The sequence below is a fragment of the Erpetoichthys calabaricus genome, chromosome 4 (assembly GCF_900747795.2).
Source record: "Erpetoichthys calabaricus chromosome 4, fErpCal1.3, whole genome shotgun sequence".
Classification (NCBI taxonomy): domain Eukaryota; kingdom Metazoa; phylum Chordata; class Cladistia; order Polypteriformes; family Polypteridae; genus Erpetoichthys; species Erpetoichthys calabaricus.
Window position 1 is genome coordinate 289,272,917 of NC_041397.2, and position 144,179 is coordinate 289,417,095.

The following is a 144,179-nucleotide window of genomic DNA, read 5'->3' on the forward strand; positions in this document are numbered from 1 at the left end:
CTGTGAAATCATTTCAATGCGCCAGGCTTTTGCTGAATCCCATTTTGTATGTTAGAGCTGCTGAACTTTGGTAATTTTGGGAAAACACAGCTACAATTTGATTTTGATGAAAGATCAGCCGGATTTCTATTAACAACTTATTTTGTTTTTTGACTTGTTTACCAACGTTTCTCCTCCTGGTCCCTTCCTTTCCTTTCCTGTGCCTAACCTCATGTTCAGCATAACAGAGATTACCTGAAGCAGTATCATTAATAGAAATAACAAAACACTTGACAGCATTCGTTTAATTAAAAAGTGAATTAAGACAAAGTTCAAGTTCAGAATGGAGCCACGGTTAAAACATCCAATGCTGACAGGATTAGCTCCAGCTCCCCACCTCCATGAGCTGCATTATGATTTTATTATCCATTCTATCAATAAACTGCCTTGGCATAGTGTTAATTATGGACAGGCACTATCAAGATTTTTTTTTTATTGTTTTCTTTTCATCTCACAAAACTGGAACTGTAGTAGTTGTGGTAACATGCATATGGCAGTCATTGGTAAAAGAAAGCAGACCATCTAACCAGTGGGCACTGAGAAATGTGACCTCTTAAACAGCATATTGAGAGCAGGATAAGGGAAAATGGCTACAGACGGGCGAGTCAGAGGGCACCTTGCAATCCAAATGATAGTAAAGCAGGTATGATATATTAATGATGTGCTTTACCCACTGAAATCAATTAAATGAAAAAAAATGACGGTGGATTTAAAGAAATGTATAAATTCCTGTTGACTTTTTCCGATCCCACAATGCTGGCAGCTGCTTGGTTTTATTGTCACATCTGCTACCATAATTATTTTTGTAGTTTTGTCTACCTGCTCTGACTCCTAAAAGCTGTTGTTTTCCCTTTTTACCTGTTAATCTTCATTTTTATGACCATTATAAACGTTTACAGAACAAACACGCACCCAATAAGTCTGTGGGAGCAGCTTTCATGTACAGTAGTTGGGCAGCTGCAGATAATTAAAACGAGTTCATTTAATGGAGGATGATGGGTAATGAGCAGTGCCAGGCGGCATTATTACGAGCTGCCTGCAGACCCGCGGGGTGAGGATGCTGCTGAAATGAGAATTCCGTCTCTCTGTCCCTTTTTTTTTTCTTCTTGGAATCAGTTATTTCCTCGTTCTTCATTTTTGCTTATTTGCTGCTCCCCAGAATTGTGTTTCATTTCTTTTGGGAATATTACATAAGAGTCATGTCATAGCTTGTTCTGCCTGCTTAGCAGGAAACATATTTCTCACGCTATCATTTTTATTACATTAGCTTGTATGTACTGCATCACATCCAACACTTGGGCCTGGCTGTTGTCGGTGTGGAATTTGCATGTTCTCTCCATGTGGTCCTGGGATTTTCTCTAACATCCTCAATGATCCGCATATTCATGAAATGGCAGCTCTAAACTGGATTTGTGCAGGTGTGTGAGTGACAGGACCCTGTGATATACTGTTGCCTTTTATTCATTGCTGCCAGGATGGTCTCCAGACCCACACAACACATCCATCCATCCATTCATTTTCCAAACTGCATTATCTTGAGCAAGGTTGTGGGGAAAATGGAGTCTTAGACAGTGTGATGGACAGCCGGCAGTTCAGTCTGGTCGGGACGTCCCTGAAATAAAAAAGTGGAAGAAGGCAGACTTTTCAGGACACTGCCTCCCCCGGAACGCTAGGTGGCAGCTCCCCTGGAAGGCAACAGTTCCCCGGATTCCCGCAAAGTATCCTGGGACGTGGAGTCTGTTTCCTCAGCCCTGTTGGGTGCCATGGGTGCCACCAGGGGGAGCTCACAAAGAACCTGGGGACTACTACTGTTATGACAACCCGGAAATACTTCGGAGTCACGAGGACGGAAGCCCGCAGTACTTTCGGGCTACTTGAGAAGGATGATATGACGTTTAACCCGGGAGGAACACTTCAAGGTCTTGGACTATTTAAAGGACTGGTGAAGACCCAGCAGGAGAGCTGGAGTTGGGAGGTTGGGTGACTAAGCTGCTGGGAGTGGAGGATTGATTTATTGTATTGATGTATTGTGATTATTATTGGAGAATTGTGGAGTGTGTGGTGCTTTGTGCACTTTATTGGAAGAAAAATATTAAAGATTCTTCGTGCTTTTCACAAGTGTGTCTTGGATGTCTGTCTGGTGGGTTTAGCAGGGCAACAGCGCCTCAAGCATCCACAACAGAAATAATCCCCGGACAGCACAGGGTGAACACACACAAACACACAAATCCTGAATGTGGATTCTACATTATATAGTTTGTAAAAATTGTTATTTGCTTTGTAAAGCAATTTGTGTTGATGCCCTCTAAAGAAGATATTTGTAAAGGCTGGACTGATGGCAACCCAGAAATGTGTCCTTTTCCCCACTCGTCTTCTCACTTTATACAAATGATTGGACCTCTATGGAATGTCAAACTTCTTAAATTTGCAAATGACATCACACTAATAGGCCTGATTTCAAACAACGATGAGTTCATATACAGACAGGAGGTGGAAAATCTGACATTGTGGTGCAGCCATAATAATGTGGTCCTTAACATTCAAAGAATCATAAGTTTCAGGAAAACTTCACCTACTCACTTGCTATAAATGCAGTGGTAGTGCTGCTGCTTTGCAGTAAGGAGACTGTGGAAGATTGTGGGTTCACTTCCCGGTTCCTCCCTGTGTGGATAGCGCTTTGAGTACTGAGAAAAGCGCTATATAAATGTAATGATTTATTTATTTATTTATTTATTTTATAAATGGCTCAGCTCTTGGGATGACAGAATCATTTAAGTTTCTGGGCACTGTGCTGTCACAAAACCTTAAGTGGGACAATAACATCCCATGTATTATTAAGAAAGCTCATCAGAGAATGTGCTTTTTGCATCAGCTAATGCAATTCAATCTCCCTCAAACAATACTGGTTCGGTTCTACACAGCCATCATCGAGTCCATTCTGACCTCATCTGTAACTGTCTGGTCTGGTGCCACCTCTGTTCAAGTTAAGGCCAATCTGCAGTGCATCATCAGAGCCAGTGATCAGATCATAGGCTGTAACTTACCACACAATGAAGTCCTATAGGAGTCCAGTGTGAGGAAAAGAGACGCTAAGATCATTGTGGATCCGACTCACCCAGCGCATCACCTGTTCCAAAGACTTCCCTCTGTCAAACGTCTTCATGCAGTGAAAGCTAAAACAACATGTCAACATGTCTGATTAATCAGGTCTGACCTTCTACTCAGTATCTGTGTATACCTGCACACTATTGTAGACTGCCTGGACATTTTAATCCTTATCTCTCTTTATTTTATGTATTGGCCTTGTATGCTACATCTTATTTGATCATTTTATAGTTTTATCTTCTTAGATTTATCTTTTGTATTTTGTGTTGTCCTTGTATGTTGCACCAATACTACCATGACAAGTTACTGTTACACATAAGTGTACCTGGCCAATAAAGTGAATTTTGATTCTGATTCTGATGTGGGATAGTTGTTACATTTCACCTGGGTGTGCTCTACGGCTTATGCTTATCTTCATATCTTTTGTTATTTTCATTAATTTTGGTGATTTTTTTTTGTCAATATTTTTCTATTTATTTATCATTTACTATCCCTCTATTACACTTTGCATTTTGTGGCTGGAACTCGAAGAGGCGGGCCATTCTGAAATCATGAAGGACCGTCCTCAGCCTTTATATACTGGGCAACTGGGGAGTGCATTGTTCAGTGCTTCATTGATGTTTGAAGAGTTTTACTAAGAGAGGGCACTGCCACCTTGACAAATGACTTTATTTATAAATCTGAAATGGCTGACTAGTTTAAAGATTAATCTTTGGTTAGTGTGAGTATTGATATGGAAAGGGGAGTGCCAAAGGCATTAATAGTATGGCAGACCACCTCGCCAAAAATCAAGGGATCAGTGCATTGTGGGTATGCCCTCAGTAGGTACAAAATCGCAGTTTGACATAGTTTTGTGTGCACTTTGTGAATGTGGTCCTCTCTATTTAATGTCTTGTCTTTTTTTGTCTTATTCTAAAGTAAGGATGCTTGATGCATGCCTCAGCTGACACATAGGCATTGTTTTTATTTGTATAACATAGCCTTCCTAAACTTAAAAAATCCAGCTGAGGGTCAAAAATGTCTTGAACCTGTTCCACCAGGTAAGGCCTAAAACAAACCTTTGCGCACATAAGTGTAATACAGGGTCATGACCATTCAGATCAAATTAAATCAAATTTTATGTTACATGCAGTGCAATATGTTTTGAAATGCTCAGCTTCTGAACTCCAAGATTGTGCATTAGAAAAACATACAAAGATACTTAATAGTAAATATCAATCTTTACAATGACAGTATTATACAGATGGAATCTCTTTGTAATGAAATTCATGAGACCATAAAAATATTCTTTAAAACGGAAATTTCATTATAACGAATATGAGGAAAATAAGTATACAGTTGTGACCAGGGTCACCCGCGAATCGTCATTTCAAAAAGCAGTGACACAAGGACAGCGCAATAGCTGCTCTGCTGTGTCTGGTATTCAGTAAATCAAGGGTAAAGTACTTGGTTGTCCTCTGCAGGATCAGGCTTACAGTGTAATGTGCTTATCGCAAAATGTTTAAAATCTAGCTATACTTCTTTAGAAGACTGGCGTCCTTCAACATCTTGAATAAGATGCTGCAGATGTTCTATTAGACGGTTGTGGTGAGCGCCCACTTCTACGCGGTGGTGTACTGGGGTTCCTGAGCTTAATGATGAGCTTAGACGAGTTTATTGTGTTAAATGCTGATCTATAATATATGAATAGCATTGTAATATATAGTAATTCCCTCTCCTGTTCTCTAGGTGGGCACATACTGTATGTAGGATCAAGATGATGGCCTCAGCTATAAATCTACTGTAATGATATGCAAGCTGTAATAAATCAGAGAAGAGCATTTGTGATTTTTGACTGGTCTCTTGAAAGACGTCATTGCTGTAAGTGGTGAGTGCAGCAGGATGGAAATCATTAAGGCAGGTCGGATGTGATTTTAAGGTATGGAGACAATGGTGGACCTTTTACAGCATGTTCATATGACAGACTAGGTTAAGGAAAGATTAAATATTACCATGAACACTAGTGTAAAATGATCATCACAGGTTTAGAAAACATGTCCTGGGATGCCGTCCTGAGTGGCTGCCTCCCTGGTGTTCACTTTTCCGATAGCTCTCCTTACTTTGTGTTCCGACAGTTTCTTTAAACATTAGCATAACATCCTCAGACCTGCTTAATCCAGTTAACGACTGTCAGAGGTCAAAGTCTCTCCCAAGAACACTGGACACAATTCAGGAACCAGGCTTGGAGGCTGCACCAGTCCATCACAGTAGTTTGCCCGTATTTTAAACTTAAATCCTCTTTAAGTCACGGGGTTTCCCATTGCACGACTAGCCCACCTCCACTGTAACACATTGGGTTTTACATTGCAGTGAATGATTAGAAAGATTTCTTTTCCCCTAAGACTTGTACCCGACATAATTGTTTCATACACTTTGTCCCTTAGTAACAAGTCCTTCAATAGCATTGAATAAATTATTCTTTTATTCTCAGCTGGAATTAATTGTCCTGCTGTTTCCATGGATGTTGCTTTCCGTAAGGCACCCCAATAACTGTGTGGTTTCTGGCATACGGCCACCAGCTTGACCCAGTATCTGATTCACTCTTAATCCAAGGGGGTCTGCAGTTTTGTCATCACGAGTGTCACCCACTTCATCTAGGCTGTGTGGGTGTTGGGTAGCCATCAGCAGCTTTTCTTTCCAGTTGTATTTTTTTCCTCCCAGTCTCTGTGAATTCTGACCTCTTTTTGTGCAAGCATGTCTGTCACTCACAAGGAATCGGCGAGTCACCACCACTTCCCTGCATCTGGCTTTAATAGAAAGCAGATGAAATATTTCAGCCCCGTGGAGGCAGAAACTGCTAGCGAAAATAAGTGACCGGCATCCAAAGGTTAACAATTTCACTTTATTTGAAGCAGACCCCCTCACAAAAAAGGGGGGAAGTGGCTAAAAAAAAAATTAAGGTGGGGGAGGGGGAGGGGCGTGGGAATAAATAAAAAAAAAAGCACACAGAGCTAGAATTTCACAAGTGTGACCCCCACCACAATATGTCCCCATATTTATGGTTGATACAAATAGTGTATGTGTGTTATCTATAGAGAAAAATCTAATGGGAGCAGAATCTGTTTTGTAATGCTAATAACGGTGCTGACTGACGGATCCGTTTTTGAGTTTTCATGTGTATGGAGTCGTATCTTGACAAAAAGACAGCCATCCCTCTGAAAGTGGTCCTGTTCAGGGATGCCTAAAATATGAAAATTCAATGAAAGCTCACAAGTCCTTCACCTACTGTATGTGTATGAGTCTGGGGACTCATTAGAGGTAAGCAGTACCCACCTGGAACAGGGTGGGGCGCTGTCACTAAAGGGATGGTGTCTCTTTTTTTTCTCTTTTATTTGATTTTATTGATTTTATTACAATTAAATAACATTCCATACAAGCAAGTCAAGTTTTACAAAACTAGGTTTGAAACAAATCAACCCCCACCCATGAGAAAGAGAGCTAGGCCAGCAGAATAAAACATTAAACTAGTAAAAATAAGTAAATAAATAAATTAATAAATGAATAAAAATAAATAGAGTAAAAAAAAAAAGGGAGAGAATCTGCTTCCTCAATTAAAATTCTAAAATGTTATTGAACAGATCCTACCAGGTTTTGAAAGTTTTGTACAGCTCCTTTAAGTGAGAATTAGATTTTTTCCAGTTTCAGATAATATATAACATCAGTTACCCACTGACTTAGAATAGAAGAGTTAGGATTCTTCCAGTTGAGCAAAATAAGTCTACGTGCCAATAGTGAAATAAAGGCAATTGCAGTTTGTTTGTCCTTCTCCAGTTTAAGCCCCTCTGTGAGCCCACCAGACACAGCTGTTAATGGGTTAGGAGGGATTGTGACAGTAAGGCTGTCTGAGAGGCATTTAAAGATTATGGGCCAGAATTTTGTTAATTTGGTGCAGGCCCAAAACAAGAATGGAGATAACAAAGTTTCTGATAAAATGATGGTGACCAACATTGGACAACAGCAGACAATATGTCATGTCTCATAATCCACACATCAAGCCATCCAGTCGTATGTTCACAATGTTCCTGTTGTAATTGACATTTTTATTTTGTTTCCCCAGGGATTCCCTTTAGCCCAGATATTCTATTATACATTCTTTCTGAGGGTTTCTAACCCAGAGATTCTATTTCTGATGGTAGTTTCACCTTCACGTGATCATTTTTCACATTTATTTTGACACCATGGTGTCATGATGGTGTTGGCTGCCTTGTAGTAAGGAGACCAGGGTTCACATACTAGGTCTTACCTGCGTGGAGTCTGCAAGTTTTCCCACATGTCTGTGTTGGTTTCTTTTGGGTGGCCCGGTTTCTTCTCACAGCCCAAAGACACACAGATGAGGTGGATTGGTGGTGCTAACAGACAGACAGACAGACACCAGGAGCAAGTTCCAGCACAACAAATGCTTATTTCAATGGGAAAATGCTTCTCTTTCACTCCCCACAGCCGCACAGCACCAATACGTTTGGCACACAGTACTTTCTTTGCCTTCTCTTCTTCTTCCTTTCTTTTTCTATCTCTCTCATTTGCCTCCACTCCTCCTCCAGCAAGCTTTGTCTCCCTCTCTCCAGACTCTGGTGACCCAGTGAGGCTAGCGTTTGCAGGTTGGATCTTGTCCTGGAAACATTTTGGACAATTTTAAACGAGAAAGATGCACTCAATATATAATTTAAAATTGAATAATTGTATGTTTTGCACATATGGAGCTCGAGTGAATTCTGTACATGGCTACCTTCCACTCCTTTTCTGAGATGTTGAGTGAGAGATCCTTTTACCACTGTACCGTGTCTCTTTCTATTCCCACAGCTCCTAGAAGATGCCCAATGAGGGCAACTAACTCCACCCCTTTTGGTTGGAAGAAGGTGGCGTCTCATTTGCACAGGATGGTGCTTCACTCCAGACTTGTCTGCTCAAGGGAGGCACTGCAGTCAAGTGGTTTTTGTTTGCTTTTATTGCGTAACACATGGTATTTCTGTTGTTGTTGGCACCATTATTAAATGTGGCGATCTGGTTGGCACCCCAACTTTTATTTTGGATCTCATATCATACCTCATTCAACCACAGTGGCATTAAAAAATAGTCACCCTTTAGAGGTTTTCACATTTTGTTGTGATTCAACATTGAATCACAGTGGATTGGCTTTTTTTGGCATTGATCAACCAATAAGACCCTTTAGTGCCAAAGTGAAAGTGGTCTATATTAATTACAAATGTAAAACACATCCTGCTCAAGTCAGTATTTACAAGCTGCACCTTTGTCAACCATGACAACTGTGAGTCTGCATGCTTAGGTCTCTTTATCAGCTTTGCACATCTGCCCATTGCCGTTTTTCCACATTCTTCATTGTCAAACTGCTCAAGTTCTGCCAGGTAGCATAGGGGTCACATTTACCTTGTCGTTTTGAAGCCATTCCTGTGTAGCTTTAGCTTCATGCTTTGAGTTGTTGTCTTGCTGGGCTTCTCCCAGGGTGCAGGTTTCTTGCAGGCTACACCAAATGTTTCTGCAGAATTTCCCCGTACTTTGGTGTATTCAATTTACCCCAGAAGCCTTCAAAGGCCTGCTGCAGAGAAGCTTCACCACAGCATGGTGCTGCCACCTTTATGATTCATGGTGGGGGTGGTTTGTTTTTGTAATGTGTATGGTTCAAATGTGGAGTTTAGTTTAATGACCAAAAAGCTCAATTTAGGTCTCATCAGGCCACAGAAACGTTCTTCTGACTGACCTCAGTTTCTTTCATGCACCTTGTGGCAAACTCTTGCCAAGATGTTGGGTGAATTTATTTTCTTTGCCACTATTCTATAAAGCTGTGACTTCTGATGCATCTGGGCACAGTTGGTGTCTACACAGTGTTGCCTGCAGGGGGCCCGCCAGCCACCAAATCCCGACACAGACAGACACCAGGAGCAAGTTCCAGCACAACAAATGCTTAATTCAATGGGAAAAAACTTCTCTTTCACTTCCCACAGCCGCACAGCACCAATACGTTTGGCACACAGTACTTTCTTTGCCTTCTCTTCTTCTTCCTTTCTTTTTCTATCTCTCTCATTTACCTCCACTCCTCCTCCGGCAAGCTTTGTCTCCCTCTCTCCAGACTCTGGCTCTCTTTTTAAACCAGTCCAGGTGACCTATTAGCATGTTCTGGAAGTACTTCCAGGTGTGGCGTACACCCGACATAACAGGGCTCTGCGGCCTCCACAGCTCACCCTGGCAGCACCCATGGAACCCAACAGGGCTGTATAGCAAGCGCCCAGTGTGCCCTGCAGGAATCTGTGGTGCCACAGCAACCCAGATTCCTGGGTTAATGCCCTGAACAGGCTCTCTCTCCTGGTCCTTTCATCCAGCTGGCCTCCCAGCCAGGAAGGACCCCTGGTAGTACATGACAACAGTCTCTCCGGTCTTACCCAATGTAGCTTTTAACTCCTTAAGAGTTCTCCCAGGTCTCTTGGTGGAGTCTCTTACTATTCTTCTTCTTGCATGACAGGTGATCTCCATTCTGTGACTTCTAAATACAGTTGGCTGCACCAGTGATGACTTAGGGGTGTCATTTTAAAGATGGTGAACACTTAATGTGATCAGTTATCCATCCATTTTCTAAACCCAATTTATCTTGAGCAAAGCTGTGGTAGAGCCAAAGCCAATCCTAGCAAGAATTGGATGCATGGCAGGAAAATTCCCTGGACAGCGCACCAGTCCATCTCAGGGTGAACACACACACACACACACACACACGCATGCACACAAGGCCAATTTAGCACCACCAATCCACCTCATCTGTGTGTCTTTGGGCTGTGAGAAGAAACTGGGCCACCCAAAAGAAACCAACACAGACATGTGGGAAAACTTGCAGACTCCACGCAGGTAAGACCTAGGATGGGAACCCTGGTCTCCTTACTACAAGGCAGCCAACACCATCATGACACCATGGTGTCAAAATAAATGTGAAAAATGATCACGTGAATGTGAAACTACCATCAGAAATAGAATCTCTGGGTTAGAAACCCTCAGAAAGAATGTATAATAGAATATCTGGGCTAAAGGGAATCCCTGGGGAAACAAAATAAAAATGTCAATTACAACAGGAACATTGTGAACATACGACTGGATGGCTTGATGTGTGGATTATGAGACATGAGATAAATTGTCTGCTGTTGTCCAATGTTGGTCACCATCATTTTATCAGAAAATTTGTTATCTCCATTCTCCAAAAAAGTTTTCTCGGCCAAACAACTTACGGTAAGTAACATAAAAATAACATTTTGGGTCGGACTATTCCTAAGTGACTTGTCTTTCTGAGCTATCAGAATACAAACACAGACAGACAGTTGGGCGTCACTACTAAAGTAGTCATGGATCCCTGAAACATTAAAAAAGCTGGAAGTCAACATTTTGACCATACTTGTTTCTGTCTAAAGTGTACTTACATTAAATATTGGGAAAGTGAAAAACTGATCATATTAAAAAATGCTTCTGATTTTTTTAAGATTCAGGATTTGCCTTTTGAACAAACGCATCTAGAAAATGAGTCCAGTCAGGTGCATGAAACAGTACAGGCCACCCATATACAGTACGACAATACAAGTGCTTTCACTTAGGCCAACCAAATTTTGCATACAAGTGTTAGGTACAAACCTAATCAACTTTTGAGCTATTTCTGCTAACCAGAAGTGGTACTTTTTTATTTATGCTTTACATTCAACTTTATTTTTATAATAATTGTTCAATCTCTATATAAAATCTTCATTTGGATCTTGATCTTTGTTTGTCCACGAATGAATTAGAAGAAGAAGCACTAGATGGCAGTAGAGAGACAGCTAAAACATAGGCATTGCATTAAGAATCTCCTCCAGGCTTATACTACTGAAGACTGTAGTACTCCAGTCACACCTCAAAACACAGACATTCAAACTAAACAAATTGTTGTGCTTTAAATTAACTAATCTTTATATATAATCTTCATTTGGATCTTGATCTTTGTTTGTCCGCGAATTCATGTTCCCCTGACACTGCCTTGGTTGTTACTTTTCTTTACAAACACTGTCGATACCACTCTTTGTGTTTAGATCTGGCATTGACACCGTGCTTTGTGTTTAGATCTGGCATCGACATCTGCTTCGTTGTCGAGACTGTGGTTTTTTCTGTTTCTATTGACTGTCGTTGGCAGCACTTCATCCAAATCGAATGTTCACCCGCTTCTTGGAGTCAGCAGTCAGAGTATATAAGTCGGACACACTTCTGTGATTTTCCATCAGTCGGCGTTTGGAGTTCAAGAAAGAAGCATTGGTTCTTCCTTACTCTTTGGATTGCCACTAAGCAACCTGCGAGATTGGAGAAAGGTTAAGACGAGATCATGAGAGGAAACGACAGCGTCGTGAAAACAAGACCGACTGAACGGAGAGAAGCAGAAATGCTCCTCCACCACCACATAATTACTATTTGGACAGTGATTCCGAGTAGGCCGTTCCTATCGAATCAATGTCCAAGGGTTTTGTTTTGTAATTTTGTTTCCCTTATAAAAAAATCATAATGCTGTGCGACGAAGGGCCCAGTTCACGACTGGCAGCCGCGTTTAAACAGGGAGCCCTTCACAGACAACTTTAACATGCGCAACGTAGTTGTGCGCACATGGCTAGTATATTATTAATTTGATTTCATTTGTTGTTGATGGTTCTTTAATGTACATAACATAACAATATAATCATTGTATTGCGGTTTACTCCTCAAATATCCATCCCCATATCTGAATATACGAGAAAGTCTAGGGGAGACTACGCCTGATTTTTTTCATGGCAGCGGTGGTGTTTTGTGACCAGTTTAGTTTCTCTGAGAAATTTGAAACTGTTCACTCCCACCTCCACTTCCACCTCTGCCCCATCAATGCAGACCGGTGGGTGGTTCACCTGTTTCCTTCTGTCCAGAATCATTTCTTTAGTTTTGCTTATGTTCAAGGGGACATTTTTGCTGTAACACCAGTTGACCAGGCTGTTGATCGCTTGAGGGTATGCAGTCTTGTCATTGTTTGTAATGAGACTGATGACTGTGGCATTGTCAGCAAATTTAATTATGTGATTACAGTCAAATGCGTCCCTACGTTCATAAATAAATAGTTAGCACAGCAGCCTGTGGAGCTCCAGTGTTCACCTTCAGATGTTTTTTTGCCAATCCAAAACTACATCAATTCCACCTGAGTTTCCAGTTACAAATAGAAGCTCTGAGTTTTACAACCGGTTTTACAGGAATAATGGTGTTTAAAGGTGAGCTGTAGTCAGTAAATAGCATCCTAAAATACATGTTTGGACAATCTAGGTGATGAAGTGCAGTGTGGAGGTCTGTAATACAGCATCATCCACAGATCTGTTTGGCTGGTAAGCAAACTGCAGAGGGTCCAGAGAGGCACTGATAATGCTGTTGATGTGTAACAGCACAAGCTTTTCTAAACATGTCATAGCCACTGAGATGAGGGTAACTGGGTGGTGAACATTATTGATTTTTACAAATTAATGAGTAAGGCAGTTCTAAAGAGAAAAGCTGACAGAGTGGTACATTCTACTGCCTGGATTTAAATTACATGCTTGGCATCTGTCTGTGTGATGCTTGCATATTCTCTCCATGTTGGTTTCTCTCCCTAGTTATTGGCACTTTCTTTCTGCATCCCAAAGACTCATGTGTTACATTAACTGCAAGCATCTAATTGACACATTGTTGGTGTGGTGTGTACCATCCCGGGTTAGAGTTTTCTCTGAGTGCTCTGCTTTTTCATTATGCTCTATTAGGTGAATTGGACGCCCAGCCACAGGGGATGCACAAACCAGTGTGTTTCTGCCAGTCCCAAGCCCAGATAAATGGGGATGGTTATGTTAGGAAGGGCATCGGGTGTAAAATTTTGCCAAATCACTTTGTGGACAAACAACAAATTTCCATACCGGATTGGTCGAGCCCCGGGTTAACAACGACCGCCACCAGTACTGTTAGTCAACAGGGTGCTGGCGGAAATTGGGCTACTGTTGGCCGAAGAAGGAGAAGAAGAAGACGGGGGAGATGCGTCCAGAGGCAGGAGGAGAGGAGGAAGGAGTGGAACTGAGGGTAGGAACTTTGAATGTTGGCAGTATGATTGGTAAGGGGAGAGAGTTAGCAGATATGATGGAGAGAAGGAAGGTTGATATATTGTGCGTGCAAGAGACTAAATGGAAGGGGAGTAAGGCCAGGTGGATCAGAGGTGCATTCAAATTGTTCTATCATGGTGTGGATAGGAGGAGAAATGGAGTAAGGGTTATTCTGAAGGAACAGTATGTCAAGAGTGTTTTGGAGGTGAAAAGAGTGTCAGACAGAGTAATGATTATGAAGCTGGAAATTGGAGGTGTGATAATGAATGTTGTTAGTGCATATGCACCACAAGTTGGGTGTGTGATGGATGAGAAAGAAGATTTTTGGAGTGAGTTGGATGAAGTGATGAACAGTGTACCCAAGGGACAGAAAGTGGTGATTGGAGCGGATTTCAATGGACATGTTGGTGAAGGGAACAGTGGAGACGAGGAGGTGATGGGTAGGTATGGTGTCAAGGAGAGGAATGAAGAAGGTCAGAAGATAGTGGATTTTGCCAAAAGAAAGGACATGGCTATGGTGAATACATATTTTAAGAAGAGGGAAGAACATAGGGTTACGTACAAGAGTGGAGGAAGATGTACACAGGTAGATTACATCCTATGCAGAAGAGTCGATCTGAAGGAGATTGAAGACTGCAAAGTGGTGGCAGGGGAAAGTGTAGTTAAGCAGCAAAGGATGGTGGGCTGTAGGATGACGTTGGAGATCAAGAAGAGGAAGAGAGTGAGGGCAGAGCCAAGGATCAAATGGTGGAAGTTGAAAATGGAAGACTGCAAGGTTGAGTTTAGGGAGGAGGTGAGACAGGCACTGGGTGGTAATGAAGAGTTACCAGACAGCTGGGAAACTACAGTAGATGTAGTAAGGGTGACAGCAAGAAGGGTGCTTGGTGTGACATCTGGAAAGAGGAAGGAGGAAAAGAAAACCTGGTATTGAATGGTGAAGTACAGGAGAGTATACAGAGGAAGAGGATAGCATGGAAGAAGTGGGACAGTCAGAGAGATGCAGAAAGTAGACAAGAGTACAAGGTGATAAAGCGCAAGGTGAAGAGAGAGGTGGCAAAGGCTAAAGAAAAGGTGTATGATGAGTTGTATAAGAGGTTGGACACTAAGGAGGGAGAAAAGGACCTGTACCGATTGGCTAGACAGAGGAACTGAGCTGAGAAAGATGTGCAGCAGGTTAAGGTGATAAAGGATAAAGATGGAAATATACTCACAAGCGAGGAGAGTGTTTTGAGCAGATGAAAAGAGTACTTTGAGAGGCTGATGAATGAATAGAACGAGAGAGAGAAGAGGTTGGATGATGTGGAGATAGCGAATCAGGAAGTGCAATGGATTAGCAAGGAGGAAGTAAGGATAGCTATGAAGAGGATGAAGAATGGAAAAGCCGTTGGTCCAGATGACATACCTATGGAAGCATGAAGGTGTTTAGGAGAGATGGCAGTGGGGTTTTTAACCATATGATGAATCCAGGGCACTGCTACGCTGCAGGGAACTTGCCATCTGGCGTCTTGGGGGAGGCAGTGTCCCTGAATAGGTGCCTTACCCCATCTTTCTTCTCTTCAGGCGTCTCAGCGTTTCAGCCGGGTTGCGCAGCTGGCCGTCCGCCACAAAGATCAAACCACAACTTCTAGACCAGTTTTTGGTCTTGTCATGTCAGGATTACTGCAATTCTTTGCCAGCAGGAGTATAAGCGTATGTCCCCAAACCACTGCAGATGATTGCAGAGGTATGTCTGGTGTTCAATCAGCCGAGGTGAGCACATGTCAGCCCCCTCTTCAGATCACTACACTGCCTCCCTATAGAGGCACATATTGAATTCAAATCCTTGATGCCTGCCTACAGAGTAGTCAACGGGTCAGCACCTATTTACAGTATATAGGGCCATTTATGAAGTCCTATGCTTGTTCAACAGGTCTGTTGTTCAATGACTTCCAGTGATGCCACCTCTGCATTGTATCAAGCCTTCATCCAGACTCTGTACATGTGTAGCTCCTACCCGGTGGAATGAGCTATCTGTCCTCAGGAAAACCCTTTCCTTTGGTTAATCTCTTTCTAACTGATATTAGCTGTTATGTTTTTGTAATCTCTGAATTGCAACTTGCTTGTATTTCTGTTCTGAGCTCTTCACTTGTGGTGCTCAATTTATAACCTTGTCCTGTGTCACATGCGTGCACTTGGGGAACAACTTACGGGCTTAGATGATGACAATATTACCCCGGGTCACATGAGGGCGCTAAGCAATGACCGTATCTCTTCTTCTTTCCCCTCTGCAGAAGACTGACATGTGTTGTGGCAGAAATGTGCTGCTCAAAGAAGGCACTCGGAGACCTCAGGATGTGCAGGCAGAATGATACTCTTTTATTACAAAAAAGGTAGTTCAGTGAAATGAGCACCGAGCATTCGGTGAGCCTCAAAGTTTTTACAATTCTTATCACAAAGTATCTCCCCTCCACATCATTTCCCATCATCTGCTTTACAGGGCGTCTCATGATAATGACCTCGCTCAGCACCTTTTCTCATAACAATCACCAGGTGTTGCAGACCTTCTCATAACAATATGTCCATCACTATCTGTTTTCTCATAAAAATCTTCCTGACTCGAAAGACAAATTTGCCACCTGGAGGTGAGCATCACCTAATCATTCCTCCCTAATCTTGAGCTGTTAAACATTGAGGGTCTTTGGTTAATTCGTTCTCACCATTACTTTGGACTCAGTAGAACCCACCCGTGAAAACTGGACTGCATAATTAATAATTCAATTAATGTTTAACTCTTTGAGGGCTGAATAGTTTTTCCAAAAACAGTTTCTGAAAAGCAATGGTTCCACACAGAAATCAACATAAAACGTCTGTTGCTGCATTATGTGGCTGCCAATTTGTCAAGAATGTGCGGCAGGCTTGCTGCCAGGCTGTCTTCGCGTGGCTGGGGTGGCGGCAGCAGCAGCAGTGGTCACAGTCGCAGTGCATTGTAATCTGGTTTCTACCTCTTATCATTGGAATTGTCAGTCCTCGTGATGAACATTGACGTAGGCGTGTCAGCTACATGAACCTGTTCAGCACCACGATTAGCCGGGGAGCAGCCAGCTGAAGCTGGAACCTCACATTCATTTTCGATCTCTTGTATCAAAATTGGAGTCCGACAAGTCATAGTCCAGTTCAGCGATAATAGGCAACACTTCGTCCACGGAGTATTTTGCTTTGATCTCTCGCCATTATGTCAGTGCCATTCTTGCTCTTGTTTGCGCCTTACTACTCACACGAGTGCAGGAAATCTCGGTCAAACCAATGAAGCTAACTTTCCTTCTAGCAACGAGAGTCCAACTAAAACATATCGGTTGGTTTTGTCACAGTTTACAGTTGATTCCCATCGTCAACTCCTCCTTTTGACAAAAGTTGACATCAGCCCTGAAAGAGTTAATTGTTGCACTAGAATCCTGTAAGGCTGTGTGGTAAACAATCACGCCTTGACACACAAAGAGGTTTGGGGCTGCCTCCCGTATACTTGAGAACAGGCTGCAAATGCGAAAAAACATTGAGAAAAAATGGTCTTTATAGACAAGAGTCCAACACAGAACTGAACAGGTTAGGAAAAATGGCGGACATACAGTTGAACAGCAGGAAGAGGAGGGATCTTGGGATCTGGAACCGGAAATTAGGTCATTGGGCTGCGACTTCTTGGGGTCTGGAAATTACGTCATTAGGAAATGAAGTCTTCTGGGGCAGAACTGGAATTGACGTCTTCATGGGAGCCAGGCGGAATTTCCCGCATTTGGTCTGCGGGGAGATAAGAGAAAGGATTAGTGCACTCTGACACCCCCTGGTCTGACTGGGAATTACCTTCTTTTGAGCCCTTTAGCTGCCTCCCATGCACACGTGTGTGACAGCTGACATTATAAGCAGCCATGCCAGTTAGGCGGCAATGTGTGCGCAGCTTCACTGATAAGTACTAAGCTGTGGCCAGCCTTGGCATGGTACCTCTTGGCTACTTAAAAGTACAAGTCATTAACACTAGTTTAATACATTCTGCTGTAACTTTATTATTATTGTGATTCATAAAAAGGTATTGACGTAAAAACGTAAATGCTCCTTTAACCTATATGTATGTGTGCTAATGTGAAAGCTTGCCTAGTGTTCCCATAATTAAAAGCCTCGAATGCTTATAGAAACTTGTTTAATCTATTATATCAGGCAGAGGGCCCAACAACTGTGTTCCCAAAACAAAATCTATCTTCACAGGGCACAACATCCTTGATTCACAGAAATTGAAAACAAAGCAAGTAAAAAGGCAAGCAGGCTGCCCTTTATGCTAAAATCAGTTGTGGCCTTTATTAATGAACTCCTTCATGGTTGCGATAAAAATATCAGACAGCAGACTGAAAGAGGTTTGGGGACGGCCACCCTGTATACTGAAAAAACAGCAGAGCAAAGAAAACACGTTTTACAAAGCGGAGTTCACGATTGAACTGACTAACAGATTGAGACAGGAAGAGGTGGAATCAGGACTGCCGGAACAGGAACTGATGTGACAGGAAGGGGAATTCTGGGTAGCGGAAATTATGTCATGAGGGTTGGCCGGAAGTGATGTCAGCAGTGGGTGGATCAATGATGATGTCATTAAGAGTGAGGGTGTTCGGCTGGGCTACAGAGGGATAAGAGGAGAGACAATCAGGTGAGAGCGCCAACCCCTGGTCTGGCTGACAAATAACACTAAACTGTTAAATGTCTGTGACATGGTCTAAGACTAACTGTTACAATAAGTGCTTTCCTAGCGTAATGCAGAGCTGCTGCTAGGGGAAGGCAACACCTGTCAGGGGCCCCGAGCAGTAGGAGGCTCTCTTGTACAATCGGGACTACAGCTGCAGCAAATGAAATGGAAATCCCTGAAGTGTTCAAATCAGGTTGGCAAAAGACCAAGACGTCTTATTGAGTCTGACGGATCTGACGCAGAAGCAGATGTTCAGGAATCCCAAGATCCAGAACTAAAATTCAGAAGAGGCACATTTTACGTTATGATGGATTCCTTCATTTCAGAATTATCTGGGTGTTTTGAAAGCCTAAACAACATATGTCGACTTTTTTGTCCAACTTTAAACTTTAGGAGTGTGAGCACGGAGGAGATCTCAGCATCTTGTGCAAAGTTAGATGCAAAATATTCAAAGGATCTGTCACATCATTTGAAAGATGAGGTAATTCATATCAAGAATGTGTATGACGCAAATGTTAAGGTCTGAAGGTGGGCACTGTGATGGTTGATATCATATCATGAGATACACATACAGAAATAAAAACGTTACAAAAAGATATGTTGACTCTGTTAGTAATTTTAATTCAAAGCTCCTAGACCCTCCATGCATCATGAGCCACAAAATGCGATATGATGTTATATAAATTTAATTACAGTTAATTATTGACGTCAAGCTTGAGTGTAGCAAAGGCACGTTACTCGATCAGCTTGGGGAGGCAAAATTATCACAGTACGGAGCCAGGGGGCCCGGGTGCTCAGCCATAATTGTCAGAGGCCCAAGATTTTCTGGTGGCAGAGCTGCCTAATGAAAATTACATCATTGCATACGTGCTGCCATCTATGATGTCACTTCCGGGATTAACCCATCTGTATCCGCCTCTTCCTTCCTTAAATGGAACCAGCCTCGACCTATTCACCGGGGCCAGTCTCATGATAACATCCATCCATCCATTTTCCAACCCGCTGAATCCGAACACAGGGTCACGGGGGTCTGCTGGAGCCAATCCCAGCCAACACAGGGCACAAGGCAGGAACCAATCCCGGGCAGGGTGCCAACCCACCCATGATAACATTAACCACACATTTCTTTTGTGCCTTTTGCGCTATTTTTAATATACGGGGTTTGCCTTCAAGTGCCCCAGACCCTTTATGAGTGTCTCTGTACTTTTTCTTACACCTATAGCACTTGTTCCCAAACAGTCCCCCAAACTGATGTTTACTCGATTACGTTGACCTCTTTTGCAAGCCGCTTTGATAAACAAGTAACTGTAAATGCCATGAAGGGGATTTCCTTCAACATCTGATAAACCTTCAGAGGTCATTCATCCTGAACAACAGAATCCGAAACAGACTTCTGAAATACAACACCACTTGCCTTCAAAGTTAAGCTAATGGCAGGAGAATCCACACAATCACACCACAGTCAAAGTCGCTTAGGTCACATCTTTGGATAATCCTAATGTTTGGTCAGACAACAACTAAACCCTTGGCCACGGCTACATTTTGTAAATATTGATTGGCTGTTCAGAGGAGCTGGCTGTTTGTGTTAATGAGCACGTTGGGAGCAAGCGCTGATTACAGCATGTTGTCGCACCCACCACAAGACGAACCAACCCAGATTGGGACCCGAGAGCAGCTGTACAATGGGTGACACCTCAGCACCACGCTGGATCAGTGTGAAGTTATTTTTATGGTGGCTGGAGTGCCAATCCTGCATGTGGACTTAATAAGTGAGTGTAAACATTTGGTATATAACACAGCTTTTCTTCCATATTTAAACAGACATTTTCAAGCTCTCCTATCTTATCTAAGTATGATCCCACTTCAGGATCTTATTATTTGGCAGTGTTACGACTGAGCAGAATTTTTATTTTATTTCATAATTAATTTTGACACAACATGATTGTGACATAATGAGTTTGGTACCACGCAGAATTTTATTCTGTTATTCATTTGATAATTTGCATTTGTGATACGAAGAGACAAGAGACACGGCAAGGTTTGGGGCAGCCACCAGTAGGAGTCCAAAACAGAACTGAATTCCAGGGAAAAGGAGTGAGGCTTTGTAGGAAGTCTGGGGGAAGTGATGTCATCCTCGGGGCCGGGACCGGAAGTGATGTCGTCCTCAGGGCTGGGACCAGAAGTGATGTCGTCCTCGGGGACGGGACCGGAAGTGATGTCGTCCTCGGGCCCGGGACCGGAAGTGATGTCGTCCTCAGGCCCAGGGCCGGAAGTGATGTCGTTTTCGGGGCCGGAAGTGATGTCGTCCTCGGGGCCGGGACCGGAAGTGATGTCGTCCTCGGGCCCGGGACCGGAAGTGATGTTGTCCTCGGGGCCGGGGCCGGAAGTGGGGTGTCCCAAGTCGCAGCAGTGGCTCCTGGTGGGATTTCCCGATGAAAGCTCGGCAGGGAACTTAGAAAGAGAGTTAGTGCACCCTGCCACCCCCTGGGCAGATGTATTATCATTCATTTCCAAGCCCTTCAGCTGCCTCCTATTCACATGTGTGTGACACATTAAACTGGAACGAGCACTGAGATGAAAAGACTGTGAAACACACCAAATTTGAATTAACCCCCAATAACGGGTGCATTTGTTTCCTAACAAATGATTCACAGTAGTACTCCTAGCAGAATCACACTTTGCTGTTAAATGCCCCGTAAAAATGACATTGACTTAACTAGAAAGGCTATTCCACACTCACAGGGTTCCTAAACGTTGTCCAGTGTTGTGTTTCCTGTCCTTTGCTGTCCCTCCATCGTTTTTCTCTGGAAGGCTGGGAGTGCCACCTACCTTCTCGAGCCTTCTTGGACTTGTAAGGTGTAACAATGAACTTCCAGGGAATGCAGAGCCCAGGACACCTTTGAACATCCTACCATCAATCATCTGTGCAGACTCCAGCCATCTCCAGGGTGACAATCCTGGCCACTACCTGTTGATTGTGGTTGATTTCTTTCTTTAATTTTTATAGTGTCTCCTTGTAATGTTTGGGTCAGTTTATATATCATTCATGGGGTTTTAACAGCCGAGCAAATAATTTTAATTAATTCAGCTTGCCCTCTCTGTTTGTCTGGGTCAAATTTTGCAATCAATTTTTTTTTTTACCCACTTTTACCAGAACAATTTCCTTCAAACTTTGCATGCATGCTTATCTCCAGTGACAATTCAACATTTCATCAGTTTTAACCCGGAATCTGTACGTTAATTATGTCAAATTTAAATTTCTCATTTCCTTATATTATACTTTTAGTGATTACACATTGTAAAAGAATGAGTCTCAACACACTGGAAAGGTTTGGGGCAGCCACCTAAATACAGTGAAATACGTTTAACGCGAAAACGCTTAAGATGAAATATCGGTTAACACGAAATAATACAACGGTCCCGACAAACTACTATGTATTTTCATGCATTTTTTTCTCTTAACACGAAACGAAAATCGCTTAACACGAAAAGATTTCCCTTCTGGGAATGAACAAAATACGGAAAACACCAGCTGCGCAGGCGAGATTTAAGAGGGGTGTGAAATGAAAGAGAGGTGGTTTCACATGTTTCGTAGAAAGGAGGCTAACTTGGCTTTGAAATACCCTCGGAATAGCCTGTGACAAGAGCCAATTTTGTTTATCTAAGCTACTTTCACCCTCCACCCCTACAAACGCCACACAAAAACATCTCATCTCTCATCAATTAGCTTTGGAATTCGGTGACGAGTACATCGCAGTGTGAGTAAAAATCAGTGAGTTTGGTTCGCATTTTTTTTTTCTATTTTAGAAGAATTTTTTTTACGAGCACAATGGCAAAGAGCTCAGGGGGAAAGCAAACTGCTATTTCGCTTAAAATGAAGATGGAGCTTCTTAAGGCTGTTGATCAAAAACAGAAGACGAAAACGGAAATCTGTAAAGATTTTGATATTGCTATCTCTACATTATCAACAATACAGTAATTAAAAAAAAAAGAGAGAGCAAATTACGGAAATGTTTGAACGGAGTAAGTTTGAGTCAGAGCGAAAATGGATGAGAACAGCCAAGCACGAGGATTTAGAGACGGCTTTACTTGTTTGGTTCAAACAAGCGAGATCTCAGAATGCTCCCATTTTTATTAAATACATGCATATATACATATCTATGTAAATAAAATGTACTCTAATAAACTTAATTTTGTTGAATATACTGCATGTTTTTTTTTTTGTAATATCCTTTAACACGAAATTCTTTTAACATGAAAAAATATTTCAGTCCCCTCAGTTTCGTGTTAAACGATTTTCACTGTATTGTCCCAGGCTGCAAAAGGTTTAAAGAAAACAAGTTGTTGCTGTCAGGTTGAGTTCCAGGACTGAACTCATGAGGTTTAGGAAGATGGTGGTTTTATATGTTGTGAACCGGAAGTGATGTGTTCTGCCCAGAACCGGAAGTGACATCAGTCTGGGCATCCGCACCGGAAATGGTGTCAGTCTGGGAGCCAAAGCCGGAAGTGACAACAGTCCCGGCACCAGAAGCGGAATGTGATGTTAAATCAGGCAGGTTTTCCCGTATTTGGCCTGCAGAGATAACAGAAGTAGCGCGTCACACACGTGCACATGGTAGGCAGCTAAAGGGCTTGAATGAGTGCAATTCCGAATCTGACCGGGATGTGGCAGAGTGCACTGATTCTTTTTCTCGCTTCCCTGTAGACCATTCACGGGAAATTCCACCTGGCCCTGGTGACATCACTTCCAGGTGCGAACCTATAGATGAAGACCTTTCCGGTTCCGGCCCCCTTGATGTCATGTCCAGGCCCGAGCCTATGGTTGAAGACCATTCCGATCCCGGCCCCTTTGACGTCACTTCCTATCCTGACCTTTAAAAGCCTCCACCTTTCCACTATTCCCTCAGTCCCGTTTTGGACTCTGATTTGTGCCCACCATTGCTATCTTTTTTGTTTGCAATTTTGCAGCCAGGAAAATAATATATGGGTGACTGCCCCAAACCTTGCTATGGCTTGTGATCAAGTTTGTGACAAGGTTTAGAGCACCCCGCCACCCCATGGCCTGGTGGGTAATTACCTGCACTTGGTCCACTCAGCCCACTCCTAGTCACACGTGTGTGGCAACATATATATGAGGTCTGTCCGGAAAAAGTCCAGCCAATGTTAATAAAATGACAACGGTTTGAGCGTCATCAATGTAACCTGGCAGCTAAGGAGAGTGGACTGGAATGTGTATGTGTGAATAAGGACAACTTCACTGGACAAGTCAGTTCCCCACTAGATGGCATTGAGTAAGCATGTGTACTGTGTGGCCGTCGCATTCAAAATGACTGAGCGAGTACAGCAACAAATCTCCATCAAACTTTGCGTTAAGCTTGAACAACGGTCCGCAGAAACTATTCGGATGATTCCTGATTTGGATAAAGAGGACCCGGGATGTGAATCCTGGTCACCTAAGTGCGAGGCAGCAGTGCTACCACCACACCGCCCTCATAGTTTTGTACAGTTTTTACCTTTTGTTTCTGAATTAAATACATTTTCCTGCGTATCTTATGTGGTAGAAACGTACGATTTTAACATCTGAGAAACTTTTGGTGGTTATTTTCCTGATTAAAAATGTCTTTCATTACATAAAAAAAAAAATTTATTTGTATTTTTTTTTAACTGGAGCCCCATTTTGTGGGATTATTAACGTCATCATTTTTGCAATGCTGGGGGCTTGTCCCCGGAGGTCACACTAGATCGCATCATTGACATGACGGATTAAAGGCTGGTCTCAAGATTTTGGACACTTAAAAGCTTTTGGTGCTTCTTCTTTCAAGTTCATTTTCTGCCAAATGACTTTTCTTTGTGATTATGACAGGGACCTTCACTCATCATCCTGGAGGTCCGCAATGGCTGTGGGGTTTTGTTCCAACCAGTCTCATAACTAGACGACAGTCCTTGTCGGTGTTTAACTATATGGCTTGTAAGTATTTTTATTAATTTAAGACAAATTTTAATTACATTGGGATCCTCACTCAGGGTCCTGGAGGGCTGCAGTTGCTGATGGTTTCCATCCATCCATCATCCAACCCGCTATATCCTAACTACAGCGTCATGGGGGTCTGCTGAAGCCAATGCCAGCCAACACAGGGCGCAAGGCAGGAAACAAACCCTGGGTAGGGCGCCAGCCCACCGCAAGACACACACACACAGCACACACTAGGTACAATTTAGGATTGCCAATGACCTAACCTGCATATCTTTGAAACCCACGCAGACACGGGGAGAACAAGCAAACTCCACGCAGGGAGGGCCCGGGAAGTGAACCCAGACCTTCCTAACTGCGAGGCAGCAGCGCTACCCACTGCGCCACCGTGCCGCCCTGAAGGTTTTCACTTCAACCAAATTCTTAATTAGAACATTCTGAAGCGATATGTTACTTCTTACGATTCAGAACCCTAAGATAGATAGATAGATAGATAGATAGATAGATAGATAGATAGATAGATAGATAGATAGATAGATAGATAGATACTTTATTAATCCCAGGGGGAAATTCACATAAAAAAAAAAAAAAAAGAAAAGAGCTGCAGCCAGTGATGATCTTCATCCCATCCCACACTTCCTTCATGCTGTTATTCTGCAACTTCTGCTCCAACTTTCTCCTGTACTGCTCCTTCGCCGCCCTGAGTTGGACTCGGAGTTCCTTCTGCACGCGCTTGAGCTCATGCTGATCACCGTCTTTAAAGGCCCTTTTCTTCTGGTTCAAAAGGCCCTTGATGTCACTTGTAATCCATGGCTTGTTGTTAGCATAGCAGCGTACAGTTCTTACTGGAACTACAATGTCCATACAGAAGTTGATGTAGTCAGTAGTGCAGTCAACAACCTCCTCAATGTTCTCACTATGTGATCCCTGCAGGATATCCCAGTCTGTAGTTCCAAAACATTGTCTCAGAGCATTCTCAGCCTCCGGGGTCCACTTCCTGAATGATCGTGTGGTTACAGGTAGGACTCTCACTTTTGGTTTGTAGTGAGGCTGAAGCAGAACCAGGTTATGATCTCCTTTCCCAAGCGCAGGCAGCGGGGTGGCAGTTGCTTATTTTAGTTTTAAGCAGCTATATTCAGGTTTTAATTGCTTCCTGTTTTCTTTACCAGCTCTCCAGCTAACTTACAGTGGTGAATGGGCATCATGAGGTACCTGCTTTAATAAAACTTTTAGAAATTAATTAGGGAGACAAGAGGAGGATGGTGAAGTGCACATCTGTTCTGGTCCACAAAACATATGGATAATGTTCAGAAAAATAATTAAAATTTGTCTTGAAAGAATGAAAGTAGTACTAAGCCATAAAGCTGAATACCACATTTCGTTATCAGCAAGGACTGCCTTCTATTTAGGAAACTGGTTGGAATGAAAACCTGCACCTACTGCGGCCCTCCAAGACTGTGAGTGACTACGAGTTTTGACATTCCATTTGGCCAGGTGAAAAATGTGGTTTTGCTCCTGGTTTGATCCGTCTTGTTTTCATTTTCATTTCCTGGTCCTTCTGTTACTTGCAGTCAGTTCAGCTTGTCTGTGGCGAAACAGTCCAAGGTTGTGGATGATTCTCAAACACGTGAAGCTGCTGTTTATATTTACTCTTTGCCTTTAAATTTTCTCAGGTTTTCCTGAAATTATAAAAATAATCTGTGCATGTTTTCTGAGGTTCTCCGACTCAGTGAATCACTTTCTGGTGTCATTGGTTTTTACACAGTGTTTATTTTGAAGTTTATAATTTTTTCTTGTCATTTTGGTTTTCTTCAAGGTGAAACTTAACATAGTGGTGCCTGAAAACAAAAAAGACTTTCCACAATACACTGGGTTTGCGCAATGGTGACATAATATATGTGAGCTCATAAAGTTCACCACACACAGCATCACGTGATCTGAGATTAGATTTATTATTTAAAAATTTTTGTACTCATAAGAATTACAGTACTTATGAACACTTTTTTGTTTGTGTAGCGCCTCTTGACTCACTAGTATGAGAAAACTTCCACATATGCTATGCCATTTTTGATTCATCTTTGTGTCTAGGTATTAAAGATGTCATGCTTTTTGAACCCATATTTGGCCCTCTAGACCTGACAACCCACTTATTTTTAAGCCACTTTTAAACCAAATTTTGTGTTGAAAATTGCACCCTTATCATAAAGAGTAGATTAATACGTATCTTCAGCAAAAAATGATTAGAAAGATTTGAAGTTGCGCGTGACACATCAACTGAATTAGGGCACAAAGAGCGAGAGAGAGAGAGAGAGAGAGAGAGATAGAGAGAGAGAGAGAGAGAGAGAGAGAGAGAGGGTGGGAGCATGCCACACCCTCCACACAACGAACGATCTGGATTGGGTGACACCTCAGCACCACACTGGAGCAATGTGAGGTTTTTTAACAGTGGCTGGAATGCCAATCCTGTCACCAAACCCCAGGTTTTCCCTATAAATTGGAGGACCCGCTTGCAGGGCTCGATGCAAGTTAACGTCATACCCAGGATGAAGCAATTGCAGGATAAGGGTCTTGCTCAAGGGCCCAACAGAGTGGAATCACTTCTAGCGTTTACATGATTTGAACCAGCAACCTTCTGATTGCCAGTGCAGATCCCTAGCCTCAGAGCCACCACTCTGCCCTTTCACAGTTAGGAGGGTCGCTTCCTGGGCTCTCCCTTTGTGAAAATTGGTAATAAAAGGCATGTGGAGTGTTGTTTTATGTCATTTTGAGATTGCGAATCATGAGTAGGAGGATATTTTTGAGATATGATTCTTTAACTAAGATTCTAGTCCTGTAAGAGTCACTTCCGGAAGGTCAAAAATGATAAATGTGAAACATAAGAATGTGGGGTATCACTGTAGACTATTTCAAGGTCTGTGATTATTAATGCAATGCTATTTTAGATTTTTGAAATATGTATGGACCTCAATCAGAAGGTGAAAGAGGACACATTTCTATTACAATCGAGAATATTTAGACTATAAACACTTAAACTGAAGCACAGTTTTGAATATTTCAAATATCTGATGCAACAATCCGTGTTTATTATGTACTTCTACCTCATGAAGTAAACCATTACATTTCTTGGGAACATCCCAAATTAATGCAGCTTACGCTAATTTGGACGTTTTTGGAACATATTTTTGCTCTGAAGTTAGGCTTTGACTTTTGCGCTAGCATTTCTGGTTTTGTCATTTCTCTGTTTGATCTCCAGTTTTGATCATTTGCGGTCTTTTCTCACCCGGTCGTTGCAGTCAGTACTGCTGGATCAATTTTGAATTCAGGGTTTTTGAACTTTGGCCAACTTTATCTTTTGACTGTACCTTCTGTATAGTCTTTAAGTTTGGTGCTCAGTATTCTTCAGAAACTTAAAGAACAGTTTAGGAAAGTCTCTTCACAAAGAGTAAAGATTTAGCTGCACAGTGTAGTCTTCCTGTTTCTGATTCTTTATGGATTTAACGACAATGTTTTCATCTTCTGGACCTCATCCCTCTTAAATCTTTACTTCTGCTTTGTGTCAGTACATGTAAATTATATTTCATTATATGTAAATTACTATTCTATACTTACTAGTTCAGTATACTGTACACTCATTGAGCAAATTCTTAGGACCACAATACTACTACTGGGAAGAGTCTTTTTTTGCTCTCAAACCAGCCTCAGTTCATGGCGTGGATTGCACAAGATGTTGGAAGTATTCCTTTGAAATTCTGGTCCATATCGACATGACTGAAGATTTGTCAGCTGCACATACATACTACAAAAAGTCTATTCTACCACATCCCAAAGGTGTTCTATTGGATTCAGAATAGGGGCCTCATGTATAAGGCCTTGCATAGAATTCACAATAAAACATGGCATATGGACAAAATTGGAATTGTGCGCACGCACAGAAAAATTCAGATGCATAAACTGTGCATAAGCAAAGTTCAATTTACTTCTCCTTTATAAATTCCAATCTACTTGAATTTTAACCCATATGAACACACCTACAGCACCACCACAACTCATTCCAGAGTTTCACATACAGTAATCCCTCCTCCATCGCGGGGGTTGCGTTCCAGAGCCACCCGCGAAATAAGAAAATCCGCGAAGTAGAAACCATATGTTTATATGGTTATTTTTATATTGTCATGCTTGGGTCACAGATTTGCGTAGAAACACAGGAGACTGTAGAGAGACAGGAACTTTATTCAAACACTGCAAACAAACATTTGTCTCTTTTTCAAAAGTTTAAACTGTGCTCCATGACAAGACAGAGATGACAGTTCCGTCTCACAATTAAAAGAATGCAAACATATCTTCCTCTTCAAAGGAGTGCGCGTCAGGAGCAGACAATGTCAGAGAGATAGAGAAAAGCAAACAAATCAATAGGGCTGTTTGGCTTTTAAGTATGCGAAGCACCACAGCACAAAGCTGTTGAAGGCGGCAGCTCACACCCCCTCCGTCAGGAGCAGAGAGAGAGAGAGAGAGACAGAGACAGAGGAAAACAAACAGTCAAAAATCAATACGTGCCCTTTGAGCTTTTAAGTATGCGAAGCACCGTGCAGCATGTCGCTTCAGGAAGCAGCTGCACAGAAGGTAGCAACATGAAGATAATCTTTCAGCATTTTTAGACGAGCATCCATATCGTCTAGGTGTGCGAACAGCCCCCCTGCTCAATCCCCCTACGTCAGGATCAGAGAAAGTCAGCGCAAGAGAGAGAGAGAGAAAAGTAAGTTGGGTAGCTTCTCAGCCATCTGCCAATAGCGTCCCTTGTATGAAATCAACTGGGCAAACCAACTGAGGAAGCATGTACCAGAAATTAAAAGACCCATTGTCCACAGAAATCCGCGAACCAGCAAAAAATCTATATTTAAATATGCTTACATATAAAATCCGCGATGGAGTGAAGCCGCAAAAGGCGAAGCGCGATATAGCGAGGGATTACTGTATTTGGATTTGCAAATTAATACAAATATCCCCTCTCGTTCAGTGTTTTGTTAAAAGACAATGGTAAAAGCATGTGTAAAAAAGAAGAATTTCAGAGAATGTGAAATGGTGGTCCTGCTCAGTAAAGTGGAGGCAAGGAAAAAATGTACTATTTGGTGGCTTAATCAGCGGTATAAGCAACAGAAGGAAACTGATGGAGTCCACAGCGTGGCAAAGGCACTCAAAAGTTCAAGTTCAGAAAGTCGCATGGTGCCCGAAATAAAAAAGTAGTGGCCAGATATCAAAGTCGATGTGAAAAGGCGAGTCACAGGCCACCATCTGAGTGTCAACACCACTGAAGGAGGTGGCGGAATTCTGAAGGCTCACACTGTTTGAGCAGTGAGCTGCTGCAGTTATTGGTGAGACACTTATACTGTATATTTTACACACAGCATTAATGAGATGCATTTTTGCATCAAAATAAAGTGGAAATGTTTTATATTTACATAAGCAAATTCATTCTCTGAAGGCACCTTTATAGCAATGGGCATGCAGGTGATGGCTCGGATTACATTTGGAAAATGTAATATTTCTGTGAATTACACTTTGATGTTTGCCTGTTCTTCCACAGTGTAAGGAAATCTTATCTGTCTGGATGACAAGCGGATAATACCATCCTATACAGCTGGCATGGCATGACTCATTGATGACTGAGAAATACCGGATTGGTCAGCAAGTTCAATTTGAAACGCTCCTGTAGCTAAAGACACAAGAGTGGATAGAACTTGCAAAGGAGCAAGGTGAACACAATTCCTCAAAGTCTGCCTTTGTAAAGCTGGCGCCAGTTCAGCACACAGCGCCAAGAGGATAGCTCTTGAAAATCAAAATCGACTTAGAAGCCAGTCATCATCATGGGACAAGAAATCACAATGATCTCTAAATACACACTCTCTTCTAATGTTTACATTTGCAATGTCTTCTAACAATGCTAAAGCAGCCATGGTAATTGGAATAGTTTGGCCATTCCGTGCACCATTATATTGTTACAGATTGATTACATTCAAGTGCTTTAAATTTGTTAACGATATGCAGTTAAATTTAGTGTATTTAATAAATCCAGTGTCATGGATGCAAATATAAAAAAAGAAAGGGACACCACACAGAAACAGTAGCACTGCTTTGATGCTAGGTGCCACCTGTTTACAAAGCTAAGCAGAAACGTGCATATGCATGGTCTGAGGCTGCCGTGAAAATGTGTGTAGTGTTACACCAAAGTTTAGTTTTTACACATCTTGATGCTAAGCATGGTAATGGGCGTACGTAACATTTTTTGTGCGTATGCACCATTTATACATGAGGCCCCTGGTGACTGGGAAGGCCACTGAGGAACATTGAAGCCATTGTCATGTTCATGAAACCATTTTGAGACACTTTTGATTTGTGCCATGGTGCATTATCATGCTGGAAGTAGCCAATCGAAGATTGTAAATTGTGGTCTTGAAGGGATGCACGTGGTCTGCAGAAAGACTCAAAAAGGCAGTGGCATTAATGGGGCCAAAGTGGGCCAAGAAAACATTCACCACAAAAGTACAGCACCACCACCAGTCTGGAATGTTTGAATAAGGCAGGTTGGGTTCATGGATTCATGCGGTTGGCACCAAACTCTGACCCTACCATCTATGTGCCTCAGCAAAAATCAAGATTCATCAGACCAGGCTACATTTTTCCAGTTTTGGTGAGCTTGTGCCCACTGTAGTCTCAGCTTTCTGTTCTTGGCTGATAGGAGTGGAACCTGACATGCTCTTCTGTTTTTGTAGCCCAAGGTTCAATGTTTTGTAAATTCTGAGATGCTTTTCTGCTCACTTCAGTTATACAGAGTGGCTATCCAAGTTACTGCAGCCTTTCCATCAGCTGGAACTAGTCCAGCCTTTCTCCTCTGACTTCTCACATCAACAAGGCATTTCTGTCCACAAAACTGACACTCACTGGAAGATTTTCATTTTTTCACACCATTCTGAGTAAAGTCTTGGGGCTGTTGCAGGTACAAATCCCAGTTAACGAAATACTCAAACCAGCCTGTCTGCCACCAACAATTATGAGGTGGTTGAAATCACTGAGATCACATTTTTTTCCCATTCTGCCATTTGATATGAACATTAATGGACGTTCCTGACCTGCATCTGCATGGTAATATGCGTTGCGTTGCTGCCACACAATTGGCTGATTTGATAATAGCATGGATAGGCAGGTGTTCCTAATCATTTGCTCAGTGAGCGTATATCACTGGAAAATACTGAGACAATGACAGAAGCATGAGATAATGGAGGAACCTGCATGAGGGTGGGTTAAAAAAAAATTCTTCACATTGTATGTAAGAGTAAAAACTGAAAGACAGCAGTACAGTAAAAATTTTTTACAAAGGAGTCCATTTTAAAATAATTAGATGAAGTATAAAGAGTGAACTGCCTGATAATGAAAGCAGATGAAAAAAATATAAAAAAGAACCGACTATAAATACTGATAACCTAAACAAAAAGGGAAAAGAGATAAAAGTGGTCTTAATACAACAAAAAAGAGAAGATACCTAGGGAAGGCTGTGGGCGAGAGCCGAGTTCCTACTAATTTAGTGGCTTCCTCTTAACTTACTGAAAGGGAACCTGAGGCAAACATGTTTTTCCAGTTTTCTGTTTCCTTTAACTCAAAAACAAGAAGAAAAAGAAAAGCTCTCTGGAAGCTGCAGAAGATCTACAAGCAACACTGGGGCAGTTCACCTACTCCTGGGCCCACTGTATAACTTTCATTTAAAGCTGTTACTTATGACATGACCCCAAATTCTGTTCATGTTCCTGCCTGCACAAGATGTTCAGACACCTGGAATGGAATGGCATCAAAAACTGGGTCTGGGATTTTATCCACACTGGCCCATCGCAATCAGCCAAACACCCACCACCCTTGCACTCTGCCACCCTTATGTCACACATGACACACCCTATTAATTTGTACGTAAAGTAGGGCAGTATAGTGACCGAAGGTGCGGACCCTGCCCTGTCCCCTCGACCCTCTCTGAATCTCCTGCAGCTGCTTTGTCCTTCTGCCTCTCACCTGCTCTGCTTCTCTGCAAATGCTGTACTGCACTGAACCTTGACAATAAAATTAAATGTTGTGACAGATAGGGGGCGCTGTCATCCCCTTGAACCCTCAGATCAGACGCCAGACACCAGATAAAAGTCCAATAATTAATTTCATTTGGACCATAATGTGCACCAAGCACCCTCCACTATACTCATAAATATACACAAATACAATAACCAATTAACAATCCTCCACTCCCAGATGCGTTGTCACCCTTCCTCCTGACTCGGCTCACTGCTGGGATCTCGGACCCTCAGTCAATGTGACTTCCTAGCACTTCCAGGTCAGATCAAAACTCTTCTTTTTTCTTTATCCCGGAAGTACATAATTTCTTCCGCTCCCATGACTGGGAAGTACTTCCGAGTTATAGGGAAAGTAGCAGTCCCTGCTCCTCCCTGCAGCGTCCCCTGGAGGCCCCCATGGTATCCAGCAGGGCTGTGATATAAAACTCCGCTGTCCATGATGCCCTGCTGGAACTTGGGGCACCTCCATGTTGCAAGAAGGGCTCCACCTGGCGGCATAGGGGTATTGGCTGGGATGAACGGCTGGCCATATCCCACAACGTAATGCTTTGAGTGTTACTCATTTACTGTGTCACACATGTGCGCATGGGAAATAGCTAAAGGGCCGACAAAATAGTAATTATACGCCAGACCAGGGGGCGGTGGAGTGTGCCGTTTCTCTCAGTCTCTTACAGACCAGTATCAGGAAATTCTACTTGGTTTCGGCGCCGACAATGACGTCACTTCTGGTCAAGAAAAGTCACTTCCTGTCCCAGCACCGACGACGATGACACTTCCGGGCAGGAGGATGTCCCTTCTGGTCATGAAGACATCACTTGCGGTTCCGATGACATCATTTCCAGTTTGATCAGTTAAAACCGCCATCTTGTTTCCATGCAGTCAGTTCTGTTCTGGACTCTGTTCTATGCACATCGTGCTACTTCTAATCAAACTTTTGCAGCCAGGAAAAACAATATACGGGTGGGTGTCCCAAATCTTGATGATGTTTTTGACCCTTTCTTATGACAACTGCTATGTAACAAGAACTTAACAAAGGCTTCTTTTGGTGATCATGACACTTGCAAAGCATCAGTAAAGTGGCTATTCACCTCAGTGCAGTGTGGCAGTTGATATGCTGCTAAAATTACTATGAAGGATTCACCCGTCTTATATTGAAGTATGCAATATCAAGAGACGTATGTCTCACTTAAGCCAACTATAAGGGTGTACTCACACCGGCAATTAGTTCTGTGCCCGAGCACGTTTGTCCTCACCTCACAAAGTCTAGTTTGTTTGACTGGTGTGATCTCCCCGTGCTGGGCCAACTGTACTCCACTTGGAAGAGGTTGTCCCGAACACGGTGCAGTTGCATTCGGGAACAGTGTGATCGCTAAATGTACCCAAACATGGAAAACAGACAATGATGCCCCAAGTCAGATTTCATTCAATATCTTTTGAGTTAAAAACAGGTTTTTCTTCTCACCTTACACATGAATGTGAATTGTTGTTGACATAACAGGCTGCAAATTCCTCTCTTAACCTCATTTGTCACCGTAAAAATCCTCTCGTACGTGCAGCATGATTAACAGCAAAATGCTGGGCTGCACACTCAATAACTCCGTAAGAGGGTAGAGTGTTTTCCTGCCCTACACAACTCCAAAACAACCACAAAATAAGTAAAATTGTTTTGACATGTATGCTGTCACTCTGTGTTCAGATCTTGTTTCTGTTTTACACAAAGTCACACGGTCATGACTAAAGTGTGCCAGGCCCAGAACGTTAAGTGCAGGCCATCGGGGGAGTGGGGGGGGGGGGGGGGGCAATCGCGCTTGGGCATGGTATGGGACAAACGCACCTAGCGTGAGTACACCCTAACTGTCCCAAAGTGAAGTTACTTTAGTGAGCCACACTGCAGAGATGAGTCACTACTCTACTGATGCTTTAGAAGTGTTATGATGACCAAAAGAAGTCTTTCTTAAGGTCTTGTTACATAACAGTAAATGAGTAACAGATGCATTTTTGCAGTACCTAAACTAAACTGTTACCAAATTAACAATCTTTGATGGTCTACCACACTCACAAAGTTAAGGTTTAATCCCAAATGAACTTCTGTTCACTGTGTCCTTGTAAAATAAAGCATGAAACACTTTAGATCCTGGCAAACAATAAACAAGAGGAAATAAAATCAAAGCAAAGCCTTCTCTCTGTCATGCTGTCTTGTTGAACACCAGACATTACCACTTTCTTCCTAAACATTTCCTCCACCATTCACCACTGCCGTGGCTGCTTAATACATCATTTGAAATTTCTGCTAATCTGAGTGTTCTGTTGAACTGTCTTGTTTTGTGGCAGATGCTGTGATCACTGAAGCCAATTTCAATAGTTAATAAAGCAGTTGCACCATTCAGGATGACAGAAATTGATTTTAGGAAATGCACATCACGATTGGCTGCTGTTGAGCGTTACTTTGTGATATGATGAAGGTCCACCAAGGTCTCTGTCGCTGCGACAAAAGGGCCCTGAAATATTATCAGATAAAGGAATCTGCAAGATGGGCAAAAAAAAAGAATAACAATCAGACTATCTTTATCACTACCACAGATCAATCCATCATCTAAACCCACTTCATTCTGGTAAGGGTCGTGGGGAAGTTTGAGCCTCTCCCATAAACCATCAGGTACAATGAGGGAACAAACCTTAGACTGAGCACCCACTCATCCCAGAGGCACCACACACACACACATACACACGCACTACCAAAAAAGGAAGAAACTGGAGTACCCAGTGGGAACCCATGAGAACACGGGGAGAACATGCAAACTTCATGTGGTGGAGGACCTGGCTAAATAAACCATATGCTTATAGGAAGAAACAAAATTAATTGAAACGTTTCTGGTAAAGTAAGATGCAATTTGGTAACCCGCTTAATCCAGACCAGGGTGGCTGGCTGGAGCCTATCCCAGCTAGTATTGGGTACAAGGCAGGAACAAACCTTGAACAGGGCACCAGTCCATCACGGGGCAAACACACACACATACACACACACACACACAAAGGGCCAATTTAGCACTGCCAGTTCATCTAACCTGCATAGCTTTGGACAGTTGGAGGAAATGGGAGCACCTCGGAGGAAAACCCACACAGACACGAAGAAAACATGCAAACTGCATGCAACCCTGGTCTCCTTACTGCAAAGCAGCAGTGCTACCACTGTGCCACTGATGGAAAGATAAGATCTCCAATAAAATTCTAAAATTTGGTTTTAAAAACTTTGAATTGAATTAGACAGGGTTATATGGTTCACATTAAAATATGATATTAATGACACTTGGTAACAAGGAACCTGTAAGAGTAATCTGTACAGTTTCTAACTTTGATATTTTAAAATAAAAATCATGTTTAAAGGCGCTTTGAGTATGGGAAAGGTGCTATTTAAATAAAATGTATTACTATTGTTTTAGGAGCCATTCAAGCAGGAAATCCAGAAATTTTTCAAGTGTTGTCACACACGTGCGCATGGGAGGCAGCTAAAGGGTCTAAAATGAGAGTAATTCCTCGTCAGATCAGGGGTTGGCGGAGTGCACTGACCTTTTTTCTCACTTTCCTGCAGACCGTTCACGGGAAATTCCGCCTGGCCCTGATGGCGTCACTTCCGGTGAAGAACCCATGACTGAAGAGACATCCGGTTCCGGCCCTTTTGATGACGTCACGTCCAGGTCCAAGTCTATGGAAGAGGACCCTTTCGATTCCGTCCTCCATGACTTCCCTTCCTTTTCTGGCCTTTAAAGCCGCCATATTTGACTAACCTAGTCAGTTCTATTTTGGACTCCATTCTGAGCACATCAGTGCTAGCAATTTACCCATTTGCAGCCAGGGAATATTACACGGGTGGCTGCCCCAAACCTTTTCATGACTCTCTAAACACTCTCACAATAAACAGACACCAAAGTTTTTGCATGATACCTTGATGAATGACTTATCACCACCTAATCTATACTTCTGCTCTTCCATGTCACATTGCATGCATTCGGAGCAAACCCCCAAAAAAATTCAAAGCCCAGACCAGCTCCATCTCAGCCATTGCCCTCCCAAAATACCACTGCCTAAAATTTATGTTAAATGACAGGGATCTGGTAATTCCCTGTTAACCATCCAAAATGGATGTGGTTTGAGCGGCCCATCTCTGATACTCAAATTCTGGGGGTTGTAATAGCATCTCACACTTCTTTGTTGAAGTTGGTGAAGTTTTGTACATTCCACCTGCTCAACCGATCAGTCACCACTATAGCCTATTCACGGAAACTGGAATATCTCTCCATAACATTTACAGTATATATCCATCTCCATGCGCACAAGAGACTGTTTACTTCTGAACTGCATTCAGACAAGTGGCGCATATCATTTTGATGCCTCACCATTCAAACTCATGTCATTTTATAGGTTCATTTCTAACCATGAACACAATTGCACAGTCCTACAGATCGACTCACAGAAGTGGAACATGTTCTTTCTCAACACCGAACTGTCAAAATTGATGCTTTTTTGTAGTTTCATTCCCCAAAACTCAACTTTTTTTTGTGTGTTGGGGCGCAAATATTACTTCTTACCTTCAGAATCGATAGTTCTATAGATTCATTCCCAACTGTAAAATCGATCACTATTGCATCCCATTCAGGGTGGTAGGAAAACGGAGTGTTTGCATCTCCTCTCTCAAAACCTCATCATTATAATAGTCAGGTTCTCCACATACAATACTCACCACTTACCAACATTTCTCATTCCTCTCATAGCATTTTAATCTCAAAGTGGATGCGAATTTATAGGTCAATACCTACCAGTACAATCAAATACATCCAATTCAGGGGTGAGGTATATTTTTACCCCTGAATGTTTGAATGTCACAATGGCAGTAGTGTTACAGATCAATGTCCATTTGCAAAATGGATAGGCTACTGCTGCATCCCGCTTTAGAAGATGATGGATGTTCCCTCTCAACTTTCAAATCGATGTAAATTTACAGTCCATTGCGCATGGCTTCATCGCATATAGGAGAGGGAGAAGTTTACCTTCTGAGCATTTCACCATTCTAAATGATTTAACTTTTGTTAGATCTGCACAATTTATGGCTTACTACTGCATTCCTTTTGGAGAAGGGGGAGTAGGAGATGGACCTTCTTTATATTTCACAGTCAAAATGAATGTCATTATCATTTTACTCCAATTTTCCTACTTAGGCTAGTGGTGAATGTAGAGCTTGACTGACCAGGCCACACTAGTAATTTTCTTAAGTTCAGTCAAGACAGAGATAGGCCCTTCCTGTTGTCACTGACTTCTTTAACTTTTCTGGTGCCTCCTTGTAATGTTTGGGTCAGTGTTCATATTATTTACATGGTTTTTAAATGACCTGGCAAAGCCAGACTTTAAAATAAACCAAGGAATCAATTGCAACATCTCTATGATATGTATTACCTCTTCTCCAAGCAGAACGTGAATGCTACATTCCCCCGGCATGGGAAGGACCCAGACAGATGTATTAATTTCTTCATTGCCTCTACAACAGATCACTTGCTGGCTATGTCCCGATTGAGAAAGAAGCTTATGTTCCTTCTCAACATTTTATCATCAAAATAGTTTTGTAGTATGGAACATTACTTGTGCCAAAATGAAATGCAATCCACTGTGTTAACTATGTTGAAATGCAATACATACAGTATGCAGGCGGAACATTTCATTTTGGCACAGCTTTATTGTATCATAATTAAAAACATATCAACCAAACGATTGACTTCTTTTCACAAAGGCATGCAATCTTATTGTCAGTTTCAAATGCAAAACAAAAGGGGCAAGAGGCGTTCCACTTCTAAACAATTTTGTATTCTAGTCGTGAGTATAACTTTAGTCGATATTAAATGAGGACTGGCTAACTGAATCGACAAAAAGTACTGTCTTGCCGAAAAAAGTTTACTCTCGTTATGTTGACTAAAGTTGTTTTCTTTTTATACATGTTAAATTAAGCAGTGCATTAGAATTTTTGTAATGTGATTTGTTAGTGATTTTAACTAAATACTGAATACAGTGAGAAATGTATTAGTGTCACTGGACTTGGTTTCTTGGTATCTTTTATTTCATACCCTCTGTGATAACCAGATATTACAGTACATAGTTCCACGCATGCGCATCAGGCAATCATCCTCTTCTATTCCCTCCACAGTGACAAGAAGACACCCCTACCAGTCTTCCAGCAATATACGCCATGGTTTCTGGAAAGAGGCTTCATTTGATACGTGAGCACACTGCAGGATGGAGCTCCTTCACACGATGACTAAAACAGGCTTTGTTAGTCGAGCAAAATTTCTGAAGGAAACCCCAATTACCGTTCATTTTGGCACCATCAAGCGCACCTTTTGTTTACAACTTTCATTTGATTAAAAGGGAAAAGATCGGGTTGGCTTCCCAATATTTCCACTTGTGGACCTGCAATCCTTCCATTGACCACAAGTGGCGTAGTCAGCAGAATGGCTGATCAAGCTTACCTAGATGAAGTGGTCTACCACCCCGTGGAACAAGTAAACCAGCTCCCAGTACAGCAGGCGGAACACCTTGATGCTGATGCGTGACGCGAGGTGGCAGAAGCCATACACATCAACTAGGGGACAAAGGCCAGCAAAATTGCTTGGGACAACGTGGAGACCTACTTGCTCAGGTTGGAGCAGACTGGCACCCATTAGCAGTTGCCTCAATATGAGTGGCTGCTCTGAATAATAGACCTCCTGGTTTTGGGGAACTTCCGTATGAGCCGGCAGCGCTTCTAGCATGCAATGCTGTGACACTGGAAGTGCTCCCATGTTCAGCATAAAAGGAGCCACTCTGCCTCCTCCAGCGGAGTCATAATCGGGAGGTAAAGAGCTGAAATTCATATGGAGGAGTGGAGGAGCTTTATTAATGATAAATACATTGTGGGATTGTTAAAAAGCCTGTGAACATGTCCCTGGGAAATAAATATCTTTTATTTTATCCATAAGCTGTATTTGGTTGAGTTGTGTCTGATGTTTGGGGCTCACCCCTTGTGGTTACAATAGTTTTTCACTTCTTTCAACACGCAAGAGAATAACAAACATTAAAAGTCATTTAGAGCAGATCCCATAACTATCCACTCCCTGCTCAGCTTCTTTTCAAGTACAGCACACTCGTGATTGGAACTCAACTGTTTACGCAACATTTTGATGCTGATTGGTCATTTGATTACATTCAGTTTTGGCACAATTAAACAGTATTAAAATGCAATAAATTCTCAGCCGCTGCTAAGTGAAACACAATATGTCTGCTTTGCTTTTAGTTAAAACACACGACCCCTGGACATTAATTGAAATGTAATCCACTTTTTTTTGCATTTTAAACTGACAATAAAATAGCATGATGTAGTGAAAAGCAATCCATCGTTTGGTCAGTATGTTTTTAATTATGAAACGATAAAAATGTGCCAAAATGAAATGCACCACATGAATAAGCATTGCATTTCAACATTGTTAACCCGTTGATTACATTTCATTTTGGCGTAAATAATTTTCCATACTGTACATTCATCTCTGTCAACCTAATCATTCATTTGCCACTACATCTCATTTGGGGAAGGAAGGAGAACAATCTCTCTCAACATTTCACCGGCAAAATGGACACGAGTTTATAGATTCAAAAAAGTGCAGCACTATGTCAACAGTTCCCTTAAGGCAGCTGCTCTGATCACTTTTGCTACTGGTCAGTCAAGTAAGGGTAACTCTGACACTTAATTATTTTGCTTGAAGCAATTTAAAGCTGTTAATCAATGTTCGTTATTAGATTACAGAATGAAATAAATGACAAGACATGGAAAACATGCAAACGCCACATGGAAAGAACAGCTAGAGACTGAAACCAGATAGTTGGAATAGTGTACAACACTAACAAGTCCTTTTATTTTGTACAAAACCTTTAACAAAGCTAGTTTTCTCATGAAAGTTTAATACAAATTGAATAATGTTAGGGCATAATTACTCTGTGAGATGACTAAGACACAAACATAAATGTTAAAAAAAAGACACTGGGCATCCAGGCCCTCCGTACATACAGATTAAACAATTCATGTAAACGTTAATTTCACTCCACAAAGAGTAACATATAAAAAACACACTGTACACCATAATCAATGTAAGAAAGGTTTACAAAAGTATATGGTAAACATTAAAAACACCAAATGCACATTTGTTATCTGCCAAAAAAACATCAACGTACGGCAAGCTTTCTCTAAATATTACAAAAAGGTCATTTTCCATTTGAAACTAGGAATCCCCATGTACAATACACACCATTACCAAATCCGTATTCATCCTTAAAAGATTAGAATTATAAATGTACAACATTGGTTATGTTACACAGTAAACTAAAATTCACGAAACTAAAAATGAGAAAAGTGCTCACTTCACGTTCCTGTGGTTACCAGCCCACTTTGGAAGTGTGTTTGATTCATCCAGTTCCATGAAATTCCATACATTTTCCACAATTAAAAAGATGGGAGATGTAACCGTCACACCTATTGTAGCAATACTGGTTAAGTCAGCCTCACTCTGCAAAAGTTGGCACATTTCATTTTGAACCCTGGGGGAAAGTCGGCAATTGTCCCTGACATTGAATTAAAGAAAGAAAGAAAGAAAGAAAGAAAGAAAGAAAGAAAGAAAGAAAACCTACACGAGAAGAGGAAAGAAAATTTCCCAATAAAGGTTATCAAATGCTAAATTTGCATGGCCCCTTAGTTTAGTAGTTGTATAACTTTAGGCACAGGTTGGGTGAGGCTTTCCCCTAAAATGAGTCGAAGGTTAATTACAAGGGTACCCACTGACGCATATCACAGAGGTAGTGACCCACCAGTATTTCAAATTGGTTTTATAAGTGCAGTATGTCTGTAAAAATAAAAATGTCTTCTGTATCTGCAATGCGGCTGAGACAACATTTACCCCGGAAGGTCTTGTATATGAATAAAACCATTCACAAAGTATTATAAAGCTTCTGTCACAAATAAGATAAAGCAAAGAAAGATAAAAATGTGTTGAGAGAAGGCTTAACTATTTCTTAATATTTAAAATGCTCTCTTTGTGGAATATATCATCCAAATTGTGAAACCTGTCCTTAAAAATCACAGGATTAGCTTAAGGATCCCCCTTTAACAATTCACCTTCTTGTAACCAATGAAATGAGCAGCTGAAGGAAAACAAAAAGGTGAAAGATAAAGGATATGATTGGTTTTATAATCTGGATGCAAAACTCTTGTAACATGCTAAAAGAAAAGATAATTCTGCTTTGGCAAAAAACACGTCAACTGATTGGCAGATCACGAGGAAAAATGGGTGAGACTGCTATCGAAATAACTGGAAAACATTTTCTCCTATTACCTATCGTAACTTTAGTTGTGTCAAACTTTAATGCCATGTCATTTTCTAACTTGTTTAATCAAGTTCAGGGTTGCGGCGGCTGTTTTTTGTGCCTAACGCAAGCTAGCACAGGCTGCCAGGCAAGAACAAACCCTGAACAGGGTGCCAGTCCATCGTAAGACAAACACAAATAAAAGCCAATTTGGCATAGATGATTCACCTAACCTGCACGTATGGATCACCTGGAGGAAACTCATGCAGACTCAGAGAGAACTTCACGCAGGTAGGACCCTGAGATATAAAGCCTGGTTTCCTTACTGCGAAGCACCTACGCTTACCACTGCACCACACTTCATAATTTTTTTATGTTTTTCTAATCAGAATTCCTGGCTTAAACTATAGCTTTTCGTAACCATAGAAAACAAAACTCAGTAACATATATCCTTTTTAAGCCATCATTTTTGTTACAAGGATTCAAGATGGTGGGGTCAAATTCTGTTTCAGCACTATCAGTTGTAATGCAGGAGCAAAACCTCAATGAGGGTGCACATCCACCCTAGCTCACAATGGCCACATATAGAGTTGCCGGTTTAGTTTAACAGGCACATCTTTATGATGCGGCAGAAAACCAAAATACTCTGAGAAAACCAGCATAAAAACGGCAACGTTTGTGTACAGACTGGAACTTGGCTGGGAGTTAATTTGAGGATAGTGAAAAATGGTTGGAATGTATTGTATAGCCTAGTCCTTTTTCTTTCTTCCACTCATCCATACATGTTCTAAGCCTGTTCCAGTCACAAGGCATAAATTAGCCCAGGATGGGATGCCCACTCAGGCATATAGGGTTGGCATAGAGTTGCCAATGAGCCTAACCTAATTAATCTGCTTTTATGATAGGGGTGGAAAACCGAAGCATCTGTTAGAAACCACAATAGAAAATGGAGAACATACCAACTACTACCCAGCCAGCTGCTTGGACCTATGAGGTACCATCCCTCATCACTGGTGCCAGCCTTCTTTTTATTTTTAAAATGAACACAAAGTACGCCTCGTAGAAGATACTTAAGGAATGGCCTCCTGCATATTTTCCAGTGATTAACTCCAGAAGGTAATGCCAGATTACTGTTTCAAAAACCACTGGATTTGTAAATCATGCATACCCTGCTGCACCCTGCTACTTTAATCCTTCTTTTATGATTTCTTCAGATGTGACACATCTATACTACAGGAGGCAATCATACTTAATAAGCAATAACAAACAACACGACGATATTTTGTAATCCTTTGCCGGTAATCCGCATGTGACCCTTGTTGAGGTAACCACATGAGCAATTCCTGACATTCCTACACAGCCTTTCTAAATGGAGCTTATCGAGACCTGTGACCAGGCAGCTGCTCTCCGCCTTGGATTTGGCTTCACAGCAGCTCCCCTCTGAAATCCTTTAAAGTTGCTGCATGCTGGATTTGCACCAGATTGTAGCCGTTCACCTCTGTGACACAAACAGACGTTTACTGCTTACTCATTCATCATGTTTTCTATGGCCTTCAAGTGATGTTCCCAGATTGCAAAACCAGTCATCCAGTTAAGATGATAGACAGACACCCGACATCTTAACAAGCAGCTTACACGAACGAGAACAGAATGTACTAACATATATGTGCATATGTGGGTGTGTGACTAGATGTGCACACACAAACCTGTCATATATATATATATATATATATATATATATATATATATATATATATATATATATATATATATATATATATAAACCATCCATTTTATGAACTTTTCTTGTCCATTAAAAGGCTGTAGATGGCCACATTTTAATACTATGTGCACACCAATACGTGCAGGTTAATACTTTAAAGAAAATTCAGTGACCGGCATGTCCAAAGGTTAAAGTGACAATCTCCAGGAGAATCCTGGGCAATGTGAGTAGTTTTAAACAAAGCCACGTTTTTACACATCTTGTAACTCAATCAATGAGCTTTGTTCAGATGAATGGCCGGCTCTTATCTAATAGATCTCGTGTTATAATGTTACACAAAGAGGTTTCAAATGTGTGCCACAAAGGAATAGTGGTAACGCTGCAGACACATGGCTCTTCTTCTAAAATAAATCAACTGACCCATACATTCGTGTCTCTCTCTTTCTGAATGATCAGTATTCTCTCATTAAAGCTGAATGATGCATTACTACATGCACAAATGACCACTTTCCGGTAATGTGAGAAAACCTTTTCAACTGTCACCAGACCTCTAAATAATCAGAGACTAAAGTCTGAGAAAAATAAGGATGTTACTTAAAATCCTACGCTAGATTTGAGTCTGACAACATTAGTGCAATTAATTTATTTTAATGAGGTAACCAAAACCTATACTATATATATGTATGTACATCGAATGCTACCGTCATTTATTAGGAAATTATCTGTAATCAGATGCCAATAAAGTAACATGCAGGTTAACAAAAGAGACACATACTCTAAATTCTCCCCGTGTGAATGTGTGTGATTGTGGGGGTATGCGTGACAGGGCCGCCGAGACCGACTAGCACCTTGTCCAGAGAGGTCTCCTGCTTTGTGTTCAATGCTGTATAATGGATGATACATATGGAGTGGCATCCCGGGCAGAGCTGAACAAAAAGCCTTACCCAGCCAGGAGACCGGTGTAATGGAAGGGCCAGGGGAGATGTTGTCTGGTGAATATTTTCTCCCCCGATACTCTAGATGGCAGCATCCCTGGGTACCCATTAGGACACCCATGGACCAGACTGGGAACTAGAGGCCTGGAGTACAGTACTGTTGGGTTCCATGGCATGGCATTTCCGACTTTGCAGGACTTGCACCTGACCTGGAAGTGCTTCCAACGGACTCTGTCCTAGCACCGGAAGTACTCCCTGGTCTGAGATAAAAGGAGCTGCTCACCTCACCTCTGGGGGTCAGAGTGAGAAGGCAGCGGGCGACACACATCAGCGGGAAGAGAATCTTTGGTTATACTTGTCTGTTCTGGCTGGTGCTTATTTGATAAAGTGTTGGTTACAAGTAAAAATATTTTATTTTTACTTGGTATTGTGTTGTGTGACACTGTGTTTACGCTTTGGGACTCAATGGCGTCCCCTTGTGGTTACAGCTGCCTAGATAGATTCCAGCCCTTGCAATCCTGAATTGGCTTAAGAAGGCATAAGAATATGAAAGAGATATACAGAACAAAGCCTCCTTTTCAATATAGTGAGTATTTGTATGCCATTCTTAAGAGATAAAGGTAAGATTTAATAAAGTAACATAAAGATAAAAGATAAATCCATCCCCCTTCTATATGTGCTTGATTTCTTTGTCCATGGTCACTAACCCGGTACCACGGCTTTCCTACCATTGCTAGTGAATGACGCGCCATTAGACCTGCAGCCTACATGGCCTGGAGTAAGCACAAATAAAACTGGAATATGTAAGTACCTTTAAAAAAACAAAACATTAAAAAACACCAGCTTTATAGACAGTAATTACAGTTAACTATACTGCCAGAATCTTTATTTTAAAAAGTCCGTACCTATACTAAAAAGTAAAATTACAGCCACATTCGGTAATAAAAGTTTTAAAACTCTCACAGCCGACATAATATGAAAAAATAAAAAAGGTTCTCATAAAGACTATGCATAATACTGAACCAACTTATCAGTACCAATTAACTTTCATTTGCCAGTGTGCTTTTTTCCTAAATAAACAATTGATAAATTTCTGCACAAACATTCCAAGCATTGCAACATAAAATAAGAGATTCAAATTTGTACCATTAGTGTATTGACAGAGGGCTGGCTCGTGCAATCATTGAAACGGCCCAAAAACAAAGTGCTACAAGTTAGTGTTTTAACATCTAAACCCTCAAACCAGATCTCAGGGACTAGGTTTGCATTTTTCCAGAAAATGACAATGACACTAAGTCAGTCCATGGATAAGTAAAATGTAAACACATATTCAGTTTGCCACTCTCAACAGCAGCAGTAGTTGGATCGCTAAGCTTTAGGATATTTTGCTTTGACGCACATTAGACTGAAATGACACAGTCGCTAACTTTTCATCCTAGTGCAGTTCCTAGCATGCCTGTAACCTTAATCTTGAAACTTGGCAAACAAAAAACTTTTGTCAGGAAAGGGCTGGTGATGTAAACAACTTCGAACAGGATGACTGTAAAAAATAAAAGACAAAAAATGTTTTGAATTGTCTTAATAAAAACTACAAAGTATAATTCCATATATATGTGTATATATAATACACATATATGTACAGTATACTGGTGTGAAGACACACACACACACAAACAAACAAAAATGTCTACTGTATCAAGTACAGGCATGCAACATGGAGACCATTGTTTCCAAACATGTTTACGAAACAAGAAATGTATTAAAAATTTTGTTGTAAGCTCAAATTTGTTAAAATTAATTATGTTTATGAAAAAAAATGCCAAGTGGAGACCTGAATGATGACTTCCTCACCAAGTGTGGACTTGTATAGCCTATAGCAACATTCTCTGTTTACACTTTGTTTTATGTCAAATATAAATGTGAAAAATAAAACTGAAGTATTTTATCTTACTTATGTGAAATTTGTATTATTAGTGCAACTACTATGTCATCTTTTTATTACTCTGTATCAGTATAAACACAAATTAAAGCCTTTGCAAAAGAATGTACAAATTTTCACTTGCCATTCATACACAACACTGACTTTTAAAGAGCCATTAGTTTTTTTTTGACAATTATTTTTTTGAGGTCCACACTTGGTAAAATTTTAAAGTCTTATTGAAATTACTTCTGAATAGACCTGTAGGATTAATCTGTTTATTAAAATAACTTATTTTGACACAAAACTTTTAAAATCCCTTTCCTTGATGTTTTAATAATGGTCTTACTTTGATTTAAAGATTTTTGCGGGTTGGGGGAACAAGAATTTGTCTTGCAATAAGGTCCACACTTGGTGAATGTGTAACCATGGCAGAGTCCACATGTGGATAGGTACGTGAGGCCACACACACACATATATATTGAATTAAATTTACTAGTTATTATCAACAGAATTCCCAAAAAAAGATTTACTCACATACACACACATATATATACTGTATATGGAATTAAACTTTACTAGCAATTACTATGACAATTCCAAAATTGTCTCTTTTGCCTTATTGTCTTCATAATAACCACTACAGGTAATTCTAAACTATGTATTATATATATATATATTTGTGTGTGAAAAATGGGCATCCTGTTCAATATTTGTTCCCACTCTGTGCCAAATGCTGTTGGGACTGGCACTGCATTCAATTGAGTCTAAATTGGATTAGGAACAGATGAATGGAAGAATGGATGGATATACTGTATATATAAAGCAACAACAAAAATGGAATAAAAAAAATCAAAAATACACACAATACATCCATTTTTTGAGTTTAGTACCGATCACAAGTTATTTACTAACTATGCATTACTATTCTGTGTATGATGCATCCCTTTTAAGAACATCCAGCCTCATCAACATGATAAAAATAACAAAATCCTCATAACTTCTGAACCATCCTTTTCTGTCAAGTGTTTGTGTGGTTTCAGGAATTATCAGATACAAGGCAAGAACAAACCCTGGATGGGGTGCCAGCCTATCACATGATCCAAACTCACACTCATATTGGGACAATCTAACCGAAGTTGACACAGACATTAAGAGCAGTTATAAACTGCAGACTGACATGTGCCCGGCTGGGAATTGATCTCGGGTCCTTGGAATTGGGAAGCAGTAACAAATAATTTCTGTGTCACCTTGCTAAACACACACACACCCACACAAAAGATGATAGATAAATAGATAGATACACTGTCTATCCATCTATACCTATATATCTATATCCATCTATATCTAAATAGATATACATACATATGCACACACCCACATACCCCATATACACACACCTGAATGGTGTTTGCATACTAGCTATTATTTTACATAGCAAGTTATTAACATGGTACTGTTATTTACTGACAAAGGTAAACCATTTTGTACTCTCCATTCACATAATCAGTATTCCAGCATCACCCCCGATTCTATATCAGATTGCTCCGTTTTTCTTTGATAACAATCTGATCAAAAATAAATATCTTTAAGAAAAGGGAAAAATAAAAGTACATTGTGTTCACACATTTCAATTTTATGAAGGGCGTTTTCTGGATGCGAGTAAGTGGTATTATTCGCTTCCACTTTACATTCCTGACACCCATTGGCACGGAAATACAATGACGTACTCCTGTTTCCAAGCCTTACTTGTAAACATGTTAAGATGACAACGGCGTGAGACTCCCTCTGTTGTCTAGTGCTAAATTGAAGGTTTCATCATTGGATAAGATACCTTTCTAAAGCGAAGCGTCCTCCACTGGCCACTTGGAGCATCGTGCTATAAGCTCACCTTACCCATTTGTGAAATTTAGCTGCTGCTTTAGTAAAAAAATAACTTCGGTAACTACCGGTTTTCAGCCAAAAAGGGTAGACTTTGGTCTGGATTTCGTGGGGCTCCGCACAGACCTGTCCTCATCCTCCGACTCTCGAAATGAAATGCTATGAACGATTTGCGTCTTGAATCGGATTCTGTTCAGTCGGGGTCTGATCCTGGTGCTGCCCACTGACGTCGATTTACGATAGCTCATCCTGGATTTGACCGACATTTCGCCGTCATACGTGTCCTCTTCGGGGACGTGCATTAGCTTGTAAGGCATTAAGTTGGACGAAAGGACTCTGGAGAACCTCCAGCGGCCCGCCCCGTTGCCGGGAGCATGAGGATCTGCGTTGCGGGCGGCACCGGCTATATCGCGGATATCTTCGGGCACGTTATCTCTTAGATACTGCCAGGCTTTCTTGCCACTGTAGTCCCGGATGTCCACGTCGGCGTCGTAGGCACCCACCAGCAGTTTGATCACCTCCGTGTGATTATGCATGACAGCCAGATGCAAAGGCGTGTATCCAGCGCTGGAGCGGGCATTAATGTTTAATAGTACATCGTGCTGCTTGGCGAAGTTCACCAACAGGGCGATTAGCTCTTGCTTACCTTGCTTGGCTGCCCAGTGTAAGCAAGTAAAACCGGTCACAAAATCTCGTTTAAGAACTAAGGTGGGCTCGCAGCAGAGCAGCCGATTGAGGTCCTCCCACTGTCCGTTTGAGGCGCACATCATCCACTCGTGCTCCAAAGGGTCAAGGGACACAAAGCCGCTCTCTTCGTCCGTGGATGACAGCAATGACGCCGAGTCACTTTCGTTTTTCCCAGAGTCTTTGTATCTTCCAGAATGCTGGATGCTGCGTCTGTTCATCAGCTGTGGGGAGTTGGAAATCATTTTCAGACTTTTCCGGTTGTGCTTTGGGGTGATGCTCATTGCATCTGGGGATGTCTCGCCTACTATTATGTCCCGCGACTCTCCATCAGGCAACTGTTCGCGTTTGACACTTTTCCTCGAGGGCTGTCTCCTTTTGGGAATAACAGATCTCCTTACAGAACAGTCCTGGCTTTGAGTGTTGTCGCCCTGTCCGCCCTCCTTGCAGGTGCCAGTGTCATCTGTCACAGCTGTGTTATCCAGGGGAGGGCTGTGAAATTCAGTGAGCTCTTCAGTCAACGGACTAGAGGTACTCCATGTTTCGGGAACAGGCGATTCCAACTTAGAGATCTCTGTAGTCAAATTGGTCGAAGTAGGTCTCATTTCGTAGAGATCGGTGGACACAGTCTGCTGCGTGTTCTCTTCAGGCTCAACAGAGAGTGTGCGTCGGGTACTGTTCCCCGAGCGTGTGCATGTATCCCTGTCCAGGCCGCTGCTAATCGGTTCTTTTTCTCCTGACTTCTCCAGTGGTTGGAATTCTGCCTTAGTTGTGCCCCCTGATCCAGCTGGAGAAGTATTGCCCATTTGGATCGCCGTCCTCTTGTCCAACACACTTTCTTCGCTCCCTTCTGCTCGCACCTCAGAAAGTAAGGATTCTCGCAATTCCAGAGGTGTACGTAGTGTTGTCAAAACTTCCTTTCTCATAGTTCCGTAATCTGACACAGGTAACACAGCCTCTGGTTTTGCATCACCAATTGCGGCATTTTTAAATCGCCTTGAAGCAGCCGAAGTGGTTTCACCGCAGTTGTTCTCTCCGGCCGGACTTGCAGTTCTTGATCGCGGCCCCTTAGCCGCCTCTCCGGTCGTAACTGCTGCCTGAATGTCTGTTTTTTCTTCTTCTAGTGTACCGTTAGCTAAACAAGACTTGGAGCGGGCAAGGAGAGTAGCCATGTATTTTTTCTTGAGGCAAACGTAACGAACCTCATTGTCCATCTTCACGAAACCCACTTCGTCCACGAGATCCTTGAACCGCTCTCTAGCCTCCGCTCGCCGCGCAGGATCGCCAGCCAAGAAGGGTTTGAATCTCTCTATTAGATCCACGTTTTTCACTCGCCCACCTCTTTCTATCAAAAACTCCAAAACAGCCTCCTGGCTGCATTCCGCCGCCATCGTTCCCAGACATATAATAAATTGGACCAGTACTGATAGACTGGTGCTTCAGGCTACAAGACACACGTACCTCCTTCATCGGTTTCAACAGCCGTACACGAAGTGGTACCTTGCATCACTGGGGCAGTCAATTCAACTACTGAGAAGCCGCGCACGCCAGAAACTGGCCAGCCCCGCCTATCTGAAACGTGTGAGACGGCGGTGAAACAAAATTCTCCATTGTGGCTCTTACACCAAGACTTTGACCCAGTCTGCTAGCGCCAGACTTACCTGTAAACTGTGTCACCACTTTGAGCCAAAATGGCGCACTTTGCGCTTCATTCGTATATGCAAGTCATTCGACCGCCTCAAATCGTAGAATGTACCACTTGTTAAGAGGTGGGTAAGCGTATTTTAATTTAAAACCACACGTCACATTACTTTAAATATTAGCACCAGAGATAATATATATATTTTTACACCTTTTACAAAGAAGTATTATTCCTAATAATCACAAAAGCCACTGGTCTGTCACACTTTTAAAAATTCCTAATACTCTATTACCCCTTACATTCTCGCCATAGAGAACTCGCATTCCTACCGTCCGTGACCCAGCCGGATTTTTTTTTTCTTCAACTAAGGAAAAATAACTGAAAGAGAAGTTGGACTCATTGGTTTAAATTAGTTTGTTGGCTTCTATAATATAAATTGTACTACTTTTCTCTGTTCGTTATAATGGACGCATCGGACATAGCCCGGCAAATGGTATGTAACTACGTTCGATTGCTTTAAAGCAACGGGAGTTTGGGAATGTGTTTATTTCGTTACAAGTCTATAACTCGTCGGACAAGTTACTTTTTTTTTGTTACATAGTATTTTTTGGGAGTGTCACTTTTCTGGTCGCTAGACTGCTGGAAAAACTAACCAATTTATACTGTACGAAACCATTACGCGCTGTTTATTCATCATTAAGTAAACAAGTATTTTTTTCAGTGCACGTTTAGTAGTTCATTCATCCGATGTTAATGTTTTACACATTAACTCTGAAATCGAGCGTGTCCAGTCACAGCGAATAATTCTTACGGCACAGAGACTATGGCTGTTCTTTTCTTTATCAGTTTACTGATAAGTGAAAGATGGTGCTTACATTCGATTTGCCTTAAACTTTTGTTTTGTATGTTCGTAAAAAAACAGGTCACAGGGCGTCTCTTACGAAGACGGCGAATTCATTAAAGTACTGAACAAAGGGAAACGATCTTTTCCCATATTTATCTAGTGAGGCAATCGGTCTGACCTAACTTGCCCTAATAAATCGGTACTTTGTGTAAACGCCAGCACGTCGCCCGGCCACGCGAAGTTCTGTAGCCTTTTTTTATACGTGTCCCACGGGTGACTTTTCGCGGTCCGGTCTTAACGTGTTCACCTTGTCTCGCGTGCGCGCATTAGTCGTTTTTTTTTCTTTCATTTTTGTCACATTCCAGATAGGGCGTAGTGGCATGTCCGTCCCCACGCCACTATGGTCGTTTATTTTTGTTGCGAGCCGCGCGGTCGAGCCAATGAGAGAGCGCTCCAAATCCGGGGTGGGGTGGGGCCCCCGTCTCGTCTACTGCTTAGGATGAGCCGCAAGGATGTGGCAGTGGCGGACTTTTATTTTCTAAGAAAATATGCGAAGGGCAGACAGATTACTGAAGACTGACTGCGAGCAACTCAGGATGTGGCTGTCGCAGTCGTATATTTTCACTGGAAATGTGTGAAAGGAGGACTGGCTAGGAGCATTAAACGGGAAATGGGTTATGCATATTCTGTTTTATGTAGTGCCAATAACAGCTGGTCCCATTACAAGGAATTTGGGATATTATATTAATATGTATTAATGTGAGAAATAAAAGACGATTTACAAACTTAGCATTTTGCATGCTTGTCCCAATCAGTGGCACCTTGAAGCTTGAACTTTTATGGGGACCCCTTCACAACCCAGAAACAAGGTCCCGGTTAGCACTGTTATCTTCTTGAATAGGGTTGTTCCATGACAGATCATCACACTTTGAAATTTAACCACAACATCTCAGTTTTTTATTAAAATATCTGTACTCTACTCGATTATCTCACATGTCAAAGTCACAGGTGTGAATACAAATTTCCCATGCCTTATAGTTTTCAAATTATGGGGTGATAAAAAATTAATGTTGCATCTGGGGCCCCTTCAGGATTAGGGCCCCTGAAGCTTAAGCTTCATTAGTTTCATAGTAGATCCACCTCTGGTTCCAATAAAAGTGCTTTACAATCGGACAAGATTGAACACCACAGAACAAGTAGATGAGAAATTCTGTGAGGAGTACAGTCAAGATGGTTGATTGCATCTGATCCCAACAATATAATCCATCTGTTCATGATCTGAACAGATCTGATCCTGCTTATATCTATTACAGGGTCAGGGAGTCCGAGCATACAGCAGCAGGGTACAACGGGGAAGTTGTATTATGCGTTTCTGTTAGTTCTGCTTTCTGATAGCAAGGCTTAACACAGGATGGGAGACCAGTCGTTTTGCTAGCTTCAATCACCAGCTCCATAATAAAGAAAAATGTATCAAAGTCCACACTGTACCAATCAGTTCACTTGATGTACTGCTTACACGTACACATGTTCAGTTATGCTCTCATTACCTGAATTTTCATGGACAAATTTACAGAAAATTTCCAGTATATTTTTCATAAGCATGAAGTTATCATTTCCCTATCACCAATTTTACTGAAAAATCAGTATGAAGTGGGGAGGCACAGTAGTGCAATGGTAGTTTTGTTGCCTCACAGGAAGGAGATCAGGCCCAGGTTCATGTCCTCCCTGTGTGGAGTTTGCATGTCCTCCCTCTGTCTGCATGGATTTCCTCCAGGTGCTCTGGTTTCTTCCTACAGTCCAAAGACATGCAGCTTAGGTGGACTGGTAATGTTAAAATGGCATGTGTATGTATATGTGTGTTCACCCTGCGATGGACTGGGCCTTACTGAGAGACGGTTTGTGGCTTGTGCCCTGTGCTGGATGGGATTGGCTATACCTTCCCTGTAACCCTGTTCAGGATAAAGCTGTTTTAGTAAATGGATGGATAGTACAAAATGGTTCACACTGTGCTTCCATGTAAATTTTAGTTTAGAGATACCACAGAAATTTATTCAACCGAAGATTTTTCAATATAATCAATTATACGTCTAAATTACATTTATTTGCTTACCAGGTGCTTTTATTTAAAAAAAAAAAGTACAAAAGAGATCAACATAATGGAGTAAACATCCGTCTGGGGGAATGTTACAGGGCAAGTTTACAAATTGCTAATCTGAAGTGAAGAACTCGGAACAAAATGCAAGCGAGTTACAATTCCTAGGTTACAAAATCTAATAGATTGAAATTCATCAAATCAGAGAGCCTTCAAATGCTCCTTAAACACATTTACGGAGTCAGAATTTCAAATAGAGGTGGGCAGTTTGTTCCATCAGGTAGGAGCTGCACATGAAAAGAGTCTGGATGGAGTTTTGATACCACACTGATGTTGTTCAACAGGAGACCAGAGTGGTCATTAAGGAGATTCGGACATCACACACACACTCTATATAGGTGCTGACCCATTGACTACTTTGTAGGCAAGCATTAAGGATTTGATCTTTATACGTTCTGCTACAGGGAGCCAGTGTAGAGCTCTGAAAAAAGGAGTGACATATCCCCACCTCGGCTAATTGAGCAAAATACAATAATGTACAATCAAATACATTCACTTATATAATATTTATTATATATACAAATAAATGTAGTGTATAATTAAACAGGAACTTGAATCAAGTGAACAGCTTCAGCAATATAGAATTTAAAATTAAACACATTAGGTCAAAAATAGTAAACAAGCTGCATAGACAGAAAGCTTTGTACAGGGCATGCTTAATGATTCTGTGCATATCGATCTTTACAGATCTATTGTGGTGTGTGGATGTTTGTGTGTTCATTTTTTTTCTCCATCTTTCAGCAAGTACTCTGGTAGGGGAAACAAGCTATCAGCAATCTTCAGTTGAAAATGCCTTTGCATGTGTGAGTGTACATTGATTGTGCCTCTGTGTGTGTGTGTGTGTGTGTGTATATGTACATGTATATTTTAATAAATTGTGCATCTCAAAAATTTCTCTTGCAAAAAATTATGCATAGGCCCAGTCACATGGCTTAATAGTCTGTAAAAGTTCTTACCTGCCCCATCACTAAATGGAGCCAAAATTCAAGCTAAATTGAACAATTTCTACAGCTTTTATTGTTGGATGTAGGTCATAGCATTTTTGACTGATATGGAAATTAGTACTAGAACAAACAGGGCCAAAATACAGTAGGTCTGGAGTCTGTAACAAAGCAAACATGGTGAAACTTGCTTGTACAAGACAGGTTAGTTTTTTGTAAGTAATCATTGTACATGTGTTTCCACAGACGCACTTACAGATATCTTGCTTAAAATAACTTTTCTTGACATTTTGAACATCATAGAATCAAAATCTAAGCTTACTTAACTCAATAGTAAATTTTTGACCCCATCGCTAAAATTCCATATACATGGAAGTAAAATCAGGTGATTTAATTTTTACCCCCCCCAGCAGTCTGTACATGACAGTACTGCCACCACTTCTACAACATGCACACTCGCCCAAATGCACTGATTAACTTTTTAACATTTGGCACGATATTAGTGAGTGTTAAGTATGCCCAGTAATGGCCTCACAACTGCATGAGTTTTTTTTTCTTAATTGTTTAACGTTTCTTTTAACGTATTGTTTTGTATTCATTGTCAGCTGTTGCATTGTACTTCTGTCAAAGCCTGTAGGAGAAGAAAGTCATTGCTGCAGGATGCAGCAGGTTCAGATGGGGGCAGGATCAGATGTCAGACCCTCATCATATTAGAGAATGTTATCGCTGTGGTACTTTGTATAGGGTGGAGTCAGATGTCAGACCCTTACAATATAATGATAACTGCCCATACATTATAGGTGGTGATTTCTACCTTGTACAGTGATGAATAAACAATAGAATTACTATGAATGGATGAATTTACATAGGAATATGAAATAATCTATGTAAATAAAAGTATGACTGTATGTTTGGGCATTATTCGAGAACATCTCAACCCATTTACTTGAAATTTTGGTTAGTGTATTTCTCTTAGTCCTGGCCGCTGCCCAACGCTGGACTTGAAAACCTGTGTTATATAGCAACTTTCACAAAATACATTATCATTAAATTCTTTACAAAGAGTGTTTAATTGCTCATCCCATTTCCCTCAGCTGGCACTCGGTTTGATGTTTCTTATGAGAAGACCAAATTCATCAGACTTCCTATTACTCTCATTTGGCAGTTACATCAATATTTTTATTGATAACATTTATTTATTCATTCTATACATTTTTTTCCAAAATCAGTTGTTTAACTCAGAGTGAGGGGCTTTGGGCACGAAGGGCTATCTAGCAGCAGCAGCAATAGAATTAAGTTAATAAAACCAACTTTAAAAGAGATAATCAACCTGTCCAATGCAAGATTAACTGTCAGACAACAAGGATCGATATCGAGTAGCCAGTCCACCTGACCATGTACATACCGGTAAGAACAAGAGCAATAAACCAGAACCCCAGCATGAAATCCGTATGATCACAGAGAGAATATGAAAACTCCCCTGCCTGTTGCTGTGCCATGGTTTAAATCATAGCATTTTGTGCCACTCCTCATAATATTAGATTTTAACTGAAGAAGGATTCAAATTGTAGCCCACTGTACCACAATTCCAAATCTTATGTTTTAATTAAAGTAAGCTTCAACAACAACAACATTCATTTTGATGGCATGTTTTCATACACAGTATGGAGCTCAAATTGCTTTGCTAGAAGTTAAGCAAAAAAAAAAAATGACAAAGGATGAAAATTAAACGAAACACAAAGATAATGAATAAATAAATACAAACTTACATAATACAGACAAACAGTAATAGAAATGGCAAAATCCTTAAATATGGATTAAATTAGTAAACTCATTTTGAAGTCTCATATGATTATAATAAAAAGTCCAATGTTATGGTCAGATTGCCAGGGAAGACAGGAACATGTGAGAGATTATTATACAGTTAACATGGTCTTAGTACATGAAGTGTTTTGTGTACAGTGTTCATTAAAAAGAAGTATATAGCAGTTGTTTTGAAATAGCATGAAGATACTGCTAAAATGGCTAAGTAAACAAACAGAATGTTCCAGGGGATAATGGTTCAACAAGTTGGCCGATGTCATATAGTCAGAAAGATTTGATAGTTGTCAAATAATAATAATACATTTTATTTAATAGGCGCCTTTCTTAGCACTCAAGGTCACCTTACAATGAAATTAATCAACATTAGTAAAATAAAAACAAAGACAATGGTAAAATCAAAAAGCAATAATTAGCAAACAAATAAAGAACAAGCAGTAACAGTGTAAAATTCACAATTGGTATGCCAGTTTGAAAAGATAAGTTTTGAGGACAGTTTTAAAATGTGTCATTGAATCGAGCTGACGAATATGAGAGGGAAGAGAATTCCAGAGTATGAGAGACGCTTGAGCTCCCATAGAACAGAGTTTGAGGTGTGCTACAGAAAGTAGAGCTGCAGATGAGGATCTAAGTGAGCGAGAGGTAGTGTAAGTCTGTAGGAGATCAGTGAGGTTGGGAGGAGCGAGGCTGTGGAGAGCTTTAAATGTTAAGAGCAGTATTTTGTATTGTATTCTGTAGTTAACAGGGAGCCAGTGAATTTGAGAGAGAATAGGTATAATATGTTCAGTGGATTTAGAACAGGTTATTATCCTGGCAGTCGAATTTTGAATATGTTGTAAGCGATGGATACGTGTTTGTGGGATGCCAGATAGAATGGCATTACAGTAATCAATATGTGAGGTGACTAGAGCATTAATCAATACTTCAGTACTGTGTTGCGTAAGAACAGGACAAAGTCTAGAAATGTTTCAGAGATGGAAGAAGGAGTCTGAGAAACATTACTTATATGGGAAGAAAAAGAGATGGTACTGTCAAGAATGACACCCAGGCTCTTCACCTGGGTAGAGATGTTTGTGTTAATATTGTTGATTAAAATAGAAGAATGGTGGATTTAGAACCAATGAGGAGCACCTCAGTTGTATTGCTGTTTTAGTTGGAGAAAATTGAGAGTCATCCATGTCTTTATGTTTTGGAGACAGGCCATAAGAGTATCTGGAGGGAAAACATAAGTGGATTTAGTGGATAGATATAGCTGTGTGTCATCAGCGTATCAATGAAATTTAATACCATGGTGCCGGAAGATATTACCTATTGGGAAGATATAAATGAGAAAAAGAAGCGGCCCCAAAACAGAAAGAAAGAAGATAAGAAACTGAGTTTAAGAAATAACGGAAATCAACAAGAGCATAATAGAATGACAGTTTTATTTTGAGGTATGTAAGCTGGTTATGGTCTGTTCTGAAAACATCCCATATCTTTTGAACCAATTAGAGCAATGTCAGATGAATGTGTAAGCATTTATTTCAGCTGTGATATCCAAATTCAATTGTCTATAAACATGACTGTCCATCTTTACTCTGTGACCATATTCTCTGACACTTTTGCTGTAGCAGGTTGCTGCTCCCTCTTCATGAAGAGATATTAAATATGTAGATAGAAGCTTCCTTACTGCCTGGGTAAAGAAGTGATTTATGACTCAAAGGTCTCCTAGTTAATAGACAGTTTCTTTCTTTAATTTTATTTCTTCTAGAAAAGCTAAAACTCTAGGCCAGTTTGGAATTGTCAATTCAGCCTATCAAGTGTATCTTTGAGACACTGCAGGAATACCAGCACTATTGCAGTGTGGCATAGTTGATAATTATTTCTTCATAAAACTAACCATTTTTAATTATTACCTATATTTCCTTATCTGTCTGCCTGGTCTTGGCTCATATTATTTTTGATCCATCCATCCATCCATTGTCTCCCGTTTATCCGAGGTCGGGTCGCGGGGGCAGCAGCTTGAGCAGAGATGCCCAGACTTCCCTCTCCCCGGCCACTTCTTCTAGCTCTTCCGGGAGAATCCCAAGGCGTTCCCAGGCCAGTCGAGAGACATAGTCCCTCCAGCGTGTCCTGGGTCTTCCCCGGGGCCTCCTCCCGGTTGGACGTGCCCGGAACACCTCACCAGGGAGGCGTCCAGGAGGCATCCTGATCAGATGCCCGAGCCACCTCATCTGACTCCTCTCGATGCGGAGGAGCAGCGGCTCTACTCTGAGCCCCTCCCGGATGACTGAGCTTCTCACCCTATCTTTAAGGGAAAGCCCAGACACCCTGCGGAGGAAACTCATTGCAGCCGCTTGTATTCGCGATCTCGTTCTTTTGGTCACTACCCATAGCTCATGACCATAGGTGAGGGTAGGAACATAGATCGACTGGTAAATTGAGAGCTTCGCCTTGCGGCTCAGCTCCTTTTTCACCACGACAGACCGATGCAACGCCCGCATTACTGCGGATGCCGCACCGATCCGCCTGTCGATCTCACGCTCCATTCTTCCCTCACTCGTGAACAAGACCCCGAGATACTTGAACTCCTCCACTTGGGGCAGGATCTCGCTACCAACCCTGAGAGGGCACTCCACCCTTTTCCGGCTGAGGACCATGGTCTCGGATTTGGAGGTGCTGATTCTCATCCCAGCCGCTTCACACTCAGCTGCGAACCGATCCAGAGAGAGCTGAAGATCACGGCCTGATGAAGCAAAAAGGACAACATCATCTGCAAAAAGCAGTGACCCAATCCTGAGCCCAGCAAACCGGACCCCCTCAACACCCTGGCTGCGCCTAGAAATTCTGTCCATAAAAGTTATGAACAGAATCGGTGACAAAGGGCAGCCCTGGCGGAGTCCAACTCTCACTGGAAACAGGTTCGACTTACTGCCGGCAATGCGGACCAAGCTCTGGCACCGATCGTACAGGGACTGAACAGCCCTTATCAGGGGGGCCGGTACCCCATACTCTCGGAGTACCCCCCACAGGATTCCCCGAGGGACACGGTCGAATGCCTTTTCTAAGTCCACAAAACACATGTAGACTGGTTGGGCAAACTCCCATGCACCCTCCAGGACCCTGCTAAGGGTATAGAGCTGGTCCACTGTTCCGCGACCAGGACGAAAACCACACTGTTCCTCCTGAATCCGAGGCTCGACTATCCGACGGACCCTCCTCTCCAGGACCCCTGAATAGACTTTTCCAGGGAGTCTGAGGAGTGTGATCCCTCTGTAGTTGGAACACACCCTCCGATCCCCCTTCTTAAAGAGGGGGACCACCACCCCAGTCTGCCAATCCAGAGGCACTGTCCCTGATGTCCATGCGATGTTGCAGAGGCGTGTCAGCCAAGACAGTCCTACAACATCCAGAGTCTTGAGGAACTCCGGGCGTATCTCATCCACCCCCGGGGCCCTGCCACCAAGGAGTTTTTTGACCACCTCGGTGACCTCAGTCCCAGAGATGGGGGAGCATTATTTTTGATGCTGATTAATATTCATTGTGATTTTGTTTGTTTGCAAACACAGACTCAGAACTTTGTCGCATTTCAAACTGTCCTACCAAATACCAGTAAAGAAACTAACCTTAAAAATTGCTAAATGATTCACAAGAGTGTTGATCCACATTGCCAATGTAAATAATTTGTCTCTTATTTGACTCAACGGCATACTTCACAGTGGTATTGAGATTCAAGTCGAGTCAAGTTTTGTACCAGTAAAGAAACTGACCTTAAAAAAAGTTAAAGAACTCACAAGAGTGTTAATCCACTGCACTGCACTATAGGACTGACATTCAGTCCATACATGTGACATGGACTGCGATTTTCAGACCTGTAATTTGACATGGTACATGAACGAGATCAGTGAGTGTGGTTTGCAAATCTGGCATTCTCCATGACAAAAAGTCAAGTAACGTGAATTTGGCTTTACTTTACTTGCATGTCTCTTCATAGCAGGTGACAATTAAACAATACCAACAAAAGACACACACACACATAACAGTCTACATAGCACACAACATATACTGTAACAGTAACGGCGGACTGCACGATAACGTGCAGTGAATACACTTGACTTATAGTTTTCATCCTCTTTTCTCTGTATGCTTAGCATTCGTTTGCTCAGAGGTTGATGCGCTTGCTGCTTCATGAGCAGCTCTTCTTTTCTTCACTTTAGTGGCCCGCTTCCTTTCTTCTTCCGTCGACATCTTTTCACATTAAAACTGATTAAGTCTGTTTTAGTTTTGCAATTACTTAGTACGTTTTTCTTAATTTTTCACTTAAGCAGGCACTTAAGTGTTCAATCTGCCTCAAGAATGATTTAAGATATGAAGAGGTAGAGGAAGTGATGGCGAAGGTGGTAGGGATGAGAACTGCGCTCATACGCATGCGTCGCACGGCCGCCCTGCTGCCAAGAGTTGATTCTACAATAAAATAAAAATGAAAAGAGTAATAAAAATCATCACCCTGAAAGCAGACAGTAGAGAGCACGTAGTATATGTGTACCAAATTTCAGTAGGTCAAACGGTTTGCAAGCTACAGGTGATTTAAAATCCTGGACAAACGGACAGCCACGGTAGCGTATTATATATAAAGATATATACAAACATATATATATATATATTGTCATACTTGTCCGGACACCATCAGACCGACACTGCATCTTTATCAAAATTCCTTTTATTTTCTCTTCCCACAACACACTACTCAGTCCCGCACAACAACAAAGTCTTCAGCCCCAGTCACCTTTTTCCTGGGCTTTCTCTCACCTTGTCCCTGGGCCACCTCTACTCTCTCTCCAGGAGCTTCGTCCTGCTTCTGCTCCCGACTCCAGCTCATTGATAGGAGGGAGGCAGCCCCTTTTTATAAGTGCCCGGATGGGCTCCAGGTGATCCCCAACACTCCCTAGCCACTCCCCTGTGTGGTGGAAGTGCCGGCTGTGTTCCCGGAAGCCCTCCAGGTGTTCCCATTCTTCTTCCCCCCAGCACTTCCTGGTGTGACGGAAGTGTTGGGGTTCCGGGTTCCTCAGGCATGGGGGCGCCCCCTGGCGGAGACCACGGGCCTCTACAGGGTTGGGCTTCCAAGCCCTGCACCCGTGGCCCCTAATGAAACCCAGGGCGGTCTCCATCTCGTGATTTGGAGGAGGCATGAACCCTCCTCCTGTCTTCCTGGGCATCCCGGATGAGGGTGGCACCCAGCCGTCTGCCACAATAAATATATATATATATATATGCAATCTTTATTCACAAGTGTTGTATACAGCATAGACTGTACATTGTCATCTTACATTATTTGCTTTTACGATTGATTGACTGTTTAGGAACCTTACAACTCGGGGGTAAAAACTGTCCCTGAATCTACTGGTATGAGTGCCAATGTCCCTGTACTCTTTATCTGAAGGGAAGAGTGAAACAGCATCTGTTAAGGACGTCTGAATTCATTAATAAGACCGACTGTCCTTCCAAAGCAGCGACTGTTGCATATGCTATGAACAGAAAGCTACTGGGCACCTTCTCTGTGCTGTCTTTACAACCTTCCTCTTTTGAAAAATGTAATCTGTTAGTGAATTACTGGATCAATATTGAATGTTAAATCTAAACTGGAGCAGTGATAAGACTAGATGCATTCTCAGAGTTGGTTAGCACAGTGGTGGACAAGTTTGCAGCGTCCATTTTCCAGCAGCCTGTGTTTGATGGGCTGCTGTCTGTGTGTAGTTTGTTTATTCTCCCAGCATCCACATGGGGATGAGTGTACTGTGTAATCGATTGATGTTCTGATGTTTTTGGTGTGGGTTCTTGTTCCTCAACACCCTGTACTGGACAAAACAGATACAGTAGATGGAGTCAAGGTTTCATATATTGTTTAAGCATGAAATTAAAGTAAGGGTGTTGATAATAAGCATTTTTACTTCCACATAAATGGATGTTTAGCATTGGGGTCAAACATTTGCTATTGTTATGTGCTATGGGAAACTTATTTTAAGTATGGTGTCTGTATGTGTATCTGTGAAAACCTATGTACAACTTGCAAAAAACTGATTTTTTTCAGACAAATTTGCTTTGTTTACAGGCTCAAGGCCTATTGTTTTAGGTCCAGTTTAATCCAGTACTTCTCTCAATATCCTTCAGAAACAGCTTGACCTATGCCCAATGATAACTGCTTTAGAAATTGCACAATTTAACCAGGAATTTTGCAGTCTGCTCTGCTTACACATAGGACCAGGCCTATTGATTTGCAAAATGTTTGCATGAGTAGCTTGTGAGATAATTGCATATTTAAATATACATGCATGCACACATGGAGGTGCACACACACTCAAAGAAATTTATAAATGAGTATAGCTGACAGCTTGATAGCCCTCCCAGAGCACATAATGGATGCTGAAGACAAAGAAAAGAACACACACACACACACACACACACAGTTTATCTGTAAAGGTCGATGTGCACAGAAGTATTAAGACACCGCTGCACCAACCTGTCTGTCTGTGCAGCTTGTTTACTTCATTTGGTCAAAGATAGATAGATTAGTTTCAAATTATATATTACTGATCTTATTCTTTTTATTGTGTTTTCCTGTTAATTTTACTCTGCATTAATTTATGTACATAATAAATTATAAGTTCATATCCTGATTCTGTATCATTGTACAGTACACTGTTGTGATATACTGTAAAATCATATATTGAGTGATTTTTCTTCGGTTATCACTAAAGTGAAATTTACTTAGAAGTACACTGTATGTGCCATTCCATACAAATTTTTTAACTTGTACTGTGAAGTCTTTAATCATAATATATGTTCTACTATAATAAGTGTAAATGTAAGTGTAAAGGTGGGAGCCACTGCTGGATCAGCCCCCAGTCCATCACCAGGCGTTCACTTACTCATACTGGGTCAGCTGAGAGTCATTAATGTACTTGAGCTGCACATGACTGGGATGTGGCAGGGAAGGGAATTAAAATGCATAAGGGAAACTTCAAAAATGTAGATATTTTAGTTCCCATGTAAACTGGATTCAAGGAATAAACTTGGAGCTAGGGTGGGATGCTACTCCATAACAGGACCTAATCAGAAACCCATCCACACTCCCTCATACTAGGCCAATTTGTGGTCACCAGGAAATCCAACTGGAGGAAAGGCAAGAAAAATTAATCAGAAAAGCATGCAATATGTGGTGATAGTATAGAATGCCAGTATATTTTCTGAAAACATGTAAAAGAAGCAGCCTTGGCTCAAAGGATGTCACCCTAGTTTGATTAAGAATCTATGTGCTTTCATTCCACTTTTAAACATTTTATTGCCTCCTGGTTGATTTGGAAGGTCCACCCACCCATGTACTCCACCTACATTTTAAATCCAAGGGTTGTAAGGAGCAGGGAGCATTGAGAGCAAGATGAGTTCTCTTAATGGATTAGATGCTTTTCTGAGGTAGAATTTAGACTGAAACAATCAGTCAATAGTTAGCCAGTATCCTGATCTCTTAATAATACAATTTCCACACAACATTATTAAATAATCACATTCACAGTAAGCTGTAGTAATAATTTTGTTTTTAATTCAATGTTATATTGCCAAAACATACATGTTTAAGCAGGTGACCTGGCCCATATCTGAACCCAGCCTCCTAGTGCTGTGAGGCAACATTAGAAACATCTGCCACCAACCATTCCTTAATTTCAAAGTGCCTTTTTCTAATGCTGAATGGACAATTGTTACAGTATTTTGAAATTATGCAACCAACTTGAAACATTTGTCATTTTCATATACTGTACAATTTCAGATTTGCAGAGGTACTGCTTAATTAAATGTTTTGTGTTCCATTTTACAGGACCATTAATTAAAACTGAAGTGCATACAAACAGCAGTTTCATCCTCACGGTTAAGCACTCATCATGCTGAAAGACCTCCTGATGATTTTTAGTCATAGCCTTCATTTATATATATTTACTGAGTCAAGGACATTTGTTGCATGTTGCTATGATCTTAAGTCGTGTATTGTGACATTCCCACTGACACAGGATGAATCTAGAATGCTGCATCTGTTACATCAGAGCAGTAAAAACTGTACGACCAGGCCATCATATATGCAGAAAAAACAATGTTTTATTATGTGTATAACTGTTTTCCATTGGTATATTTTACAGAAAGATAAAAACGCTCGCCCGCTGTCTCTGTCGGGTCACGTTGGATTTGACAGCTTACCCGATCAGTTGGTCAACAAATCCACAAATCAAGGATTCTGCTTCAATATTCTTTGTGTTGGTAAGAGTTGTTGTTACCTTCTTTATTAAATAGTGCTGTGTTCATCTATCTATCCATCCATACATGTTTTTCTTATTCAGTACCTCTATGTTATAAAGCACATTTTGTATATATTTAGCTTTCTGTATAGCTTCTTTCACCTATATATCAATCTATCTTGTATATAGCTTATGTCTACATCATATAGACATATTTGTCTGTATCTTTTTATTCACATTATACAATACAGTACCTTTCATATTCATGTAACCACCTTTCTTGTCTGGAAAGAAAGCATGCTGTAGCAGGTCTTGACTAAATGTGTTAAATGTGCTTTGTAAAACATTAGTACTGCATGCTGGCACTGAAGTAGCTTAGCACCTTACAGCTCAAAGGGAAAAAAAGTGTATTATCAATAATTCATTTTTTATACCGTACACTATTTTTTGTTAAAGTGGCATAAACCATCTAGTAAGTCATCTCTTCTTAGTGCTTCTAAATTAATCGTGAAAATATTTAACACCTGAAACTTTGTGGAGTGGACCAAATAATTAACATTGTAGTGATCACGGATCTATACAGTGCTTATAAAAAGTATTCATCCCCTTGGAAATTTTCACATTTTATTTTGTATGTGAAACTGAACCACAGTAGACTGAATTTGACTTTTTTGATGTTGATCTGCACTGATGAAACAAGTCTTTAATGTCAAAGTAAAAACAGATCTCTACAAAGTGGTCCAAATTAACTACAAATATAAAAGGCAACATAATTGAACTGATAAGTATTCACCCCCATCAGGTGAGTATTTAGTAGATGCACCTTTCACAGCCATGACAGCTTTTAGTATATGTGCACAGATACAATATTTCTTTATCAGTTTTGCACATCTGGATGCTGATATTTTCCTCCATAATTCTTTACAAAACAGCTCAAGCATCTGTCCTACTGCATGTAGATTGTATGTGAACAGTCTTTTTCAAGTGTAGCTACCAATTCTCACTTGAATTGAGATAAAGACTTGGCTACTCCTTGACATATTTGTTTTTTAGCCATTCTTGCATAGCTTTGGATTTCTGTTTGGGGTCATTGTCTTGCTGGAAAACAAATGTTCTCCCAAGGAACGGGTTTCTAGCAGATTGCATCAGGTTTTACTTTTAGGATTTCTAATCTGCTGCATTCATTCTACACTTGCAAGCCTTCCAGTGTCTATCCTCAAAGCATAATGTTGCCTTCACCATGCTTTATGGTGCTGATGGTGTGTTTCTGGTAATGTGTAGTGTGTGGCTAAATATGGCATTTAGTCTCATGGTTATAAAGGTCGATTCTGGTGTCATCAAGACCGTAGAACTGCTTTCCAACTGACTTTAAAGTCCCCTATATGCATTCTGACAAAAGTGCATTTTTATAATCCTTGACATTCTCATTGCTACTTTACCATAAAGCTGTAACTGGAGAAGCATCCAGGCAACTGTTTTGTCTGCTCTGACAAATGTAGCTTGTAACTCCTTCAAAGTTCTCATAGGTATACTTGCACAATCACTCAGGTTTTGTGGATGGTGTGCTCTAGGTTGAATTATAGCCTTAATGATTGACTTAACTGGACTCCAAGGCATATTCTGTGACTTGCATATTTTCTCTCCATCCCTGACTTGTGGTCAGGGCCGGATTTTCCTATAGGCTAACTAGGCTTCAGCCTAGGGCCTCAAGATCAAGAGGGGCCTACATTCAGATTGTTAGCAAAATTTTATTATCTCTCATGTAATTTACAAACGTAAAAATGGAAGGTGAAAGGGCCTCATAAGTGGAATAGCCTAGGGCCTCTTTTCATATAAATCCGGCCCTGCTTGTGGTTTTCAATCCCCTTTTCATGGAGTTGCTTGGTGTGAACACTTCAGTCATGTCTCTACTTAATGTTCTTTTGCTTAAACTGTAAAGTCTCAGCTCTTTTAATCTTTCCTCATAATTCATCCCCTGTAGCCCTGGAATCGGCCTAGTTGCTCTTCTTTGGACCTTTTCTAGCGCTGCTATGTCCTTTTTGTAGTCTGAAGACCAAAACTGCACCAAGTACTCCAGCTGATGCCTCACCAGTGTGTTTATAAAGCTTGAGCAGAACCTCTTGTGACTTGTACTCCACACATCATGGCGCTATATAACCTGACATTTTGTTAGCCTTCTTAATGGCTTCTGAACACTGTCTGGAAGTTATCATCATTGTGTAGGTTAGGCCACCATACATACTTACCACAAGTTTGACCTTCCAGATCAGGTGTATTTAGACTATAATCAATTAAAATCCCAGACAGGAGATCTCCATTGAACTAATTATGGGACTTCTAAACCCAATTGCCTGCACCACTCATGATATAGGGGTGACATATTACAGAGGGTGAATACTAAAATGATCAATTATTTTGTAGTTTATATATGTAATTCATTTAGAACACTTAGCAGAGATGTACAGTATTTTCACTTTGACACTAAATGGTCCTTTACTATTGATGAGGTGGTGGAGAGACACTTCACAGAAAATCTCTGGCTGCAACATTTTATAATGACACGGCCGACGTTTGAGATGTTGTGTGGATTCATCAGTCCTGATGTTGCGCCCATCACAGGTTGCCACCGACCACCGGTTCCAACCCAAAAGCGGATTGCCATCGCCCTTTACAAGCTGGCAACCTGCGCCGAGTATAGAGTAGTTGGAGAAACTTTCGGGGTTAGTAAAACTACCGTCCATTGATGTGTATATGCTGTGTGCACCGCTATTAAAGAAAAATTAATGCGGCGTTATATCAGACTTCCGACTGTAGCGGAGGCCAATGAAATTACATACCACAATTCCTTGGTGCATCTTGTGCCACAGATTTACGGTGCGCTGGATGGCACGCATGTGCCTATTCTTCCCCCGACGGAAGGCTACCGCGATTACATTAATCGCAAAGGGTGGCCATCTATTGTTCTCCAGGCCCTTGTTGATGACAGGTGCATTATACGAGACATTTGCGTTGGCACTCCTGGAAGTGCCCATGATGCAGCTGTGTTTGCAGCATCGGATCTGTACAGGTGAGCCTACCTTTCCACATCCCTTCTCAGTGCGATAACAACTGAATTAGTACTGTAACCTGCTTCCCTTAAGGTTTTCAATTAAAACTGAAATTTGAATTAATACAAAATAACGACGTTTAATCAAAAAAAAAACTCTCTTCATCAGACCATGCGAACCGCTCCGCCATTCTCGTTTTGATTGCACGTGATGAAAATGTGACACATTTATTTGCGTTAAAGCCCTTTTTTCCGACAAAAAGTGTTTCCAATGTAGTTTTTGCGACATCTGAAGTATCGATATGGAATTTATGTGCTAAAGTTAAACGGAAAAATATTATGTCGACATGTACAACATTTTATCGATAATTAGCATTTCCATCAGCTATATCGGTAAAAAAATTTGAAGCGCTAAATATTTTTTTACAAAAACTCTTTGGATGGAAACCTGGCTTATGTTAACTAATGTTGTCTTATTTTAATTTCTTATTTTGTCTTTTATTTTTCTTCTCTTCATTATGTAAAGCACTTTGAGCTACTTTTTGTATGAAAATGTGCTATATAAATAAATGTTGTTGTTGTTGTATCAGTATTAAAAAGGCTAAATTAAATCCACTGAAATTCAATGTTGTTTAGCAGTAAAATGTGAAAACTTCTTTGGGGATGAATACATTTTATAGGCACTGTATATCTGTGGACTAAGGACATGTAACCATTTGCATAGTGGCTAAAAGCTACGGAACCAGAGTTGTAAAGCACGTTATCTTTGGTTATACATGTTTTAATCTTATCTGTGATCATCATTATTTATAGTTTTCTTTTGTAGAAAAACATTATTTTCTTATTACTTTAAACTATTGCATAATATTACTTTCTTAAACCCATTTAATCCAGTTCTGGGGTGCAGGGTGTGCCTTTTTCAGTTGCATTAGGCACAAGGCAGAAACCATCCTTGGAGAAGGCAACAGTCCAGTACAGGGCTCATTCGTTCTCACACACAGACACAGATATTTAAGAGTCATCAGTTAACCTAACACTCATGTCTTTATGGTGTTTGAGGAAAATTATTGACTTCAGAAGGAATATTCAAACCTAGCATGCTGGAGCTATTAGCAAACAGCACCATGCAGCCCCTTTATATTTTGTTTTCAGTTTTCTTGATTTTTTTTTAATTCTTTGTTTCTTATCATAATATTTGCGTTCGTGCTCTTCCCCCAAGTTTCAAGTAGTATACTCCACTGGTAGCAAAGGCACCCAAATCTATTTTTGTAGCCATTTCACTCTTCCCCTTGGAAGTGACCACTTACTGAATGAGGGTATGGACATCAGTAACAGGCTGTAAGTCATAATGTCAGTGCAACACTAGGGAAGACCTACATAATCCAAAAAACTTGGAAGCTGCAAAATGTCCAAAGTGCCACGTGGTGAGTGTGTTTAGGTCATTGAAAAATGTCATATTTTTCAAGTTCTTACCACAACTGTGCTTATCATGATTGTAATACTCACTGGGGTATAAAAGGAAATGTCTCTTCTGCAGTACTGCACAGTGAAATGCCCATTTACAGGCCTCAAGAGATGCAGATATTTTAAGTTGACTGCCACCAATGTCCTTTCTTCAACCAGCCCATTAAAGGGATTCTTTTTAGAACATTTAGATATAATCTCCTTTTTTGATTACGGATGTGACACTCTGCTGTGACAAAAGGGCAAATATATTTTTGTACAAAAAGTAGAACTGATACTGATCAAAGAAGTAAGATGAATTGGTCTTCATCTACATAGAAGTCTGCTTTTGTTGTTTTGGAGTTGAAATTTTTTGTTACAATGAAAGTTTTGCGAAAAACATCTGGAATTTACTATGTTTTCCTTTTTCATGTTACTCTTTAGGTGAAACAGGTATTGGGAAGTCAACACTAATGGATACCTTGTTTAATACCAGCTTTGAGAACTTTGAGTCTTCGCATTTTGAACCTAAAGTTAAGCTGAGAGCTCAAACGTACGAACTTAACGAGAGCAACGTCAGACTGAAACTGACAATTGTCAACACAGTGGGATTTGGAGACCAAATGAATAAGCAGCAAAGGCAAGTGTCTTAATATAAATGTAATGAATTATTATTATTATTATTATTATTATTTGTCACAAGCATTGGAAGATACACTTGTGTTTGTGTTTTGATAAAATTAAATGGCATCCATTGTTCCAAAGACATGGAGCTTTCAGGGATGTATTTTCTAGAAAATTAAATGTCTGGTAAATGGTGGCACAGTGGATAACACTGCTGCGTCCCAGGTCCAGTGTCCTTGGTATGACTTGCACACCAGGTCATTGTCTGTGTTTAGTTTGCATGATCTTCACATGTTTGTATGGATTTTCCTCCTGCATCCACAAACATGTACAGATTAGTTTAAGCTGTGGTTTTAAATTGACCCTGTGTGTGTGCGTGTGTGTGTGTGCATGTGTGTGTGTGTTTGAGAGAGAGAGGGTGAGTGAGTGAGTGAGACCTACGATTAACTGGCACACTATTCACAGTGGCTGGGATGATTTGTGGTCCACTGTGACATTGGATTGAATTACACACGTTTGAGAATGTTGTGCTTGATAAAGACAGCTTTGATTTCCCATTACAAAGATAGCTTTCTGAAATATTTTATTGTCTTAACTTAAAACCTTTTTTTTTTTTCAGTAAGTTATGTTTGTTTTGTTTTGCATTCTTAAGGCGAATATAATTTCACAGTGACAGACAAGCATTTTACTGCAGCCTCTAAAAAATGTGCCTAACCACACATGTTGTCAGGATTGAAGTGGATTTATAGCTGTGATCTCTGGCTTTACTGGAATGCAGACTTCATTTCCCCCAGGATACAGGAGCAAATTTCCTTGGATATCAGCAATGCTTGGTCACAACTGTGCGGCAGTAGAGCTGTTTCACTTGGGAAAATGTAACAACCCTGAAAGGATAGTTTTCTTATTGCAAGAGTCTCAAAATGACAAGATTAGATCACACAAGATTACAAACAGGAAACTGGCATAAAATAATTTATTTATTTCTTGTTTCCTAGCTACCAGCCTGTGGTCGACTACATTGATGCCCAGTTCGAGTCGTATCTACAAGAGGAGTTGAAGATTAAACGCTCTCTATACAATTACCATGATTCACGCATCCACGTGTGCTTGTATTTCATTTCACCCACTGGTCATTCTCTTAAGTCTTTGGATTTAGTGACTATGAAGAAGCTTGATAGCAAGGTAAGACTAACTGACAGAAAGGGATCTATTGGGTAAAAGGTTACTTTAAAAAATTAACTTGTTACTTAATTTAAAATAATTAATTGATTCCTTATAAGAATGCTTTACCCAAACATGATATTTTTTGTATCTGTTAGTCAACCTGCATTGTTTGTAATGATTTCTAATCTCATATTTTCATGGAGAATCGAGATAACAAATTTTTGATACAGCATATTTTAATGGGCACCAAAACTGAATTACAGCAATCAATACCAAAACATCAATGAAAAAGTGTCAAAGTACTCTTAGATAAGGTAAACTTTAAAAATCCCATAGGAAAATTAAGATGCATACAGCAGCAGAAACTTAAAAACAAGGATAATGACTCATAGGACAGACAATACAGCCAATCAATTAGTAAGTAAATAAATAAAATTAATAAGAACATTGGGTGGAAGCATTGAATTGCCTGATAGCAGTGGCAGAAAAGACCCCCAAAGGCGCTTCTTAGCCCACCGTGGAATTAACCTGCATCTAAAAGTGCTCTAAGAGAGTGCCTCCTGGAAGGGATGGTGGGGATTTTTCATGATGGCGTCCAATTTTGCCATACTCCTCTTTTCCACAAAGGCTTCTAGTGTGTCCAGGGTTCACCCTGTAATGAAGCAGGCTTTCCTGATAAGTTTGGTTAGTCATTGTGCTGCTATTGCCTCATTATCCAAATGTTCAATATCCAATTGTGCTCATAAGGTCTCAAATGTGTGAATTTTTGCTGAAATATTGCTAAGTAAAGCAGGTCCAGAAAATACCCTCGTTCACAAAAGTGAAGTCCTCTCAAACCAGGCTGACCTTTTGAACTGAAGGCCCCACTCCGCCCTCATTCATTGGTCATTGCATTTTTGTACATAATGGTAAAGCACATCTGCAGTTCTTCAGGATTATTCATAAGCGGTTTGCGAAGCTGCAGTGATATGTTGACCTGCTTAAAGAAGTATCTTGAATATGCACAAATTCGAGGCATACTTTCCATATGATATTTCTTTCTTTATTTCTCTTTTGTTTAAATCAAAATTATAAATGTTGATATTATGTGAAGCACCATGTTAACCAATGAATGAGGTATTAAATGTACAGTATTTTCTGAAGATCATCTCCAGCTCTGAGCTTAACTTCTTTTTTTCTTGTTGAGGAGACACCTAAACATTATACTAGTGACCAGAAGATAGATCAAAAGCAGTCAAAACCAGGCACAGTTCGAAATCAAAAAAACAGTCAATATCTTTCTTCTAACCCCTAAATGCAAATCAGAAATCTTAGCTGAAAAAAGTCAAAGCAAATATGTAAAATCAGAGTTTTCTTTTAGTAAAGCAGACAGTAATAAACGGGATTTGTTTTGGTTTTATCCACAAACTTGGGTAATTTAGGAAATGCACAGTACTGACCTTTTAAACTGTTGCATACAATAGGTGACACCAGGCTGTGCACACTCTTGCTACTCAGGGATAACTGAAACCATAAACTGTAACCATATACTGTACAAAAATGTCAGTGCCAGAAATAAACAATAATGCTGTAGTACTAAAATGGTAACTATTTTTTAATGTTCTTTAATACATTTCAGATCATTTTTTAAATAAAAGAAGTGAATTTCTCGTAATTCATAACCCTCAATATCAGGAACTTAGACTCAAGAGACACTGGAAAGAGGACAAAAAAATGAGTATTATTTACAGGTTACAAAGAACAGCTTCAAATAAATATGCGTAACAAAGCCAGAGTTTATCTGAACGTGTGCTTAGTCCATTTCTAAACACTCAACATTGTTGTTGTGTTAATTAGCATGAACTATAGAGGACTGTGAATCGAAACTTTTTCAAATAATCTGACTAGTAAGATAAAACAAAGGCCACATAAATATTTATTTATGTAACTTTCTTTGTTCCTTGTTTATATTTAATCATGTAGTCCAGACAGGCTAGTGTTACTTTTTAACTTATGGAATACATTTAGACTAAAGTACGGTTACAAGAAAAATTATGTAAACCCTTTGGAATTATCTGATTTTCTGTGTTAACTGGTCATTAAATGTTATCTGCCCTTCATAATGTCACAAGTATAGACAAACAACAATATGCTTAAGAAGATTAAACAGAAACACTCTTAACATTTAATGTTTTTATTGAATATATCCAAAATTTCACAGTGTGGTATGAAAAAATAAGTGACCTGTTAGATTTAATAACTGGTCAGAACGCCTTTGGTAACAATAAACTTTACAAGCACTTCCAGTAGTTGTGGATCAGCCCTACACAACATTCAGGAGGAATTCTGGACCATTCTTCCTTGGGGAACTGTTTCAGTTCAGGTATATATAGCTGTGAGGCTTGGGATCTGTACTGGCAATCGGAAGGTTGCCGGTTCGAAATCCCGTAAATGCCAAAAGGGACTCTGCCCTGTTGGGCCCTTAAGCAAGGCCCTTAACCTGCAATTGCTGAGCGATTTGAGTAGTGAGAAAAGCGCTATATAAATGCAAAGAATTATTATTATTATATTCTTAGTGTGTCTGGTGTGAACAGCTCTCTTGATGTAATTTCACAGCATATCTATTGGATTAAGGTTTTGGCTCTGACTGGGATACTTCAAAAAAGCCAAATTTCCTTTTTTTGAAGCCATTCTGTAGTAGATTTACTTTGATGTTTAGGGTCATTGTCCTATAGGATCCCTTGATAAACTTGGGGATTCATATCCCCCTTGATGGCTCTAAGACAGCAAAACCACCCCAACAACTCAATAAATATATTGAGTTGACACCTAAATGTTAGATAAAACATTAAAAGCTCAGATTACAGTAGTTTGTGAGACTCGAGGACTGTGTTTCAGATACGGATGTGAGCAACACTTGGAGCACCACAAGGAACAGTTCTGTCTACTTTACTCTTTACACCCCAACTATAACTGTAACTGCAGGTCATGTCACTTGCAGAAATTCTCAGGTGATTCGGCACTCTATCTATCTATCTATCTATCTATCTATCTAATGGGGTTTATTGACTAGGGCAGTGGTCCCCAACTTTTTTGACAGCAAGGACCACTTTATTAGATGCAAATTTTTCCACAGACCGGTCGGTGGGGGGGGATGGGGGGGGCAGTTTTATACACAATTTACATAACATTTCTATTATTATTAAGCAGTTCGCATATGTTTGCAACCCGAGATTTTTCTTCTTTTTTTGCATATAACAAAGACATATGCTTTGCATTTGCCATTCCAACAGACTGCATATCACAAACATTAACACTGTTTTCTGCCGTTTCTATAGGAGGGTGACAATGGGTTAAATTCCAATGGATGTTTTTCAGATGTTGACAAGCAATAAGCAAAAGGTATCACTGAAAACCACAGAAAACAAAAACATCAAAAAAAACAGTACGAGGAAAGTTCAAAGAAAGAATTTTTTTTTACAATGTTTCTGTTTGGGGGCGGCACGGTGGCGCAGTGGGTAGCGCTGCTGCCTCGCAGTTGGGAGATCTGGGGACCTGGGTTCGATTCCCGGGTCCTCCCTGTGTGGAGTTTGCATGTTCTCCCCGTGTCTGCGTGGGTTTCCTCCGGGCGCTCCGGTTTCCTCCCACAGTCCAAAGACATGCAGGTTAGGTGGATTGGTGATTCTAAATTGGCCCTAGTGTGTGCTTGGTGTGTGGGTGTGTTTGTGTGTGTCCTGCGGTGGGTTGGCACCCTGCCCAGGATTGTTTCCTGCCTTGTGCCCTGTGTTGGCTGGGATTGGCTCCAGCAGACCCCCGTGACCCTGTGTTCGGATTCAGCGGGTTGGAAAATGGATGGATGGATGGATGTTTCTGTTTGGGGATCGTTGTGTAGCCTAAATGTGTACAACTGAGCTGCGGCCACAGAGATTCATTCAAGCATTTCAAGGTCACCTCGTTGTAATGAAAGCATCTGCTGACTGTACTTCGTAGTAACGAGATTTCTATAGTCTCGTGTCATATGGGGAAACTGTCGGGACCGTAAAAATACTTTGTTGTAATACTCTCTCACCTCGGTCTCTCTCCTCTTTCTGGGCCGCTGCAAAGCCCCGCCCACCAAGCATTCTGAAAAGTCTGAGTGAGTCTCTGTTGCCGGCAGTTCTCTCGCGGCCCGGCTGTCAGACGGCTGCGGCCCGGTAGTGGGTCGCAGACCGGTGGTTGGGGACCCCTGCACTAGGGGAACAAAGCAGAGGAGAAGAATCACACACACACACACACATACACCACAGTCATTCATAGAGAGCCAGCTTAGAGTTTTTAGTTAACTTTGAATGTCTTTGGGATCTGAATTACTCTAGAAGGTAGTGATAGTAGTAATAATAATAATAATTATACATTTTATGGATGTAGCACGCCATGCTCAAATAGCTTAAAGTCATGTTTTAATTGAAACTATCCATGAGTCTTTTAAAGATATAGAATGTACTATGGGTCTTTTTTTCAACCACAATATAAATATACACCACATTTCTTGTTGACTCCTCATTATCAGGTAGCTATATAGGAAATAATAATACCTTTACTGTATGTAGCTCATTTCGTACATTGAATACAGTTCAATGTACTTTACTCAGGAAAAAACGCAGTCAATCATTACATATCAATACTTATCAATATGTGTTAATATATATGAAGATTGAAACAAATAATAGTAACATGACATTGAAGTAGCAATAAAAATAATAAAACAAAATAAAAAAGTGTAGCATACAGAATAACTGAACAGTTGCTAAAAAGATAACAAACATAAGTAATCCATGGAGAAAATATACATTTGGTAGTCTCAGGCTCTGGCAGAATGTTTAAAGTAAGTGCCTGGCAAAAACAAAAGGTAATTGTACTTCCCATCTCTGAATAATCTGTAATTGACTTTCGGAAAGGCCTGGGCAGTCATGGGAGTGTCTCTTGAAGGGTAGCCAGCCAAATTTAATTAACAAAATAGCTACAACAAATTCATTTGCTACTTGTGTAATGCCTTTCTGTACATTCAGCACATAGAAATATTCTAAAGTGTAAGAAAGACATGTCATGTAGCAGCAGGGTTTAATGGGTGGGTTTTGGTCCCACTGTTTTTATGCATCTTATAATGACAAATTTGGGCACTGTCCAGTTTGTGTTTGTTAGTTAAGCAGTTTGCGCAATCTCTGCTTCAGTCAAACTTGTCCAGTCAGTGACCTCATTTAGCAACAAATGAGAAATCCCAGCTTAGAATAAAATATTTAGTGCTAGAGCTCAATGTAGATTAGGGTCATACAGTATGTGTTGCCTGGACACCTTGGCTGCAAGCACATAAATTGCATTCATGCTTTATTAAACAAATGAGTCCCTTGTGTCTTTTGCAAATGCATCAATGCAAGGACAATGCCATGAATGTTGCGTGCTGAGCGGAGAGCATTATACTCCTGATTATAGACACCTCTCTCCCTATTCATCTGTTTGCTATTCATTGCCAGACTACTTTGTCAGCATTTATTCTTGAAGAGCTATCTACTTAGATCCAGTGTTTGTCTAATTACTAAGGCAGCTTATAATATCTGACATTTAGTCCATGTCAAGTGAATTTTGTTGTCCTTGTGTTGTCGAAATATTGCAGTAGATAGCAGAATATAATTAGCTTGTTTCAGTGGTTTGTAATGAGAGAAATGTGTACAAGATTCAAATGTATGCAGATATTTTACTGTGTACTAAAATCACATATTTTGTTCTACTGGTGAAAATGATCCTGCCCATGAAACAGACTCTTAATGATCATTGCTGCCACAAGCACTCAAAATTGTCTAAATGTTTTTTTTTTTTTTTGTTCTGCCTTATACAATTTCTTGTATTAGGAATTTGGTAGTTTTCGCATACCCCTTGGGGTCAGAGCGCAGGGTCAGCCATTGTACAGCACCCCTGGAGCAATTACAGGTTAAGGGCCTTGCTCAAGGGCCCAGCAGAGCAGTGGCCTTTTTTGGCAGTGACGGGGATTCGAACCGGAAACCTTCGGAATACCAGCGCAGCTCCTTAGCCTCAGAGCCACCACTCCGCCCAAGTCAAACTTATCCAGATGTTTGAATTCAGCATCATCATGCTGTGTCCTCAGGCCTTGGAACTATAGACAAACTGCAATAGTAGAGAAAGAGAATCTGAATGAACACACATTACACCTTTCAAATAATTTTTCTTTATCCAAAGAACAATATTATTGAACACTCCTCTCTTCTATGTGAAAAACTTATTGCCCCATTGGTTTTAATACTTGGCATCTGCACTTTTAACAGCAATAATCACAACTAAATACTTCCTATAAATTGATATCAGTCCTTCATATTGCTGTTTGGGAATTTTAGCCCACTCTTGTTTCTAAAACTGTTGCAGTTCAGACACATTTATAGATGTGTGAGTATCAACTGCTTGTTTCAGGTCTTGCCCCGTCATCTCTAATGGGTTCAAGTCAGAATTTTGACTAGGCCACTCCAAAATTTTAATTTGATCCTAAGGATAGAGCTCCCAGGCAAGAGAAAAAGATGAAGGCATAAGAGAATGTTTATGGATGTGGTAAGAGAGGACATGCAGGTGATGGGTGTAACAGAACAAGATGCAGAGGACAGAAAGGTATGGAAGAAGATGATCTGCTGTGGCAACCCCTAACAAGAGCAGCCGGAAGAAGAAGAAGATGATTTTCTTAGCCATTCAGTTGTAGACTTTCTTTTGTGTTTTGGGTCAATGTCCTGTTGCATAACCCAATTATGCTTCAGCTTCTGGTCATGGACAGATGACTGAACATTCTCCTCAGAAATATTCTGGTAAAATTCCTTATTTGATTGCAAGTCTTCCAGGCCCCGAGGCAGCACAGCATACCCAGGCTGTCGCACTACCACTACTATGTTTTATTGCATGCCTATTGATCTTCTTGTCGAACGACAAGCATAGGGGGACCTGTATCATCCAAAGAGTTCTAGTTTTGAGATGTTTGTCCATAGAACATTATTCCAAAAGGCTAAAAGATTGTCCAGATGTGCAAGGCAAGCACTGATATTAATATTTGGATAACATAGGTTTGCACCTTTTCACTCTCGCAAGAATCTCATTTTTTGTCAGTCTCTATTTTATTGTGGAGTCATGAACCCTGACCTTAGCTGCAGCTACAGAGTCCTGCAGTTGTTTGGATTGTCTTCTGGGGTTCTCTATGACTTTGTGAATGAGTTGTCGCTGTGCCCTTAGTGTACTTTTGACCAGTTTTTTGGGAAGATTATAAAATGGGGAAAATGCATTTAAGCTTATAAAAGCTGATGTGTGTAAAATAACCTACAGTGTCCTCCTTGTTAGGCCCACCTATCTAGAACCACTGCAATTTTCCTGTCAACCACAGACTGTGTTTGAATAACAAGTCTTATTCTCACCTGGACACAGCTGGCAGCACTGTGGGGATGATGTTTTTGATTTATCCAGTGCCTTCATTACCATTCAGCCATCCCTGTTAAGGAGTGAACTCGGAGAAATGCATGTGGATGAGCCTGTGGAATCCTGGATAATGAACTATTTGTTGGGCAGATCGCAGTTTGTGAGACTCGAGGACCATGTCTCTGATAGGGATGTGAGCAACAATAAAGCACCATAGGGAACAGTCCTGTCTCCTTCCTTCTTCACCCTGTACACCTCTGACTTGAAAGATAACACTAGGCCATGTCACAGTTGCAGATGATGTAAATGATGTCACTTCCCACATTAAAGGAATGCAGTCTCCCATGGAAAAAGCCTGCTCTGCCCATTCTTATATATTTCCTGTGTTCCAAGACTAGGCCAACTTCTCATTAATATGGATCTCCAAGTTCATCATAGCTCTGTTCATCACCTACACATCCACTTCTTGAATAGTGACCAGACATAGAGGCTCTTTGGTATTGTGAAATTCAATAACCAGTTCCTTGGTTTTGCTGATATTAAGAACCAGACAATTTCTCATTGCACCAACAAACAAAGTTCTCCAGTTTAATCATACCCTCTGTCTTATCCACTTTATCAATGCATAATCAGCATAGGGTAAGGTCCATAAAGGTTCATAATGATTGCCAAGCCTTTATTACTGAGCGCAATGTTGATCTAACAAAGATGTCCAGCTCATATCCTACAGGACCTCAGTGGTTGCAGATTTTCATTCCAGTCACTGTGTTAATTAGTAACCAGTTAAAAAATGCTAATTTAACATAATGCTTATGCCTTATTATTGACTTGCTTCTTTTTTTTTTCATTTTCTTTCTTTACCTGGCTGCCAAACAGTAAAGAGATGCACAACAAGCCAACAGGTGACCAACTAACTTGTGGTCACTGGTGTCAAACAGTCATGGGAGACAACATTTTCACTGCAAGTGATTTCCTGTTTAGGTATTAATGAAGCCTGTTATTTAATTCCGCGGATTATTAGTATTGTCATTCTGCCACAGCAATCATTTACAGACCTGATTTTCTTGATTCTGAGATCACCATCCAGATATTTTCTGGGACAGAACATATCAGTGTTTCTCAGACCTTCGTTTTTTCTATTCAAATATTTTATAAACTGATGTTGTTTGACAGACATAGGTGTAAATGAGATCTAAGCTATCCTAGTCATCTTTTGGCTTGTTTCGCATCTCATTTTTTGGTTTGGTTTGGTTTTTAAATAAGAAATGAAACAATTAAAATGAAAGTCTATTAAAATCAAAGCAACATAGTGTGTGCTATTAGCATTAGTTATTGGTTACTAATGGAGAAAGTAGCTGGAATAAAAAACCTGCAGCTACTACAACCCTCTAGAATCGAGTTGAATGTTTTCGTGATACATCATAGCATCAATGTTGATTGTATCCAAAATTGTTCTAAGTGCAGAACCATGACTCTACTTTGGCTGAGAATGAGTGAATGTGGGTGAGTGCACGCTTGTGCCATGAAATAGATGTGAGCCAGCCAGAGCTAAAAATGGATAGATGCCTGCATCGTCTGGAGTGAAGCCTTTACAAGAGGCAGTTCATTTTTCAATACCTTAGCCAGCACAGCCTCTCTCTCTCTCTCTTTCTCTCTCTCTGTGACCATTGTTTTCTTTCAGGAAGTAATTTCTTTATTGCAGAACTTCCTGTTTCCTAACCAATGCTTCCATACGGATGCTTGTAATGCTTTATAACTTAAGTTTGTCTTAGGGAGCACTGGTGCCAAATGTCATTAGTATCACTGTTGTTTTTATAGCAGCCAAACAATCTGTCACAGTAAATCCTCTTTATATTACCTTTACCATGCCATCTGTCCAGGCTTCTAAATTTCACTTTCTCCAAAGCCTGGCTCAAGAGTACCTATGAATTCATCCCTCTGTTGAGCTGTTTTCATAAATTACTATAAATGTTCTTTAATTATTCACAGCCGTGCAATACCAGAACATCACATTATAATCACATTGGCAAAGAATTCATTTTAAGGCTAAGTTTTGGTGTCAGTTTTGGCTAAAGATTTGCTGTTTACTAACAAGCAATTGGAACTCCTCAGATACAAACTATTCAGTTACAGTGAAGTGGAATATTAACATGCTTATGCTGTCTTAATTTAATTCATAGTCACAGGGAGACTGAGCTTCTCCCTTGTGTACTTACACACGCACACAGGTTCTAGTATATTTTTTTAAAGCTTCATTCTTGTTAATTTAGGAGTTGCATTTTTTAATAGAACAGTGGTGTGTTATCCACCAGCACATCCATCTTTTATTCTGGAGTTTTATTCTGGGATAATTTTATCTTTGTCTTTTTTTGTTAAGTTCACTTCGCAGAGTGCAAGTGCAAAGTGCACACATATACTGTTTTCACAAATTTAATGAATTAACAGTAAATCACTAAACCATACAACATTTATTAAAGGAATAATACACACAAAAATAATATTTATTAATATATTATGTAGTTTGTAGTGATCAGTGAAAAAGATTTTTAATCTTGTCTTTCCTTACAGAATGGAGATAACAAAAATCCTTGATATCAAGTCTTTCAGTCGTATGCTCACAACTTTTCACACACATGCATTTTTTTCTTAAAATACTGTTAAATAAACCATTTTCATTCACAAGCACATTTTCCGTGGTGAAACAAGCTCAGATGTGCCTAAGTATTTGAATTGTAGAACATGCCTCCTTTCATTATATTTATATTAATATCCAAAGCTGTAGTATCTCAGGATTTTTCAGTGGCAGTCTATGAAACTGCACAGGTGAATTGACCTTCTGCTTGTTGACATATCTCCTATATGCAAAATAATGGGGCATATTCTCTTCTTAATAACATGTTCACTTGCTTTTCTTTAATTTTTAAACTGTAGTTTTCTGTGTCTCTGCATGTTTTTTCTTGATTTCACGTGAAGCACTATGTTCTGCAATGAATTATCTTTTAGGTGGCTAGACTGAATGAGGCTTGGAGGGCGGGTCCTTAATTCAAATGCTCGAACATGTCTGAGTCCATTTCATTTTTGTTCACAAGACAATTTTCTAAAATTGTTTTATTTAACAACATTTTAGTAAAAGTACGTGGGTTCGGGAGTTTATGACTAGATGACTTGAATGTGACAGGAATGACATGAGGTTTTTTTCATGGACTTTTTAATATTATTTGCTGTTGCCCAGCATTGACCCCTGTTATATCAGAAATTTTTGTTTTATCCTTTCTGCCTGAAAACATGAGTTTAATTTTTTTCTTATTCATCACTATAGACTACATGGGGCAAGTAATATACAAAAAATAATCATTTTTGGTCTTCCTCTAATATACACAAATTACATTAAACACACGGTATGACAAAGTAGTCTCAATGATTTACAAAAACAATGACAATATAAAGTCCTTTTTTTAAATCTTGTTTTATTAGAGGAAAATTAATATTCCATATAATTAAGTCACACTTATGCAGGAAAGAAAAAAACATTCCATATAGTCAAGTCGAACTTAACAAAACAGAATTCAACCCTCAACTGAAAGTCCATTAAAAGTTAAATGCGGGTATAGCCAGTTGATAAATACAAAGAGGAAAACAAAGTTCAGTCAACAGCATTGCCGAAGATAATAAACATCTGGAGATGGTCAAGGCCTGTTATAACAAAGTCATGGTTTTGAAAACCTCAGCCAATTGTATGTCCACACCCTTTTGGGAATTCTGGAGCATTATAAGTGTATTCTTTACAATGTAAAAGCGCAATAAATGATTTTATCATTGAATTCTAATATCTCTGGTATTACTTTTCATGGTTAGTAATGCTAGCTTGGCAATGTTTATCTATCTATCTATTATATAGTGCCTTTCATATCTGTCTATCTGTCTGCCCAGTGCTGTCAGGCATGTCAGTACTTCCTCCTGGGGCACTTGTTCATATCTGAGAAATATTGATTTATTTATTTACATATTGATATTATTTTTTGTATTGTGGGTCTGTATTCTTGTTTTTATGTTTCTCCTGCTATATACATGTGAATTTCCCCTTTGAATTAATAAAGTTCATCTATTCTAATGTACAATATGAGTATACAAGACCATGGGGAGAACAAGCAAACTGTACACAGAGTTACCATGTTGATTTTTGGTTTGTGGAGCTGTGAGGCTGAATAACTGACAATGGCTCCACCCATACTTTTAAACAAACTGCTATTAGACAAGTGCACTGTGCCATTGATCCTCTGTTTTTTTTTTTCTTCAACCACTTAATATAGCTGCTGCCTAGTATAAGTTCATAGATGAATTGCACCATTTCTAAACTCTGTCTGTCAAATCCACTAGTTCTCTGAATTGCTTGCCGTTTTTTGGTTCTGTTTGTTTTATCTTTCCCGGTTGTCAAGTGATTGAATCGCACATTTGGCTATTGCACAGTGTATAAGGTTGCCACTTGTGACCAATTATGGTTTTCCTGATGAAGTGAACGTCTCACATGCTGTCTGAAGCATGCAGGTGTCAGCATGTTTGGTAGATGGCGTTGTTTAGATAAGCAGGATCACAAAATAAACAGTGAATACGTCTGGAATTGTGAAATAAAGACTGCATTGTTGCTTGTCCTAATTTTTAGATGATTATCTGTTCTTTTCATATAATTGTTGGTTATGGGAGCCAAACATCCTAGGCAAATGTCCGATTCCTGCTACTGCAGGGCTAGTTAAGGGAAGCATGCTCTTACCAGCTTGACTATTGATTGTGGGCTAAGTTTCCATTTTATTGTAGACTAAATGGGTGCCTACTTGTGTTTAAAACTATTATTAAAACTATTATTTTTTTCTTTAGTACCTCTAAATTGAAAGGTGCCAGACTCTCATAAAAGTGATCCTGTGACCCTAGCCTACTGTCTCCATCCCAGTCTCATGTTTACTACCATAGCAGGGCATGCCACTATCCATCAATTACTGAGCCCACTAAATCTGGTTAAGAATTGCAGGGGCCAACGTCTGTCTTGGTAGTATTGGATGCAAGGCAGGAATCAGTCACGGATATGAGACCAGACACAGAACTCCGTTTCTCTGTAAACACAAAGTAAATCATGACTTTTTACAAAATGGTACTGAAGATTACAGTATATATTATTTATTTTCCACTCAAACTTATTCCACTATACAATCAATGCAGGCTGGAGCTTATCTCATTTTTATGTGGAACAAAGCAGAAAAAACTGTGGAGAAGGTAGCAGACTGTCACAATCTACACTCTGGCCCAAAAATATTGTATTACAATTCTTAGAGCAGCTAGTGGGAAGGATTTAGGAGTCGTAGTGGACTTAATACCTTCAACTGCCAAATAGTGTTCAGAAGCCATTAAGAAGGCTAACAGAATGTTAGTTTATATAGCACCCTGATGTGTGGAATACAAGTCCACGGAGGTTCTGCTCAAGCTTTATAACACACTGGTGAGGCCTCATCTGGAGTACTGGATGCAGTTTTGGTCTCCGGACTACAAAAAGGATATACTAGCACTAGAAAAGGTCCAGAGAAGAGCGACTAGGCTGATTCCAGGACTTCAGGGGAGGAGGTATGATTAAAAGAGATGAGCCTTTTCAGCTTAAGCAAAAGAAGATTAAGAGGAGACATGATTGAAGTGTTTAAAATTATGAAGGAAATTAGTCCAGTGGATCGAGATTTTTACTTGAAAATGAGTTCATCAGGAACACAGGGCTACAGTTGGAAACTTGTAAAGGTTAAATTTCTCACAAACATTAGGAATTTTTTCTTTACACAGAGAACCATAGAGACAAGGAATAAGTGACCAAGTAGTGTGGTAGACATTAAGACTTTTGGGATTTCAAAAGTAGACTTGATATTACTTGAGAAGCATAAAGTGGATAGTACTGGGGAACTTTGTTAAGCCGAATGGCCTGTTCTTGTCTAGATTGTTCTAATGTTCTTGTCAACCTTAGGTGTAAGAATTTGGATGGGGACGTCAACCATGTTACTGAATACCCACAAGGTGAACTTGCTCACTCCACACAAAGTCAGGCCAAGGAATCTGGCTTTATGCTGATGTAGTTCAAATCACAATGCCAAATGGGATGATAAACAAAGCAGACAAAGTACAAAATAAAATACAATCCTACAGTCTGTTTGGATCTGTTTCTGCAGGTGTTGGTCCAGGTAGTGTGCTTTGACCACTTGCCCACCACAGTATCGCACACAAATGCTCCTTTTTTCACTACCCATCTGTCTTATCTGTTTTATGACTGGAGCTTCCACTTCTGTTCCTGGCAGTTAAGGTTTCATCTTAAGTCACCTTTTAACTCTGGACTCAATGAGCTACTATCTTGGGGTGAAATAAATCCCATACTGGTGTCGTTCCTTGAAATTACTTCCAAGATCAGGATTGTATCTATAATGCCTTTGGGTCACCAAACACATTTCATTTTGTTATCATACTCTTGGATGACTTTGTGAGCAGTTTGTGATGGTCCAGGTCCAATCAGTGACATCCAGGGCAGCACTTGCAATCCTGATTTTATTTTGTTTTGCACATTGCTCTATCTCACTTACCTTTCCCTGAACAAATCCTGTTGTGATCAACCTGGGCTTTGAAAATTTGGCACTTGCTTAATTCTAAGCATGTTGTAAGTATTTGGTGTTGCCTTGGCCCACTACTGAAGTTATTATTTAAAAAACAAAATGTCATGTTTTCTGTATACAGTGTGTGTGTATAAAGTAATGACAGGATTTCGTAAAGATGTTACAGAGGCAAGACTTTTTACACTTTGTGGTCATTGTTTTATGAAAAACCTATACACCTGTCAGGTTTCTTCTTTGTCACCATTTCCTTGGGCTCAGAAGGTTCAATAATATTCAGTACAGGTGCTCAATTCAAGCTTTTGCAGCACTGATATTCTGTGGACCAAGAGAAAATGATCAAAATAATACAAATGCCCATTATGACAGTTCTCAGTGGAACAATTTGGAGCAAAATGTTCCATCTGAAATTGGTCAAATTGTGACTTAGCACAGAGCCTTCACCTTATACTTCAATGATAGTTAATTTTTTAAAAATATTTTATATGTCAGTCATTGCATTTTATTTAAATGAGGCAATGCACATTCAAAGCATGTAGGTCTTCTTTTCATTTTCACAAAAGAAATGAGAGCAGATAGCATAGACCTTACGCTGACCAGGCATTCACATAAATACAGCAAAGTGGGAAAGTTTAACATCACCACTCTGGAAATTGACCTAACATGTGACAGCAGCGTTTGTCTGGCACTGCTAGGTCCATCCTTAGTCATGGACAGCACTGCATTCTAGACTTGGCCTCCCAATTGCTCTGCACTCCACATGTTGTGTAACTCAGCATTAATCATTTTTTGATGTTTGCTACTTGTGTAAAACATTCAGACGATACTGTGAGTATTTCTCATGGAAGGAACCTTTTACCTTACATTTTAAATGTTTCTTCTGTGTTTTAAAAAAAGCGATTTTGTGTCATTGAATTCAAGTCTAATAATGTATAATGTTACTGTTTTAAAATGAAATCCAGTGTATTTTGGCAGCTTTCCCATTTTATGCTGATAATTCCAGAGAAAGCAAAATTGTATATTTCCTAGATTGCTGCAAGGGGAATTTAGAAGAAGGTTTAATTACAGTAAGAAGGACCTACCAATTTAAAGAAAACTGCTCTCAGAAAAATTATCTCCATTATTTTATATTATTATTAATTAATTTACTATATTTGTTATCGTAAGTGCAGTGTGATAATATATATGTTATATGTAATACAGATAGATAGATACTTTATTAATCCCAAGGGGAAATTCACATACTCCAAAGGCAGCATACTGATAAAGACAATATTAAATTAAAAAGTGATAACAATGCCGGTATACAGACAGACAATATCTTTGTATAATGTTAATGTTTACCCCCGGGGTGGAATTCAAGAGTTGCATAGTATGGGGGAGGAACGATCTCCTCAGTCTGTCAGCGGAGCAGGACGGTGACAGCAGCCTGTTGCTGAAGCTGCTCCTCTGTCTGGAGATGATACTGTTTAGTGGATGCAGTGGATTCTCCATGATTGACAGGAGCCTGCTCAGTGCCCGTCGCTCTAATATATATATATATATATAATTGAATGTATATATGTATATACATTTCTCAACCTCCATTAATCATGGTCACAAAGGGCTGGCACTGTTTTTTTTTTTTCTTTTTTTGGGCTATGTCAGCTATGGCTATGGCTTTGCAAGTAATTTATTTTTATTGTATAATACTTTATTGAATTTTGTAGCATAACATTGTCAAACCAACTCAAATGAGTGATCAAATAGTTTCTATATGCTCTTGTAATAACATTTTTCTAAATGCTTGTATTTGTAGCTTTTTTTTTTTTTGCAAAGAAATTACTGTCTCACCTTTTTCTTTGCACATGCACCGTAACACACTAAGGATGATTGCCTGCAATTATGCACTGCCTTCCAGATGTTGTGTTCATTTTACTGGAATTTACCGTCTTAACCTGTTGCTTCTTATGGCATTCCTCAACCCCCTGACCGTATTTATGTGACGTCTTAAGTAAATACTCTAAAATCCTTGTAAGCTATTTAGTTGTATGCCATCCTGCCTGCAGGAGATTATGGGTCAGGCTGTGTGAATCAGTAAAACTTCCTTTGTGGAATCCTAGGGGAGTCACTTTGTGTCACCTTGGTCTCAGAAAGCCATAATTGCAGTTTGAATTCATCTGTACAAAAATATTGGCTATTGAAATGTCATGTTATAAAAGAAAATATTTAGAGAGATTTAAAATCACTGTATGTAAAATCAACTTGCATAAATACATTAAATAAATTTTATGTATGTATGTATATATAATATATATATATATATATATATATATATATATATACTGTATGTATATCTAATATATATATACTGTATGTATATATAATATAATAATACAGTATGTATGTGTATATATATGAAAGAGATGACAAGACACGTGTGTATTGCACGTCTAATGTAATGTTATTGTATATAGTAGTACAGTACTCAGTTTGGTGTGTCCTAGACCTGGGTGAACGTTTAAGGTTTCTATGAATGGTCCAAATTTAAATGTGTAATCTTATTGTATAATCCTTTGCTAAAGATGCACCAATTTACATTCTTAGTGCTCAGCGAATAAACACATACCTTTAACCATGTGCTGCTATTATTCTAGGTTAAGTTAATCTGAAAATAATGTATGATATAGAAATTTTTGCAAATTCACATCTGATAATTTTGATCAGACCTGAGAGCTTAGTGTTTCATTTAATAATGGTCTATTACCATCACTGTTCTTGAAACAGAGATATAATACATTTAGTATTAATCGATTTAAAAAAAAAAAAAAAAGTCACACTGAGGCATTATAAATATGCATTGCCTTAAGCATAATGCCATATCACATTGCGCAAGTTTTCCAGTGACTTTCAGTCACAGATTTAATTTATATAATCTTAGCGAGTAGGAAGGAGTCGATGGTACATTCCCATGACCATCAATCCTGTGGTGTGTCCTACTCCATGACTCGATTCAACTAGTCTGCAACTCACTCAAAATCAAGTTACAGGGATGTACAATGCATGTAATGTAGTGGCGAGGGATAAGGAGCACAGGTGTTTGAGATCTTACAAACAAAAGAGAGGTTACTCTGACGTCTTGCGTTTTATGTACCAAAATAAAAAGGAAAAAAGAAAAAAATGGGCCAAGATTGTTCCTGAATTTGTTGTAGATATAAACCCTTCACAAGTCACAGACTTCAACAGGCAGCACATTCTTGGCTGTCAGAAAAGGAAGAGAACCTGCTATACTTTCATTCTGGAAAGTCATCACACAGTCATCTAATTTGGCATACTCTGTGATTTATTGTCATGTAATCACTTCGGCAACAAGATGAGCAGCTGCATTCGTCAAGTTTCATGTCCTTTAGAAATTGTTTCATGTGAAAAAGTATGAAAGAGCCCCAATCATGCTTTCTGACACATCTCTGCTATATGTATTCAATTGCTAAAAGTACACATAGATTGAATTTCATAAAGGCACATCCTGATATATAAGACATGGAGAAGTTATTGTGGACACGGTATGAAATGTTATGCTTCAGTATTGTTTAATAAATATAATATTCTAAGGAACTGCGCAAAGTTCAATATACAGTTATCCCTAGTTCTTTGGGTGGGTCAGGCTCCAAGACCTTGGGGAAAAAGTGAAATTAGCAAATTTCAGGCACTACCCAAAAACACAAAAGCCACTCCATGAAAATCAAACCAACTTATTATTGTAAAATGCACTGTGGTGCAGTGGTTAACATTGCCCTTCACCACTTAATAAATGTCTTACTTAATAAAATGTTAAATAAAAGTAAAAAAATAAATACAAATTTGGAATCACCCAGATATGTTCATGTTTTGTGTAGAAATTCTTTCTTTACCAAGGTACCATTTAATTATTTTCAAAGAGTTGCCATTAGTAACTTTTTGATTATCTATTATTTCTCGAAATGACCGATTTATAATTTAGTATTTTAATATGACTGCAAATCCCAATCTTCTGCAGCCATTACTCCAGTGTCCTAATGGTAAACTCTCTTAGGTCATCCTTAATTAATCATGTTTAAATGCTATTTGGTTATTAGAGGAACCTTTGTAATTGAGCTAACACGGGCAAAATTTGTTTAATTCTGTTCAATAAAGCCAGTAAATTGTCTTTCCTTGGATTGCAAGGTACCAACATTCATTGTAACTATAGGAATTTCAGATCAGTCAGCAAGACTTGGGGGACTTTATTGTTTAAACTGACCAAGACACCAGATTGCTGTCAGATAAACTGACTATCCCATGAACATTTAGTTTGATTTTAGCCTATATTGCCATTGTCTTATAGTAAATAACTCACATTTGCCCTTGGAGTCTCAGTATTTGTTTTTGTTTTTTATTTTATTTATTACTTTTTCTGTTTTAATATTGATGTGGCTTGCCAAAATACTAAAATATAACTGACAAAGTTCCTTATTGTAGACTGATATTTACAGTGGGGAGCTTCTCTGTGTGACATTTGCCTGTTCTTTTTAAGTCTGTTTTGGCATTCCTCCAGTGTACCCTATAAAGAACTGGAAACCCATCCAAAGTTGGTTCTCTCCTTCTTTCTAGTACTTCTTAGATAGATGCTGACTCCCTATGATCCTGACCTGGATAAGTGCATTAGAACTGAATCAATGAAAGGATGACTCGGTAATACCAATCTGCAGTGTTTGATTAATTTGGGTGGCGAGTACAGTATTGTGGTAACAAAAATGCAGACTATAGATTTTACAGTGTCAAGTTAATTTTACAAATGTCTTGCAGGTCAACATCATTCCAGTCATTGCAAAGGCGGATACCATCTCAAAGAGTGAGCTGCATAAGTTCAAAATTAAAATAATGAGTGAGCTTGTGAGCAATGGAGTCCAGATCTACCAGTTCCCCATCGATGATGAGTCTGTGGCAAAAATCAACTCAACCATGAATGTGAGTGTTCACATTGACAAAGCATTTCTTTAATCCTGTCTTTGTGGAAAAGCTTCTTAATTTTGGGTTTTACTCAAAAAGCAGCAATTTATTATTTGCTTAGTTACTCTGGTAGAAAATTGGTCATCTGCATTTTATAATTAGATTGTATCACAATGTAATTCCAAATCTTAATCCATTAAGAGATGGCAGTTACTGTACATTGCAATTAAAGATTTTGAGGCACAATACTAATGTTAAGGGTTTAGTTTTGCTTTTCTGTTTAATTAGATCTGAGGCATCCTCTCCTAACGATTTGGAAACACAAAGTGAATCCAAGGCTAGAATGATAAAGTAGGCTGTTAAAGTCCCCATTTACTCTTATATAGCATTCTTCTTAGTAGACAGACTCATCACACAGTTCTTGTGGATGTTTTAACCACACTTATATGCAGTGAATCTTTTCTTCTCACTCTTCTTCATCTTTTGGCTGTTCCCATTAGGGGTTGCCACAGCAGATCCTTCGTTTCCATATGTTCCTGTCCCCTGAATCTTTTGTTCCACCCTATTGTAAAGGTGCTCCATTGGATTGAGTTGTTTGGACTGTGAAGGCCATTGTGGTAAAGTCACTATCATGTTTGAGTTAACAATTAAGAATAATGCATGGTTGTGACATGGCATTTGGCATTACCCTGCTAGGAGTAGACTGGTCATGAAGAGGATTTCAAAAGTTATCTATGCCTTGGCATTCAGGTGATGCTCGTTTGGTATCAAGGATATATTATGTACCAAGAACACATACCACCCCCTGGGGACAAATAAAGTCCGCCCGTCCGTCCTACCAACCAACCATCCATCCATCCATCCATCAATCCATCCATTACCAGCCTCTGTCACTGACACAAGGCAGGCTAGATCTATGGATTTATCCTGTTTACATCAGCTGTGTTTGTACCATCGGAATGTTGCAGTACAAATTGAGAATGATCAGATTAGGTGTTATTTTTTCAGCATTAAAGGGTCCAGTTTTTATGACCACTTGCTTCATTTTCCTGTTCTGAGCAGAGCAGTGTAGAACAGTAGCTTGGTCCTTTGTTGCTGTAGCCCATCATTTAAGACCAGACGAGTTGTTCATTCAGTGGTGCCCTTCTGCACATCACTGTTGTAAAGAGCTGTTCTCGGAGTTTCAGAGAATTAATCAGCCTTGAATATGACATCTGCCTCTACAAACAGTAAAAGTAAATCGGTAAGATACAATACTGGGTGGAAATTTATTTTATGGTAATTTCTTTTCTATAATAGGGGCATCTTCCATTTGCTGTCGTTGGAAGCACAGAAGAGGTTAAAATTGGCAATAAAATGGTGAAAGCAAGGCAGTATCCTTGGGGTGTGGTGCAAGGTAAGTGCCATAACAAAAAATATTTTTATTTTTCCAGGCTCACTCGATTACGGTAACACTTTACATTAAGTGTCCATAATTACACTGTAACTACTATGTAATTACCTGTATAAGTACAGTGTAACTATGAGTTATTACTCTGTACTTACTGTGTAATACAAGCAACGTTATAGTTAATTACTCAGTTGTCAATGTTATTCCACAGTCTATATAATTACAATGTAACAGTTTATCACTGATCCAAAAACAAGTGTACTTACATAGTTACATTGTATCTGTACTTTCAAAATGTAATAGAATCATTAGGGTATGTAACTACAACTATGTAACAGATGTTACATGGTCTGGGCAATTTTAATGGAGAATTACAGTGATAACTGCGTAGGTTTTTGATGATATTTCAAGATCTTTTTTAAATGGTGAAAACACCTTTGCAATATGGTTAACGCTTTTGCCTCACAGATCCATTATCCTGAGATACCTTGTTTGCTGTCCACATGTGGTTAATTTAATTGATGGCACATGACTAGGAAAGGCACACACCTGTCTGTAGAAGGTTCTGCGGTTGACAATGTGCATCAGAGTAAAAATCAAGCCATAAGGTATGAAGAAGTCACCTGCAGAGCTCAGAGGCAGGATTGTGTCAAGGCATCAATCCAGGGAAGGCTACAAACAATTCCTGGAGCACCGAATGAAGGTTCCCAAGAGCACAGTGGCCTCCATAATTCTTAAATGGAAGAAGCCTGGAATAAATACAGCTCTTCCTAGAGCTGAGTACCTGGTCAAACTGAGCAATCGAGGGAGAAGGGCCTTGGTAAGAGAGGTGATTAACAGGAACCATGTGGAGATAGGAGAAATCTCCAGAAAGGCAAGCAGCACTGCAACACTATCCTAATCTGGGCTTCATGGCAAAGTAGCCAGGTGAAACATGAAAGACCACTTGGAGTTTACAAAAAGGCACCTAAAGAAGTCTGGATGCAAAACGAGATTGGCAGGTCTGATGAAACCAAGATTGAACGGTTTGGCCTCAGTTCAAAGTATCACATCCTGAGCAAACCAGGTACCACTTATCACATGTGCAATCACATTCTACTATTGAGGCATGATGGTGGCAGCATCATGCTGTGGGTGTGATTTTCAGTGGCAGGGACTGGGAGACAAGTTATGGTTGAAGGAAAGCTGAACACAGCAAAATACAGAGATATCCATAATGAAAACCTGCTACAAAAGCACTCTTAACCTTAAACTGAGCTGAAACTTTACCTTCCATCAGGACAATGACCCTAAGCACAAAGTAAAGACAACACAGGAGTAGATTAGAGTCATCTCTGGAAATGTCCTTGGGTGACCCAGCCAGAGCCCAGACCTGAACTTGAACATCTCTGGACCAGTAAAAAGCTCTCCACTTATTCTCTCCATCCAAACTTGAGAGGATTTGCACAGAAGAATGGCAGAAAATCCCAAAATCTAGGTGTATGGGGCTGGTCACGTCATACCCAGGAATACTCCAGGCAAGGAATAGCTGCCAAAAGTGCTTCAGGCAAGTGCTGAGTAAAGGGTTTGAATACTTGTGTCAACTTTTTATTTTAGCTTTTCATTTTTAATAGATTAAAAAAAAAGTTTCTAAAATCATGTTTGCACGTTGTCATACTGGGGTATTAAATGTTGCTTGATGAGGGAAAAATTAATGTAATGATTTTAGCACAAGACTGTGACATAATGCAATGTGTTAAAAGTGAAGGGGTATTGCATACTTTCTGAAGTCACTGTAGATAAAGACACCTGTTCTACATTACTGTATTGTCATTTGTGCTTTTCAAGTCTTAAAAACCAAAGACAGCATCTGTTATGGTCTTGTTACGTAGCAGTATGTGGCCTTGTACAGTAGATGTACTGTAAGTAGTAAAATGCTGTTGCTGCTTTGTAACGTCTCTATAATGCCAACACTAATGTGTGTTAGTCTTTATATAACAGTAACTGACTAATACAGTAGGTGCTCTATAGGTAGACTCTATTGTAAAGTGTGTTTATGTTCTGAAAGTCTTATTTACTGGCAAACAAAGCTTTTAGTGGGATCTTCTTACATAGTGGTAGTGTGACTAATAGACCCAGTGTAGGTACCCCATAATCTCAAGTGTCATTGGTGCTTAGTAAATCAAAGTGCTTCTCAAGGTCTTGTTACATAACAATGCGTGACTAATAGATGGGCCTAGGTAGCCCTTATCCTACAGTATTTCCACCTATTTTTGTTGGTGTATTGACAGAACACATTTCTGTCTTTGCAGGGATGATATTGCAATAAACTAAGTTATTCCTCTCTTCTTGTTAAACCAGTAAGCCCACGATTCGCCAGCGAATCGGAAATCCAAGAATGGCAATGAGTTTCTGTTCCGTCCGATATCTGGATGGATGACATATCGTGGAGGGTGGGTGCGTCTGGGGAAATGTCATTTAATTACATAAGCATATCTGTAGTAAAGCGGTCTCGTTTTATGAAGACGTGATTCTGTTGCTTTTGCTGACACCGACTGCTGGCAGAGTGGAGCACTCCAAGTTCAGTTTACAGGTTGTGGTGTCCGTGTGCCAACCACTGAGTCTGGGAAGCCGCTCGCCGCTGCGCAAGTTCAGTTTACAGGTTGTGGTGTTCGTGTGTCAGCCACTGAGTCTGGGAAGCCGCTGGGTTAGAGTCTGTGACCGTCATGTGATCTATATTACTGTCACAGTGGATTAGAGCAAGTGTAGCTCACAGATTGTGTTGTTTGGGCGGGACGCCGCTGTGTTTGACTCTGGACTCTGGGGCGGGCGCCAAACTGAATGACCGCTATGTGATCAACATTACTGGCACAGTGGATTAGAGCAAGTCTAGTTTACAGGTGGCGGGCTCGTTGCAGTGTGGCAGTGCATGTGACATCCGGTGTACAACCTTCTCGTTTCTGTGGCTGTGTCGTTGAGCTGTTTGTTTTTGGAGCCGTGACTCCGTTAGCTATACGGTGTCTACTGTTAAGAATTATAATCACACTTACGTTTAATACGGAGCGCTAGTGTATTGTTTCTTTCCATCTGGTGGCGTTTCTGTTTTTTCTGTGGCTGGACTGTTAATAATGTACTACTGTAATACTGTAATGTGATTCCAATATGCTGTGTAGTGTGGACCTTTGGGGATTCCGTACTGTAATACTGTAATGTGATTCATATATGCTGTGTAGTGTGGGCCTCTGGGGTTTCCGTACTGTAATACAACATTCGAATCCTCATTTGTTTTTTTTGCTCTGTGGCGGGCTCGTTGCAGTGCGTCAGTGCGCATGCGCTTCGATGCACCCTGCGCAATTTTTTTGCTCCATGGCGGGCTCGTTTTTATTTTTTTTGCTCTGTGGCGGGGTTTGTGTGGACCTCTGGGGTTTCCGTAATGTAATATAACCTTGGAATCCTCTTGTTTATTTTTTTGCTCTGTGGCGGGCTCGTTGCAGTGCGTCAGTGCGCGTGCGCTTCGATGCGCCCTGCGCAATTTTTTTGCTCTGTGGCGGGCTCGTTTTTATTTTTTTGCTCAGTGGTGGGGTTTTATTGTTTTGCTCAGTGGCGGGCTCGTTGCAGTGCGCGTTCACCTCGATATGCCCTGCGTCCATATCCGGTTTACAACCTTCGGTTAGTAATATGGATGAGAGCAAATCTAAAATAACATAATGCCAAATACAAATATGAAGTTAATATTCCCTGTATGAATGAGAATTGGAATGTTCATTTATGTTGTTTGTAATGAAACTGCATCCCATCCAGGGATTGGTTTCTGCCTTGCACACAGTGCTGCTAGGTTAGGGTGCAGCTGTCCATGATCCTGGACTAGATAAGTAGGTTAGAATATGGATGTCTGCTATCTAAATGTTTGCTGCAAGACTAAAATGCTGACACCTCCACCAGATCTGGCAAATCCTCCCTAGGGCTCTTAGGATTGCTGCTGTGGTTTTGAAAGTATAATAAAATGTGCCTGCCTGTTTGATTGCAGCATAACTTTAGCAAGTCTGAGCAACTGAAGTGTTGAGACTCCTCCAGTGGTTTTGCATCAGTTAGCTGGCGTGTCAAGGGCATTATGAAGTCATGGAATGTGGGGAAGTGTATTTAGTGAGCATACCAGGGCAAAGGTGTTTATAGCCAGTGGACATGTTCAGACTGACAGGGATAGTGCTGCAGACTCTGGACGCTGAGTGCGATGATTCATCCTTTCAATGCAAATACAAAGTTTTAAAGAATTATTTATATTATATGAGGAGACCTAGTAAGGATGCCTGTCAAGCTATAAAATGAAAAATAAAAGACTAAACCACTTGAAGAATGACTACACAATGTAAGGGCAACGAGATACATGTCAGTAACAGGTAAAGTTGCTATATATGTCAGCTCCTTACTAAAAATAGAGGAGAGGTGACTTGTGGTCTTTGTGACCCTTTAAAGATTAGTCAAGAGTTTGAAGTTTCCCTTGGGCCACTATGGGAAATGCTTGGAGAACGAGCCAGAGTGATGATAGCCCACAGATTTTTGGCCATCCCAAGAAATATTGAGCCATTGGCAATTTGAACCTGGAGTCAGATTGAAGAAGGTGGGGAAAATGAAGAAAGGAGAGGTTTTAGAGGTACGTTTGGTGAGCTAGGGCAGTATACTTTCTGCATCATTAAAGAGGGAGAGAGAGATAGAGGCCTTTTTCTAATTTGCTTAATCCAGACCATGGTCCTGTTGGGGCTGCAGTCTATTCCAGTTAACATATGGAACAAGCCCTGAACTGGGCACCAGTTCATTGCAGGGCAAATACACGCTCACACATAGTAGCACCAGTTATATTGTATGATTAGACAGACAGTGAGCTAGCTATTGTTTAGTTTGACTAGTGGGTCAGTTCATCATTTTGTCAATTCCTTTATTACTTAGTTCCTATCCTGGTTTAATTCTCTTCCTTGCTTAATTCATTTCTTTAAGAAATCATTACTTTTATACCTCTGGCTTCACTTCCATTTATTCATGGTTTGGGAATGATTTGAATATTCCCCGTACTGCTCACACCATGTATTACGGTCAGAGTAAAATTTCTAATATTCTCAGACATCCTTAATTTAATTTAGGGTTGTGGGGAGTTCCAAAGCCTATCCTGGAAACACCAGATGGAAGGCAGGGACCAACCCTGGACAGGGTGCCTGTCCACTACAAGAGCCCACTCACACACACCCTTACTCTCATCACACCAGGCCAGTTTAGAACGACTAATTCACCAACAAGGGACATTTTTTCTATAGAAAGTCTATAAAGAAGACTGCTGGGATAGGCCATAGCTCACTCTGACACTTAACTGGATGTGAGGTATTGAAAGTACAGTATATAGATGGATATGTGCATACCTTCATGAAATGAAATGGGGCCCAAGTGTGGTGTTTAGCTTCTTAAGCAACAGTTCAAGTAAAACCTCTGTCACAGATAGATAGGCTTAAGTCTATCCTATCATATAGTGCCTTTCCTTTCTGTCTGTCTTTGACTTGAGCTGAATTCTCAGCTTGCTGCTGACATGTAGGTAATTTTATGTAGCAATGTTAAATTGGCTCAGTATCAGATAATCAGAGTGAGTACAGTGGAACCTCGGTTCACGAACGTCTCGGTACACGTACAAATCGGTTTACGACCAAAAAGTTCACCAAACTTTTGCCTCGGTTCATGACCACACACTCAGTATACGAACAAGCCAGTTTCCCTTTCGGTTTGTACATGTTCAGTCTCTCCCTGTGCATTTCCTGTGCAGCGAGCAAGAGAGTGAGAGCGAGAGAGCGCGACACACACACACAGGCAATGCGAGAGAGACAGATGCATACACACAGGCAGCTCGCAAGAGAGAGAGAGAGAGAGAGAGAGACTCGCACACACAGGCAGCGAGAGAGAGACAGACACACACACTGGCAGCGCGAGAGAGAGACAGACACACACACTGGCAGCGTGGGAGAGAGGGGGCTGGATGCATAAGGTAGGAAGGCAGTTAAAGAATGTACTGGGCTTGATTTTGTTTTCACTTCTGTTTACAACGATCGGTTTGTAGCGTGCATTGTTGCAATGTTACTTGGTGGTTTATTAAATTACAGATTTTTTCAAATGTTCATTTTTTTTTTCCCTGTGCTTAAAACGCATTAAAAAAAAGTGTTTTTAGCCAGCGGCTGGTAGCGCTATAGCGCAAACTATTGCAGTGTTAGTTTTCTCTGTTGTTCAAGGTTTTCTCAGTGTTATTCAGTGTTTTTACATTTAGTTTACTATTACGCTGTGCATTCTATGGTTTAATTGGTTTAATTGATTCAGTCTGATTTGTTTATACTGTCCATCCTCATAGTTCACCTTTCATAGTTCAGCAAGTGGTGGGAGTGTGCCAGTTTTGATGGACAAGTGCACCCAAATTAGTTTAAGCCAAGTGTATATGGTCGGCCCTCCATAAATCTATGGATTCAACCAACCGTGGAACGAAAATATTTGGGTGAACAAATAAAAAGTCTCGAAAGTTCCAAAAAACAAAACTTGAATTTGCCGCTTACTGAATCCACTCAAAAAAAGCAATGTGTAGGCATCCCCTGCAGGATGCTTGCTTGGGGTGAGCACAGGTGCAGATAAACAGGGTTGAGCAGATGTGCTGGCCCTCTGATCTTGCCTCTTGAGGATTAGTGATGATCCTTCCACTATTTTACCTACATAAACCTTGTTACAATTTTTACTTCCTCTGTTGTTAAGTTTGGTCACCAACTTGGCAATCCAGCAGATACCGTGATTGATTGCATTAGGGCCAGTCTGAGGAGCTCACTAAACCATCCAATTGGTAGTAGGAATGGGCAGTTTGTACAAAATTGAAAGGACTTAATCGGTGCAAACTCAAAGGCCCGTTTATGCATGACGCGTCCACATTGCTGTTAGTGTACACATAACAAGTTTCATTATCAGTTCTGGCGCACATATTCTAATGTTGGCAACTACATACCTCCAGAATTTTGTAACCCTGTGACCTTGTGCTCATTGACTGCACATGCGTTAGACAAAAGAACATGAGCTCATTGATGGAACAGTTGTGTGAAGTGTCACTAGCAGCACCTGAAACAATTTAAAATTAAAAGCACACAGCAACAGCCAAATGTACACAATTTCATGGCATTAAATCGCACAGATCTTGATCAAAGATTAATTTTATTCAGGCAGAAATGGAAGTATCTACGAGCACGATGGAAAGGTAAAGAAAAAACTCAGAGGGGAAAATCTGAGAGATTCTGCTACTGCACAGTGCCGCACACTGAACGCTTGAACTATAAACAGACCAACATGCACATCTATTTGCGCCATATCTAAAATGCTTGTATTTCTGAGTCCCATACTCTTTTACCTTCAGAGTGCACTTTTCAAAATGAACTGTATAGTTTTGGGGTGCCTTGTGGTGCAGTGGGTAGCACTGCCACCTCACAGGTCCTAAATCTTAGGTTTGTATCCCATGCCCAGATATTGTCTATATGGCATTTGGCAATTCTGCCCATGCTCCTGTTTTCCTCTTACACCCCCAAAGATGTGCAAATTAGGCTAACTGGATATTCCAAATTGACCACTACCTGACTGTGGGTGAGTGAGTGGGCCCTGTAACAGCTAGTATTCTGTTCCAGGGCTGGTTCCTTCCTTGAGCTTGGTGAGATTGCAATAGGCTCCAAGCTCTGAAGCCTAAAATTGTATTAAGTATGCTTAGGAATATTATCTATCTTACTAAACCACAGTTAATTTATGCACGGAGGACGCACCGAGGCGCATGCGCACTGCGGCCTTGGTGCCCGCCCCAGAGTCCAGAGTCAAACGCACGCATGCGCACTGTGGCCTTGGCGCCCACCCCAGAGTCAAACGCAGCGGCATCCCAAAACGCGGCGGCGCCCGCCCCAGAGTCAAACGCAGCGGCTTCCCAGAGTCAGTAGGGGGCGCCCAAAACCAAATAACACAACGTGCTGCGCCGTGGCGCCCGCCCTAGAGTCAAACGCAGCAGCTTCCCAAAACGCGGCGGCTTCCCAGAGTCAGTAGGTGGCGCACAAACAACATGGATAAAAACAATGAACGAAGGCGCCCACACAAAGAAACCGCTTTAGTTCAAACCAGAGTCAGTAGGTGGCGCCCAAACAACATGGATAAAAACAATGAACGAAGGCACCCATACAAAGAAACCGCTTTAGTTCAAATGGGGTTATTGAATTAAATGGAAACTTTACCATGCCTACGACCTGTGAACTAAACCTGAGGTAAAGCGTGCACGCCAGGTTGTACAGCCGCACGAACGCGACCGGCCACACCACCGCATATACGACGACACAGCCATAAAAAAACAAAAACGAGACTGCATGAAGAAAAACAATAACAGAAGCGTGTTGAAATGAACTGTTCCAGAACGCACCCACCCTCCATGATATTTCATCACGCACCGGCTTCCCCCCTGGGAATGGCCCATACTGCTTTCGCGTGTGTTGACAAATATTGCATCGGATTGGAACAGTGCACCCTGAGCCAAACCACCACCACAAATGTGTCCAAATGTACGTGTTACATCTAGATGACGCAGTATATCAACCACAGAGCTAATAATGAGAAACGTAGCTGAAGTCATAAACAATCGCCCATTAGCAAACTCTATAAAAATGCTACATGAGGTTGAAAGAGAAGCCAATACAAAAGCAGAGGTGGATGGTGTGGCACCAACTACAGTTGCCTTAGTGCAAATAAAGGACAAACAACAGGATCCGAGACGATACAATGTTCCCATCGTTAATGAAGTGGCAATTGTGTTTCAAAGTGATGACGGTGAGCCTCCATTTCACCGCGGTATTGTCATGCATTTACGTCCTGATGGAAACAAGGCGCCTACAACGCGCTTCTGAAACACCATAACCACATGAGTCACAGCTCCAAATAGAAACCGCTTTAGTACAAATATGTTTATGTAATTAAATGACATTTCCCAGGACGCACCCACCCTCCATGAGGTGATTGCCATTCTTGGATTTGCGATTCTTTTGAGAATCGCGGGCTTGCTGATGTTATATAAAGTTTGGCTTGTTTAAAAAAGAAAAACCTAATTGCTAGTGTAATTTAATTAAAATTGAATATTTTTTTTCTATATTAGTAATTATTTTTGTATTTTGTTTAACTAATCACAATCCCATGATGAGTGCTAACTGATGTTTCTAAACTGGACCAGTGTGAATGAGTTCTCTCTTGTGCTTGATGTTGCTGATGTTCTCCAGCATCGCTTGACTATACAATGGATTGAGCTGGTTTGAATAATGGATAGATAAAGCAAGTACTGGTGTCTTTGTGAATCGGGCTGAGGCCTCTTTCTACTAGCATGTTCGTTGTAATCTTATCTAGGCTATAAGATAATAAAAGTAAATGTACGGTTTTTAGGTTGGAATATGATTTGAATTTTGGGATGATTTTATCTAAAACCAGTTTTTTTTTTTCCCCCCGCAAAGTGGAAAATGAGAACCACTGTGATTTTGTGAAACTCCGGGAAATGCTGATTTGTGTAAACATGGAGGATCTCCGGGAGCAAACTCATACAAGACATTATGAGCTCTATCGCCGATGCAAGCTTGAAGAGATGGGATTCAAAGACACTGATCCAGAAAACAAGCCAGTCAGGTGGGTATATCTGATGTTGGACATATCTCATTGCAATTGTTGTAATATGTACGATAACAAAATGACTATGTTTATACAAAGCTACATGTCATTTATTAACACACTCACTGACAAGGAATTCCTGGCTATTTGTGGTCAACCTAAGCAAAAAAGGTTTTATTAATGGATCAATGACATGGCCCAGAGACCAACAAAAATCTAAACTCAGCAAAAACATAATTTAATTGTGAAACAATTGGAGAAAATGCAGTGAATTTTCACACTTAATAGTTAGAAAGGTCAATTTTGTCTGGCCTCAGTGTTAGCTTCAATAAGAAAATGGATGTATTCTTAAGTGTGACCCACCTACCATCTTCCTTTACACTATTTCTAACATTAACAAGTGTCTTAGCATTTCATCACTGATCCACTCTGGTATCATCCTCTGGCAAAATTCAGCAATGCAAATTTAAATGTTCTATAAATAATGAACTTCAGCCACCCACTACCCAGAAAAATATTTCAACATTAGAATAATCTAGACAAGAACAGGCCATTCAGCCCAACAAAGCTCGTCAGTCCTATCCACTTAATTCTTTTAAAATAACTTCAAGTTGAGTTTTGAAAATTCTTACTGTCTGCCACACTAATTGATAGCTTATTCCTTGTGTCTGTAGTTCTTCGTGTAATGAAAAGCTTCTTAATGTTTGTGTGAAATTTATTTTTAACAAGTTTCCAACTGTGTCCCATGTTCTTGATGAACTCATTTTAAAATAACCGTCTTGATCCACTGGACTAATTCCCTTCATAATTTTAAACACTTCAATCATGTCTCCTCTTAATCTCTTTTTGCTTAAATTGAAAAGGCTCTTTCCTCATAATTCGACTCTTGTAGCCCTGGAATGAGCCTAGTCACTCTTCTTTGGACTTTAACTAATACTGCTATGTCCTTTTTGTAGCCTGGAGACCAAAAAGTGCAAAGCTTCAGCATAACATCTGTGCCTTGTACTCCACACATCAAGGCGCTATTTAACCTGACATTCTATTAGCCTTCTTAATGGCTTCTGAACACTGTCTGGCAGTTGATAGCATAGAGTCCACTACAACTCCTAAAACATTCTCACAAGGTGTGCTTTTGATTTTCAGAACCCCTTTTATGTATTGAAACCTCACATTTTCACTTCCTATGTGTAATACTTTACATTTACTTAAATAAAATTTTATCTGCCACAAATCTGCCCGAGCTGGTGTGCTGTCCAAGTCCCCTGTGATGATTATCTGCCAATCCATCTCACTTGATATCATCTGCAAACTTAACCAGCTTGCTAGTAATTGTATTTTGGTCAAGACCTTTCCATGACACATGATTCCTCTTGCCCCTTGGTTTTCTTTGCCACATTTGATTGATTTCTGACCCTTGACTTATCCCTGACTACGTTCTCTGTCCCTTATTAATCTCCTTCTATGACCAAGCATGTGTAGTGGGCTGGTGTCTTTTTTAATTGCCTTTTCATTTCTAACCCTTAGCTTATCCTTGACATCATTCTCTATTTCTTGATCATCCCCTTGTATGACTTGAGCTTGTGCAGTGGGCTGGCATCACATGCAGAATTGGTTCCTACTGTATTGGATAAGTTCTGATTGTTGACTCTAAATTGGTCCTGTATGTGCGAGTGTAGGTGTGAGCAAGAGTGTGGTCTGCAATGGACTGCCGTTCAATCAAGAGGTGGTTCCCACCTTACCCAATGGCTTCTGATTGTGAATTCTAAATTTGGCCTGCATGAGTAAGCGTGAGTTTGTACTGTGGCGAGTTTTACCTGAGGTGGGCAGCCATCCTGTCCACGGTGGGTTCCTGCCTTACATGATACATTTTAATTGTTTTAAGTGAGTGTGGTTTGCAGTAGCCTGGCACCACATATACAGAGTTGGGTTTTGGCTTGCAAACCAGGATAGACTTCACCTCCCTGTGACCCGCAAATGGACAGAGTGAGTACAGGAAATAAGCAAATGTATCCATCACTGTTTTGAATTGAATAAATCGGTCCCCAGTCTTGCTGGCTGACCTCTGTGTAGAGTTTTTTAACGTTCCTCAAGCAGAGTGCTACTGAGAAATGGATAAGCAAATCCCGCAAAAATGCAGATATCATAGACATAAAATCATACTGAAGTGTGTAACATTTTTATTGATTTATTCAATCTTTAATGTACTTTTGATATTTTCAATGGTGAGTTTACACCATCACTACTCTGTGCCATATTGATGTGCATTAAAGTACACTTTGAACTTTGATGACTATGGTAAATAAGTTTACAATAGTGATAAAAAGTCAATATTTTACTTTATATGTAAGAGAAGGAAATATGAATTTATATTGGTACTATGCGTTAAGCTGGCAATTCTGGAGTTAACAATGTTGTATTACCACAGGATTTTAGTTCCTGACCTCCTTATCTGTAGATTTTGCAAAGTAGATTGTGTTGTTTTGGGTGACCTGGCGTGACTTTGTTGTGATCCTTTAAGATGCAAATACTTCAGTCCACCTTTCAGCTTCCTTTAACTCTTCAAACTCCCATGCAAAACAACCTCATTTTAAAAGAGGCATTGTTTTGTACATCTTGATTATATAATGGTCAGCAAAAGGAACCGTCTCTGTGGATATTGAAGGTGTCTCGTCATTCAGGCTGCTTAGGACATTTATTAGAGAAACTGATTCAGTTTCCAGCAGTTAGCTTTTATGTTATATAGTGCAATTAATAGTGATCATAGCATCCATACAGAATCAAACCATCAAAATAGTTAAAAGTCTACTTGTGATGAAATTTTACTAATGATGATAAGTATAAGTAGGAGTCAATATAGTAAGTGATAATAATGCATAAATCAAAGTGATACATTTAAAGTAGATAGCACAAAAATAGAAAACTTAGAAAAAATATAATATTAATGAAATATTCATTAAGCCATCATTGCAGTAATAATCCCACACCAACAGTTAATTCTGAAACTAGAAGTTGTAGACATCAGAGGTAGCCTACAAATCTGGATCTCAAGTTGGTTTAACGGCCAAAGATAAAGAGTGCAAATAAAAGGAGAATACTACACCTGGAATGAGGTGATCAGTGGAGTCTTTTACTTTTTCTGATTGATATTAATGATATAGATTCTGTCGTAGTTAGAATACTTAATGAACTTTGCAGATGCCACCAAAATCAGTGGAATGGCAGAATCTAAAGAGGCAGTAAAAAGAGTTCAAGCTTCAGAACTTGGTGAACACTTGAAAAATGGTGTTCAACATAATGTCAGTTATAGGTACAAGAAAGGAGACCATGTTATAGATGAAACAGCCTCTGTAAAGCATTTAGCTCTTCATGTTGACAAAATCTTTCCATCATCTAAACTATGCTGAAGCAATTAAAAGGCAAATAAATTGTTATATGTTCCAAGGCTGAATATAAATCGGGACGTTATGTTTAAACTATATAATGCACTTGTGAGACCACATCTAGAATATTGTGTGCGGTTCTGATCACCACGCTACAAGAAGAACATAGCAGCACTTAAAGCTGTGCAGAGGAGAGCAACCAGGTGCATCATGGGACTTAAGGATATGCCGTAATGCAAGAGACTGGAAGAATTCAACCTGTTTAGTCTCAAACAGAGGGGTCTGAGGGAAGACCTAATCCAGGTCTTCAGAATCTTTAAAGGCATTGATAAAGTAGATCCAGCAACTTCTTAAGAGTGAATCAGACACTCAAGGACATCAGTGGAAATTAAGGGGAAGTGCATTTAGGACTGAAGGCAGGAAGCACTTCTTTACACAATGCATTGTGGAACTCTGTAGCAAACTACTGAGATGTGGAGTTGAAACAGAAACCTTGACGACTTTTAAGAAGTATCTGGATGAGATATTAGGATGGTTTTGCTATTAGCTAAACAAATGAGCTGAATGGACTGAATGTTCAACTCTCGTTTGTCAAACTTCTTATGTTCTTATTTTCATAAAAGAAAAAGCAGATGCAGTTAATTTATATAAATAAAATAAATGAAAACTAGAAAAAAAATAATGAAATGATTTTTGCAATAATGCAAAAAAACAGAATAAATAAGCACATGTATAAAGAACTGTGGTGGGTTGGCACCCTGCCCGGGATTGGTTCCTGCCTTGTGCCCTGTGTTGGCTGGGATTGGCTCCAGCAGACCCCCGTGACCCTGTGTTCGGATTTAGCGGGTTGGAAAATGGATGGATGGATGGATGTATAGAGAAATGGCAACACATATTGAAAATAACAGGAAACAAAGAAAATGTGGAATACTAGCTAAAAGAAGATGAATAAACAATAATAATTGGCTTATTTAATAATAAATTAACAAATACCACAGGGATATGACACATTTATGTAAAAGAATTACTTAAAACACAGAACCAAAAAAATGTCCATAGAAAAATACAAATAATAAAAAATAGCCTTTTCAAGTAGAGTTTTACACTTATTATGTAAGCAGGGAATGGTTATTGTCTTTATATCAGTGTTTGAGCATAGCATCCATCCATTTGTTGAACCACCATAATCCGACAGCAGGCTCACAGAGAGCTAGCACTCATCCACAGCAGCACTGGGCGCGAAGGAGGAACCAAACTTAGACGGGTGCCAGTTTATCTGAGGGCATACTCACGTACATTAGGAGTTAAAAGTCATAGCTAATCTTCTACTCCTCTGTGGGAGGAAACCATCGCACTTAATGAAACAAGCAGCTCTTGGCTTTAAGCTCAGTAATCATATGAGTAATCCTTAATGGTATGTTTTCATTGCTGGTACCCAGAAAGTCAAGTGCATGTTGGCACACAGTGTTGCTGAGCTGTGCTGTTCCTCTCTTTTTGTAAGACCTACTCAACATTTTCAAATTCGGTTAGTCTTGAACAGGGTCGCAGGGGGTACTGTAGCCTATCCCAGCTAACATAGGGCGCAAGGCATGAAGAAAACCCTGGACAGGGTGCCAGTCCATCACAGGATGAACACACACACCAGGGCCAATTTATTACTGCCAATGTTCCTAACCTGCACATCTTTTGACTGTAGGACAAAACAGGAGTATCCGGAAGATACCCATGCAGAAACCCGGTCTCCTTACTGCGAGGCGTCAGCTCTACCACTGTGCCACCATACCATCCTACCTAAAGTAGTGCTTTGTTATTCTTATAGTGGTATAAGTGGAGAAGTAATTTTATTAACAAATGAAGTCCTTTATTAGCACACACCATCACAGTCTAGAGTTTACAGGAATATATGATGAATTGCTGGAGTTATATCTTGAATGCACTATAAATTCAGATAAAAATGAAGCTCTGTCCTCTATGCCCCTTACATGTACTGTTTTATAAGGAAGAATGTCATTTTATTATTTATCAGAATACTTTGCAGTCCAGAGCTTTCAAGACTATTTGATCTATTATAGAAATGTATGTAGAATGACATCCTATCCTTTGTGTCCATTGTGCTCTCTGCTATAAGAGAGAATGCAATTGTATTATAAACCAAAGTAGTAATATTAGTTTAATCTGATCCCAGTCAAGAGTTCTCTGAGTAAAACTGAATTAAATCTTGTAATGGAGTACTGCCTTCTGTGCTCACCATATAGGAGGTGCTACAAGTGAGACTGACATTTTATTATTGATAAAAGTACTTTACTAGCACACCCCAAGAGCTTTCAAGAAAATCTGAAACTAAATCTGAATGAATTTTTTGCATTGATTTATATAGACTGCTGTCCTGCCATCTTTGTGCATACAGTGGCTATAAAAAGTATTCACGCCCTTGAAAGTTTTCACATTTTATTGTTACACCAATACTTCATTGAATCACAGAGGATTTAAATTGGCTTTTTTGACATCGAGCAACAGAAAGACATTTTAATGTCAAAATTAAAACAAACCTCTGCAAAGTGGTCTAAATTACAATTTACAAATTGTAAATAGAAATAATAAAATTCAGAATGAATTGATAAAACAGATGGCCGTGTTCCTCCCTGGTACAACTGCTTCATAGCTTCCAGTTTCAGTTGTAAGGATATTATAAAATGCTTCCATTTTCTGCTAACTCTGATATTCAAGATGAAGACTTAATGAACTTCAGAAATATATAAACACAAAAATCTTAAGTTACAAAACAGTACAGCATGTGTACATGGTCAATGCTGGCGACACACTGACAATAGCTGAGGGGTGCATTTAGGGATGAGTGAGTGAGTCACCAGCTTTTCGAAAGGCTTGTTCAGTACAGTCCAGGTTAAAAGTAGAGTATTTACAGTATTCATGGCAAAGCTTTAAGAAAAACACTCTAATAAACTTGCAGGTAATGCAGAACCTCAATTAATCAGGGTGAGGGTAGTCAGGGTTCTAGTCTATGTATTAACACAGCGTAATGGGGAAGAATTTTCAATAATGTTTTAGTACTAAGGTGTTGTATCGTGTTAGCCATTATGGATGTAGTGAGAAGTCAATCAAAATGACACCTTTTATTGGCTAACAAAAAAGATGACAATATGCAAACTTTCGTGGCAACTCGGGCCCCTTCTTCAGGCAAGATGTAATTAGGGGAAGGGGCCCGAGTTGCCACGAAAGTTTGCATATTGTCATCTTTTTTGTTAGCCAATAAAAGGTGTCATTTTGCTTGACTTCTCACAATAATGTTTTAAAAATTTCAATGGCAACTTACATTTAAACTCCTGTTAAATTTAGCCCTATTCTCTACATTCATTGCACATACAGTAGCATGAGGGAGAGTGTTTTTATTTTAATTCTAGCCACTTTATTTTTTCACCCATAGTGCTTCCCTTTATGGTTTAGTTATGTGCAGCAATCTGACTGAATAGTCAATAGTCCTCTAATAGTTCCTGTTACAGTTTGGTGCCGCCGTGAGTGGCAGCCTTTCCAGCAGCTCCGTGTACGACTTTATATTTCTACCTTTTTCTCTATCTCACTGATCATTCCTACCACTTTCTTTTATGTGGACTCGTTTCCTGGACACTTTTTACTACTTGGAAATTAATTTTTACACGCCGAGACTCACCTATTCAGGTAGTCAACTTCAAGCGCTGAGAACAAAGGCCCGTACCGGTGTGGTTCCCTATTTACCTGACAAGGTAAAGAAGGTTGTATCATGGCAGCAGAGCCGGCGCTAAGCTAAAGGCTAAGCAGCTAGCAAAGAAGTGGCGATACAAACCTTCGGTGCCTTCTGTGATCCTAGGAAATGTGAACTCACTACCAAATAAGATCGCCGAATTGGCTGCGCTTGTGAAAAATGTCAGGACCTACAGAGAATGCAGTTTGTTGTGTGTTTGTGAAACGTGGCTAACAACTAACATCCCAGATGCTAACGTAGAGCTACCTGGGTTTAGCACAGTTAGAGCGGACATAGACGCAAATACCTGCGAGAAGCAGAAAGAAGGAGGACTCGCTCTCTATGTGAATACAAGGTGGTGCAACCCTGGACATGTAAACATCAAAATCTCCACTTGCTGCAGGGACATCGAACAGTTGGCCGTAAGTCTGCGTCCCTATTACTTGCCCAGAGAGTTTGGACAAGTCATTGTTTTTATTGTTTACATCCCTCCTCGGGCAGACGTGGAGATAGCGGGTGACATCATCCACGCCGCTGTTGCTAAACTACAAACACAGCACCCCGAGGCACTTGTGCTAATCTCTGGAGACTTTAACCATGTGATGCTGAACAAAACATTACCTGCCTTCTCCCAGTATGTGGATTGTAACACCCGGGGAAATAGGACTATTGACCTACTATCTATCTATCTATCTATCTACTGTATGCAAATGTTAAAGATGCATACAGCGCCACCCTACAGCCTGCGCTTGAGAAAGCAGATCATAACCTGGTTCTGCTTCAGCCTCACTACAAACCAAAAGTGAGGGAGCTACCTACAACCACACGCTCATTCAGGAAGTGGTCCCCTGAGGCAGAGCAGACTCTGGGAGACTGCTTTGGAACTACGGACTGGGATATCCTGCAGGGATCATATAGTGAGAACATTGAGCAGGTTGTTGTCTGCACTACTTCTGTATGGACATTGTAGTTCCAGTAAGAACAGTATGCTGCTATGCTAACAACAAGCCACGGATTATGAGTGACATCAAGGGCCTTTTGAACCAGAAGAAAAGAGCTTTTAAAGGCGGTGATCAGCATGAGCTCAAGCGCTTGCAGAAGGAAGTCCGAGTCCAGCTCAGGGCGGTGAAGGAGCAGTACATGAGAAAGCTGGAGTAGAAGTTGCAGAATAACAGCATGAAGGAAGTGTGGGATGGGATGAATATCATCACTGGCTGCCGCTTGAAGCGGTGTGCCACCATCTAGAGAGGCGTTTGAGAGCAAACCAGATGAACAACTTCTTTAACAGGTTTGACCACCCTAACCCACCTCAGAGTACTGCACCCTCCACCCATCCTTCTGCTGATACCAGCATAGGAGAGACATCCCCACCCACAATTACAGCAGCGCAGGTGAGCAGAGAACTGAGGAGACTTTGTGCCAGCAAAGCAGCGGGTCCAGATGGAGTATCGCCATGACTGCTGAAGGCCTGTGCGTTGGAGCTGGGGAGACCTCTACAGTGCATCTTCAACCTGAGCCTGGAACAGGGGAGAGTCCCGAGGCTTTGGAAAACATCTTGCATCACTCAAGTCCCAAAGGTATCACGTCCTGGTGAGCTGAATGACTTCAGGCCTGTCGCTCTGACATCACATGTGATGAAGACCATGGAGCGGCTGCTGCTTCACCACCTGAGGCCACAGGTCCGCCACGTCCTCGGCCCTCTGCAGTTCACATATAAGGAGAAGGTGGGAGCGGAGGATGCCATCATCTATATGCTACACCGATCCCTCTCCCACTTGGACAGAGGCAGTGGTGTAGTAAGAATTATGTTTTTGGACTTCTCTAGCGCCTTCAACACCATCCAACCTCTGCTCCTCAGGGACAAACTGACAGAGATGGGAGTAGATTCATACCTGGTGGCATGGATCGTGGACTATCTTGCAGACAGACCTCAGTATGTGCGTCTCGGGAACTTCAGGTCTGACATTGTGGTCAGCAGCATAGGAGTGCTGCAGGGGACTGTACTTTCTCCGGTTCTGTTCAGCCTATATACATCGGACTTCCAACACAACTCGGAGTCCTGCCACGTGCAAAAGTTCGCTGACGACATTGCTATCGTGGGCTGCATCAGGAATGGGCAGGAGGAGAAGTATAGGAACCTAATCAAGGACTTTGTTAAATAGTGCAACTCAAACCACCTACAACTGAACACCAGCAAAACCAAGGACCTGGTGGTGGATTTCAGGATGCCCAGGCTCCTCACAGACCCCGTGATCATCAGAGGTGACTGTGTGCAGAGGGTACAGACCTATAAATACTTTGGAGTACAGCTGGATGATAAATTGGACTGGACTGATGCTCTGTGCAAGAAAGGACAGAGCTGACTATACTTCCTTAGAAGGCTGAAGATGTTCTATCATACAGTTGTGGCGAGCGCCCTCTTCTACGCAGTGGTGTGCTGGGGAGGCAGCATAAAGAAGAGGGACGCCTCACGCCTGGACAAACTGGTGAGGAAGTCAGGCTCTATTGTAGGCACGGAGCTGGACAGTTTGACATCTGTGGCAGAGCGATGGGTGCTGAGCAGGCTCCTGTCAATCATGGAGAATCTGCTGCATCCACTAAACAGTATCATCTCCAGACAGAAGAGCAGCTTCAGCGACAGACTGCTGTCACTGTCCTGCTCCACTGACAGACTGAGAAAATCGTTCCTCCCCCACACTATGCGACTCTTCAATTCCACCCGGGGGGGTAAACGTTAACACTATACAAAGTTACTGTCTGTCTGTTATACCTGCATTGTTATGACTCTTTAATTTAATATTGTCTTTATCAGTATGCTGCGTGTCCTGCGGTGGGTTGGCACCCTGCCCGGGATTGGTTCCTGCCTTGTGCCCTGTGTTGGCTGGGATTGGTTCCAGCGGACCCCCGTGACCCTGTGTTCGGATTCAGCGGGTTGGAAAATGGATGGATGGAGTATGCTGCTGCTGGAATATGTGAATTTCCCCTTGGGATTAATAAAGTATCTATCTATCTATCTATCTATCTATCTATCTATCTATCTATCTATCTATCTATCTATCTATCTATCTATCTATCTACAGTGGTGTGAAAAACTATTTGCCCCCTTCCTGATTTCTTATTCTTTTGCATGTTTGTCACACAAAATGTTTCTGATCATCAAACACATTTAACCATTAGTCAAATATAACACAAGTAAACACAAAATGCAGTTTTTAAATGATGGTGTTTATTATTTAGGGAGAAAAAAAATCCAAACCTACATGGCCCTGTGTGAAAAAGTAATTGCCCCCCTTGTTAAAAAATAACCTAACTGTGGTGTATCACACCTGAGTTCAATTTCCGTAGCCACCCCCAGGCCTGATTACTGCCACACCTGTTTCAATCAAGAAATCACTTAAATAGGAGCTGCCTGACACAGAGAAGTAGACCAAAAGCACCTCAAAAGCTAGACATCATGCCAAGATCCAAAGAAATTCAGGAACAAATGAGAACAGAAGTAATTGAGATCTATCAGTCTGGTAAAGGTTATAAAGCCATTTCTAAAGCTTTGGGACTCCAGCGAACCACAGTGAGAGCCATTATCCACAAATGGCAAAAACATGGAACAGTGGTGAACCTTCCCAGGATTGGCCGGCCGACCAAAATTACCCCAAGAGCGCAGAGACGACTCATCCGAGAGGTCGCAAAAGACCCCAGGACAACGTCTAAAGAACTGCAGGCCTCACTTGCCTCAATTAAGGTCAGTGTTCACGACTCCACCATAAGAAAGAGACTGGGCAAAAACGGCCTGCATGGCAGATTTCCAAGACGCAAACCACTGTTAAGCAAAAAGAACATTAGGGCTCGTCTCAATTTTGCTAAGAAACATCTCAATGATTGCCAAGACTTTTGGGAAAATTACCTTGTGGACTGATGAGTCAAAAGTTGAACTTTTTGGAAGGCAAATGTCCCGTTACATCTGGCGTAAAAGGAACACAGCATTTCAGAAAAAGAACATCATACCAACAGTAAAATATGGTGGTGGTAGTGTGATGGTCTGGGGTTGTTTTGCTGCTTCAGGACCTGGAAGGCTTGCTGTGATAGATGGAACCATGAATTCTACTGTCTACCAAAAAATCCTGAAGGAGAATGTCCGGCCATCTGTTCGTCAACTCAAGCTGAAGCGATCTTGGGTGCTGCAACAGGACAATGACCCAAAACACACCAGCAAATCCACCTCTGAATGGCTGAAGAAAAACAAAATGAAGACTTTGGAGTGGCCTAGTCAAAGTCCTGACCTGAATCCAATTGAGATGCTATGGCATGACCTTAAAAAGGCGGTTCATGCTAGAAAACCCTCAAATAAAGCTGAATTACAACAATTTTGCAAAGATGAGTGGGCCAAAATTCCTCCAGAGCGCTGTAAAAGACTCATTGCAAGTTATCGCAAACGCTTGATTGCAGTTATTGCTGCTAAGGGTGGCCCAACCAGTTATTAGGTTCAGGGGGCAATTACTTTTTCACACAGGGCCATGTAGGTTTGGATTTTTTTTCTCCCTAAATAATAAAAAACACCATTTACAAACTGCATTTTGTGTTTACTTGTGTTATATTTGACTAATGGTTAAATGTGTTTGATGATCAGAAACATTTTGTGTGACAAACATGCAAAAGAATAAGAAATCAGGAAGGGGGCAAATAGTTTTTCACACCACTCTATCTATCTATCTATCTATCTATCTATCTATCTATCTATCTATCTATCTATCTATCTATCTATCTAATAAAAGAAGTCCTTTATTAGCACAGTCATTACAATATATGGGTGAATAATTTGAACAGTGTCCCACATATAAATTCACTAGACAAAGAGCCCGTTTCGACAACGTAAGATGAAACGGGCACGAGTTTGTGTCAGCAGTGTATGAAGAACAAATGATAAGTAACGAAGAAGTCGTTTTGTAATGATTGTAGTCCGCTTTACTCATTACCCGTACAGGCTTATACTGTTAGTTGATGAATTTTCCAGGCCTATAGTATAATATTGAATGATGAATGTTCCAGTACAATATGGAATAGTAATAAGTATAAGCACCACAAACCTGATATAAGTGTATTGAATGAATGCGTAATTGAATCAGAATGCGTAATTAGACCTCAAGCTGTAGTCGAAATCGCCTTTCAGGCCTCTAGAGCTTTAATCGAAGTTGTCTTTCTCTTTGAATGTTTGCGGCCGTAAATCCGCCGCCTGCTGCCATGTTGGGGTTGGATGTCGGTCTCGTAAGGTTTTTCGGGCAGCTGCGCAGAAGGCGACTGCGCATTTAGCTTCGGACGTGCGCAGAAGGCGACTGCGCATTCGGCTTCAGATGGACGTGAGTGAGTGAGTGAGTGAGTGAGTGAGTGAGTGAGTGAGTGAGTGAGTGAGTGAGTGAGTAGGCAGGCAAATTATGTATTGCTAATTTCTTTTTATTATTACATTTCAGCAGTTTATTTATTAGTGTCTGTCTTTATGATTATAATTGTTTTCCAACAGTAAATTTTATTGTATTTTTTTGTAAATTACTGAGCAGCACTGTTTCTATGAAATGTGGTACTGTATATACATTTATTATTATTATTATCATTATTTAAATGACATCCTACACATAGGTTCATGTATCATGAAATCCTATTTCTATGCTCTTTGCACATACTACAAGTGGTACAAGCAAGACTTTCATTTTATTATTAAATAAAGTTCTTTATTAGTACACCCTACTGCAGTCATTTTCATTTTGCACATAAGTTCACTTGGCATTAAGTTCTCCCCTCTGCACTCCTCATGCATGCAGATCTACACTAGATGGCTGTCATCAAAACTTTCCTGCAAGCTCCTCATATTTCATTTAATTTGGACAATCAAATGATTACATTTAAATCGCCAGACTCTTCCAACAGGAGCGGTGTCAGGTATGACCAATTTGGGGTGTACTTTATGCAGATGGAGCTGGTCTCCAGCTCAGCTTGACTCTCCCCAGGAATATGGTGCTGTTTCCCTTCTGGCAAAGGTCTTCCTTCCACAAATAAGATCTTTGGACTGCCCTTGGCTTCTCTTGTTCTGCTTTTACTGTCATTGGAAATCCCCCATGAATTTCTTGGTTGGTGACATGGTTCCTCCAGTACTTGGTTGTGTGGTCTGGATGACTCCAGGTGCTCATGCTTCTGATGTGCAACAACACCGAAAAGAGGGCAGTACCTGTGGCATCTGGAGTTCCTCACCCCCTCTTTAGTGCAGCTGAAACTTCTCGTATACATATATATATGTATATATATTTTTTTTTTTCTCTGTGTTGGCGTAGCCTTCAAGAAACATATGAAATTAAAAGGCAAGAATTTCTTTTGGAACTTCAGAGGAGAGAAGATGAGATGAGACAGACATTTGTGCAAAGAGTCAAGGAGAAGGAGGCAGAACTCAAAGAAGCAGAGAGGGAGGTAAGGAGAAGGTGAAAAATTCTACACATATAAAGTAGCTTCCAGCAAACTTATTTTTACTTATGATAATTTTATATTTATTTAATTCATTTTAAAATAATATAAAAGAGAACCAGAAAATGGTCTCCACATTTATAATTTTTTTTTTAATTGCAAAAAATATGGATTCAAAATTGTGTTGGTTGTTTCAGCAATCATCTTCATCCATTTGAAGTGCCACTAGTTTTTACCTGGGGTCCTGCTTGATCTCTCTCTTTGAGGGTTGGCATTTTGAAACGTTTTCTAATCATCTGCAATCTAGATAAAAAGTTTAAAGGCACATTTTATATCATGGCACAGTCAAATGTATATTTCTAGTTAGGAGAGAACACAAATGGCATAAAAAGTAGTGGCAAGTGCCCCACCTCTTTTTATGTCATACTCTTTTGACTATTAGTCAACTCCTATATAGTGTCTTTCATAGCTATCTTTCTACTTATTGTGTAGTGCCCTTCATCTCTATATTTGTGTCTTTCCATTAAATAACACCATTCATATCTGTCTGTCTGTCTTTCTGTTTTGGTAGTTTCTTTTATACCTATTTATTATATAGTGCCTTTCATATCTGTATATATACATGCATGAATTATTTTTATAATATTAAGTAGCAGTAAAGCAAATACCATAACACCTGTAAGAATCCTTTATAATATTCTGCCACCATGTGGCAATATGCCACCATTGCAGTCACAATACCAGCATTTTTCTGTACTTTGTGGTTTTTCATTTTAAGAATTTGAAATAACTTGTATTTGGCAGCTCCAAAACAAGTTTGAACAGCTGAAGAGACTTCACCAGGAGGAAAGGATGAAATTGGATGAAAAGAAAAAACTTTTGGAGGATGAAATTAATGCTTTTAACAAGAGGAAATCTGCAGCAGAACTTCTGCAAGCCCAGGCCTTCTCCAGTTCATCTAGCATGAACATTAAAAGGGATAAAGATCGCAAGAAGTAAGAATGTTTTCTTTCACCTAGCTTTAAACATACCATGCTTAAGATTTTCTGTTTGTTTTATATACAAAAAGCTCCCCCTGGGAGCCCCACTATATAGAATATCCGCGATGTGCTAGCTCTAATTAGTTAGAACAGTGCCTTTTTTCCCCCCAGAAATGCATTTTGACCCAGATAAACAACAGAAATTCCCTTTAGTAAAACAAATTTAAGAACACAGTCTTTCATGAATATGTCTATGTGAGGGGATGGAATGTTGCTAGTAAAGCAGATATGTCTAGCACAGGGGTCTCAAACTCCGGTTCTGGAGGGTCGCAGTGGCTACAAGTTTTCATTCTAACCCTTTTCTTAATTAGTGACCTATTTTTATTGCTAAGTAACTTCTTTTGAATTATTTTAATTGACTTGCTCTTGAAGACTCAGACCCCTTGATTGTTTCTTTTTCCTTAATTAGCAATGTAGAGAAAAGCCAAGCAAAATGACACCTTTTATTGGCTAACTAAAAAGATTACAATATGCAAGCTTTCGAGGCCACTCAAAGCTTGCATATTGTAATCTTTTTAGTTAGCCAATAAAAGGTGTCATTTTGCTAGGCTTTTCTCTACATTCATAATGGCTAACACGGTAGTACTACTTAATTAGCAACCAAACAATAATGAGATACAAAAAAGAACCAAAACATGAGCAGCAAACTGTGTCCATCATACAATATCTGAAAATAAAGAAAGATGAAGGTCTCAGAAATGTTGGTCTGCTCAGGTCCACAAAACATTTTAACAGTGCTCTTAGAAAAGAGAAAATCAACAATTTTGGAAATGCATGTTACAGTACAATGAGAGAAGCAGCAAGCCATGGAATTAAAGAATCACAAGAATCCGCATCTAGTTAACCAACTGGTTGGAGTGAAATTGGTTGGAGTTTCAGGCCCAGACTGAGTTGGTCTTCTTTGGGTGCCATTTAAGAAAATATATTAATCATTTCATAGGAACAAATCGTAAAACAAAATTGATTAAAAGAATAGAAAGAATATGGAGTTAATTAGCAATGAAAACTGGTCACCAATTAAGAAAAAGGTTAGAATCAAAACCTACAGCCACTGCTGCCCTCCTTGACTGGTCTAGCACATGACTTTCCTTATCTTAAGCTACAAAGTAAATATATGTTAGTGGGCACAAACTCTGGTGAGCTCCAAACCAATATGCTTCTGGGATTTTCCAACACTAATAACTGTACAGAGTTTTATTCACAGATGTGTTTGTGTATGTGCTGTATCCATATATTCATGGATGATCAGACAGGCAGACAGTGTCAAGAAAAAGTATGCAAACCCTTTGTAAATAACCACATTTACGTATAAATTTGCCTTAAAATGTAATCTTCATCTAAGTTACAATAATCAACAAACAAGGTCTGAATCAATTAACAAGGTACAAGTTATTGTACTGTTCTTGTATGTATTGAAAACATTGTTTAAACATTCACAGGTACAGGTTGGAAAAAGTATGTGAACCCCTAGGTGAGGGACTTCAACAGTTGGAGCTAATTGGAATCAGAAGTTAGAAGTTAGTCTGATCAATGAAATGAGATTAGAGGTGTGATTTAGAGATGCTTTGACCAATAAAAAAAAGCTTAGACATTTTGAGTTTGCTATTTAGAAGAAGTATCTGCTTATGTAAAGCATGCCTCATAAAAAAGAGATCTAAGAAAATCTACAATCAAGAATTGTTAATTTGAATAAAGCTGGACAGGCCTGCAAAGTCATTTAAAAGAGATTAGATATTCATCAGTGCACAGTCAGACAATTATATGTAAACGAAGACCATTTTTTATTGAGGCTACTCTTCCTAAAATGACTCACAAAGGTACAATGCAGAGTGCTCAGAGAAAACAAAATATAACTCCAGAGTAACAGCTTACAGACTTGAAGGAATCCTTAGAACGAGGTTAACACCTCTGTCTATGAGCCTATCATCCACAGAAACATTGAATTGGCATGGCATGATGTCCATAGCAAGACACCAAGGAGGAAGCCACTTCTCTCCAAAAAATTCATCACTCCAGGCCTGAAGTTTGCCAAACTCCACCTTGACACTCCACAGTGGCATTTGGGAAAATGTTTTGTGGACTAATGAAACTAAGATTGAATAATTCTGAAACAATATACAAGGGCATCACAGAGCAACATGAAAAATATCATACCAATAAAGCAGTACGATGGAGATATGATCATGATTTGAGGTCCGGTCAGCTTCCTATAATTGAAGGGAAAATGAATTCCTAAATTTATCAAGGTATCCTACAGTATAATATCAGGTTGACTGACTGCCACCTGACACTCAGTAGAAGAAGGGTGATGCAGCAGGATAATGTCTCCAAAAAAAAATCAAAGTAAATCTAATACAGAATGGCTTCAGAAAAATGAAAATCCACCTTTTGGAGTGGCCCAGTCACCGTCCAGACCTTAACCAAACATAAATGTTGTGAAATGACCTCAAGACATCCGTTCATACCAGACATCCCAAGAATCTGCAGCTGCCAAAGGCGCTTGTTAGAGGTCATTGCTGCCAAGGGAGGTTCATCAAGTTCCAATCCAGTCCAAGGGTTCAATTAACTTTTCCACAACTCACTGCAAATGTTTGATGATTTGTTCAAAAAAGACATGAAAGCTTGGAATTGCTTGTGTGTTATTAGCTTAAAGGTACTGTATTGGTCTATACTTGTGAGCTAGATGAACATTAGATCACTTTTTATATGTACACACACACACACACACACACCCTGGATGAGAGAGAGAGAGATAATGATACATGTAGGAAAAGTAAAAAAAATACATAAATATGTGGGAGAGTATCCTACAATAAATTAAGCAAAGTTAATGAAGATTACTTGAGTTGCAAAGGATCAGCACTGTTTATGCAAGACTTTACCCATAGCTGCCAAAGTTGATTCAGCACAGCTTCAGTCAGTAATCGGTAAGGCCCCACGAGGAGTGTTTGAAGCTTTTTAAGGAGGAGATGATGAAAGTCCAGACAATTCTGCTTATCACTCTTCCTTCAGTTAGTATGCAGTCCATTTCAAAACCTCCAGCCACAACACATAAGACTCTTCAAGTTGTCAATGCTTTTATTAAGTATTGCAAATTGTCATTTGTTTTTTAAATGTGTTAACTAAATTTTGAATTATACTGTATTATTTTTTTTAAGTTATAGTAAGAGGAATTAGCAACACTTGTTACACCTTCGCAATGCTTTCTATTATCTTGTGTTAGGAAGCCTCACCTAAGTTGCCCTTTTTTTGGTCTTTATTAAAACTCCCTGTATAGTCTTGTCAGATCAGTATGATCAAAGTTATATTTTCTGCTATGATGTTGTCCTTTGTCATAAGTGTTTGATGTGTGCAGTTGTCACTTGCAAAAAAAATGCCCAAGCAGTTTTTAATACTAACTACTACCCTTGATTCAGAAATTGTGAAGATCACATAGGAGGGTCTTATTTTGTAAGAAGGATTTCATGCTTCTGTTGTAGACAGTGGCAGATTGTTTACATTTTAAATGTTGTGTCTGTTTATCATTGCCTTTTTGCTCATAACCATTTGCCCAGACTTACAATAATATTATAAATGTTTTTAGAAGTGGTTAAATGAAATTTTGAAAAGTGTTAGGAGTTTTTGTTGACACACATTTTTTTTTCAAACTGTTAAAGTGATTGACATCTGTGTAGTTTTATTCTACGCGGTGGTGTGCTGGGGTGGCAGCATAAAGAAGAGAGACGTCTCACGCCTAGACAAACTGGTTAGGAAGGCAGGCTCTATTGTAGGCAGGGAGCTGGACAGTTTGACATCTGTGGCGGAGCGACGGGCGCTGAGCAGTCTCCTGTCAATCATGGAGAATCCACTGCATCCACTAAACAGTGTCATCTCCAGACAGAGGAGCAGCTTCAGCGACAGACTGCTGTCAATGTCCAGCTCAACTGACAGACTGAGGAGATCGTTCCTCCCCCAAACTATGCGACTATTCAGTTCCACCCGGGTGGGGGTGGGGGTGGGGGGGTAAATGTTAACATTATTCACAGTTATTGTCTGTCTGTATACCTGCATTGTTATCACTCTTTAATATTTTCTTTTTCAGTATGCTGCTGCTGGGTATGTGAATTTCCCCTTGGGATTAATAAAGTATCTACAGTATCTATCTATCTAGTTTATTTGTCCATTCATCCATCAATCCATCTCCCTAACCCACTTATCTGGGGCAAGATTGCAGAGCAGCTGGAGCCTATCCCAGCCAGGGAGGAACAGCACCTAGACAGGGTGCCATTCCATCACAGATCTGTTTAGTTTATTTAGTTTCAATTAAAATTGGCTTTCTTGAAATATTTTTCTACACGTTTCTCAGTGGGTACTGCTATTTTGTAGTCGCAGATGCAACCATATCTAGGAGCCATTAGCCTGTGTGCTGCACAAGTAACCTGGAGATTCTGTTTTTTGTGAACCACACTTTTCTAGTTTCTGATAAAAGCACCACAGATTTTTTAATACAAGTTAAAAAGCATTAAAGAAAGCCTGGGAATGCTTCCAGGATGTGTTGACTCATTCAGTAAATTTTAAAGATGCTGTCTTGCATGGTGCTATTCTGCTGCAGGGCCAAACTGCCCAGCAACATGGTGCACACTCAGTTAGGTTTGGGGCACTTCATGTGACAAAAAAGTTAAAAAAGCAGAATGATATGTGAGCATAAATAATGAAATGCTTCATTAAAAATGTTTTGGTTGCCCATTTCTTAATGTATTTATTAAATGGTTTCTTCATTTATTTATTTCAGTGACACTGCATGTAGCATGGAATACTCGATGAAATGAAAACTGTCAATTTCTCCCATCGAAGTTGCTGTGTCTTGATTGGTGAGTCGGTGGTACAGGAGATGTAAATCTTTGGCCAGCTAGGGCCTATTTACAGTAGACACTTTAGATGCAGACTCCCGAGAGGATGATGAATTAAAGTAGTCGCTTCACTCAGTAATTCTGGGAAACTTTTCCTTGCACTCATCCACAACGGACAGGCACAATTTACAGCTATGTACATGCACTTCATTGACGATTCACCAATCAATACACAGTAGGCTCTGAACCCCTGTGACCCTGAACTGGATTAAGTGGGTTTGAGAATATTATGATACTATCGCGAAGGCCTGCTCTTCTTAGATTACAATCTCAGGACATGGTTTTCAAAAATTTGGCTAATCTATGAGGTCAGTTAGGCTGGCAGGGTGGTCTTTTTGTTAGGCACAAGGTTGTCGTTTCAGTTCTCTCTTCTGCTTCACAATTGCTAGTCAATTAACCTGTTTGCACTCCAGTTATTAAGTGTGTATATGTAAACAGCTGTACTTTATTCTAAAAACATTGGTAAAGATGTCAGTCCAATGTCACCTCCTTTCTCTCTTTTTATCTTCCCAGCTCTGGATTCATGTGAAGTCGAAGACGAAAAGAACAAATACATGAAGCAGCTATAATTCTCGTATACCAGAAGCGAGTCGTATCGAAGTTGTATATTGTATTTTTTTATATTGTATTGTACACTGCCAGACACACCAGTACTGTCACTTCTCTGCTGTCTATGTACAATATGGGGTTGGATATTGAAAGCACAACCCTAAGAACACAGCCATATTTTTAGGGAGGGAATTCTAAGAGTCCAGGGGTTGGCATTAGCTGCAAATGCATGCACTTCTAAAGGCCAACTTTTTCTTGTTAAACTTTTACAGTATGGACAGAGGGTCAAGTTGAACAAAATCTAACATCAAGAATATGAAAGAAGAGTTTAAAAAAATTATTCACAGCGCCATCTTATTTTTACACGCACTCTAGCATTGATCACCAGTTGCCTTGCAAACTTAACGTGCCTTATAACTATTATATTCATTTTAATAGCAAATTAAGTTAAAAGGGAGGAAAATTTTCATCTTATTTTGTTTACATGCCACTTGTTACTTGGTGAAAATATATACCAACATCAGTATTTAATTTTTTTTTGTTGAATTTCTTTATTAAAAAAATTATGCCAAATAGTAGAATCCTTTGTGCTTCTCTAAAACAGAAATATGCATCTATATATTTTAAGCAGGGTCGTGAGGGGCACCATGGTTAGGTTCGTTTTTGAGGCAGAAACCCACCCTGCACAAGGAATTTATTGCAACAGTTTAGATCTTTCCATAAAAGGATGGCCTTGGCCTTTGCTGTTAAGTGACTGCTGTAGGGTATGCTTAATAAGGATGAAAGAAAATCAAAGCCAGGCTAGGATTACAAGCAAACAACTATACTTAATCACTAGACGGTAATAAGTCTAGTGGGCCACACAACAAGTGTATATACACTGATGAGCCAAAACATTCTGAGCACTCCCAAATGAAGTGAATGACGTAGACTGTCTTGTACCAATGGCACATGTCATGGTCAGGGATGTATTGGACACTCAAGCCGATATTAGGTATTCTTAGCCAATATCTGAAGGCGTAAAGAGATGTGGGCCGAATAGTTATGGCCAGCCAATTGGCTCACAGTATTTCCAAAAAGGCAACGCTTGTGTGGTGTCCATTGTTAGCTGTGTTGAATACCAACTGACAGTGGTCTCAGTAGGGGAAAAAAACCCACAAACTGCTGACAGTGTTGGGTGACCAAGACTCATCAATGTGAGAGGCCAACCAAGGCTATCCCATCTGGTACAAACCCAACTGAAGGGAAAGAGTGGCACAGATTGGACAATTTTAATGACAGTTTCTGGAGTAACGTGTCACGACACACAGTGCATCGAGCCCCTGCTGCGTATAGGACTGCATAACCACAGGCCAGTCAGAATGCCCATGCTAACCCTAGAACTGGACCTTGGATTAGTGCAAGAAGACCTGCATCGTGTGAATGGTCGGGTACATGTGTTGTCATTTATCTGGAGAAGAGATGCACTGTGGGAGGAAAAGTCAGTGAGGGAAGTGTGATGCTTTGGGCATTGTCCTGCTTGAAAACCCTGGGTCAGGCCATTCATATGGATGTTAATTTGACACATATCATTTACCAAAACTATTGGAGATCAGGTCAACCCCTTCATGGCGATGGTACTCCTCAGTGGTAGTGTTCAGGAATGATTTTGGAAGACTGACAACAAGTTCAGTGTGTTGTCCTGGCCTCCATATTCCCCAGATCTCATTCAATCGAGCATCTGTGGGATGTGTTGGAACAAGTCTGATCTGTGGCGGCTCCACCTTACTACTTAGAGGAGTCAGAACATCTGCTGCTAGCAACCTGGTGCAAGATACCACAGCACATCTTCAAAGGTCTTGTAGAGGAGCAGCAGCAAATTAGACAGGTGGTCAGAATGTTTCATAAAAACATTAACAATTTTAAAATTAGAAAACCATTCAGCCCATCAAACCTGCTTGTTTAGCTTTAGCTAAACTGTCCTAATATCTCATCTAGATTCTTCTTAAAGGTTATAAAGGTCTCTGCTTCATCTAACATCTTGATAGATTGTTCCCGAGTCCCTCAACTCTGTATTAAGAAGGGATGCATAAAGAAGTGCTTCCTGGCTTTGGTCCTAAATGCACTTCCACTTAATTTCCACTGATGCCCTCAAGCCATCGGTGTGTATAGTGTACACATATCACTAATAAACAAAACTAACTAGAGTAATTAAAAAAAAAAAAAACTACCCATAATGTATGTTGACAAAAGAAAACAAAATGCATAGAAGCTAAAAGTTAAGACTATGTCCTCGCTACCACGTTTTAAATTAAAAACAGAGTTTTTAATGAAAACAGTCTCTATCCACACTGGAGTTTTCACACTGTTCACAGATGTATGTCCAAACTGAACATGCATATGACGCAGACCACATGCATTGGGCGGAAAATCCTAAAAGGGACTGTATGGTGAAAAATTTCAGAACCCCATAAAAACCCGATTCCCTTTTGTTTTATGCGCTTTAAAAGCTACCAGCATGCACCAGACTCTTGATAGCATGTTTACGGCCTAGAGTGAAAAACAGAAATTATTAAAGGAGCCGCAGCGAATTGTGTCTGGGTCACATTAATGTGACGATTATAGTTGAAAGCAGCAGTCTTGGCAATCATGTTGTCATTAAGTAAAAATAGTGCAAATGTTAAAACGACCCTTAAAAAATGAATGTGATTAGTTCTGTGTTCATTTGTGATAGGATTGATTAGAAGCATACAAAGCAATTGGATGGCAACTTGTTACCAAACAACATTTACCGCATTGTCCTGTAATATTGTGAGCTCGGCTACGTTCTACGCCCACCCACTTCGTTAAACACGTTATTAATTTTGCTTTGGAATGCGCTTCTCCTTACTGAACAGATTAAGTACAAGTAATAAAGATAGAGAAGAGGCTGTCAACTAAGTTACTTACAATGTGATTTTTACAGGCCTCTGAATTTTTCATTATAGCATGGCTGGGCACAGGATTTATCACAAAACTACATCGTCTGATAAGTAATTGTAAGCAGCACTGAAATTTTACACAATGCAATTTAGGTGCCTGCACTCAAGCAGCTCATCAAGTGCCATGAAAAGCAACTCCACTATGTTAGAATCATTTTTTCTTCTGTGGAGGATGACCAATCAGGGAATGACCCGTTATAATGAGCAGAATGAAATCGGGTAAGGGCCACGAAATTCCCCAACAGAGTCCCACGGCAGGCAAGCCAGTCTGAAGCCTTGGACAGATTCAGTGTTCTGAAACATTCTGAGATCCGCAAGATGACGGCCCTGTCAGTGGCTTCACTTTTGACCCTGCCCTCCTTGTAGGAGCCACTCCCCTATTTCACCGGTGTACTGACACCTTTATTACACGCCCCTCATACCGGTTCCTTTAAGTTCAAACCACTGAACTATAGTTTTGAGGCCTATGTAATCCACATAACATTTTAAACAAAAATCAATTATCTAGGTAAAGCAACACATTTCATTTAAATTTTCCACTGAATCCAATTAGTATATCATTTAATTGTACAGATATACAAAAGGTAACAATAAACGTCCTGTTTCTCACATGAATACAAAGAGGTTCTGGGCCTCATAGCTGAAGTGTGCATGTAAACCACGCAGAGCCAGTTTCCACAGGCCAACTCTGAGTGCTTTATTCAAACTGTCGATCAAGCAACTACCAACAGGACTCACTGTCTGTATATATAGTGTCTTCCAGTAGGTGGCAGTATAACCCCTTAACAAAGTGCTTGGATCTGTCGGAGGCCTAAACCTGTCCTAACAGCAGCTGGATACTTCTCACAAAATAAGCAGAAAACAGAGCATTGTTTTCAGGAAAACTTTGCTTTTGCCCGTCCTCATTAATTCTGTTTACTTTGGGCTCAGTCTGTTAACAAATGGTGCGCTTGGCGGATAATCTACGCATGCCCAATAGGCAGGGTTTACGCCTTTTTGGTGTTTCAGTGTGGATGACAAACTTTTCGAAAATGATCTGCACACACCAGTATGAACAGAAAACTTTTAAAATGAAAATGACATTTTTCAAACTTATCCATGTTGATGTGGACTGAGCCTACAATCTCCTAGCAGAATGACAAATGTAAGCTGTTCATTTAGTTCAGTCATTCTTTTGGGGGGGGTGGGGGTGTAGGTTAATACAATAAACAGCAGAATTGAGCACACAATATTTGATGAGACGTATTCAATGCGCGTTACCCTATTAAAACTTTAAAACTTTTCTTTCAAACGGGACTGAGGTATAAAAGCAGACGTCGGCACATTTGAATGACTGTCGTTTCCCGATTATTTCCAAGTTAGAGAGAGAAAGACTATGTCATCATTTTTGTGAATGATTCTGAAGACAGGACTCTTGACCAATGAATGAAGGGGAGAGGCAAGTCTTCAGTTCACAAATTCATTCCCATGAGACTTTAGGTTTAGTGTTTATGATGTGTGCTCATTTTTCCAGGAGGATATACAGTTGCCCCTCCAGTTTTGCAAATTACACATTCACGGTTTCGGTAATTGGAAAAGTTGTTGTGAACAAATGCAATTTTTTTGGAGCTTGCAAAGCAATCACAGAAACACACAAAGGACGTGTATGCAAAAAATATATAAAAAATACTAAAAATGAGTGTAGAGAGTTTATTTAACACAGTGCTTCTTAAATCGAGTATCCTGAGATTCATTATATGCATGACAACTATATAAAAACTCAGTAGTGGTCTCCCGTAGACTTTCTCGTATACTCTGAAATAGGGATGGATATTTGAGTAAACTGCAAGACAATGATTATATTTTTATATTATGTACATTAAAGAACCATCAACAACACATCAAATTAATAATATACTGAATAATTATTCTAAAAGTAAAGTTGAATAAATCGGACTCTGCAGCTGCATGAATAAAAGGTAAAGTACCATTTCCAGTTAACAGAAATAGCCGCAAAAGTTGATAGAAATCTACGTTTTGCACCTAATACTTGTATGCAAAATTTGGTTGACCTAAGTGAAGCGTACTCAAGTTATCGGGTTTACACACACACACACACACGTAATCCCAAAAATGGTCTTTCTGGACTTGGGGAGGTCTAAAACATCGAGATTCATCAAAATCTTGAAATGGAATTTTTGGAGGATTACAATACTTGCCCTATACTGCGTATATGAGAAAGTCAAGGAGGTCTAAAACGTTGAGATTCATTAAAATATCGATATCGAATTTTTAGACGATTACAATACTTTCCCTATACTTTGTATATGAGAAAGTAAAAACATTAAGACACTTCTCAGATCAAATAAAATCAGTATGTTGAAACAAAAAAGAACCTCTAGTACTAATCTTGAAAGAATGTAAGCCAACAAACAAATGCAGCTTGTCTTGGCCTCACACACAGCTCCACCCTTTCACCGTTCCCTCTGGAGTATTTCTCTTGTATCGCTCGCTACCTTCCACCTTCGCTGCTCCCTTAGTTATTCATAAGATCTGGAGATCTCCTCCCAGCTGTTCACACTTCATTCTCTCTCTCTCTCCATGTCACCTCCACCGGAAACCCGTGTAGAATGCTAGTTGTCATTTTTGGTTCTCGCCTTTCTCACACTCGTTCTTCAGTTCTTTATTTTTTACTTTCTCCTTTTAATCCATGCGGCCAAACCCAGGTGACACTCTGCTCCAACACCAATATCCTCCATTCTGCATGAAAACATGAGATTACATTTTTTTTCTCTGGCAACACCACAAACAACATGGGGTAAGCTATATATTAAAAAATAACATTTTTGGGTGGAGGATGGTTTTAATCAAATCAGGGGTCAAAGTCAGTAAATCAAATATCAAAAAAGCGTGAATGTGTAGCTGGGGTCAGGGACGTCCTTATGTTTTAGCCAGGGTCATCCATGACGGGGGTCCAAATGACCCTTTTATGTCTGGTTTGATCATTTTGTTGATTATTTCATTTCTGTATGTTCAAAGTATCCTTGTCTATGTGGCATGTATTGTGTGGGTGGTTCCCCAGGAGGCAGGGCCACCTGTCCATCACAGTCAAGGGACCGCCCTCACCCTTATAAAGCCTGAGGAAAGCCCACCATTCCTTGCAGACCATTGCATACTGTATGTGCATGGTGTTGGTTGGTTTGCTTTTGAATGTATTATGGGATTTTTGACCTTACACTCTTTTTTTGACTTTGTATTCTGGGTTTGTGTATTGGGCTCCTATTTGCCTTGGATTGCCTTTTACCTTTTCAGGCATCCCATGCTGTGCCTTTTGTGCCCTTTAGAGCTTCACTGTCTTCAGAGCATCTTTGGGTGTCAATAAATCTTTTTTTTTTTTTTTTTTTTTTTGCTTTTTATGAAACACCACCTTTCGTGGGCATTTTGAGATATTTTTGAGACTCTTGTGATTAGGAACCTCAAGCTCATAACAGAAATCTGGGCTGACCTGCTTGGTCTGCTGTCACTGCCACCCTCACCACGAACAGAGGTTCAGAAAATGAGATGAGAGTTTACGTTTACTCAGCAAAGTCTAAAGCAACTTTGCAGCTCTTTATTTAAAATTCTATGCACTGTACACATTTAGTCTAATTTGACTTAATACAGTAACCGCTATAAATGTGGGAAACCAGTAAAAATCAGTAAACTGTAAATCCATTAAAATTGGAGTTTTTGGTGGCCAACACAACTGGGCTGATCTCATCCGTACCGAGACAGAACGTTCTCCATGTGTATATGTGGGTCTTCTCCCAGTATCATTCCATGCCATGTTGATTGTCATGGGTGACTGTGCCCTGTTGTTGACTGGCATTTCACACAGAGCTGGATCCTGCACATCCCTGCCATCCTGTAATGGAAAACGTAGACTTAGAACATGGATGGAAATATTCCAAGGGAGTGAATGATTTCTGAAGGCTCTGAAAGTCCTACTTCATCTCATCACTGAAGCCATGTTCTCTCTGCAGCCCTGACAAGGTTTTTAATTTCTACCCACAACTATTTTCCTGAAGATTTTTCAAACCACCTGTGTAATCCAAAGGCTTACCTTGCTGCCAAATGAAGGAAGAGCCAACCTGAAAGCATCTTGTGCTGACCCCAGTGCTTGTGGATTTGTTTCAGCCCATGTTGGCATACAGGCAGCAAGATTTTAGGCAAACATTTGTTACCCCAGTCTCATTTTTAAAACCTTCCTCTAACTGTTCTGGTTGGTCAAAAGTGTACTGCTCTGCTGCTGTTTGGACAGTGGGACTTGGAAACCCCTGCACACCGAGAATAATAATAAGGGCCCATTTATTAAAAAAGAAAAGAAAAATAGGCATAAGGGAGGAAAGTAAAGTACCACAATCGAATAAAGGCTACTGCTACAGCGCTCGAATCTGGTCTACTGTGTGGTGTGGCTCACCCATTAGATATATAGAAAAATAAGGCACTATATAATAGATAGATATGAAAGGCAGCTATATAAAACAGACATACATAGACATGAAAAGCACTATATAATAGAGATAGATGTGAAAGGCACTATATAAAAAATATACAATGAAAGTCAATATGTAATAGATAGATGGATATGAAAGACACTATATAAAAATATGAAAGGCACTAAATGATAGATATATAGATAGATATGACAGACACTATATGATAGATATGGATAGATATGAAAGGCACTTTTTAAAAATAGATAAATATGAAAGGTGCTATATGATAGAGATAGATTGTTGGTTAGGCACTATACAATAGATAGATAGATAGTGAAAAGCACTATATAACAGATAGATAGATATGAAAGGCACTATATAAAAATAGATAAATATGAAAGGTGCTATATGATAGAGATAGATTGTTGGTTAGGCACTATACAATAGATAGATGGATAGATAGATATGAAAGGCACTATATAAAAATAGATAAATATGAAAGGTGCTATATGATAGATAGATTGTTGGTTAGGCACTATACAATAGATAGATAGATAGATAGATATGATAGGCACTATATAATAGATAGATAGATAGATAGATAGATAGATAGATAGATAGATAGATAGATAGATAGATCTTTATGTGTCCCCAGGAGGAAATCTGGCTTTTTTGTTTGTCATCAAATTATCAGCAAGCCCTGATTTACTCATCTCATGTCTCCCACTCTTGATTATTGAATATCGAAACTTCTACTTATGCTCTCCTCCCAGCTGTTGACACTAAGGGTCTCAAGCCATGAGGGAGAATGACTTGTCTTCTCAGGGTCACCTTGGGGTCAGGTTTCACCATGCTTTTGGGCTGATGTCCTTGAAGGGCAATGCAGTTTTTCTTTGTTGCCCACCCACTAAAGTGAGAGCTTCCCCTTGAATGAGGGGTTGTTATATACTGCCTCTAGTGGTCAGCAAAGAAAGTATTGGCCTACTGTTAGTTCTCACTCTTTCATGGCTAGTCAGACCTCAGGTGTGGTCACATGTCTCTTACTTGCCCCCCACATTGACCTCACTCCATTGTCACAGAGGGCCAAGCAGAAGCTTTTATAATGCTGCCCTCAAGTGTCTGAAGGAGCACTGCATATTTCTACTCAAGTCACAATTCTTTTCGGCAGTGACACTCGTGTCAAACACTGTTTTTGGGCATGTTGTGCACACACACAGGGTGTACCACAGCCTCCTGGTACCACATTCTTCAGGTGCAGGACTTCTCCTTCCTCTTTGGCATTTACTCCTTCCCTGTGCCATCCTGGTGGTAGCCAAGCCCCTGGCAGCTTCTTGCCAGTCAATCACCATTTTACCATCCATGAAATGAAATATCAAAGAAGCTGGAAGATGGGCATTACATGCAAAGTAAAGCGGTGCTGACAAAAAAAAAATAAAGAAAAGAAAGGCTACATCAGAGTAGTTTAAATATTCAATTTTCTTTATGCAGATATCCATTTGATGCAACAACATTCATGTCACCAACCCTTTAGTCATCTGCATTCTGCTAATTGAACCCCACCATGTTTTGGAATCTCCAATCAGTGGTCACATTAATGATTTACTTTTTCAGAACTATACGTTTAAATGAATCGATTAATTCTTTAGATTTGTTGAATTCATCATTGAGGTCTCTGACCAGAGGCAGTACAAAACTCTTAGGGAGGGAGTCCATCTCTGAATGAATCCCATCACAAATACATAATCAAAGAGGTCATATTGTCAATGTGATGGTAATTACCTGCCAAACCAGCAGGTGGCGCTGTGTTCTAATACCTTCTTTCTTCCTCTGTAACACAGAAGACTGGCAGCAGTTCCACCACTGACTTCACGCCCATTCTCTGCCCTCCTGGACCCGCCCCTTCCTGCCTGGATCCCATGTGACTGGAGCTCTATTTTGAGTTCTTGTCTGAAAAGACACTTGTGGTTACAACTTTTGTAATTATAGGGTGGTGCCCCAACTCTTTGACGTTGTTTTCGCTCCACTTTACAATATATAATTACATGTAATAAATGTTTAACATGCTAATAATTCATATTGTATGACGCTGTCCTGTTTGAAAACACAACGCATGACAACATTATTGACAAACTTATTTAAGATAAGATGATACTTTAAGAGAATCAAATCTGAACAAGAACTGTAGTCATGATTTACAGTGCATCCAGAAAGTATTCACAGTGCATCACTTTTTCCACATTGTGTTATGTTACAGCCTTATTCCAAAATGGATTAAATTCATTTTTATCCTCAGAATTCTACACACAACACCCCATAATGACAACGTGAAAAAAGTTTACTTGAGGTTTTTGCAAATTTATTAAAAATAAAAAAACTGAGAAATCCCATGTACATAAGTATTCACAGCCTTTGCTCAATGCTTTGTCGATGCACCTTTGGCAGCAATTACAGCCTCAAGTCTTGTTGAATATGATGCCACAAGCTTGGCACACCTATCCTTGGCCAGTTTTGCCCATTCCTCTTTGCAGCACCTCTTAAGCTCCATCAGGTTGGATGGGAAGCGTCGGTGCACAGCCATTTTAAGATCTCTCCAGAGATGTTCAATCGGATTCAAGTCTGGGCTCTGGCTGGGCCACTCAAGGACATTCACAGAGTTGTCCTGAAGCCACTCCTTTGATATCTTGGCTGTGTGCTTAGGGTCGTTGTCCTGCTGAAAGATGAATCGTCGCCCCAGTCAGAGGTCAAGAGCGCTCTGGAGCAGGTTTTCATCCAGGATGTCTCTGTACATTGCTGCAGTCATCTTTCCCTTTATCCTGACAAGTCTCCCAGTCCCTGCCGCTGAAAAACATCCCCACAGCATGATGCTGCCACCACCATGCTTCACTGTAGGGATGGTATTGACCTGGTGATGAGCGGTGCCTGGTTTCCTCCAAACGTGACGCCTGGCATTCACACCAAAGAGTTCAATCTTTGTCTCATCAGACCAGAGAATTTTCTTTCTCATGGTCTGAGAGTCCTTCAGGTGCCTTTTGGCATACTCCAGGTGGGCTGCCATGTGCCTTTTACTAAGGAGTGGCTTCCGTCTGGCCACTCTGATTGGTGGATTGCTGCAGAGATGGTTGTCCTTCTGGAAGGTTCTTCTCAATCCACAGAGGACCTCTGGAGCTCTGACAGAGTGACCATCGGGTTCTTGGTCACCTCCCTGACTAAGACCCTTCTCCCCCGATCGCTCAATTTAGATGGCCGGCCAGCTCTAGGAAGAGTCCTGGTGGTTTCGAACTTCTTCCATTTATGGATGATGGAGGCCACTGTGCTCAATGGGACCTTCAAAGCAGAAGAAATTTTTCTGTAACCTTCCCCAGATTTGTGCCACGAGACAATCCTGTCTCAGAGGTTTACAGACAATTCCTTTGACTTCATGCTTGGTTTGTGCTCTGACATGAACTGTCAATTGTGGGACCTTATATAGACAGGTGTGTGCCTTTCCAAATCATGTCCAATCAACTGAATTTACCACAGGTGGACTCCAATTAAGCTGCAGAAACATCTCAAGAATGATCAGGGGAAACAGGATGCACCTGAGCTCAATTTCGAGCTCCATGGTAAAGGCTGTGAATACTTATGTACATGTGCTCTCTCAGTTTTTTTATTTTTAATAAATTTGCAAAAACCTCAAGTAAACTTTTTTCACGTTGTCATTATGGGATGTTGTGTGTAGAATTCTGAGGAAAAAAATGAATTTAATCCATTTTGGAATAAGGCTGCAACATAACAAAATGTGGAAAAAGTGATGCACTGTAAATACTTTCCGGATGCACTGTACATATGTGCTTAAAGGAAGCTGGTCTGTTAGGCTTCTTCAGTCTGCCATTTTGCATTAACAATGCCACGTGGGACTCCACAAGTTGGTGTAAATAAAGGACATCCATGTTGGGAGTTCATCTGTAATGAAGGCTCTAAGAACCTTTATTTCTGGAGTATTTTTCATAACAGGGTGTGCATGCCCCCTTGTTTTCTGATGTCAGTTATATCTGTTTGGCAACATTGAGTGAGAGGAGGAGGTTTTCGTGGCACGAGTGTGTCAGGCCCTGAATTCTTCTCTGCATTTAGTCTCACCACCATTGGAAATAAGACTCACCGCCATTGTGTCATCAGCAAACTTCACAAAGATGTTTAGACTTGTTCCTAGCTATGTAGTCATGGGTGTACAGGGAGTATAAAAGAGGACTTAGTACACATCCCTGGGGGCTCCCATATTGAGAGAGAGCATAGAGGAAGTGATGCCACCCAGTCTAACCACTGAAAGTTTGGTTTCTTTCACACAGGCACCTAGTGGCTAAAGGACTATCACCTGAGTACAGTCGGCCCTCCATATCTGTGGATTCAACTAACTAAACTAACTAAAAACTAATTTAAAAAAAAAAAAAACTCTGAAAAGTCCCAAAATGTAAAACTTGAATTTGCCATGTGCTGAGCGGTATGCTAAATTCACGCAAATGAAATGACGTGCAGACATACGCTGCTGTAGCCTCCCACCATTTCACAGATACTCATTCTCCTTCCAGCCCTCGTTGTTTGAGCATTGTTTGCCATGCGTCTCATTTGTGCACTAGCTGAGTTGTGTACACCTATTGTTTTATGTGAAAACATGATTTATAAAAAGCAGCTAAGAGGTTGAAGCCATCCCTCAAAAGTTAAGGGGGAGCCTAAAGTGCTATCTCTTGAAAAAAAAAAAAAATACAGGAGAATGCGTAGCTTACACACAAATACTCTGCCATTTTATAGAAGGGACTTGAGCAGCTATGGATTTTGATATCTGCAGGGGGTCCTGGAACCGATCCTTAGTGGATACCAAGGGACGACTGCATTACCTGTCCAGATTTGAAAGATCTGATGTGGTTTAGTGTACAAATATAGAAGGCCAGATTTTCTCTACAGTACAAAAGTTTTTATACAATATTCAGCAAGCCTTAAACTGGCAAAAATGCAACTGTGGGCTAATCTCATACTAAAGAACAATCCCTGAAAATTTCATGCATCTAGCATTCTTCTTCTTTCGGCTGCTCCTGTTAGGGGTTGCCACAGCGGATCATCTCCTTCCATATCGTTCTGTCCTTGTCATCTTGTTCTGTTACACCCATCACCTGCATGTCCTCTCTCACCACATCCATAAACCTTCTCTTAGGCCTTCCTCTTTTCCTCTTTCATGGCAGCTCTATCCTTAGCATCCTTCTCCCAACATACCCAGCATCTCTCCTCTGCACATGTCCAAACCAACACAATCTTGCCTCTCTGACTTTATCTCCCAACCGTCCAACTTGAGCTGACCCTCTAATGTCCTCATTTCTAATCCTGCCCATCCTCGTCACACCCAATGCAAACTCTGCCACCTCCAGCTCTGTCTCCTGGTTTCTGGTCAGAGCCACCGTCTCCAACCCATATAACATTCAGTGCATGCGGAAAGTATTCACAGCGCATCACTTTTTACACATTTTGTTACAGCCTTATTCCAAAATGGATTAAATTCATTTTTTTCCCTCAAAATTCTACACACAACACCCCATAATGACAACGTGAAAAAAGTTTACTTGAGGTTTTTGCAAATTTATTAAAAATAAAAAACTGAGAAATCCCATGTACATAAGTATTCACAGCCTTTGCTCAATACTTTGTCGATGCACCTTTGGCAGCAATTATAGCCTCAAGTCTTTTTGAATATGATGCCACAAGCTTGGCACACCTATCCTTGGCCAGTTTCGTCAGTTCCTCTTTGCAGCACCTCTCAAGCTCCATCAGGTTGGATGGGAAGCGTCGGTGCACAGCCATTTTAAGATCTCTCCAGAGATGTTCAATCGGATTCAAGTCTGGGCTCTGGCTGGGCCACTCAAGGACATTCACAGAGTTGTCCTGAAGCCACTCCTTTGATATCTTGGCTGTGTGCTTAGGGTCGTTGTCCTGCTGAAAGATGAACCGTCGCCCCAGTCTGAGGTCAAGAGCGCCCTGGAGCAGGTTTTCATCCAGGATGTCTCTGTACATTGCTGCAGTCATCTTTCCCTTTATCCTGACTAGTCTCCCAGTCCCTGCCGCTGAAAAACATCCCCACAGCATGATGCTGCCACCACCATGCTTCACTGTAGGGATGGTGCCAGGTTTCCTCCAAACGTGATGCCTGGCATTCAACCTTTGTCTCATCAGACCAGAGAATTTTCTTTCTCATGGTCTGAGAGTCCTTCAGGTGCCTTTTGGCAAACTCCAGGCGGGCTGCCATGTGCCTTTTACTAAGGAGTGGCTTCCATCTGGCCACTCTACCATACTGGCCTGATTGGTGGATTGCTGCAGAGGTGGTTGTCCTTCTGGAAGGTTCTCCTCTCTCCACAGAGGACCTCTGGAGCTCTGACAGAGTGACCATCGGTTTCTTGGTCACCTCCCTGACTAAGGCCCTTCTCCCCCGATTGCTCAGTTTAGATGGCCGGCCAGCTCTAGGAAGAGTCCTGGTGGTTTTGAACTTCTTCCACTTACGGATGATGGAGGCCACTGTGCTCATTGGGACCTTCAAAGCAGCAGAACTTTTTCTGTAACTTTCCCCAGATTTGTGACTCGAGACAATCCTGTCTTGGAGATCTACAGACAGTTCCTTTGACTTCATGCTTGGTTTGTGCTCTGACATGAACTGTCAACTATGGGACCTTACATAGACAGGTGTGTGCCTTTCCAAATCATGTCCAACCAACTGAATTTACCACAGGTTGACTCCAATTAAGCTGCAGAAACATCTCAAGGATGATCAGGGGAAACAGGATGCACCTGAGCTCAATTCTGAGCTTCATGGCAAAGGCTGTAAATACTTATGTACATGTGCTTTCTCAATTTTTTTATTTTTAATAAATTTGCAAAAATTTCAAGTAAACTTTTTTCACGTTGTCATTATGGGGTGTTGTGTGTAGAATTCTGAGGAAAAAAATGAATTTAATCCATTTTGGAATAAGGCTGTAACATAACAAAATGTGGAAAAAGTGATGTGCTGTGAATACTTTCCGGATGCACTGTAGCTGGTCTCACTACCGTCCTGTAGACCTTCCCTTTCACTCTTGCTGATACCCGTCTGTCACAAATTACTCCTGACACTCTTCTCCACCCACTCCACCCTGCCTGCACTCTCTTCTTCACCTCTCTTCCACAATCCCCATTACTCTGTACTGTTGACCCCAAGTATTTAAACTCATCCACCTTCGCCAACTCTACTCCCTGCATCCTCACCATTCCACTGACCTCCCTCTCATGTACACACATGTATTCTGTCTTGTTCCTACTGACCTTCATGCATCTAGCATTAACGGTGCAAAGGTTATGTCTTATGGAATATGGTTATTTTTTAGTACCACTTTTTCTATAAAATTAGGGCCACACTGCTCTTTTAAAGCCTCCATTTCTCAGAAACTAATGAACAGACAAGCCTAACATTTTGTTAGGATTGTTCATCAGGAACAATCACATTATTTTCAGCAAGTATGAAGCAAATTGGAGGTGGATGGTCAGAAACATTTTCTAAAATCTGTTGGTTTGACTCACCTGGCAATCCTTTGCCTACTATCACTTAGCAATAACCATAATCCTAAGGTATGAAGCGAAATTAAAATTGGAAGATGAGAGATATCCAAAATAAAAGGCACAAAGACGCTAGAACCGGGATGCACCACTGACTGTGAAAGTGACGAGCCTGCATATCAAGGCCGGCAATCAGCACAGGAAGACAGGTTTCAGGAGACAGCAGAATAATGGCTGTCAACAAATGGCAATAAGCAAGAGACATGGTGGGAATTGGGGTCAGTGCTAAAGCATGACAGATAATGTCATGTCAAGTCTGGGCTGGTGATTGCTTTGTGTCATCACCATTAATAAATGAAAAGGGCACAGAGAAGAAATCATGATAGCACTTCAGGTCATAACATGGAGGAATATAAAAAAGCCAGTTGGGTCCTCCGTTTAACAAAAGAAGCAGGCAGATGTGAGTACAGAGACAAAGTTGAACTCCAATTTAACACTACCACTCAAATACTATAACACACTAAAGAGGAAATACCAGCACCCTGTGCCCCACTGCCTCACTCATGGAGGAACTAAACAACCCTGCCCTGTAGAAGAGAGCGTCGGCTGCTAGTTGCGACACTAGGCTTTCCGTCTCTGTGGACCATGTGCGCAGGACTGGACACTCGTAAGGTGGCAGGCCCTGATGGCATCCCTGGCCAAATGTGCCTGCCAACTAACTGAGGGCGGAGTGGTGGCTCTGAGGCTAGGGATCTGCACTGGCAATCGGAAGGTTGCGAGTTCGAATCCCGTAAATGCCAAAAATGACTTGGTCTCGGTACAGAACTTCTAGAGCTCTGTTAGTGCGTCCATTGGGTTGCTGGTCACCACCCTGCTCTGTTTGGCCAGACATCCAACTCTAAGAAGAGTCCTGGTGGTTCCAAACTTTTTTAACTTCATAGTTATTTCCTGGGAACACTCAAAGGTTTAGAAATGGTTTTATCCCTTTACCCTGATCAATGTCTCGCCATAATTTAACCACGGTGGCCTACAGAGCATTCTTTGAACTTCATGGCTTTGGTTTTGTCCTGACATGCAGTGTGAATTATGGGACCTTCTATGCACACTTGCAATTGCTCCGTCCTGGTTATGATGTTAATCTGCATCCAGTCCTGCATGTAGGCCCTCCAACCCAATAACCTGGGGGTTGGTGGCAGAACTGACACTCCAGCCACCATAGTAAACCTCCCACTGGTTCCATTCCATCTGTGATGCTGAGGCGTCACCCGCTGCATGGCTGCACTCGGGTCCTAATCTGAGACCCTGAGTTGGTTTGTCATATGGTGGGTGCGGCAATACACTGTATCAGCGTCTGCTCCTGACCGCAACTGACTGCCGTGTTTATGGATATTTTCAATTGTTCCCTCTCTCTGCATGCTTCAAAATGTCCACCATTGTCCCAGTATCTAAAGTCGTTACAGTTACATGTTTAAATGATTGGCGCCCTGTTGTCCTAACCCCATATTTGGAGAGACTGGTCAGAGACTTTACTCACTCCATGTTGCCTGCCACATTAGTTGCAATACAGTTTGCATATCGCCAGAACAGATCCACTCAGGATGTGGTTGCCCTGACATTACACATCGTCCTCTCCTACCTAGACAAAAAAAATAAACACATGTTAAAATGTTGTTTGTAGATTAAAGTTCAGTGTTTAAGTCAATAATTTCTTCTAAGATTGACAGCTAGCTCAGAACGTTGGGTCTCTATGTGCAACTGGATCCTGAACTGGGTTAGAACTGAAATATTAAGCGAAAGACCCTTTCCCCATTGCACCCTGAGATCTTTGAAAGTAATGGACTTTAAATGTTTGAATATATTGCAGAGATGCTAGCTGAGTCTTCAAGATTGATTAATATTTCTTCTGGAATAGAAATAGGTGGGAGGTGAGAAAAACCGGGCAGGTTCTGTTTAGCGCAGTCTCTAGCATGAAAGTAGTAGGAAAATTGTGTTGATGAGAAGTTGAATTTGAAGCTTAATTGTTTGAAGAATGCGAAAAATCATTTATGTGCAAATCTCTTAAGTGTTTTAATCCCAGACATTTTTCAAACCTTAAATTCTACGTAGGTTTGATATGGTAGAAAAGGTGGCTGTCGTGTAGCTGTGCAGCAGATAAAACCTTCTTTGTCTTGAAGTGCTTCCTATATTGGTTCCACATTCTGAAGGACTGAAGTAGCGTATTGACGATAATTTGTATTTACTGAGGCACAAAGCAGGGAATATAAAGAAGTACTGCAAGATTTGAATTCCTTTGCAAACCAAGCTTGTGGATTTTTATTGTCGATGTCCAGGAGCCTTGTGCATAATGGCATGCGTAAAATTCACACTAAAACATGGTGTATGGACAAAAGTGGAAATGTGCGTATACACAAAAAAAATGCACAAAACTGTGCAAAAGCCAACTTCCACACACTTCTGCTTCATAAATCCGGGTCAGGCTGAAAAGTAATGCATGTGCACACGTCTGCCATTCCACCCCGACTCCTCCCGGCATCACACCCCTTTTAATATGCAAATCAACATAAATAGCCCTTTAAGTTCAACATTTTCTGAAAAGACAATGGCAAAAGCATTTCAGAAAAAGAATTTCAGCAAATGCGAAGTGGAGGCAAGGACAAATGTACTATTTGTTGGCTTAAGCAGTGGTATAAACAACAAAAGGAAGTTGATACAGAGTGGCAGAGAAACTCAAAAACTCATGTTCACAAGTTGCACAGTGCTCAAAATAAAAAAGAAGTAGTCAGATATCACTGTCTCAGTGTCATACTAGGGTACAGAGAAAAGTAATCTCGTAGTTTATTTTGTCATTAAAGTAGAATGTTGTAAACTTGATCTTAAAATCAATGTTTAGTTCACTAGAGTTTCTCAGATTCCATTGTAACTAAAGTAGCACGTTAAATGTTTTGTATTCTATGTGTTCTTCTATGTACTCTATGTGTGTGAATCCCTGCATACTTCTTAAACGTGCTTTCTCTTATGCACAGAATACATTACATTCATGATATTACAGCTCCTTGAACAATTTAGATACTAAGATGTATACTTAATATTATTTTCATGATGAAATGCATTATTAAAGAGTAATAGAACAGAGTGCATATTTACACATGATGACGACTGGCTTCTAAGTCGATTTAGATTTTCAAGAGCTGTCTTCTTGTCTTCTGGACTTGGCGCCAGTTCATCGCTACCACTGCACTACTATGCCCACATGTTTAATTATTAACATATATACAAATGGAATTGTTCTGCATATTACGATTCCCACACTTCTAGTTTTTGAAAAATTTAGCCAGTCTAATCTTATTGCAACTGAAACTGGTCCTTACTTATTAAGTGAGTTTCCTGTAAAAATACTATTTTGGTATTTACACCTGTTAGGTGAGAGAATACTTTTTTTCTCTTAATTCTTGATTGAGACCTTTGACATTCCATCTCACAAAGTTCATTATCTAGTCAGAGACATTGCTTCTGAACATTTGTTAACATTTTTTAGTTTTAAGTTAAGGTAGTACAGTGTTATATAAGATTTGGACTTTGATTTCATGTTATTGCCAGGTGTTATGGCTATGGAGCCTATTGTTATGTTACCACTTAACAGTTGTTGGGGTAGAAAGGATGAACAAGAAAAATCTTGATCTCTTTCTTTCCTCCCCAAATAATGCTAGTCCACAGTCTTTTGACATGCCAAGAGACAGAGCACGCCAAAACAAAACAAACAAGCAGCACTGCAGGAAAGGTTAAGATTGAGATATCTTATGATAGTACAGTCCAAATACTCTAAACCTAGGAAATGATCTTAAACAGTTCCCATGGAGAGTGAGATAACATATGATAGTATGTTCCTGATACAATAAACCAAGGATATGATCCTAATTAGTTACTTGGTGGTTACCAAAATGTACATATAGTCAGTGGTCACTTTTCTACTGGCCTTTCAGCTGATTACCCTAAGTGAAAGTAAGGGAACTGTGTGGCCGTTTTAAAGTGAGATAAATTTGCCACTATCGCAGCCACACACATTTTTACAGGTGTCTGGTGCTACCAGAGGCTTGGCAACCCTGAAAAATTATAAATGCACACTGATCCCAAAAGTTAATGATTGAACTAGTACCCCAAGCCAATGACCCAGTAAGTTCAGAGTCAAGACAGAAGCTTGTGGATGGAAGACAGGCCAGGGTTGTTAGACAGAAAACGAGTTATAGATTTTTCTTTTGTTCTGTAGTCAATACGCAATTTGACATCAATACGCACGCAATATGAAGTTCAATGGTAAAACATCTAAAAATATTTTGAACGATAAATGGATATCCATGGATAAATGGATATAAGTGCCTTGCTGGCACTTATTACTTCAAAAAACTTGCTTTTTGAAGTTAGTCGAGTGATCTTAACGGCCATCTGTAAAGAGAACACAAAAAATGGAATATTCAGTCCTGACACTGATACTTCTTACTGACCATGCGACCTCACCTAGCTGGTAGGTGCTGGAAAAAAATCATTTTATAACACTTGAGCATCTTTCATTTTTAATCTCACAAGGTTTTAAAATGGCATCAATTCTTCTAGGTACACTTGCACACAGTTTTTGAAGGAACTCGGCTGGTAGGTTGTTCCAAACATCTTGGAGAACTAAGCACAGATCTTCTGTGGATGTAGGCTTCCTCACATCCTTCTGTCTCTTCATGTAATCCCAGACACACTCGATGATGTTGAGATCAGGGCTCTGTGGGGGCCATACCAGGACTTCTTGTTCCTCTTTACGCTGAAGATAGTTCTTAATGACTGGCTGTATGTTTGGGGTCGTTGTCCTGCTGCAGAATAAATCTGGGGCCAATCATACGCCTCCCTGATGGTAGTGCATGATGGATAAGTAGCTGCCTGTATTTCTCAGAGAACACCATTAATCCTGACCAAATCTCCAACTCCATTTGCAGAAATTCAGCCCCAAATGTTCAAGGAACCTCCACCATGCTTCACTGTTGCCTGCAGACACTCATTATTGTACCGCTCTCCAGCCCTTCGACGAACAAACTGCCTTCTGCTAAAGCCAAATATTTCAAATTTTGACTCATCAGTCCAGAGCACCTGCTGCCATTTTTCTGCACCCCAGTTCCTATTGTTTTCGTGCATACTTGAGTCGCTTGGCCTTGTTTCCATGTCGGAGGTATGGCTTTTTGGCAGCAACTCTTCCATGAAGACCACTTCTGGCCAGACTTCTCCGGACAGGAGATGGGTGTACCTGGGTCCCACTGGTTTCTGCCAGTTCTGAGCTGATGGCACTGCTGGACATCTTCCGATTTCAAAGGGTAATAAGCTTGATGTGTCTTTCATCTGCTGCACTAAGTTTCCTTGGCTGACCCCTGCGTCTATGATCCTCAACGTTGCCTGTTTCTTTGTGCTTCTTCAAAAGAGCTTGAACAGCACATCTTGAAACCCCAGTCTGCTTTGAAATCTTTGTCTGGGAGAGACCTTGCTGATGCAGTATAACTACCTTGTATCTTGTTGCTGTGCTCAATCTTGCCATTACATGAAACTGTCTTCCACAACCTCACCTTGGTAGCAGAGTTTGGCTGTTCCTCACCCAGCTTTAAGCCTCCTACACAGCTGTTTCTGTTTCAGTTAATGACTGTGTTTCAACCTACGTGTGACATTGATGATCATTAGCACCTGTTTGGTAGAATTGGTTGATCAAACACCTGACTAGAATCCTACAAAATCCCTGACTTTGTGCAAGTGTACCTATAAGAATTGATGCTGGTTTGAAGGCAAAAGGTAGTAACACCAAATGTTGATTTGATTTAGATTTTTCTTTTGTTCGCTCACTTTGCATTTTGTAAATTGATACCAATAAACAATCATCTATAATAATAAAAGGCAAAGCCCTCACTGACTGACTGACTGACTCACTGACTCACTCATCACTAATTCTCCAACTTCCCGTGTAGGTGGAAGGCTGAAATTTGGCAGGCTCATTCCTTACAGCTTACTTACAAAAGTTAGGCAGGTTTCATTTCGAAATTCAAAGCGTAATGGTCATAACTGGAACATATTTTTTGTCCATACACTGTAATGGAGGAGGCGGAGTCACGTATCGCGTCATCACGCCTCCTACGTAATCACGTGAACTAAAAACAAGGAAGAGATTTACAGCACGAGTCACACGTGGGAACGAAGGTAAATGACATTAATTTTTGACTGTCTTTTAATACTGTGTAAGCATACATATTAACACATGTGCAATTAAACATGTGCATTTACGGGGTGATTTCTCAGGCTTAAAAGCTCGCCTTTTACTAAAAAGGTAAATGCAAAACTATTTTCAATCAGTTTATTGAAACGCTCCCGTTAACGATTGCAATAACATATTCGCGAGATAAAAGAACGAAGTAGGGGGAAATGGAGGAAGAGCCGCAAACAGCGAACAGCAAAAAATTAATTAAACAATTGAGAACGGAGCGAGTGAAGCACACAAGCATGTTCATAAGGGAAACAAAGCACGGTGTAAAACGTAAGTTTAAATTAAGTTTATAGAAACGCTCCCGCTGCGGATTGCAATAACATATTCGCGAGATAAAAGTTTAATGAGAAGACACGAGGTATAAACGAACCACACGCCGTGGCGCAACGTTAGGGGCAACAGTTTCAACCATTCTATGATCTGCTTCTCGCAATTGAAAGACGGCACATGGCGGATGTTAGCCAACTTGCTGACCGCAACGTTAGGGGCTTCAAATATGGCGCTCACGCCACATCTCAGTGCCAACACTTTGCAGACTGTACTTAAAAGACACGCCCTCCTCACTGGACAGTTAAAAAGACCAATCAAACTAATGATGACATCAAGTATTACCCAATCAAAAGTAGGAAAGGAGGCATCTTCATAAAATGCGTGTGGGATGATTTGCATGACATGCTGTTTTAAAAAAAAAAAGATAAAAAAAATACGGGATAAATCCCGTCCAGTATTGATTCAAACGGGACGCGCAATTTAATTCTCAAACGCGGCACGATTCCGTATTTTAAAGGACAGGTGGCAACCCTACAGTGCCAGGTAACCACCCATACAATCAGATTGTGATTCAGACTAGGAATGCAATGAATGTAATTACCCCGATCTACATACAAGGCGAAAGTCTTGCAACATTCAAAGATGATGGTTTGGGATAATTAGTACTTAAGTACACCATGGAACATAAAAGAGCTTATGAAGCCTTGAACCGAAAAAAGCAAGATCTCAGAGATCGTAAAAAAAAAAAAGGAGGTAATGTCGTTTTACTCGCTGTAGATTTTAGTCAAACATTACCAGTTATTCCACGAGGGAGACCAGCAGATGAACTCAACGCGTGTTTAAAATCCATGCTTCTCCCACGGTTGGTTATATGTCGCGTGTTCTCGGGTAGGTACACCAAAAAATTTATACATTTAAGCATGTAATGGGCAAACAAAAAATGAGGTATACCCGAAGGCACTGCAGTAGTACTCAATGTAACTTTACTTCTTAAATGTTAATGTTTTACTGTTTAATAATTTATACGCTTCTTATATATTGTTCAAATTCTTTTATCAAAATACCAGTGACAGCGCAATGCACGATAACATGGAGTGAATACACCATACGCATCTGCCCACGGCCGCCCTGGTGTGCGCAGATAGGAGTTGATTCTAAAATAAAATAAACATAAAAAGAGTAATACAATCATCACCCATAAAGCGGATAGCAGACGTGACGTATTATATGTGTACCAGATTTCAAGTCAATAGGTGAAACGGTTTCCAAGCTACAGGTGATTTAAAATACTGGACAGACCAACGAAAAGCCACGGTAGCAAATTATAGAAGAAGATTTTACTGTTTAATAATTTATATTTATATGAAATGTGCTTCTTATATATTACTTCATATTCTCATATGATAATGATGTTAATGTTGTTTATATTGATTTCTATGTTATTGTAAGTGCATCTGTGTGTATATGTATGTATGTATGTATGTATGTGTGTGTGTGTATATATATATATATATATATATATATATATATATATATATATATATAAAAAATATATATATAAAAAATATGTGTATATGTATATATAATATATCTATATGTGTGTGTATATGTATATATATATGACAGCAACACTCATAACAATGACAACACAATTACATTGACAATCATGTTACGTTATTTTTAAAATGTTTCCTTTACTTTTTCATAACCTCTTTAACACACTACTTCTCCGCTGCGAAGTGCGGGTATTTTGCTAGTTATTTATATTTCTCAAAGCATTCTTTGTTTACAGCATTTTTTCACACCTGCCTAAATCTTTTGCACAGTATTGTATATATATATATATATATATATATATATATATATATATATATATACTAATAAAAGGCAAAGCCCTCACTGACTGACTCACTGACTGACTGACTGACTGACTCACTCACTCATCACTAATTCTCCAACTTCCCGTGTAGGTAGAAGGCTGAAATTTGGCAGGCTCATTCCTTACAGCTTACTTACAAAAATTAGGCAGGTTTCATTTTGAAATTCAACGCGTAATGGTCATAACTGGAACCTCTTTTTTG

The 144,179-nt window shown here is 40.4% G+C and overlaps 2 protein-coding genes across 3 annotated transcripts; one reads left to right on the forward strand and one right to left on the reverse strand.

Moving 5' to 3' along the window:
• Positions 1-46,374: 46,374 nt before the first annotated feature.
• On the reverse strand, positions 46,375-50,137 carry sowahca (sosondowah ankyrin repeat domain family Ca). The gene has a single exon (XM_028800894.2). The coding sequence runs from the start codon at positions 49,957-49,959 to the stop codon at positions 47,959-47,961; it is 2,001 nt and encodes a 666-aa protein (XP_028656727.2). The 5' UTR covers positions 49,960-50,137; the 3' UTR covers positions 46,375-47,958.
• Positions 50,138-50,530: 393 nt separating this feature from the next.
• On the forward strand, positions 50,531-121,159 carry septin10 (septin 10). 2 transcript variants are annotated; one of them, XM_028800895.2, is made up of 11 exons: positions 50,531-50,703; positions 64,134-64,251; positions 69,163-69,358; positions 70,338-70,524; positions 89,358-89,519; positions 90,801-90,897; positions 100,398-100,566; positions 113,982-114,114; positions 114,913-115,103; positions 119,920-119,998; positions 120,551-121,159. In XM_028800895.2, the coding sequence occupies exons 1-10, from the start codon at positions 50,674-50,676 to the stop codon at positions 119,954-119,956; spliced, it is 1,320 nt and encodes a 439-aa protein (XP_028656728.1). In that variant the 5' UTR covers positions 50,531-50,673; the 3' UTR covers positions 119,957-119,998; positions 120,551-121,159. The 2 variants fall into 2 exon arrangements, with proteins under 2 accessions (XP_028656728.1, XP_028656729.1); XM_028800896.2 differs by lacking the exon at positions 119,920-119,998.
• The last annotated feature ends 23,020 nt before the right edge of the window (positions 121,160-144,179 follow it).

Excerpts from the sequence above, each read along its gene's own strand:
- sowahca (XM_028800894.2), bottom strand. The coding sequence starts at position 49,959 with ATGGCGGCGGAATGCAGCCAGGAGGCTGTTTTGGAGTTTTTGATAGAA.
- septin10 (XM_028800895.2), top strand. The coding sequence starts at position 50,674 with ATGGACGCATCGGACATAGCCCGGCAAATG. Across the intron at positions 70,525-89,357 it reads TGAAGAAGCTTGATAGCAAG|GTCAACATCATTCCAGTCAT; the intron begins GTAAGACTAACT and ends AATGTCTTGCAG. Across the intron at positions 100,567-113,981 it reads CCAGAAAACAAGCCAGTCAG|CCTTCAAGAAACATATGAAA; the intron begins GTGGGTATATCT and ends GTGTTGGCGTAG.